The following is a 118,897-nucleotide window of genomic DNA, read 5'->3' on the forward strand; positions in this document are numbered from 1 at the left end:
GTGGGTCTAGATGAAGCTGCGTCCACCTTTATAGTGTCCTGCGAAACACGTTCGCTGCCCTAAAAAACGCCCTGCGCGCCTCCTAGTCGCCCCTCCCCCAACCCCGATCCCCAGCAACCACTGGTCCTTTTACTGCCATCTCCACAGTCTTGCCTTTTCAAATAGATTTAGAAAAATCTTTTGATATGCTGTGATTTTTGTTTAGACTGTTGAAGTGATTTTTTAAAATTATTTTATTTATTTTTATTATTTTTGGCTGTGTTGGGTCTTAGTTGCCGTACGTGGGATCTTCGTTGTGGCATGTGGGATCTTTCGTTGCAACGCATGGGCTTCTCTCTAGTTGTGGCCCGCGGGCTTTCTAGTTGTGGTGCACGGGCTCCAGAGCGCATGGGCTCTGTAGTTTGCAGCATGCTGGCTCCCTAGTTGAGGCGCGCAGGCTCAGTATTTGTGGCGCGTGGGCTTAGTTGCCCTGTGGCATGTGGGATCTTAGTTCCCTCACCAGGGATCAAACCCATGTCCCCTGCATTGGAAGGTGAATTCTTAACCACTGGACCACCAAGGAAGTCCCCTGAAGTGAATTTTGAATGTTGAGCCAGCCTTGCATACCTGGGATAAATACCACTTTGTTATGGTGTATAATTCTTCTATATTATTTGATTCAGTTTGTTAATATTTTTAAAAAATATTTATTTCGTGCACTGGGTCTTAGTTGTGGCTTGCGGGATCTTCCTTGAGGCATGCGGTCTTCTTAGTTGCGGCATGCAAACTCTTAGTTGCGGCATGTGGGAGCTATTTCCCCGACCAGGGATCAAACCTGGGCCCCCCATGGAGTCTTACCCAATGGACTACCAGGGAAATCCCCAGTTTGTTAATATTTTGTTTGGGATTTTTACATCACTGTTTATGAGAGAGACTGATCTATAGATTCCTTGTAATGTCTGTGTCTGGTTTTGTTATTAGGGAAACGCTTACCTCATAGAATGAGTTAGTGCACATTCCCTCTGCTTCTGTCCTCTGAAACTAATTGTAGAGAATTAATTTTGTCCTTAAATGTTTGGTAGAATTCACCAGTGAACCCATCTGGATCTGGTGTTTTCTGTTTTGGAAGGTTAGTAATTATATTATTTTTTACTTTACTTTTTTACTGAAGTATAGTTGATTTACAATAGTGTGTTAGTTTCAGGTGTACAGCACAGCGATTCAGTTTTATACACACACACGCACACATACATATCTTTTTCAGATTCTTTACTCTTACAGGTTGTTACAAAATATTGAGTATAGTTCCCTGTGCTATACAGTAGGTCCTTGTTGGTTATCTATTTTATATATAGTAGTGTGTATATGTTAATCCCAATTTCCTAATATATCCCTCTGTCCACGCCCCTTTCTCCTTTCGTAACCATAAGTTTGTTTCCTATGTCTGTGAGTCTCTTTCTATTTTGGAAATAAGTTCATTTGTATGTTTTACTTACTTTTACTTATTTATTGTTTTAGGTTCTACATATAAGCGATATATGATATTTGTCTTTCTCTGGTTTACTTCACTTAGTATGACTATCTCTAGGTCCATCCATGTTGCTGCAAATGGCATTATTTCATTCTTTTTTATGGCTAAGTAATATTCCATTGTATGTGTACCACATCTTCTTTATCCACTCATCTGTTGATAGAAATTTAGGTTGCTTCCATGTCTTAGCTATTGTAAATAGTGCTGCTGTGAACATTGGGATGTATGTATCTTTTTGAGTTACAGTTTTGTCCAGATATATGCCCAGTAGTGGGATTGCTGGATCATATGGTAATTCTGTTTTTAGTTTTTTAAGGACCCTCCATACTGTTTCCCATAGTGGCTGCACCAATTTACATTGCCACCAACAGTGTAGCAAGGTTCCTGGAAGGTTACTGATTGTTCATTCAGTTTCTTTCATAGATATAGGACTATTCAGATTATCTATTTCTTCTTCTGTGAATTCTTGCAGGCTGTGTCTTTCAAGGAATAGGGCCATTCATCGAGGTTATTAAATTTTGGGGTATAGTTATTCATAGTATTTCATTATTACCCTTTCAACGTCCATAAGACATGTAATGATATCCCCTAGTTCTTTGCTGATAATAATAATTTCTGTCTTCTCTATTTTTTTCCTAGTTAGCATATGATTTTATTGATCTTTTCAGAGAGGCAGCTTTTGGTTTAGTTGATGTTCTCTACCAATTTCCTGTTTTAAATTTTATTGATTTCTGCTCCAAATTTTAGTATTTTTTTCTTCTGATTTAGTATTTTTTTCTACTTTAATTTGCCCTTTTTCTAGTTTCTTAAGGTAGAGGTTTAGATTATTGATTTTTGATCTTCTTTTATAATCTATCAGTGCTTTCTCTAAGCATTGCTTTCACTGCATCCCTCGCATTTAAAAGAATTTTATTTTTGGCTGCATTGGGTATTCGTTGCTTCGTGCGGGCTTTTCTCTAGTTGTGGCGAGCAGGGGCTACTCTTCGTTGCAGTGCACGGGCTTCTCATTGCAGTGGCTTCTCTTGCTGCAGAGCATGGGCTCTAGGCATGCATGCTTCAGTAGTTGTGGCTCACAGGCTCATTAGTTGTGGCACATGGGCTTAGTTGCTCCATGGCATCTTCCTGTACCAGGGCTTGAACCCGTGTCCCCTGCATTGCCAGGTGGTTCTTAACCACTGTACCACCAGGGAAGCCCGCCAGGCAGATTCTTAACCACTGGGCAGGCGGTTCTTAACCACTGAGCCACCAGGGAAGCCCTGCATCCCTCAAATTTTGATAAGTGTTATTTCCGTTTTCATTAAGTTCAAAATATTTTTTATTTCTCTGGAGATTTCTTCTTTGATCCATTTGTTATTTGGAAGTTTGTTGTTTACAAGTACTTGGAGGACTTTCCAGCTACCTTTATGTTATTTCCAATTTAATTCCACTGTGGCCTAAGAGCATCCACTGTGATTTCTATTCTTTTAAATTCATTAAGGTTTTATGGCCCAAATAAGGTCTTTGTTGGCGATGGTCCCGTGTGCACTTGAGAGGATCTGTGTGCTGCTGTCTTTGGATGACGTCGTCCGTAGTTGTGAATTATATCCAGTTGTGGATGGTACTGTTGAGTTCATTTATCTTACTCACTTTTTGCCTCCAGGATCTGTCATTTCTGATAGAGATATATTGAAGTCTCTAACTTAAATAGTGGATTCATCCATTTCTCGATGCAGTCGTATCAGTTTTTGTCTCTAGCATGTGGACTCTGTTGTTAGGCGCACACGCACTAAGGGTTGTTATGTCTTCTTGGAGAATCGATGCCTTTATCATCATGTCATGCCTCTCTTTATCTCTGAGAATTTTCCTTCCTCTGAAATCTCTGTGTGAAATACAGCTACTCAAGTTTTGTGGTTTGTTTTTCGGGGTTTTTTTTTGGGGGGGGGTTGCGTTGGGTCTTCGTTGCTGTGTGCGGGCTTTCTCTAGTTGCGGAGAGCGGGGGCTGCTCTTTGTTGCGGAGCACGGGCTCTAGGCATGTGGGCTTCAGTAGTTGTGGCATGCGGGCTCAGTAGTTGTGGCTCGCAGGCTCTAGAGCACAGGCTCAGTAGTTGTGGTGCACGGGCTTAGCTGCTCCACGGCATGTGGGATCTTCCAGGGCCAGGGCTTGAACCCATGGCCCCAGCATTGGCAGGTGGATTCCCAAACACTGCACCACCAGGGAATTCCCTGCTGGGTGGCTTTTAATATTTGATGTTGCTCCTATGCCCCCCAGTCCATTGGTGATTGCCAGTCCCAACAGGACAGGGACAGGATGGCCCTTTCTGTGAGCAGGACAGCTCTAGTGGAAAAGTGTCAGAAGAGTGAAGGGTGCTGGGATCCTAAAAGTATTGTAACCATAGGGGTTATCTCTGTGGATATGCTGCAGACTGGGCAGGGTCCAGTGGGCTTGCTCCTGACTGCTCAAGGCAGGTCCAAAGCAGAATCTGAATGAGGTGTTAATTATCATTTGGGGGCCGTGAGTGTACAGGGTGAGGGGCAGTCTTTGTGCTTGCATACAGTTGTAGCCTATAGAAAGTACCACCACGACGGGGGGTTGGTTATTCTGGTTATCCTGATGCTTACCCTCAGGGTGCCCCTTATGGGGTCCTGATTAGGGGTTTGTTTAGCCTGAGTGAGGTTCAAGGTATTTTGGAGGGGATTAGCACACAGCTGATCACTGTGAGGAACTGCAGGTTAGTGACCTGGGGACGTAGGTCTGGCCCCGCGTAGAGACACACACAGCGTTGTTTTGCTTGTAAGGCCGAGGCTGCTGTCAGAGGTTTGCACAAATACATGTGTCCTGGCAGGTGTGGCCTACTTGGTCGTGGCGTTGGAGGGGATTCTGGCGTATAGCGGGGAGCGGCTTGTGCCTACGATGTGGGTACAAAGGAGGGCAGCAGCTTTGAGTACGGAAGGTGGTGGTGGGAATAACGAGGGAGTCGGATCTGTTGTGGCTGCATCGGGTGGGGAGCAAACGCTGTCATCAGCGCATCAGCCGGCACACACCGCGGCAAGAGGTCCCTGATCACAGGCTCTAGGTAGGTCAAGGTAGGACCGTTGTGAGGAGGTGTCCCCCGTGGCCGGTGGGGGTTAGAACACACGGCTTGACTTGTCATGAAGGCCAAATGACGTTACTGGTGCCATGCAGTTGGCAGGGGACCTACTGTTTGTTTTTTGCTTTTTTTTTTTTTATTGGGGTAGTTGTTTTACAGTGTTGTTAGTTTCTACTGTACAGCAAAGTGGAGTTCCCCGTGCCATACAGCAGGTTCTTATCAGTTCCCTATTTTATATGTGGTAGTGCCTAGTAAGTATCGTGACAGCGGCAAGGAATTAGCCATTTCACAAAAACAGTCTTCTCGAGGGCCCCCAGCGTCCCATCACCTGGAGGCACTGGGGCAGCTCGACCTTGAGGTTGACCGTCACCAGTCTCTTCCCTGCTGATGTGAAGGCGGTCTGGGAGGGGAAGGTCCCACCGTCCCACGAGCTTGGGGAGCATGATTTCCCTCGTAATTCTCTTGGGTTGAGACGTCACCCACTGAGACGTTGGTGTGCCTGGGGTGGCCTTCCCAGGTGGAGACCCGTGAAGGGCAGAGTGGCTAAGAGGTGTTAAGTTCCGAGCAGATCTGCTGGAGGCCTGTGCAGGGCACAGCTGCAAGCACAGGCTCTGCCGGCGGTTGAGCGGATCAGCGCCATCGGAGCAGCAGGCGTGCATCTTGGGAAGGGCACGGCCGTGTCCAAGACCGAGCCTTGTGGGGATCCCATCCATGATGCACACAGATTCCGGACACATTGATGGGCTGATTGTAGGCACACGTTGCGGCCTACAGCTTCAGAATCCGGAGTTCACCCTATGAAACCACGGTAGGATCATGACAGCCCAAAACTGCCAGCCATCTGGGTCTGATTCGGTTAACACTGGGAAGGCCGTTTTTGCCGTTTTTGCCTGGGATGTATAACTTGAGGTTTTGTAAAAGGAGGGAGCAACTTGTTTCAGCATCGTTTCTACCGGCACCATTTAATGTGGAGAGAGGTGAGCTCTGGTTAGAATCTACGCCCAGTCTCTTCTTCGGCGGGAAGAGCCCAGCCGAAGCTCTTCTCACAGGGCCTGCCTGCACTGGCGCTCAGCCATCCCGTGGTGCAGTCCCGCACTTGGCTGACGCGTTCCCGCACAGCTCCTGGGACAGCACTGGGCTCCAGGGGTCCACTAGCAACCCTGCTCTCCGGGCTGTACACACTAAGAGCCACAACCAAGGAGAGTCAGACGTACGCTTGGCTTGCTGGGGCCTCCTTCGAGTTGAGAAGCGTGGATACTGTGCGTAGCTGCTTTGGGGCAAGAGGCTGTTTGTCTCTGTGTCTAAAGTCGGGTAGGGACCTGGCCCGTGTCTGCTGATAGTGACACTGGACTCCGGGCTTCCCCTGTGGATTTCATTTCCTAACGACACCGGCATCCACTAGGTGGGGAGCCTCTTGTCTTTTCTCTGAGATCCACGCAAGTTGCGCTAGTGGGTCCTGGGGCTATAACTTCAATCTCCTGCAAACCTTTTGAGGAATATGGTTTAATAAACCAGCTGTTCAAAAAGTGAGGCAAAGCCAGTGGCCTTACGATTTGCAGCTAGTCCTGGGCCATCACGTGGGCCAATAAAATCTGTGTAATCATGATCTCTAAGCAGTTGGGTAGGGGTTTGTCCCCTTGGGGGCTCTCTCTCTATATCACGTTGCACAGCCAGCCCTTGATCGACCTGATTAGGTGCGTGGAAGACGGTGAGATGGTGGGCAAGGGGAGCATTCCTCTGCTGAGCAGATGTGAACGACGCCTGACGTCAAAGGACTGAGGGTTCCCTTTACGTGCTCACAGAGGAGTCCGTGGAGAAGACTGGCAGCTGGTGTGTGCACGGTGGGGTGTGGAGATCTGAGGGCTGGGGGTTAGGCAGTGTTAGAGCTTGTGGTCATGTTTTTTTGTCCATTTTGGGGACCACCTTTGTTTAAAGGCTTTGGGGGCGGGGGCCTGCCTTTGAGTAGACCATGGTATATCTCTAAGTTTAGCCACTTGGGGCTGCTAAGTTAGTTGGAAATTTTACAAGAGTCCATGACCGAACAGACTGGGCGGTGAAATGGGTACCTTGGTCTGAATCCATGATGCCTGGTGGGCGGAAAGGGACGGGCACATACCTGGTCAAGAAGGAGATTACAGCATTTCTGGAGGGAGTGGCCAGCAGAAGTCCAGGGGAGGAATCAGTGACAGTGGTTGAATACCCACTACCTCTAGCAGAGGGTGGCAGCAGCCTGATAAAATCTATTTCTCACCAGAAGTAGGGTCTGTCACCCGGGGTGTATGCATGTGCCTACCTGGGAGGCTTCCAGAATTTTGTTTGAGAGCAGAGGGGGCAACTATCTACCACCACTTAAGCTTCCCCGTGGACCCACTCTGTTAGCAGGTGTGCATCTCTGGAGGAATAGCTGTGTCTGGACCTGTGTCATAGCTCACGTCGGGCTCTGGAACAGGTCTCCTGGTGTTGGCATGTGTACGCAGAGCCACGAGTATCCATCATCAGTGTGTGTGTTGCCATCTCTTTCCAACTGGAGGTGCCCCAAGGAGGCCATTGTCCAGACCAGACTGTGAGCCCATTGGCTACTGCTCGGGAGTCAGTGAAAATCTGTGTCCTTGGGGGTCTCGTTTTGATGGCCAGTGGTAGAGCCAGGCACACCACCATGAACTCTGCCGGGCAAGCCCTCCTAGATGGGGAATATGCCACCAGCAGGAAAGCACGGCACAGCTGTCCAGCAGGCGGCCTTGTGTACAGGGGTGGTGCTTCTGTCAGTGAAGAACACCAGCTCCCTTTCCGTGTCAGACAGTTGGTCCCAAGGGGCTTCGCAACTGTTAGGCCGACGCTAACTGTATCTTCATGTCAGAGGGCAAGGGGCTGAGCATGGGGGAAGCCACATCCTCCTGTATTCTGGAAAGGCCCTTGACATCAGGTATAGCCCTTTCCTGAAGGTGTAATTTCCATTTCAGCAGTGAGGCCTGCTGACGGAAAATCAAGTAACAGTCAAGTTAAGAAAAAAGAAAAGAGAATTTTATTCGAGTCAAACTGAGGATTATAACCCAGGAAACATTCTCAGAAAGTCTGAAAACGGCTCCATTGATCAGGAGTCAGAGATGCAGTTTTATACATTTTTGAGACAAATTATGTCTCATATTGACAGGTTAGCACTGTGTACATAGCTCAATCAACAAGTTGGGGTTTTTTTCCCCTTAATATTGCATGTACAGACAAGCCTTTGGTCAGTGCGACCCCCTGTACCCTTGTATGAGATGAAAAAGAGATATATTAGTCATAGAATTACAATATTGAAATGCTGGCGTCTAAAGAAAGGGTCATGTTTTTCTCAAAGGTTGATTTCATCCTGCTGCTTTGAGGAGAGCCGGTTAATGTATCGTATAGATATGCACATTGAACACTGGGAAAAGCCTGTCACAAAGGGAGCATGTCATTTGTTTTCTTGTTTTTTTTCTTAGTTTGATTGTCCTGCCATAAAATATTTATGATTTCCCTCATCACCTTCCCCCTTTAGATCCTAAATCTTTTGATAGAAAGCATTAGATGATCAACTATTTGGTCCTTTGGTGCCGAGGTGGTTGCTTACCTGCCTCCGATTCATCATGTCCCTCCATGCTGGGTCTCGAGAGCCCGGTCCTTTTTTTTTCTTTTGGGGGGAGGGGGATGCACTAGTAGGATGCTTGGCAAGGACTGGTAGCCAATTCTAAGGTGTCCAATAGGACTGAGGCCAGTTGTACTTTATGTGCACTGTGTATGTCCGTTACCTTATACAGAATTATAGAAATGATCAGCAGTTTCAATTTGTTTAAGCATCATTATATATTTTATCATAGTAATTTAATGCAGTAATCATAGAAATACACTGATGAAGGCAAGTTTTATAGATTATACATTTGATCAGTCATCTCAGTTTGTTGTACAATCATTGTAGGTGTGCTTTTGGCCGTAGACTTAGAACAAGCAGTGATACAGTCACGAGTAATTTGATAGCCAGGAAAAGAATGGCAGTGCGTATAGTAACCATTGTCTGTAAAGCAAAGCGGAAAATGTTGCCTAGTCCTGAGGGTAGCTGACTAAAAAGGTCACTTAAAGCAGGGGTCCCCAACCCTTGGGACACGGACCACTACCAGTCCTCGGCCTGTTAGGAACCGGGCCGCACAGCAGGAGGTGAGTGGCGGGCAGGTGAGCGAAGCTTCATCTGCCGCTCCCCATTGCTCGCATCACTGCCTGAACCATACCTCCCTGCCCCCGCCCCGGTCCATGGAAAAACTGTCTTCCATGAAACCGGTCCCTGGTGCCAAAAAGACTGGGGACCGCTGACTTGAAGGATCACTCTTTCTCACATCTTGTAACCATTTTGCTCTTCGGAAAATTTTACCCGGGCATGTCTCAACCTCTGGAGGTGTTAACATAAGTGCAACACGTGTGGCCAATAGCACAAACACCTCCCTGTTTGGGCAGTAGGAGATCTAAGGCAATTCCGTTATCTCACACAACTTGGGCTAAGGAATCTAAGGATTTCTGCTGTGCTGCAGTGCTTCTTGCAGTTTCTTCAACCATCTGACCAATGGTGGCTGATAGGCTTCTAAGCGTATCGCTGTTTACATATACTCCTGCGCTAGGAACCAAGATTCCGAAAAGACTTTGCCACCAGGTTTCTTTGGTATCCTCCTCGCGTGGATCTCCTGACTGTAATGGGGAGGAAAAGGAGGTCCATCTCTCTTTTTGGATAGACAATGGGGTAACATAACGTCCCGCCTTCTACTTGCCAGCTCTTCACACATTTATGTGAATACCCTTGGGAAGGTGGGTCAGTTCCAATACCATATATGAAGACAAAACCTGGGGGAGCACAAGTGACTCCTCCCAGAGGGCTTTTGTTGATGGCTTCGTTAACTGGAAGTTCTCGTAACACAGTATTAAACCGTGGGCCATTTCTTTTGCAGACTTTCCAAAAGCTATCCGTATGATATTGGAGGTGGGGGAGTTGCTGGCATACGTGACTTGTATCTTTCTCTTTAAGACCTCTGTTAATTAAGTACGGGACACGGGGACTTCCCCGGCTGTCCGGTGGTTACGACTCCGTGCTTCCACTGCAGGGGGCTCGGGTCTGATCCCTGGTCGGGGAACTAAGATCCCGCATGCTGCGCGGCACGGCCAAAAAAAAGTAAGGGACAGAGTGAGGGGGGCCTAGGGTGAGTTGTGTGCCATCTCTAAGAACCGAAGATAGTGTCAGTCAAGGGACGGACATATTAGTGTTTTGGAGAATTTGAACCTGAAAAGTTAGGCCAGAGGGAGGTGTGTCTGAGTAAGTGGTACCATTAGAAACATCTGAAAAGTCAGTGACAGGAATTACAAGGGGTTCAATCGGCCTTGTACTGACGGATTAATCTGATGACAAATCCAGCAATCAGTTAACCTCCCCGAGTACCTATACTTTGTGATAGTTTTACTAAAGAGTTTTCTTTCCACCCTAAACATTGGCCTAAGAACATAGCTAGAAACAGAACAATAACTTTCCATTTCTTTTTCTATTTTTTAGCTGTGCCGTGCGGCATGCGGGATCTTAGTTCCCTGATCAGGGATGGAACCCATGACTTCTGCACCCGTGCCCCCTGCAGGGAAAGCGGGGTGTCTTAACCACTGGGCCGCCAGGGAAGTCCCGTAACTTTCCATTTTGATGGAGAGAGGCGGTTTCTTACAGGTCTGGTCTGGACTCTTGGGTTGGCTGTCTACCACTGCTGTTGTGTTCCTCTCATCCTGGTCTGATGGAGCCTCTCTTAGTGCAAGTGGGGTGTCACAGATAGGGGTTGCAGTCCATTCAGGAGGGGAGGCCCTTCTGAGGTGAGAGACGTGACTCCAAGAGATTTAGTCCTTTAAGTTTTGCCCCCCCAGGATTTGTTAAGAGTAGCTGGTATGGTCCTTTCCAACGTGGTTGTAGAGAGTCCCTTTTTTGACGTCTTTTCCAATATCTCCAGGCTGTAACCCGTGACCCTTAATAAGGTCTTCGTCTCCCAGGAGCTCACTGTGGAAGGAAATCAGTTACTAATTTTTCATTTTCTTTAAGCACTTTGATGAGTCCCCGACAGTAATGTAGAATGTGACATTGAGGCAGCGCTGGTTCATACGTACCTTCATCTAAAGGCACAGGTCGCCGCCCAGTAATCATTTCAAAGAGAGACAACTGATGTTTACCAAAGCGGGTAGAGCTAAGGTTGAGGAGTTACCAAGGGAAGAGCTTTTGGCCGTGGAAGATGAAAAGCCTCTGAAAATTTAGCCAGTTCTGTTTTTTTTTTTATTTTATTTTTTTATTTTTTTTTGCGGTATGCGGGCCTCCCACCGCCGCGGCTCCCCCCTCCGCGGAGCACAGGCTCCAGACGCGCAGGCCCAGCGGCCATGGCTCACGGGACCAGCCGCTCCGCGGCACGCGGGATTCCCCCGGACCGGGGCACGAACCCGCGTCGCCCGCACCGGCAGGCGGACCCTCAACCACTGCGCCACCAGGGAAGCCCACCAATTGTGTTTTAATAGTGCTCTTGGGTCCCTTCTACTACCACTGAGGATTGAGGTGATAGGTGCAGTGAAAATGTTGCATTAGCGGCCGAATCTTACCAGTGGAGTTAATAATCTGTCCAGTAAAATGGGTTCCCTGGTCGCTATGCAACTCAGAAGGAATGCCCCAAAGTGGAATTATTTTTTTCCCAACAGTAATTTGCCTACTGTGAAGGCTACCGGCCTTCTGCAAGGAAATGCCTCCACCCAGTGTGAAAACATGCAGACCACGACCAGGATGCATTTATAGCCTTCAGAGGAAGGCACGTGGATGGAGTCCAGCTGCCAAACCTACAAGGGCTCCTCAGGGAGGGGGAAGTGGCCTTGCGAGCCATGAAGGGGTTTACCAGGATTACATTTAGGACAGAAAGAACACAGGTCATAAACCTTATGAGTTATAGTGGGAGAAGGTTTCCAGATACATTGTTTTCCCTATAATACCATTTTCTCGGGTGCCCATGCGCCAGGGAATGTTCTTGCTGGAGTAAAGGCAACGAAAAATAACTAAATTAAAAAACAAAAACAAAAACCCAGCAATGACCAGCCACCCCTAAACAGCCGCATGCAGATACTCCGTATTTGTGAGATGGGATCCAAAGAGCCCCCGTTTGTTCTTCATTTTCTGAAGCCAGTTCCTGAGCCTGCAGAAGAGATTTCTGAAGTTTCGTCAGAGCTGTGATCGAGCAGGGGAGAGCCCTGAAATTGGGCAGCTTGTTTGGCTGTGGCATCAGCCGGTCCATGGCCTTTGGCCTCTGTTGAGTCAGATTCGGAATGCCCAGGTAGCTCCACGATCACGAGCTGTCTGGAGTCTAATGGTTTTGAGATGAGCTGTCCATTCTTTATAGGCTGACCAGAGGAGGTGAGAAATCCGGTTTCCACAGCATTGTAAAATCACGAGCCACTCCAAAGCCATAGCAGCTATCAGTACAGACATTGTTTATTTGACCTTTGGCTAACTGACAAGCCCTAGTCATGCAATCCGTTCAGCTTGTTGGGCCGACTTGGTGTCTGGTAAATAAGAACTTTCACTTTTCTACTGTTGAAGTTATTGCAAACCCAGCTCAATAATGTCCTTTTAAGTAGGATCCACCTGCAAACCAAATTAAATCCAGAATTATCAATGGGAACTTCTTGCACGTCAGTCCTCAGTGTTAGAAGATAGCCAGTATAATGCAGTCATCTTGAGATGCTGGAAACAAAGTTGCAGGGTTAAGGCTGTTAACACCAGCAAGCGGAAGTAATACTGGGTGATGAGAGTAACAGTACTTCCTAAGAGTCCAAGCGACTCACAGAATAGTGTTGAGTATGATGGGATAGTGTTGAGTATGATGGGAACTTAAGAGAGATTCAGCTGAGTGAGGAACACAGCCCAAGGTGACCCCATGAGAAGTTCTTCAGTAGCTTTGCATAAAGAGGGCAGTCGCCGAAATAGCTCTCCTACAGGGTGGGAGCCCTTCTGCCACCAAATCTAACTGGCGACTTATAACATCCTGTGGTCACAGTGCCTCTGAGTGAATACACCCAGGGCGTGTCCTCTGTCTTCAGGCGCAAAGAGGGAAAATGGTAGTTTATAGTTAGGATGGGCCAGAGCTGGAGCCCGGGCTAGTGTAGGTTCCAGGGCATTTATAGCTTTCTCTTCTCTCCTTCTGTTCATCCATTCAATTGGGTCTGGCTGATCAGGTTTTTTTTTTTTTTTTAAGTATTTTTTAAATTAATTAATTGTTTTGGCCATGCCCCGCAGCATGTGGGATCTTAGTTCCCCGACTAGGGATCAAACCTGTGCCCCCTGCAGTGGAAGCGTGGAGTCTTAAGCACCGGACGGCCAGGGAAGTCCCTCTGGCTGATGAGACTTGAGTAACGCATAGAGGTTATTAGGCCACGAGGGAGAAACTCGGTACCCAATTCCTGCAATACCCAGTTAGACCTAGAAATCCTCTCCGCTGTTTCTTTGTCTGGGGGAGTGAGAAAGCTAGGATTCCCTTAATCCTTTCAGAATCAATCAACAATCCTTCCTTAGATATTAAATGACCTAATTATCGCACAGTTGGTGAGCAGAATTGTAGTTTGTCTTTGGACACTTTATGCCTCTTGACACTAATCGTTGCAGCAAGTGGATAGTGTCTCTTGGCAATCCTGTCCAGTTCTAGAACACAAAAGTAAATTACGTACTGAATCAGAGCAGAGTCATTAGGAAAGTGTACATCAGCCAAATCGGCCTGAAGTATTTGAGAAAAAGAAGGGCTTTCAGTATAGCCTTGTGGCATAACTGTCCAAGTAGGTTGGCCATCTTCCCATGTAAAGGTGAAGAGGTGGGTATTGACTTTCTTTTCTACTGGAATACTCAGGAATGCGCTCCGTAGGTCAACTACTGGGAAATAACAGGTGTCTGATGGGATGGCTGAGAGCACTGTGGGAGGATTAGGGACGACAGGGTGGCAGGGAATCACAAGAGTACTCTGGTGAGCTCTGGTCCAACCTCCAGGCCTTTCCATTTGGTTTCTTACTGGTAAAATGGGAGTATCGCAGGGACTGGTGCAAGGAATTGTAAGTCTTTTCTTAAGGAATTCCTGAATACTTTTAATGCCTCTGGTCTGCGTGGCTATTGTCGGATATTAGGTAGAGGCTTGGAATTATCCGTAGTTACCTTAACAGGAGTAGCCATTTAAACTTTCCCAATATCTGAGGAAGAAGAGGACCATAATTCCTTAGGCACTTGTAATAGCAAATCATTTTATTTTTTTACTGAAGCATAGTTGATTTACAGTGTTGCGCCAGTCTCTGCTGCACAGCAAAGTGACTCAGTTTTACACGTACGTTCTTCTTGAAATATTCTTTTCCATTCTGGTTTATCCCAGGAGATTGGATATGGTTCCCTGTGCTCGGTTCCCTGAGCTCTACAGTAGAACCTTGTCGTTTATCCATTCTAAATGTAATGGTTTGCACCTACCAACCCTGAACTCCCGTCCCTCTCCCTTCTCCCCCCACCCTTGGCAACCACAAGTCTGTTCTCTATGTCTGTGAGTGTGTTTGTTTTGTAGATACGTTCATTTTTGCCATATTTAATTTCCACACTTAAGTGATAGGGTATTTGTCTTTCTCTCTCTGACTTACTCCACTTAGCATGGTAATCTCTAGTTGCATCCATGTTGCTGCAAATGGCATTATTTCGTTTTTATGGCTAATATTCCATTGTATAAATGTACCCCATCTTCTTTATCCATTCCTCTGTGGACATTTAGGTTGTTTCCATGTCTTGGCTGTTGTGAATAGTGCTGCTGTGAACGTTAGGGTACATGTATCTTTTTGAATTATAATTTTGTCTGGATATATGCCCAGGACTAGGAAATTGTCATCTCATATAAAGCTTTGTTATCCCTTGATGGTATTATTTTGTGCTTTTTGGGTTGATTAATTAAAGCTCCATAGGGTCTTCTCGTCTTATTGTGTTATCCCCGCCTCTTCACGGGGAGGTCAATTTCACTGATTAAGAGTAAGAGACAGTAAAACCCTTGTGTGGCCATTCATACAAGTCCTTATTTAGAGAACAAGTGATTATGCTGCCTTTGCACGGTCAAGATACCGCGGCCGTTTAATGATTGTCACTGGGCAGGCAGTGCCTCTAATACTAGTTATGCTAGAGGTGATGTTTTTGGTAAACAGGCGGGGTTTGTGTTTGCCGAGTTCCTTTTACTTTTTTTAATCTTTCCTTGGTGCACACCTGTGTTGGGTTAACAGTATGTTTAATAAATAGTTTAGTGTTGGGTTATACTTATTGGCTGTTAACTATCAGTATATTATCAGTCACTGATATAAGCTTGTGCGAGGAGAAAATTTTTCTTGTTACTCATGTTAACAGTATTTCTTCTATAATTAAATAGATTAGTCCAATAGTCAGGCCAGGAGTTATTTTACTTATTGTTGAAATTAAAACTTATTTTTGTTGTTGAGCTTGAACGCTTTCTTAATTGGTGGCTGCTTTTAGGCCAACTATGGTTTAAGTTTTATATTACTCTCTAGTAAAGGTTGTATCCATTTCTAAAAAGCTGTACCTTTTTAGACTAACAATTAAACATACGTTGAAACTTGCTGTGGTTTTTAGTATTGTTTAATGTTGAACTGAAATTCCTTTCTTGGACAACCAGCTATCACCAGGCTCGTTAGGCTTTTCACCTCTACTTACAAGTCTTCTCACTATTTTGCCACATCGATGTGTTTGTTCTAGTTACTGCTTATAAGTAGCTCGTCTGGTTTCGGGTAATTTAACTGAAGGTCTCTTTGCTAAATTATTACTAGTTAAGTCATTATGCAAAAGGTACAAGGGGTAAGCTTTGCTTTTTTCTACTTTTAATAATTCTTTCATCTTTCCCTTACGGTACTTTCTCTATAGCGCCACTGATATTTAAATTTCTATCTCCTATACTTTAAATGTATGGTAAATGTTTTATTTGATTAACTTATAGTAGTAGTGATGGGGAGGGGTATGGGCTAGATATAGTTCAAGATGTGCACAAGTTGTGAAATCTTCTAGGTGTAAACTAGATGCTTTATTTAAGCTACATCTTGTTTATCCAAGCACACCTTCCGGTATGCTTACCTTGTTATGACTTGTCTCCTCTTGTACGCTTGCTTAGCATGGGTTAGCGATCTGGGGCTTTGCTATGGCACTTGAGGAGGGTGACGGGCGGTGTGTGCGTGCTTCATGGCCTTATTCAGTTAAGCATTCTATTCTTAATTTACTGCTAAATCCTCCTTTAGTTTTTAGGTTTCATAAAAACTTTCGTGTGGGTTTAAGGGGTGTTCTTATTATAGAAAATGTAGCCCATTTCTTCCCAATCCATAGGTTACACCTTGACCTAACGTTTTTATGTGCGATAGTTGTGCTTACTTTCGTTCCTTTTTCAGGGTTTGCTGAAGATGGCGGTATATAGACTGAAGTAGCAAGGATTGGTGAGGTTAATCGTGGCTTATCGTTTACAGAACAGGCTCCTCTAGAAGGATACGAAGCACCGCCAAGCCCTTTGAGTCTTGGGCTGTTGCCGATAGCACTCTGGCGAATAGTCTTGTTTTAGGACTATTTAAGTTTACGACTGAGCATAGTGGGGTATCTAATCCCAGTTTGGGTCTTAGTTGTCGTGTACTCAGTTTATGGTAAAGTTACTTTCGTAGTTTAACTGCATTTTAATTATGGCTTTTTACAGCTTAATTAAGGCTTGACTTTATTTTTGTATTGCTCCTTGACACTCTTTACGCCGGGTGTCTATTAATTTGGGCCAATCGTATGACCGCGGTGGCTGGCACGAAATTTACCAACCCTAGTTAGCATGGCTAGGTCAAACTTCCGTTCATAGCCTAATTCTTGTCACTGCTGGATCCCGTGGGGGTGTGGCTAAGCAAGGCGTTATGAGCTACTAGCGTAGTGCGCTTGATACCCGCTCCTTTTAGTCTTTAATGATTTGGAGGGCATTCTCACTGGGATGCAGATGCTTGCATGTGTAGGTCTGCTAACAACTAATAGAAAGGCCAGGACCAAACCTTTGTGTTGATGGGGCAGTAATGCCCATCTAGACATTTTCAGTGTCTTGCTTTATAAAAATTTAAGCTACATTAACCCGTGGAGTAGAAAATTCTTTGTATAATTTCATTATGGGGCTTGTGTCAGATTTAGTATTGATTTATTAAAAAAAAAGTGCGCGTAGATCTAGGGACGAAGCACTGTAGGGAGGTGGTGAATATTTTGTAAGGGGTAAGGGGGGGTTAAACCCCTATGAGATAGAGTTTTTTGAGCCCGGGGGGAATAATAGAGTACTATGTCCTGTAACCATTAATTAAATAACACCTGTTGGTTGTGCTAGTCCAATCAAAAATACACACAGGTCCAGCTACAATTTATCTGACTGTGACAGGGCCTTTCTAAGGCCATAGCTGAGTCGGTGCAGGCCCCCCCCCCAAAAATAAAAGATACCAAATGTATGAAACCTCAGTTATGTGTGAGCATGGGCTGATTAGTCATTAGTCCATCGAGATGTCTTATTTAAGAGGAACGAGTGGGCGATTTTAAGTTAAGATGGTCCTGAAGTAAGATCACTGTTAGCTATCCCCACGGAGTATGGGCCCGGTGCGAGAAGAGGGATCCCTGCCGAGCGGGTTGCCTGTTTCACGCAGCATGGTGATTAAGCTTGTGATCTAATGGAGCGGCCATAGGATATAATGGAAATAAAATTGTTAGGGGATATATAATATGTACGAGTATGCATATTATGTAATATGTAAAATTAATAAAATTTAATACGAGCTTTAACTTACCGTATGGAAAATAAATGAATGCACAATAATACATTGCATGTACATATGAATATTTACAAGGAGAGACTAAATATTAATATGCATGTGTATATATGTATGTGATGTGTACAATAAAATGTTTTTAAAACAAATTACTTTTAATACTGACATAGTACTATAACGTTATGGTAACTCTACAATAAGCTTTTTTCAAGGAATAGTTTTTGTAGAATTCCAGCTTTGGGTGTTGGTGGTGAGGTTTAATGTCTCTTCCTTGAGTCTTAGGGAGGAATGGGGTTCTCCTTTTCCGGTTTACAAGACCGGGGTATTTTGTTATACTACAAAGACTCTTCATTTTAAAAGTTTATTTTCAATAAGGCTGATTGTTGGTATTAGCACTAAGATTAGGAGAAAGTATAGAATAGATGCTAATTGGCCTACGATGATGTATGGGTGTTCTACAGGTTGGCCTCCGATTCATGTTAAGGTTAGGAGGTCTGCGATTAGAGTTCAAAATAGGAGTTGGCTAAAGGGTCGGAATATTATGCTTCGTTGTTTGGATGTTTGAAGTATTGGAATAAAGATTAGGATGAGGATGGAAAGTAGTAGTGCTAGTACTCCTCCAAGTTTATTGGGGATTGATCGTAAGATTGCGTATGCAAATAGGAAGTATCATTCTGGTTTGATGTGTGCAGGGGTGCTTAGTGGATTTGCTGGGGTATAGTTATCGGGGTCTCCTAGTAGGTCAGGAGTGAGTAGAGTTAGTGCTAGCAGGGTTAGGATTAATAGTAAAGCGCCTAGGATGTCTTTGATTGTGTAGTAGGGGTGGAATGGGATTATATCTATGTTGGATGGGATTCCTGTGGGGTTATTGGACCCTGTTTCGTGGAGGAATAGCAGGTGAACAGCTACTAATGCTGTGATGATGAATGGGAGGATGAAGTGGAAAGCGAAGAAACATGTTAGTGTTGCTTTATCTACGGAAAACCCGCCTCAGATTCATTCTACCAAGGTAGTGCCAATGTAAGGGATTGCTGATAAGAGATTAGTGATGACGGTTGCGCCTCAGAATGATATTTGTCCTCAGGGTAGGACATAGCCTACGAATGCAGTGGCTATAACTATTAATAGTAGGAGTACGCCAATGTTTCATGTTTCTTGGAATATATGAGAGCCATAGTATAGACCGCGTCCGATGTGGGCGTAAAGGCAGATGAAGAATATAGAGGCTCCATTTGCGTGTAAATAGCGAATGAGTCAACCATAGTTAACGTCTCGACAGATGTGTGCGACTGATGAAAAGGCAGTTGAGGTGTCTGGCGTGTAGTGTATTGCTAGGAATAAACCTGTTAGGATTTGTATGATTAGGCAGAGGCCTAGTAGGGAGCCAAAGTTTCATCATGAGGAGATGTTAGATGGAGTGGGTAGGTCAATGAATGCGTCATTGAGAATTTTTATTAGTGGGTGTGTTTTTCGGATGTTGGTCATTAAGGTTCTTGTAGTTGAATTACAACGATGATTTTTCATGTCATTGGTCGTGGTTGGAGTCCATGTGAGAATAATGGCAATATATATTGTTTTTATTATGAGCACTATTTTTGTAATTAGTCTTGTGGGGGTTTCTTCAAAACCTTCACCAATTTATGGTGGTTTAGGGTTGATTGTGAGTGGTGCTATGGGATGTGGAATTGTTTTTAGTTTTGGGGGTGCGTTTTTAGGTCTAATAGTATTTTTGATTTATTTAGGAGGAATGTTAGTTGTGTTTGGTTATACAACGGCTATGGCTACTGAGCAGTATCCTGAGGTTTGGGTTTCTAATAAAGTTATACTAGGGGGATTTCTTTTAGGTTTGGTGGTAGAGTTTTTAGTGGTGTTGTATGTTTTAGAGGGTGGAAAAGTGAATGTTGTGTTTGAGTTTAATGGGCTAGGGGATTGAGTCATTTATGATACAGGGGATTCTGGATTTTTTAGTGAGGAAGCTATAGGGATTGCTGCATTGTATAGTTATGGCACTTGGTTGGTTGTTGTTACTGGATGGTCTTTGTTTATTGGTGTAGTGGTTATTATGGAGATTACTCGGGGTAATTAAATAGTAGTATACTAAGGGTTATAGTGATGAGGAAAGATAGGCAGTAGAGTTTGATAAGGCCTTTTTGGTTTGAAGTTAGTGTGGAGGCCTTTAGTTGAATGAGAGCTATTGTTTTTGGTAGAATTGTTTCTGTTCAGGCTAGGTCTAGTAAGGAGGTTGCGAATTTCTGGCTTATTGTCAGGACTAGGTGAGGGGGTAAGCGATGTATGATTGTGGGGAAGTAACCTAACAGGGTAGAGAATTTAGTAGAGTCTCATGGATAGGGATATTTTAGGTTTTTTGAGTAGGTGTTAATTTCGAATGCGAGAATAAAGCCTAGAGTTGTTACTATAAGGGCTGTTAGTTTTAGGTATAAAGGTATAGTTATTAGAGGGGTAGTTATTGGGGGTATGCTGTTGGAGAGGATGAATCCGGCAAAGATGCTTCCGATTAATAGGCGTTTAATGGGATTAATCAGTATAGGGTTAGTTTCATTAATGTTTATGAGAGGAGGGAAGCAAGGTTGTCCTAGTAGAGTAAAGAAAATAATGCGAGTGCTGTAAATAGCTGTTAGGGAGGTGGCGATTAGTGTTAGTAGTAGGGCTCAGGCGTTGGTATAAGACGAAGTGGCGGCTTCAATGATGAGGTCTTTAGAGTAGAATCCTGTGAGAAATGGTATTCCTGTTAGTGCGAAGCAGCCGATGATTAGGGCAGTTGTGGTGAAGGGAAGGATTTTGTATAGCCCTCCTATCTTTCGAATATCTTGTTCATTGTTTAGATTGTGGATGATGGAGCCGGAACATAAGAATAACACGGCTTTGAAGAAAGCATGTGTACAAATGTGCAGGAATGCTAGGTGTGGTTGGTTGAGGCCTAATGTCACTATTATTAGGCCAAGTTGACTGGAGGTGGAAAAAGCAATAATTTTTTTGATATCATTTTGGGTTAAGGCACAGATAGCTGTGAATAGGGTGGTGAGGGCACCTAGAGAAAGTATTATTGTTTGAATAAACTTGTTATTTTCTGTTAGAGGGTAGAAGCGGATAAGTAGGAAAATTCCCGCTACGACTATTGTGCTTGAATGGAGTAGGGCTGAAACAGGGGTGGGACCTTCTATTGCTGAGGGTAGTCAGGGGTGTAGACCAAATTGGGCTGATTTTCCAGCTGCGGCTAGTGTGAGTCCTGTAAGAGGGAGGATTGGGGGATTTTGGTTGAGTGTGAAGATTTGTTGTTAAGTCTCATGCATTTGTATTATGTAGGAATCAGGCTATGGATAGAAGGAATCCGATGTCTCTGATACGGTTGTATAGGATTGCTTGAAGAGCGGCTGTATTAGCGTCTGTTCGTCCGAATCATCAGCCAATTAATAGGAAAGATATGATTCCTACTCCTTCCCACCCGATAAATAATTGGAAGAGGTTGTTAGCTGTGACGAGGATAAGTATGGTAATGAGGAAGATAAGTAAATATTTGAAGAATTGGTTGATGTAAGGGTCGGAGTGCATATACCATACTGAAAATTCTATGATAGACCATGTAATGAATAGTGCTACGGGCATAAATATAAGTGAAAAGTAGTCTATTTTAAAGCTGAGCGTTAGTTTAAGGGTATGGATAGTAATTCAGTGTCAGTTTGAGATGAGTACTTCTTGATTTGTGTGGATAAATATTATTATTGGGATCAGGCTGGTGATGAAAACAAAGAGGGTTATATTTTTTACATAATGTTGGTACTTGTTGTTTTGTAGAAGTTTGTACTAGATGCTATAACGGGGGCGATCAGTATGAGTAGTGTGAGTAGGGCGGAAGAAGTAAATAAGTTTATTACTTTTATTTGGAGTTGCACCAATTTTTTGGTTCCTAAGACCAATGGATAACTACTATCCTTTAAAAGCTTGAAAAAGCCACATTGTTAAGTGTGGAGTGCATGAATTAGCAGTTCTTGCAATACTTTTTCGGTAAGTAAGAAGCTTTTGTCTTCTGTTTTTAGTTTCACAAACTAACGGGTTTTTTAAACTATACTTACAATAGAGAGGTCCTAAAATGATTTTAGGGTTTAGTGACAGGAGTAGGAGAGGGATAATGTGTAGGGCTATTAAGGTATGCTCTCGTGTAAAAGTAGGGGTAAGGTTGTTAATATGGTGTGTGTGTTTGCCGCGTTGTGTTATGATTAGTATGTATAGGGAGTAGAGGGCGGTGATTACAATGTTCCTATGAGGATGATAGTGAGGTTTGATCATGAGAAAGTTGATATAATTATGAGCAGTTCTCCGATCAGGTTAATGGTAGGGGGTAGGGTGAGGTTTGTTAGGCTTGCTAATAGTCATCAGGTAGCTATTAGTGGGAAGAAAATTTGTAGGCCTCGTGCTAGGATTATGGTTCGGCTATGAATACGTTCGTAGTTTGAATTTGCTAAACAGAATAATATGGAGGATGTAAGGCCATGGGCAATTATTAAGGCGGTAGCTCCTATGTAACTTCAAGGGGTTTGGATAAGGATAGCTGCAATGACGAGTGCTATGTGGCTGACTGAGGAGTATGCGATTAGTGATTTTAGATCTGTTTGGCGTAAGCAAATAGAACTGGTTATGATTATTCCTCATAGAGATAATACAAGGAAAGGGTAGGCTATGTGTTCTGTTAGGGGGTTAAGAATTGATGTGATTCGTAGTATTCCATAGCCTCCAAGCTTTAATAGTACAGCTGCAAGGACTATTGAGCCTGCAATGGGGGCTTCTACATGTGCTTTGGGTAATGAAAGTGTCAGATCAGGAAGTTGATGATGGTTGAGCTCAGTATTGTAATAATAGGAAATTTAGGGGGCCTACTGTATTTTGTAAATACGTTAGTGCTACTAGTAAGGGGAGAGATCCTATGAGTGTATAAAATAAGAAGTAGAGTCCTGCGTTAAGTCCTTCTGTTTGGTTGCCTCAACGGGTAATGATAATGAGAGTAGGAATTAATGTGGCTTCAAATGTAATATAAAACATAATTAGTTCTATGGCAGTGAAGGTTATAATTAAGAGGATTTGTAGTATAATTAGTATTGTAATGTAGAGTTTTTTTCGGGCAAGTGGTTCTTTTAGGAGGTGAGATTGGCTTGCTATTAGCATCAAGGGGAGAAGTCATATTGTTAATATTAAGAGTGGTGCGGAAAGGGAGTCAGAAAAATGTTAGAGAGTAGTTAAGGCTGTTATCGTTAAATTGGTTAAGTAGAAGTAAGCTTGTAAAGCTGATTAGCAAACTGTGGGTTGTAGTATTAATTCAGATAAAGTTACTTTTTGATAGTCAAGTTAAAGGTATAAGTATAATAGTAGGAACGATAAATTTTAGCATTGGAGGAGGTTAAGGTTTTGTACATAGTCAGTACCATACGTGTTGGAGACCATGACTAGTAAGGCTAGTCCAATAGCTGCTTCGCAGGCTGCAAATACTAGGAGAATGATTGGTATCATGTTGGCCAGGGTGAAGTGTGTGTTTAGGATTGTAAGGGCCGCTAAGATGAATAATGATAGTACTATGCCTTCTAAGCATAGTAATGCAGATATTAGGTGGGATCGGTATATTAATAAGCCTGTGAGGGATACTGTAAAGGCAATTAAAATGTTAATGTGGACTAGAGACATTTGGTACTTGTGAGTTTAGATCACAGTCTAGTGGGTCGAAACCACTTGTTTTATTTTAAACTAAGTATCATATTTATCTCATTCTAGGCCTTTTTGGGATCATTCATAGGCTAGGCTAGCTGCTAGTAGGGAGATTAGGAATAGGGCCATAAGGAGTATTGTTGTTAGATTATTTGTTTGGATTGCTCAAGGTAAGGGGAGTAGGAGAGCAATTTCTAGGTCAAAGAGGAGGAAAGTAATTGCTACTAGGAAAAATTTTATGGAAAAGGGTAGACGAGCAGATCCTATTGGGTCAAAGCCACATTCGTAAGGGCTGGTTTTTTCTGCACAGACGTTTAGTTGGGGGAGTCAAAAAGCGATACGTATGAGCAGTAAGGCTAGGGTTGTATTCGTCAGTAACGTTAATAGAAGGTTTATTGTTCTTTTTCGGGGTGTACCGAAACTAACTGATTGGAAGTCAGTTGTACTTGTTAATACTAAAAGGACTATGAACCTCATCAATAGATTGATACATAGAGGAATAATCATACGACGTCTACGAAATGTCAGTATCAAGCAGCGGCTTCGAAGCCAAAGTGGTGGTTTGATGTAAAGTGGAACATTATTTGGCGTATGAAGCAGACGATAAGGAAAGTGGATCCGATGATGACGTGTAGTCCGTGGAAGCCTGTGGCTACGAAGAAGGTAGAGCCGTAGACTCCGTCTGAGATTGTAAGTGGGGCTTCATAGTATTCTGATGCTTGAAGTAGGGTGAAATAGAGGCCGAGTGTGATTGTGATGAGAAGAGCTTGGAGTATGTGTTTGCGGTCGCCTTCCATGAGACTATGATGGGCTCAAGTGATAGATACACCGGAAGCTAATAGCACGGAGGTATTGAGGAGTGGGACTTCTAATGGATTTAGAGGGTGGATACCTGTTGGTGGTCAGGAGCCTCCTAATTCAGGAGTAGGGGCAAGGCTTGAATGGTAGAAGGCTCAGAAGAAGCCTGTAAAGAATGGGACTTCTGATAAGATAAATAAGATTATACCATATCGAAGCCCCTTTTTCAACGGTTGGTGTGTGGTGGCCTTGGAAGGTGCTTTCTCCGACGATATCTCGTCATCATTGGTATATTGTTAGGGTATTTGTTAAAAAGCTTAAAGTCAGTAAGATTATTGAGTTGAAGTGGAATCATATGATTAGGCCTGATGTTATAAGAAATGCTAGGAGAGCTCCTGTAAGTGGTCAAGTCAAGGACTGGGGTTTACTATATGATATGAGTGGGTTTGGTGGGTCATTATGTATTGTCCTGCAAGTATAGGCTCACTAGTAAGGTGAATACGTAGGCTTGGATTAGGGCTACGGCGAATTCGAGGATGATTAATACGGTGAGGATGGTGAATGTGATGAGGGCTGTGAATAGACTAATATCTATTAATGCAAGAGTTGCACTTCCGATTAGGTGTAGTAATAGGTGACCTGCCGTGATGTTCGCTGTTAGCCGTACTGCTAGAGCTAAAGGCTGAATAAATAGGCTGATAGTTTCGATTATTACTAATATAGGGATCAGGAAAGTGGGTGTGCCTAGTGGTAGAAGGTGGGCTAGGGATATTTTTGTCTTGTTACGGAAGCCGATAAAGACAGTGCCAGCTCATAACGGAATAGCTGTGCCTAAATTTATAGAGTTGAGTAGTGGGTGTGAATGAGTGGGGTAGTATTCCAAGAAGATTTGTGGAAGCGATGAAGAGGAAAAGTGAGATAAGTATTAGAGATCAGGTTTGTCCTTTGTGGTTATGTGTAACTATCAGTTGCTTTGATGTAAGTTTGGTTAGTCATTGTTGGATAGCGATTATACGATTGTTGATTAATCGATTTGGTGCTGGGAATAGTATGGTGGGAAATATAATAATTAGAGTAGTGATAGGAATACCTAGTATAATCGGGATTATGAAAGGGGCAAATAGATTTTCGTTCATGTGTGGTTTCAAGGGGTTTGTTGTTTTTGTAATTTAGTGCACATTGGTTTGGGGGAAGGAGAATAAAAATGCTTTGAGATTTTTAGTTGAAGTAATGTGAAGAGGGTAAAGGGCAGAGGATGGTAAGGAGCCATGTTGATGTATCTAGTTGTGGCATATCATTAAGGGGAGTTTACAGCTCTCAATCTTTAACTTAAAAGGTTAAAGCTAGTTCAGCTTCTTAATGAAGTTATAATATGGATGCAGATCATTTTTCAAAGTTCTCTAAGGGTACTAATTCGAGAACGATTGGCATAAAGCTGTGATTTGAGCCACAGATTTCTGAACATTGTCCATAGAACAGGCCAGGTCGTGTTGATATTAGGGTGGTTTGGTTTAGGCGTCCAGGAATTGCATCTGTTTTTAGACCCAGGGAAGGGACAGCTCATGAGTGTAATACATCTTCTGAGGAAACTAGTATTCGGATTGTTATTTGTATGGGTAGGACCATTCGATTATCTACTTCTAGCAATCGTAGTTCTCCTGGTTTTAGATCCGAGGTTGGAATTATGTATGAGTCAAAATTTAGGTCTTCGTAGTCGGTATATTCATAGCTTCAATATCATTGATGTCCTATTGTTTTTACGGTAAGGGAGGGATTGTTAATTTCGTCTATTATGTAAAGAATTCGTAGAGAAGGTAGGGCGATTATAATTAAGATAACGGCTGGGAGGACAGTTCAAATAGTTTCTACTTCTTGAGCGTCTATTGTACTAGTGTGTGTTAATTTGGTTGTATTAGTGTAATAATATAAAGAACTAAGGAGCTAATTAGGAAGACAATCATTAATGCGTGGTCATGAAATTGTAGAAGTTCTTCTATAACAGGTGATGCTGCGTCTTGTAAGCCTAGTTGGAAAGGGTGTGCCATGGAGATATACAGGATTTTCACTTGTGATTTAACTTTGACAAAGTTACGTAAGACTTTACTAATATCTCGCTCATAAAGAAAGACATAATGGTTATGATGTTGGCTTGAAACTGATTAGAGGGGGTTCGATTCCTTCCTTTCTTGAATATTTTAGGTTGACATATACCGGTTCTTCAAATGTATGGTATGGTGGAGGACATCCGTTTAGTCATTCAAGGTTTGTGGAGGTGAGGTCTACTGCTAATACTTCCCGTTTAGATGCGAATGCTTCTCAGATAATGAAGATTATTAGTATGACTGCTGTCAGTGAGATAAAGGAGCCTATTGATGAGATGGTATTTCATGTTCTGTAGGCATCTGGATAGTCGGAATATCGGCGAGGTATTCCAGATAGGCCTAGGAAGTGTTGTGGGAAGGATGTCATATTTACACCTACGAATATAATTATGAATTGGATTTTTGTTCATGTTGGGTTAAGTGTATAGCCTGAAAATAGTGGAAATCAGTGGACGAAACCTCCTCTGATGGCAAAGACAGCTCCTATTGAAAGTACGTAGTGAAAATGGGCAACTACATAATAGGTGTCGTGGAGAATGATGTCTAGGGATGAGTTAGCCAGGATAATACCGGTTAAACCTCCTACTGTGAATAAGAAAATAAAGCCTAGAGCTCATATTAGGGCGGGAGATCATTTAATACTTCCTCCGTGAAGTGTTGCCAGTCAGCTGAAGACTTTTACTCCTGTAGGAATTGCAGTAATTACAGTGGCTGATGTAAAGTATGCTCGTGTATCTACGTCTGTTCCAACTGTAAATATATGATGAGCTCATACAATAAAACCCAGGAAACCAAAAGAAACTATAGCTCATACTATTCCCATATACCCGAAAGGTTCTTTTTTCCCCGAATAATAGGTAACGATATGTGAAATTATTCCGAAGCCGGGTAGAATTAGAATATATACTTCGGGATGACCAAAAAATCAGAACAGGTGTTGATACAGGATTGGGCCGCCTCCTCCTGCCGGGTCGAAAAAGGTGGTGTTTAGGTTTCGATCAGTTAATAGTATGGTAATTCCGGCTGCTAAGACGGGTAGCGATAGTAAGAGTAAAACTGCTGTGACCAAGACTGATCACACGAAGAGAGGTGTTTGGTATTGGGTTATAGCGGGTGGTTTTATATTAATGATAGTTGTAATGAAGTTAATAGCCCCAAGGATTGAAGATACACCGGCTAAATGTAGAGAGAAAATAGTAAGGTCTACTGAGGCTCCTGCGTGTGCTAGGTTTCCGGCTAGAGGAGGGTATACAGTTCAGCCTGTTCCTGCGCCGGCTTCAGTGATTGAAGATGCTGTCAGTAGGAAGGAAGGGGGAAGTAGGCAGAAGCTTACGTTGTTTAGGCGAGGGAATGCTATGTCGGGGCTCCAGTTATCAAGGGAACCAGTCAGTTTCCAAATCCCCCAATTATGACAGGTATAACCATAAAGAAAATGATTACGAAGGCGTGGGCTGTTACTAGAACATTATGAAGTTGGTCGTCTCCGATAAGTGTGCCGGCTGACCTAATTCAGCACGAATCCACAAGCTGAGACCAGTACCCACTATTCCTGCCCAGGCGCCAAATAGTAAACACAGGGTACCAATGTCTTTGTGATTGGTAGAGAATTGTCTTCCGTTTATGAACCTAAGGTAAAATGGCCGAGTAGGCATTAGACTGTAAATCTAAAGACAGGGGTAAAGTCCTCTTTTTGCCAAGTCCTGTGGTGAGTAATCATTTTGAATTGCAAATTCAAAGAAGCAGCTTCAATCCTGCCGGGACTTCTCCCGCCTTTTTTTTTTCTCGCGGCGGGAGAAGTAGATTGAAGCCAGTTTATTAGGGTATTTAGCTGTTAACTAAAAGTTCGTGGGAGATGTATCCCTCCAATCTAGTGAGGATTTAGCTTAATTAAAGTGTTTGATTTGCATTCAATTGATGTGAGGTATGGTCTTGCAATCCTTATTGGGCAGGGGTTAAGTAGAATTATACTTGCTTAGGGCTTTGCAGGCTCTTGGTCTTATTTAACCTAAACCCCTATAGTAGGACAAAGAGTGCTGGTGTAAGAGGTAGAAGTATTGTGGATAGTACGATTGCTGTTGGTACAAGGGTTATCTGTTTTGTGGAGTAGAATTGTCATTTTATTTTTATGTTGTTGGTAGAGGGGAGGAGGGTTAATGCTGTGGAGAAGGTAAGGCGTATATAGAAATATAGGTTGAGTAGAGCTGTGATGGCTATGAGGGTGGGTAGGATGAGGGTATCATTTTTTGTTAGTTCTTGAATAATTATTCATTTGGGTATAAAGCCTGTGAGTGGAGGAAGTCCTCCTATGGAGAGTAGGGTGAGCATAGTAAAGGTTGTTATAACAGGTATTGTATTTCATGTTTGGGATAGTAGTAGTGTGGCGGTAGTGGAGTTTTGGATAAGTAGCATAAATATGGTGAAGGTTATTACAATATAAATTAATAGATTTAGTAGGGTGAGGGCTGGGTTGTATAATAAAATAGCGGTTATTCATCCTATGTGAGCAATTGATGAATAGGCTATGATTTTTCGGAGTTGCGTTTGGTTTAGTCCACCTCAGCCTCCGATTAGAATCGATAGAAAGGATATAGTGATTATTAGGTGTAGAGTGATTGATGGTGAGATTTGATAAAGGATTGAGATGGGTACGAGTTTTTGTCACGTAAGTAGAATTAGTCCTGTGCTTAGGGGAACGCCTTGTGTAACTTCTGGTACTCAAAAGTGAAAAGGGGATAATCCTAGTTTAATGGCTAAAGCTATTGTTATTAGAACGGATGCTGTTGGGTCGAATAATTTTATGATGGTTCATTGGCTGGAGTGTATTAGGTTAATAATAATTGCTAGTATGAGTAATGAGGATGCTGTGGCTTGTGTTAGAAAGTATCTGGCTGAGGCTTCTGTGGCTCGAGGATTAGGTTTTTTCATTATGATAGGAATGATGGCTATCATGTTTATTTCTAGTCCAATTCAGGCAAACAGTCAATGGGAGCTAATGGTTACAATTGTTGTGCTTAGGACGAGGGTTGTTAATAGGGTGATGGAGACGAATGGGTTAATTAGTATGGGAAGGATATGAACCAACATTTCCGGGGTACAGGCCCGGTAGCTTATTTAGCTGACCTTACTATAGATTATGGTGTAGTGTGGTAGCACGGAGGATTTTGAATTCTTAAGGGTAGGTTCGATTCCTATTATTCTAGAAATAAGAGGACTCCAAACCTCTATTATTTACTCTATCAAAGTAATTCTTTTGTCAGACATATTTCTTATTTTATGTTTGGGGTGGGATACCTGCTGTTATAATGGGTAGTGAGATGTGTCATATGCAGAGAGCTAGTGTCAGTGGGAGGAAGTTTTTTCAGAGGAGGTGTATTAGTTGGTCATATCGGAATCGGGGGTAGGATGCTCGGATTCATAGGAAGGATATTGTTAATAGTAGTGATTCAATGATTAGGTTTGTTGTGCATAGTTCTGGTGTGTAGGGGTCATGGAATGCTCCTAGAAATAAGATAGTTGTGAATATGTTTATTATGATAATGTTAGCATATTCTGCTAGGAAGAACAGGGCGAAAGGGCCTGCTGCATATTCTACATTAAAGCCAGATACAAGTTCTGATTCTCCTTCTGTGAGATCGAAAGGGGCTCGGTTAGTTTCTGCTAAGGTGGAAATAAATCATATTATGGCTAATGGTCATGAGGGGAAGAGCAGTCATGGTTTTTCTTGTGTAGTGTTTAGTGTGGATAGAGTGAAGGAGCCATGTATTAGAAGTACAGATAGAAGAATAATAGCTAATGTTACTTCATGTGAGATTGTTTGTGCTACTGCTCGTAGTGCTCCGATTAAGGCGTATTTTGAATTGGAAGCTCATCCAGATCATAGGATAGAGTAGACGGCTAGGCTTGATGTTGCTAATAGGAAGAGTACTCCTAGGTTTATGTTGATGAGGGGGTGTGGTATGGGTAGGGGAGCTCATATTGTGAGGGCCAGGGTTAGTGCGAGTACGGGTGCGATGATGAATATGGTGGTGGAGGATGTGGCTGGTCGTAAGGGTTCTTTGGTGAATAGTTCGATTGCATCGACGAAGGGTTGTAATAAGCCATATGGACCTACGATGTTTGGTCCTTTTCGGAGTTGTATATAGCCTAGGATTTTGCGTTCTACTAATGTTAGAAATGCTACAGCTAAAAGAATGGGAAGGATGAGTGTTAAAATGTTAATTATAAACATTTGTTGAAGAGAGGATTTGAACCTCTGGGTATAAAAGCTTAAGTTTTATGCAATTGCCGTACTCTGCCACTTCAACAAAGCCCTGGTCTTGGGCAGAGTATGTTTGCGCTAGTTTATTAGGTTGAGACTGGGTCACTAATTGTTTGAAGGCGCTTTTTTAAAGTTGGCCTTATTTCTCTTGTCCTTTCGTACTGGGAGAAATGCGTAATAGATAGAAACCGACCTGGATTAACTCCGGTCTGAACTCAGATCACGTAGGACTTTAATCGTTGAACAAACGAACCCTTAATAGCTGCTGCACCATTAGGATGTCCTGATCCAACATCGAGGTCGTAAACCCTATTGTCGATATGGACTCTAGAATAGGATTGCGCTGTTATCCCTAGGGCAACTTGTTCTGTTGATCAAAATTTTGGATCAATAAGTGATATTATACTTTGGCTGGTAGGCATAGGTTTTAATCACTCGGAGGGTTTTTTATACTCCAAGGTCACCCCAACCGAAATTGTCAACTCATATAAAGCTTTGTTATCCCTTGGTGGTATTATTTTGTGCTTTTTGGGTTGATTAATTAAAGCTCCATAGGGTCTTCTCGTCTTATTGTGTTATCCCCGCCTCTTCACGGGGAGGTCAATTTCACTGATTAAAAGTAAGAGACAGTAAAACCCTCGTGTGGCCATTCATACAAGTCCTTATTTAGAGAACAAGTGATTATGCTACCTTTGCACGGTCAAGATACCGTGGCCGTTTAATGATTGTCACTGGGCAGGCAGTGCCTCTAATAGTGGTTATGCTAGAGGTGATGTTTTTGGTAAACAGGCGGGGTTTGTGTTTGCCGAGTTCCTTTTACTTTTTTTAATCTTTCCTTGGTGCACACCTGTGTTGGGTTAACAGTATGTTTAATAAATAGTTTAGTGTGCGAGGAGAAAATTTTTCTTGTTTCTCATATTAACAGTATTTCTTCTATAATTAAATAGATTAGTCCAATAGTCAGGCTAGGAGTTATTTTACTTATTGTTGAAATTAAAACTTATTTTTGTTGTTGAGCTTGAACGCTTTCTTAATTGGTGGCTGCTTTTAGGCCAACTATGGTTTAAGTTTTATATTACTCTCTAGTAAAGGTTGTATCCATTTCTAAAAAGCTGTACCTTTTTAGACTAACAATTAAACATACGTTGAAACTTGCTGTGGTTTTTAGTAATGTTTAATGTTGAACTGAAATTCCTTTCTTGGACAACCAGCTATCACCAGGCTCGTTAGGCTTTTCACCTCTACTTCCAAGTCTTCTCACTATTTTGCCACATTGATGAGTTTGTTCTAGTTACTGCTTATAAGTAGCTCGTCTGGTTTCGGGTAATTTAACTTAAGATCTCTTTGCTAAATTATTACTAGTTAAGTCATTATGCAAAAGGTACAAGGGGTGAGCTTTGCTTTTTTCTACTTTTAATAATTCTTTCATCTTTCCCTTACGGTACTTTCTCTATAGCGCCACTGATATTTAAATTTCTATCTCCTATACTTTAAATGTATGGTAAATGTTTTATTTGATTAACTTATAGTAGTAGTGATGGGGAGGGGTATGGGCTAGAAATAGTTCAAGATGTGCACAAGTTGTGAAATCTTCTAGGTGTAAACTAGATGCTTTATTTAAGCTACATCTTGTTTATCCAAGCACACCTTCCGGTATGCTTACCTTGTTACGACTTGTCTCCTCTTATACGCTTGCTTAGCATGGGTTACCGATCTGGGGCTTTGCTATGGTACTTGAGGAGGGTGAGGGGCGGTGTGTGCGTGCTTCATGGCCTTATTCAATTAAGCATTCTATTCTTAATTTACTGCTAAATCCTCCTTTAGTTTTTAGGTTTCATAAAAACTTTCGTGTGGGTTATAAGGGGTGTTCTTATTATAGAAAATGTAGCCCATTTCTTCCCAATCCATAGGTTACACCTTGACCTGACATTTTTATGTGCGATAGTTGTGCTTACTTTCGTTCCTTTTTTAGGGTTTGCTGAAGATGGCGGTATATAGACTGAAGTAGCAAGGATTGGTGAGGTTGATCGTGGTTTATCGGTTACAGAACAGGCTCCTCTAGAGGGATATGAAGCGCCGCCAAGTCCTTTGAGTTGTGGGCTGTTGCCGATAGTACTCTGGCGAATAGTCTTGTTTTAGGACTATTTAAGTTTACGACTGAGCATAGTGGGGTATCTAATCCCAGTTTGGGTCTTAGTTGTCGTGTACTCAGTTTATGGTAAAGTTACTTTCGTAGTTTAACTGCATTTTAATTATGGCTTTTTACAGCTTAATTAAGGCTTGACTTTATTTTTGTATTGCTCCTTGACACTCTTTACGCCGGGTGTCTATTAATTTGGGCCAATCGTATGACCGCGGTGGCTGGCACGAAATTTACCAACCCTAGTTAGCATGGCTAGGTCAAACTTCCGTTCATAGCCTAATTCTTGTCACTGCTGGATCCCGTGGGGGTGTGGCTAAGCAAGGCGTTATGAGCTACTAGCGTAGTGCGCTTGATACCCGCTCCTTTTAGTCTTTAATGATTTGGAGGGCGTTCTCACTGGGATGCGGATGCTTGCATGTGTAAGTCTGCTAACAACTAATAGAAAGGCCAGGACCAAACCTTTGTGTTGATGGGGCAGTAATGCCCATCTAGACATTTTCAGTGTCTTGCTTTATAAAAATTTAAGCTACATTAACCCGTGGAGTAGAAAATTATTTGTATAATTTCATTATGGGGCTTGTGTCAGATTTAGTATTGATTTTATTAAAAAAAAGTGTACGTAGATCTAGGGACGAAGCACTGTAGGGGGGTGGTGAATATTAAAGACGATCAGTTTTGTAAGGGGTAAGGGGGGTTTAAACCCCTATGAGATAGAGTTTTTTGAGCCCGGGGGGAATAATGGAGTACTGTGTCCTGTAACCATTAATTAAATTACACCTGTTGGTTGTGCTAGTCCAATCAAAAATACACACAGGCCCAGCTACAATTTATCTGACTGTGACAGGGCCTTTCTAAGGCCATAGCTGAGCCTTGTGAGAATGCTCACCAATTAGAAGCATTTGCTCCTCGGAAATGCCTAGCAAGTTAAACTTACTGCTACACTTTTGGGTAGACTGAGGTACAAATGTCGTCTGCCCTTATGATTACCTCTAACTCTAGTTCCGCCCCCTGCATTAATGATTCCAAGGTAGCTGGTTTTCCTGTTTCATGGCACACTACACATCTCTAGTTCCTTTCACAAACATCATATAGAGGACCTGAGACAATGGCTAGAAATGCCAATCTATCCTCTCACCTGGAAAAGGCCTGAAGGGAAAACAGGACAAAATTCAGGCAGGGGCCAAGCTGCTTTTGATACAGAAGCACCTGTTTTCAGCACATTTCCATTAAAAGCAGGGCTGGGTAGGGAGGAGTGGGGAAGAGGTAGAGTGATATCACTGCCCCAGTCAGACTTATGGTCCCTATTATCCCATTTTGAATCAGGTAAAAAAAAAAAGTTACCTGAAAATGGCCCAGTATGACAATGGATATAAGGGTATTTTTTTAAAAACAGGTGGCAGTGTGAGAATTTAAAATCAGTCACATAAAACAATCAAGAAAGGGGCAGGGGAGCAAGTGTCCAGTACAACCTGGGCAACCTTCTTTCTGCCCTTAAGTGCCTTTTGGAGGATTTCTTGGAAGAGCATGTAAGAAGATACTTAACTCCATACTTACATATTGAATTGTTTCACCTTAGCAATCAGTTTTTAAGGCTCCAAGGTAACAAGAAAGAAAAGATCTGATTCTTTTACTAAACGCTAGAGAGTAGGACTTTTTTTTAAGAGGCATCACTTTTACAAGAAGAATGAGCTAGGCTATCATTATTCCTTTATCAAGAAAAAGTTTATTTTTTTAAAAAGTAAATTAAAACTCTGGCTATACGTAGTATAAAGTTCATACATAATATACCTGGAAAAAAAAACAAAGAGTATACCCTGAAGCAAAAGGTTTATTGGAGAGAAAAAGTCTCTTCCACGGTACCAAGTCTTAAGGTGGCAGTTTTCAAAGTTCAGAGGGTGGCAGTGATGTAATTAATGCCAAACTGTTTGCTCGTGGGTGTGGCAGGATGCAGTGATGGACCAAAAACAAAAAACCATTCTGCAGTGACCAGCACACACACGCACAAGTAACGAGAGAGACAGTAGTACTGAGAGAAGGGTTTGGGATAGAGAGAGGGGAGTGAGGGAGAGTATGAGAGAGAAAGAGAGAGCCTGAAACCCCAAACATTCAAGCATGCAGTCATAATACAGCACAAAGCAGGTGTTTCCATTCAGCCCACTGCAATCGCACAAAGAAGGGTAACTGGAGTTAAATAGAAATTTCTTAAGAAAGCTTGCAATTCCCAGAGAACAGCCAGGTTGCCACCCTAACCCAGGAATCCGTTGCTATTGCCAGGAGCGTCCTTGTGGTCTCTCGTGGTCTCTCATGGAGAGGTTATAGCTCCTGACTTCTCTGACTTCTTGTTCTTGGACAGCTTGGCTTCAGGAGCTCTCTGTTTGGCCTGCAATTGTTCTGTAACTTCTTTGTGGGTTTCTCCATCTGGTTCATTTTGGCTCTCATCTGAGATGCTTGGTATTGAGAATCAGCCTTCAACTCCGTGACCACCTTCTCTTCTCTAAATTCATCTGATCCTTTTGATGCGGCGTCTTCTTCAGAGTGGCTGCTTCTTCCTTTGGGCAAAGGTGACAGAGTGGTCAGTGCCTGGTGAGTCCAGAGCTATCGCCATTGGTTGTGATCAACTCAAGCCTGGATTTTTTCTTTAGGATCTCATTTTGAATTGAAGATGTAGGAAGTGTTTTCTTGCTGCTTCTCCTGGTGGCTGGCACGGGAAGAAGTGCTCAGGTGCTTCCTCTGCTCTTTGGTCTTCTGAAGGACCCGTTTGTATGAAAGTGTGCACAGCCAGCGTAACAATTTCCCGTCTACCTTTTTTCTGCCATCTTTCCTGTCAAATGCACCCTGCTGCTTGCCCCGTTCACAGGAATGTGGTGGCCCATACTTCTTCTCTGAATTCGTGCAGCGGTGCCAGTGAATGCTGCAGTTACACTGTAGTGCTGGCGAGGTTTGGGCATGCCACACAACTGCACGTTCTGAGCACACTTCTCGCATACTGTATTGGTTTTACTCTCCTGCCGGTACTCAGTCCTACAGTAGGTGCACTTCACAACAGGGGGTACAATCCGACATTCCTTGCACAGCTGCTGCCCCTGAGACAGCGCTTCGAAGGGGAAGTGCTGGCGGCATTTGGTGCAGGCGTTGCTCACCGCCCCTACCGGCCCCGCCCGCCGCTTTCTCTCTTGTGTGTCTCTTTGGAGAAATGTCTATTCACGCTCATTGCCCATTTTGGATTTGGTTGTTTGGTTTTTTGTTGTTGAGTTTTAGGAGTTCTTTATATATTCTGGATATTAATCCCTTATCAGATACATGATTTGCACATGTTTTCTCACATTCTATATGTGCCTTTTTACTCTGATGAGAATATCTTTAGATTCACAACTTTAATCTCAAGCAGCCCAATTTGTCCTTACTGTTTTGTTCTGGGCCTTTGGTGTCATATCCAGGTGTCACATCCAGGAAATTATTGCCAAATCCATTGTTGCAAAACTTTTGTCCTGTTTTCTTCCAAGAGTTTTATTGTTGTAGGTCTTACATTTAGGTCCTTGAGCTATTTGACTGCTCAGCGCTCAAGCAAGTGCATTAACCGGGGACTGCGGACTTTCTGACACATTCGTTCAACTGTAAACAAACACCTGAATGCAACAGGAGAGCTGCCATTGATAGGAAGGAACCCTGAGAGTTTTCTGCAAACAGTCAACCCTATTTTGTAAATGTGGATTTGCGGGGGGGGGGGGGGGTTGCCCAAAAGGGACGCAGCCATTATAGGGCATATTATACTGAAGGATGCAGTGTTAAAAAATCTAGGGCACAGGTCCTGGGGACAGAGGACCCTCAGCTCTCTGAAAGTGAGGTTTTGGTTAGGAAGCCTGTGCAACCACAGACAGACACACCTGAGGCTTGGTCCAAGTACCTTTCCTCCAAGGAGCTTTCCTCCACGTTCTCATCTCTCCTCCCAACAGGCTTTTTTACCCCTGACTTGTAAGGTCGCAGGCAGGCATAGCTGAGACCAGAAGCCAAGTCTCCCTCTGCCTTCTCCAGCAGATCCCTGCTGCCCCACTGTGACCCAGACCCCATAACACTAGCCTTTCCAGGGCCCAGCATTCCCTTTGATGCGCCCAGGAGCCCAGCCAGGCCTGGGACTCGTCCTGTCCTCTGGCCATCAGAGCAGCAGCCAGGAGGAGGAAAGGCTTAGCTTCCTGGCCACCTGTTCTACATTCCCCTCCCACCCACTCTAGCGTCCATCCCCAGCTCAGTTCCCCTCCCACCCACCCTAGCCTCCATCCCCAGCTCAGCATAGAGGAGGGGCCGACAGTCCCCATCTCCGTGACCCACCCTTCCCAGCAGCCCCCATTCCCTACAGAAACCCTGCATGGTTGAGGTCCTGACTCAAGATGAGATCAGTTCACCTTACAGACCTGTCCCCAAAGTGCCCCAGGCAAGAGCATTCCCCACACAGGGTGAGACTGGGTCAGGGTCTGAGCAGCAGAGGGACCCTCACAGAATGAGCTGAGCTGGATGAGGCTGGGGCTGACGGGGTGGCAGTCACTCAGGCAGGTGAGACTGAGCAGGGCCTCAGAGAGCTGGTTGACGTCCCGGCAGTACGGCTCCCGCTGCAGGATGAAGTCCAAAACACCTCCAGCAGCTGGTGCTGGTGCCGGAGCCGCTCTGGCTCCCGCGTCTTCCGAATGCCACCACTGCCTTTTTCCTCTTCTTTTCTCCCCCGCTGCTGCTGTGTTCTGTGAAGCCCCTGGCAGAATGCTGCACCTTAAAAGACCCCTGTGCCCTGACCGGCTTCTTCAGGAACTCATCCAGTATAGGGCCATTTCGCCCCAGTGGGTCATCAGGCACCATGGTTTCCCACGAAGGTGAAGGGCAGCAGGCGCTCTAATGATTTCCATCCACTTCTCAGACTCCTCTGCCAGGTCCCAGAACTGGTCATTGGAGACAGTGATCCCATCGGTCTCTTCAGCCAGCTTTACCATGAACCTGTCGTCATAGGAAGAGATCCTCTTGCCATCCAAGACCCGGGAGGGGGTGAGGGAGAGCAGGCTGAGGGAATACAGCTTGTGCAGGAAGTGACCCTCTCTGACACCTTGGAGTCCCTACTGAAATGCCACTGAGGCACAAAGACAGTTATGTCGCGGTGGCCACGGTCCCAGAAGTACTGCACAGCAATGGCAATGCCCTGGCTGGAGGCCATGCGCCATGGCCACGTTGCTGCCTGGCGGAGGTCTGGCTTGCGTGGCACATTGGCAAGGCACAGGGTGAAAGGGTCCTGGAGGGCCTCCTGGAAACGCTGCGTGCCAGTCACCAATTACCCCCCCAGGTGCCTCGTTTCCACGGAGACCCCCGACCTTGAGCCACGACCTGCTGCTTGTCTGCCCAGTCTCCTGTGTCCCCTCCATCTCTGCAGTGCCAAGGGGGTTCAGGCGCTGGTGGGGGGCTGCGCACTCTTGGAGGTGAGGCTTCCCCATTATGGAGCTGCTGCAGGAGAGAGGCTCCCCGGGGTTGGGCTGCCTTCTGAAGGGGCCCTGGGTGCCAGGAGGCTCGCCCTGGACCCAGAACCTTCCTCTCTCCTGAGGCACCCACTCCTTCCATCCCAAATCCAGCTCCCTGGGACCACCGTGCTTTGTCCCCTCCTTCCCCATAGCATGTCTCTCTCCCCTGCCACCCTGCAGGTCCTGTGTCCAGAGACTCCCTGCCATCACTCAGGGGACTCCTGACTCCCTGGTGCTGAGCACCCAGCAGACCTGGGCTCCCCCACTCCCAGGACGGGAATGTTTGGGGCCCTGGATGCCTCTTGAACCAGGCTCAGCAGTTCTTCCTGGACAGCAAGGGGCAGCTGCAGCAGGGCCTCTGTGTGGGCATCCCCCCGGGACTGCAGCAGAGAAGAGAATTCTCTCAGCTCTCCAGCGCACTGAGAGGCTCCAGGGGATGGCCCCAGCCGAAAGTCCCAGCTCAGCCGCTCCACCAGCTCCTCCACTCGGCTCTGGACCATGACAAAGGCACCAGCTCCTCCACTCGGCTCTGGACCATGACAAAGGCCTCGGTCAGGCTGCTGACCATCAGCGAGCCGGGCGCCCCCGGCACCAGGTGGGCTGATGTGCTCCAAGTCAGCCAATCAAGGAAGAAGCCCTGGGCTCCCAGAAAGATGCAGTGCAGTTTGGGTGAGTAGTGAATTGCATTCTGTAGCTCTGGGCTGCAGAGACCCTTCAGGTACTCCTTGGCTCTGCTGGCGTTCTCCTTGGGGCTCTCCAGCTGCAGCCAGATGTGAGGGTTCTCAGGACAGTCCTTCGGGAGGACGCTCATCCCCACCCTGAAGATGCGCTCCACATGGGGTTGCTGTTCTTGCACCTTGTCCTCGGCCTCTGCAGACACCGCAAAACGGTCATGGGACGGGGAGCCAGCCCCCCAGGTAGGCATGGCTCCTTGGCCGCCCAGCCCCAACGGGGACCTCTCTTCCCCACATCACAAACAGTTTTTTGAGTCATTTCCTGGCCAGGGGCGGAGTAAGCTGGGCCCCTCCCGGGGCTGGGCCTGCACTGAGCCCCAGTGCGTGCCTGCCCCCGCCAGCTGCAGGCTGCTCCCCGCCTGCGGCCGGAGCCTTGGCCCAGGCCCCCCAGAGTTAATTTTTGTATATCATGTTAGGTAAGGGTCCAACTTCATTCTTTTCCATGTGGATATCGCATTTCCCAGCATTGTCTGCTGAAAATGCTGTCCTCTCCCCCATTGGATGGTCTTTTCACTCTATTCCCTTGGTCTATACATCTGTCTTTATACCAGTACCACATTGTTTTGAGTACTGTAGCTTTGAAATCAGGATATAGGAGTTGTCCAGTTTTATTCTTCTTTATCAATATTGTTTCGGCTTTTCAAGACCCCTTGAGATTCTAATTTGAATTTTATGATGGGTTTCTCCTTCTGCAAAAAATATTGGGGTATATATAGTTGGTTAACAATATTGTGTTACTTTCAGGTGTACTTATACATGTATCTATTTTTCAAATTATTTTCCCATTTAGGTTATTACAGAATATTGAGCAGAGTGTCCTGTGCTATACAGTAGTACAGTAGGTCCTATTTTAAATATAGTAGTATGTATATGTCAATCCCAAACTTCCAATATATCCCTCCCCCTACATCTTTCCCCTTTGGTAACCATACGTTTGTTTTCTAAGTCTGTGTATTTGTTTTGTAAATAAGTTCACTTGTATCATTTTTTTATTTAAAGATTCCTCATGTAAGTGATATCATATGATATGTCTTTCTCTGACTTACTTCACTTAGTATCACTTAGTATGATAATCTCCAGGTCCATCCATGTTGCTGCAAAAGGCATTATTTCTTTTTAATGGCCGAGTAATACTCCATTGTACATATGCATCACATCTTCTTTATCCATTCCTCTGTTGACAGACATTTAGGTTGCCTTTCATGTCTTGGCTATTTTAAACAGTGAAACAGTGCTGCAGTGAACATTGGGGTGCATGTATCCTTTCGAACCATGGTTTTCTCCAGATATATACCCAGGAGTGGGATTGCTGGATCATATGGTAGCTCTATTTTAAGTTTTTTAAGGAACCTCCATACTGTTCTCCATAGTGGCTGTACAAATTTACATTGACACCAACAGTGTAGGAGGGTTCCCTTTTCTCCACACCTTCTCCAGCATTACGGGTAGACTTTTTGATGATGGCCATGGCCATTCTGACTGGTGTGAGGTGCTATCTCTTTGCAGTTTTGATTTGCATTTCTCTAATAATTGGTGATGTTGAGCATCTTCTCATATGCCTGTTGGCCATTTGTGTCTTCTTTGGAGAAATGTCTTTTTAGGTCTTCTGCCCATTTTTTGATTGGGTGTGTGTTTGTTTTTTGCTATTTAGTTGCATGGGCTGTTTGTAGATTTTGGAGATTAATCCCTTGTCTCTAGCATCATTTGCAAATATTTTCTCCCCTTCTGTGGGTTGTCTTTTCATTTCTTTATGGTTTCCTTTGCTGTGCAAAAGCTTTTGAGTTTAATTAAGGTTCCATTTGTTTATTTTTGTTTTTATTTCCATTACTCTAGGAGACAGCAGATCAAAAAAGATATTGCTGCAATTTATGTGAAAGAGTGTTCTTCCTATGTTTAGGTCTTTAATCCATTTTGAGTTTATTTTGTATATGGTGTTATGTGTAGAAGTCCAGTTTTCCCAGCACCACTTGTTGAAGAGACTGTCTTTTCTCCATTGTATATTCTTGCATCCTTTTCTTAGATTACTTGGCCATAGTGCATGGGTTTACTTCTGGGCTTTCTATCCTGTTCCATTGATCTATATTTCTGTTCTTCTGTGCCAGTTCCGTACTGTTTTCATCGTGTTTGTAGTATAGTCTGAAGTCAGGGAGCCCGATTCCTCCAGCTCTGATACTCTTTCTCAAGATTGCTTTGTCTATTTGGGGTCTTTTGTGTCTCCATCCGAATTTAAAAATTAAAAATTTTTTGTTCTAGTTCTGTGAATGACATTGGTGATTTGATAGGGATTGCACTGAATCCTATAGATTGCCTTGGGTAGTTATAGTCATTTTGAAAATATTGATTCTTTCAACCCGAAAACATGGTATACCTTTCTGTCTGTTTGTGTCATCTTTGACTTCTTATAGTTTTCGGAGTACGGGTCTTTTGCCTCCTTAGGTGAGTTTATTCCTAGGTATTTTATTCTTTTTGATGCAGTAGTACAGATTCCTTAATCCTTAATTTCTCTTTCTGATCTTTCGTTGTTAGCATATAGAAATGCAACAGATTTCTCAAATTTGTATCTCTCAATTTTTTGTATCCTGCAACTTTACCAGATTCATTGATGAGCTCTAGTAGTTTTCTGGTAGCATCTTTACAATTTTCTACATATAGTATCATCTCTTCTTTTCCAAGTTGGATTCCTATCATTTCTTTTTATTCTCTGATTGCCATGGCTAGGACTTCCAAAACTGTGTTGAATTAAAGTGGTGAGAGTGGGTGACTTCTCTGTTGGCACAGTGGTTAAGAATCCGCCTGCCAATGCAGGTGACATGGGTTCAAGCCCTGGTCCAGGAACATCCCACATGCTTTGAAGCAACTAAGCCTGAGCACCACAACTACTGAAGCTTGCGTGCCTAGAGCCTGTGCTCCGCAACGAGAGAAGCCACTGTGATGAGAAGCCTGTGCACCACAACAAAGAGTAGCTCCTGCTCACCGCAACTAGAGAAAGCCTGTGAACAGCAACAAAGATCCAACACAGCCAAAAATAGTAAAAACAAAACAAAACAACCCAGGCTCGCAACTCCAAGGTTAGGGTGAGCTCTCCTGTTAGTAGTAATATTTCATACCTGTTGTCGCAAATTAAGCTCTGCCCATGCAACTCCACTGAGGATAACAAACTCTGAGCCTAGTTTCTCCTGGATTCTGCCCTAAGTACTAATTCACTAATTTAAATACATGTCCTTTCCCTGTAATATAAACGGTGTATTTCTGAAACTAGTGAATCCCCAGACCTGGGGCTGGTCTTGGACACCCCTGACACCCCACAATATGATAAGAAGTAATTCACTAGAGGAGCTTCACAGTCAATTGAAACTGGCAGAGGAAAGAATCAGTGAACTTGAACACTGACTGATGGTACAATCTGAAGAACAGAGAGAATAATATGAATGAAGGTGGAAGAGCCTCAGAGAAATGTGGGGCAGCGTTTAGTGCACCAATAGCTGGGTGATGGCAGCAGGAGAGAAAGAAGAGGACAAATACAGGACAAATACTCAAAGAAGTACTGGCTGAACACGTGCTAAATTTATTGAAAATCACCAAACTACATATACAGATGTCCAATGGACTCTGAAGAATAAACTGCAAAGTGTTCCACACACAGATATGTCACAGTGAAAATGGTGCAAGTCAAAGACAAGGAGAAAAGCTCGAAAGCAGCAAGAAAAACACCTTGTCCCCTAAAAGCGAACCACTGTAAGACCATGAGCTGGCTTTTCAGCTGAAACCAGGGAGGTTACAGGTAATGGGATAACACATTCAAAGTTACGAAGAGAAGCCACCGCAATGGGAAGCCCGCACACCGCAAGGAAGAGTGGCCTCCGCTCGTCGCAACTAGAGAAAGCCCACGCACAGCAACGAAGACCCAACGCAGCCGAAATAAATTAATTTAAAAAAATTAAATAACTAAATAAACAACAAAGAAAAAACTGGCATCACAAACAGGATGGATGGAGTCATGCTTGCAACTGACCTCAGGGAATAGGAACTGGGAACCAGGCCAAGCACCACCTGCAGTGCCACCAGGAAATGCAACGTGAATTGTTATCTGTATCACCAGCACCACCTGCAGTGCCACCAGCAGTATGAATTGGTATCTGTATCACCTGGAGTGATGTGCAGGGGGCCTTCAGCCCATCATCAGAGAGGGGTCATCCTGTGACAGCCCGCTCTGCCAGTGCTGTTGAAACAGACGCACAGCTCCTGCCACAAAGGTTCCCATCCCCAGTATTACAGACATGATACTGACATCTCAAGGCTCCTATTTAGCTGTCCAGGATCCGGCCAACAGGTTTTACTTGGCCCCAATTATTGAAGACTCACAACCTCAACTTGCTTCCACTTTTTTTTTTTTAATTTTATTTTTTTTATTGTCTGAGGATAGATCCTCGTGATGTGTACCCAGGGGATCCCACTGCAACCATTAGGTCAGTTCTGCTCACCACAGGGGGCATAATAAAGGCTGATCCCCCGATGCCCCGAGCACCCACGGCAGTTTTAGGCTGTCGGAAGGAGAAACCGAGGCACTTAACAGAGTCAAACCGACCCAAGGGCTACTCCCTGACGAGCTAGACTCAGAAGCCGCACACATCTGATCCATCGCACTGCCCTTAGAAAACTGTTCAGATCATGTCTCATATCTGAATCAGGCTAGCAAAATTAACAACGGGAAACCGTGCCTTGAAGGCTGAATAGCTCCTGGACAGACAGCCACCTATGGTAACACCAGCTGAGTTTATGTATGATGCCCATGGAACTGATACTTGCAAGTATTTAACCAAATGGGAAAACCTGACCAAAGATAACTTGTCCCTGAAGTGGCCAAAATGGGGTACTTTTGATTTACCTACATTGGTTTATTTGCACGTTTAATTAGAAAAAGCATACATCTTTATTGGAGTATATAATTGCTTCACGATGCTGTGTTAGTTTCTGTTGTACCCCAAAGCGAATCCACCATATGCATGCACATGTCCCCATATCCCCTCCCTGTTGTGTCTCCCTCCCACCCTCCCTACCCCACCCCTCTAGGTGGTCACAAAGCACCGAGCAGACCTCCGTGTGCTATGTGGCTGCTTCCCACCAGCCAACTGTTTTACATTCGGTAGTGTAGTGTATATAGGGAGGCATATTCTAATTGGGACCTGGAAGCCTCACAAGTGAGGAAATAATAAAATGGCTTCATTGTAAGAAACAAACCAAAAATGATTAGAAACGGTGGTGGCTGAATTAGAGAAAGCCTCAACCTCCGTCTCCAACTTCTTTATGTTCTCTTCTTTCTGAGTTGCCCTGCTCTGCCCTGCCCTTCCTGTTCTCCCTCCTCCAACACCAAAAGAAAAATATATTGAATGCGAGATAGAAAATGAAAGCAACACCAAGTTTAAAGAGAAGCCCATGAGCAGAATGCGAGATAGAAAATGAAAGCAACACCAAGTTTAAGGAGAAGCCCATGAGCAGAGGGGCACCTGCTCTATCTACAGCCCCTGGACTAGGACAAAACTTAGGAACTTGACTAAGGATTTTCCAGATCCCTTACAAAGACCCTTTAGCTTTTGCTAAGGAATTTGATCTTACAGTAAGAACTTACGAGCCTGGATATTCAGACTTGTACCAGCTCGTACATTGACTAGTCTCTGAAAGTAAAGCAAAAGAATGGCTCTAAGACATAAATTGGAAAGCACCTATGGAGGATTTTCAGAAGTGTGAGGCTACAGATCGCCAGAAAGGTAGAGAAGTTGCCCACAACTTATATCAGGCTATTCCAAAAATCTTCCCACAGAAAACAGATTGAGCATGGGACTTCCCTGGTGGTCCAGTGGCTACGACTCCACGCTCCCAATGCAGGGGGCCCAGGTTCGACCCCTGGTCAGGGAACTAGATCCCACGTGCAGCAACTGAAAGATCCTGCATGCCACAACGAAGACCCAACACAGCCAAATAAATAAAAAAAGAAAACAGATTGGGCAAAGATCCATCAGTGTAAATAGAGGCCAGGAGAAACTATCTGATTATTTTGAAAGATTTAAAAAAACATTCAAACAACACTCTGGCATGGATCCAGAGAGTTTTGTAAACCATCAGAATGATTCAGTATTACATTCTATTTTTCTAGAAGGATTAGATGAAGAATTGGTACGCCTGGTTAAAAGACATGAACTTGATTGGGCCACTATGCATACTAATGCCCTTATCACTGCTGCTGCTAAGCTTTCTAAAACCTTATGGAAAGAAGGAAAAAGCCAAGATTATGACTGTGCAGCTACAGCAGTTGGCGGCCCTCCAAAACTCACCTGCCCAAATTCCAGCCAGGCTTGGAAATTGCAAAAAACATGTACATTTTAAAAGGGATTGCCACAAATTCAAGCGAGACTTGGAACAAGGTAAAATTAAAAAGGAAGAGAGGTGCTCTGAGGATTACGAGAGGGCATTTCCCCCTCCTCCTCACACATACCTTAGGGGAGACTGAAATAACTATCAGAGCGGAAACTTCTAAGGCCCTGTGGACACGGGGGCTCCTCCACTCTCTGTCCTTAACCCGACCCTTATTCACTGCCCTCTCGCTCGGGGTAAACAATCGATTCTCATGGTAGGGGTTTCAAACTTTCCTGTGCAGATTTTTAAATCAGAACCAGTAATTGTTCAGCTAGGAACTGTCACAGGAGGACATGTATTCCTTTTGGTGAATGTGCTCCAATTCATCTGATTGGATGAGACCTTTTAGAGGCATATAATGCCCGTATTGCCTTTTCACCTGTGGTGAAATGATTTTAGACTTAGAAGCTGTAGATGCTGAGAACATAATTACTGAAAAGTGAATGGTTATGAAAATCAAAATTCAGACAAATCAAGAGGAAATTAATGATTTGCTGTTACAGGACAGCTGCATGTAAATCAATGGAGTTAGAACACACCCTCACACCACGCACAAAAATAACCTCACAATGGCTTAAAGACTTGACACCATGAAACTCCTAGAAGAGAGCATAGGCAAAACATTCTGACATAAACTGTACCAATGTTCCCTTAAGTCAGTCTCCCAAGGCAATAGAAACGAAAACTTACAAGCTTTTGCACAGCAAAGGAAACCATAAACAAAAGAAAACCTAAAAGACAACCTACGGAATAGGAGAAAATATCTGCAAATGATGTGACTGACAAGGGCTTTATTTCCAAAATATACTGGGTGGGCCAAAGTTTGGGTTTTTCCATAATACCTTATTGGCCAACCCAATACAAACAGCTCATACAACTCAACAACAACAACAAAAAAACCCAATCGAAAAATGGGCAGAAGACCTTAATAGACGTTTCTCCAAAGAAGACACAAATGGCCAATAGGCATGAGAAAAGATGCTCAACATCACTAGTTATTAGAAAAGTGCCAATCAAAACTACAGTGAGCTACCACCTCACACAGGTCAGAATGGCCATCATTAAAGTCTACAGATAACATGCTGGAGAGGGTGTGGACAAAAGGGAACCCTCCTACACTGTTGGCGGGAATGTAAGTTGGTGCAGCCAGTATGGAGAACAGTATGGAGATTCCTCAGAAAACTAGAGTTACCCAATTGCCATCATGCCTATCATAATGAAAAAACCTAACCCTCGAGCCACAGAAGCCTCAGCCAGATACTTTCTAACACAAGCCACAGCATCCTCATTACTCATACTAGCAATTATTATTAACCTAATACACTCCAGCCAATGAACCATCATAAAATTATTCGACCCAACAGCATCCGTTCTAATAACAATAGCTTTAGCCATTAAACTAGGATTATCCCCTTTTCACTTTTGAGTACCAGAAGTTACACAAGGCGTTCCCCTAAGCACAGGACTAATTCTACTTACGTGACAAAAACTCGTACCCATCTCAATCCTTTATCAAATCTCACCATCAATCACTCTACACCTAATAATCACTATATCCTTTCTATCGATTCTAATCGGAGGCTGAGGTGGACTAAACCAAACGCAACTCCGAAAAATCATAGCCTATTCATCAATTGCTCACATAGGATGAATAACCGCTATTTTATTATACAACCCAGCCCTCACCCTACTAAATCTATTAATTTATATTGTAATAACCTTCACCATATTTATGCTACTTATCCAAAACTCCACTACCGCCACACTACTACTATCCCAAACATGAAATACAATACCTGTTATAACAACCTTTACTATGCTCACCCTACTCTCCATAGGAGGACTTCCTCCACTCACAGGCTTTATACCCAAATGAATAATTATTCAAGAACTAACAAAAAATGATACCCTCATCCTACCCACCCTCATAGCCATCACAGCTCTACTCAACCTATATTTCTATATACGCCTTACCTTCTCCACAGCATTAACCCTCCTCCCCTCTACCAACAACATAAAAATAAAATGACAATTCTACTCCACAAAACAGATAACCCTTGTACCAACAGCAATCGTACTATCCACAATACTTCTACCTCTTACACCAGCACTCTTTGTCCTACTATAGGGGTTTAGGTTAAATAAGACCAAGAGCCTGCAAAGCCCTAAGCAAGTATAATTCTACTTAACCCCTGCCCAATAAGGATTGCAAGACCATACCTCACATCAATTGAATGCAAATCAAACACTTTAATTAAGCTAAATCCTCACTAGATTGGAGGGATACATCTCCCACGAACTTTTAGTTAACAGCTAAATACCCTAATAAACTGGCTTCAATCTACTTCTCCCGCCGCGAGAAAAAAAAAAGGCGGGAGAAGTCCCGGCAGGATTGAAGCTGCTTCTTTGAATTTGCAATTCAAAATGATTACTCACCACAGGACTTGGCAAAAAGAGGACTTTACCCCTGTCTTTAGATTTACAGTCTAATGCCTACTCGGCCATTTTACCTTAGGTTCATAAACGGAAGACAATTCTCTACCAATCACAAAGACATTGGTACCCTGTGTTTACTATTTGGCGCCTGGGCAGGAATAGTGGGTACTGGTCTCAGCTTGTGGATTCGTGCTGAATTAGGTCAGCCGGCACACTTATCGGAGACGACCAACTTCATAATGTTCTAGTAACAGCCCACGCCTTCGTAATCATTTTCTTTATGGTTATACCTGTCATAATTGGGGGATTTGGAAACTGACTGGTTCCCTTGATAACTGGAGCCCCGACATAGCATTCCCTCGCCTAAACAACGTAAGCTTCTGCCTACTTCCCCCTTCCTTCCTACTGACAGCATCTTCAATCACTGAAGCCGGCGCAGGAACAGGCTGAACTGTATACCCTCCTCTAGCCGGAAACCTAGCACACGCAGGAGCCTCAGTAGACCTTACTATTTTCTCTCTACATTTAGCCGGTGTATCTTCAATCCTTGGGGCTATTAACTTCATTACAACTATCATTAATATAAAACCACCCGCTATAACCCAATACCAAACACCTCTCTTCGTGTGATCAGTCTTGGTCACAGCAGTTTTACTCTTACTATCGCTACCCGTCTTAGCAGCCGGAATTACCATACTATTAACTGATCGAAACCTAAACACCACCTTTTTCGACCCGGCAGGAGGAGGCGGCCCAATCCTGTATCAACACCTGTTCTGATTTTTTGGTCATCCCGAAGTATATATTCTAATTCTACCCGGCTTCGGAATAATTTCACATATCGTTACCTATTATTCGGGGAAAAAAGAACCTTTCGGGTATATGGGAATAGTATGAGCTATAGTTTCTTTTGGTTTCCTGGGTTTTATTGTATGAGCTCATCATATATTTACAGTTGGAACAGACGTAGATACACGAGCATACTTTACATCAGCCACTGTAATTACTGCAATTCCTACAGGAGTAAAAGTCTTCAGCTGACTGGCAACACTTCACGGAGGAAATATTAAATGATCTCCCGCCCTAATATGAGCTCTAGGCTTTATTTGCTTATTCACAGTAGGAGGTCTAACCGGTATTATCCTGGCTAATTCATCCCTAGACATTATTCTCCACGACACCTATTATGTAGTTGCCCATTTTCACTATGTGCTTTCAACAGGAGCTGTCTTCGCCATCACAGGAGGTTTTGTCCACTGATTTCCACTATTTTCAGGCTATACACTTAACCCAACATGAACAAAAATCCAATTTATAATTATATTCGTAGGTGTAAATATGACATTCTTTCCACAGCACTTCCTAGGCCTATCTGGAATACCTCGCCGATACTCCGACTATCCAGATGCCTATACAACGTGAAATACCATCTCATCAATAGGCTCCTTTATCTCACTGACAGCAGTCATACTAATAATCTTCATTATCTGAGAAGCATTCGCATCTAAACGGGAAGTATTAGCAGTAGACCTCACCTCCACAAACCTTGAATGACTAAACGGATGTCCTCCACCATATCACACATTTGAGGAACCGGTATATGTTAACCTAAAATATTCAAGAAAGGAAGGAATCGAACCCCCTCTAATCAGTTTCAAGCCAACATCATAACCATTATGTCTTTCTTTATGAGCGAGATATTAGTAAAGTCTTACGTAACTTTGTCAAAGTTAAATCACAAGTGAAAATCCTGTATATCTCCATGGCATACCCTTTCCAACTAGGCTTACAAGACGCAGCATCACCTGTTATAGAAGAACTCCAACAGTTTCATGACCACGCATTAATGATTGTTTTCCTAATTAGCTCCCTAGTCCTCTATATTATTACCCTAATACAACCAAATTAACACACACTAGTACAATAGACGCTCAAGAAGTAGAAACTATTTGAACTGTCCTCCCTGCCGTTATCTTAATTATAATTGCCCTACCTTCTCTACGAGTTCTCTACATAATAGACGAAATTAACAATCCCTCCCTTACCGTAAAAACAACAGGACATCAATGATATTGAAGCTATGAATATACCGACTACGAAGACCTAAATTTTGACTCCTACATGATTCCAACCTCAGACCTAAAACCAGGAGAACTACGATTGCTAGAAGTAGATAATCGAATGGTCCTACCCATACAAATAACAATCCGAATACTAGTTTCCTCAGAAGATGTATTACACTCATGAGCTGTCCCTTCCCTGGGTCTAAAAACAGATGCAATTCCTGGACGCCTAAACCAAACAACCCTAATATCAACACGACCTGGCCTGTTCTATGGACAATGTTCAGAAATCTGTGGCTCAAATCACAGCTTTATGCCAATCGTTCTCGAATTAGTACCCTTAGAGAACTTTGAAAAATGATCTGCATCCATATTATAACTTCATTAAGAAGCTGAACTAGCTTTAACCTTTTAAGTTAAAGATTGAGAGCTGTAAACTCCCCTTAATGATATGCCACAACTAGATACATCAACATGGCTCCTTACCATCCTCTGCCCTTTACCCTCTTCACATTACTTCAACTAAAAATCTCAAAGCATTTTTATTCTCCTTCCCCCAAACCAATGTGCACTAAATTACAAAAACAACAAACCCCTTGAAACCACACATGAACGAAAATCTATTTGCCCCTTTCATAATCCCGATTATACTAGGTATTCCTATCACTACTCTAATTATTATATTTCCCACCATACTATTCCCAGCACCAAATCGATTAATCAACAATCGTATAATCGCTATCCAACAATGACTAACCAAACTTACATCAAAGCAACTGATAGTTACACATAACCACAAAGGACAAACCTGATCTCTAATACTTATCTCACTTTTCCTCTTCATCGCTTCCACAAATCTTCTTGGAATACTACCCCACTCATTCACACCCACTACTCAACTCTATAAATTTAGGCACAGCTATTCCGTTATGAGCTGGCACTGTCTTTATCGGCTTCCGTAACAAGACAAAAATATCCCTAGCCCACCTTCTACCACTAGGCACACCCACTTTCCTGATCCCTATATTAGTAATAATCGAAACTATCAGCCTATTTATTCAGCCTTTAGCTCTAGCAGTACGGCTAACAGCGAACATCACGGCAGGTCACCTATTACTACACCTAATCGGAAGTGCAACTCTTGCATTAATAGATATTAGTCTATTCACAGCCCTCATCACATTCACCATCCTCACCGTATTAATCATCCTCGAATTCGCCGTAGCCCTAATCCAAGCCTACGTATTCACCTTACTAGTGAGCCTATACTTGCAGGACAATACATAATGACCCACCAAACCCACTCATATCATATAGTAAACCCCAGTCCTTGACCACTTACAGGAGCTCTCCTAGCATTTCTTATAACATCAGGCCTAATCATATGATTCCACTTCAACTCAATCATCTTACTGACTTTAAGCTTTTTGACAAATACCCTAACAATATACCAATGATGACGAGATATCGTCCGAGAAAGCACCTTCCAAGGCCACCACACACCAACCGTTGAAAAAGGACTTCGATATGGTATAATCTTATTTATCTTATTAGAAGTCCTATTCTTTACAGCCTTCTTCTGAGCTTTTTACCATTCAAGTCTTGCCCCTACTCCCGAATTAGGAGGCTCCTGACCACCACAGGTATTCACCCTCTAAATCCACTAGAAGTCCCACTCCTCAATACCTCCGTGCTATTAGCTTCCGGTGTATCTATCACTTGAGCCCATCAGTCTCATGGAAGGCGACCGCAAACACATACTCCAAGCTCTTCTCATCACAATCATACTCGGCCTCTATTTCACCCTACTTCAAGCATCAGAATACTATGAAGCCCCATTTACAATCTCAGACGGAGTCTACGGCTCTACCTTCTTCGTAGCCACAGGCTTCCACGGACTACACGTCATCATCGGATCAACTTTCCTTATCATCTGCTTTATACGCCAATTAATGTTCCACTTTACATCAAACCACCACTTTGGCTTCGAAGCCGCTGCTCGATACTGACATTTCGTAGACGTTGTATGATTCTTCCTCTATGTATCAATCTATTGATGAGGTTCGTAGTCCTTTTAGTATTTACAAGTACAACTGACTTCCAATCAGTTAGTTTCGGTACACCCCGAAAAAGAACAATAAACCTTCTATTAACGCTACTAACGAACACAACCCTAGCCTTACTGCTCATACTTACCGCTTTTTGACTCCCCCAACTAAACGTCTATGCAGAAAAAACCAGCCCTTACGAATGTGGCTTTGACCCAATAGGATCTGCTTGCCTACCTTTTTCCATAAAATTTTTCCTAGTAGCAATTACTTTCCTCCTCTTCGACCTAGAAATTGCCCTCCTGCTCCCCTTACCTTGAGCAATCCAAACAAATAACTTAACAACAATACTCCTTATGGCCCTATTCCTAATCTCCCTACTAGCAGCTAGCCTAGCCTATGAATGAACCCAAAAAGGCCTAGAATGAGATAAATATGATACTTAGTTTAAAATAAAACAATGTTTTATGCACATAATTGGACAGAGCCATGTTACTTATCTATCACTCTAGTAGAGGATGTAATTTTCCCTTCTAAGCAAGGGAAATGGCAGTGCTAAATAGTTTTGTAACTTTTGAATGAGAAACGTTTAAGTAAAAAACTGTCAAGATAATATTTTTCAGATGCATTTACATTGACTATGGGGAAAAGACTGAAAAAAGTCATTTTTTTTTAATTTTAAAGACTAGAGAAATTCTGTTACATGAAGTGACAATGTAAAACCACATTTAGTTTTATACTAAATATTTTTTTAAGGTCTTAGCATTTAATATAAAGCAAATCCACACATTTTCTAACTTTCCACAAGTTCTAAAAAGGGAAGGCAGAAACCTCAGTCTTGAAATTTTGGTTTTTAAAAATCATGACACTGTTTTACCATGAAATTGAGTAGCTAACTTTTGGTAACACCTTTTGTTTATTTGTATGTTTGTAATAATGGACCTTTTAAAACACAGGAATGTTTTGATTTGTACAGACTTTGAAAAATGTGTGTTAATAAAAATTCACATTGAATAAAAAAAAGAAAAAAAAAGAAACATACGAGTGGCCAATAAGCACATGAAAAGATGCTCAGAATCACTAATCATTAGGGAAATGCAAACCAAAGCTACAATAAGGTATCACCTCACACACATTAGGATGGCTGTTATCAAAAAAAAAAAAAAAAAAAAACCCAGAAAGCAAGTATGGACAAGGATGTGGAAAAACTGGAATCCTTGTGCACTGCTGGTAGGGATGTAAGATGTAAAGCAGTTGTGGAAACAGTATGGTAGTTCCTCAGAAAACTGAAAGAATTACCATATTCTCCCACAATTCCACTTCTGGGTATATACCCTTAAAGTACTGAAAGTAGGGTCTCCAAGATGCTTGTTTACCCATGTTCATGGCAGCATGATTCACAATCATTAAAATATGTAAAGCAATGTAAGTGTTCAAAGAGTGAATGGATACACAAAGTGTGGTCCATCTACACTGGAATAAAAGGAAGGAAATTCTTTACTATGCTACAACATGCATGAACCTTGAGGGCATTATGTTCATGGAATCAGCTAATGACGAGTGACAAATACTGTATGATTCTACTTATAGGAGGTATGGAGTCACATCTCATAAAGACAGTAGAATGGTGGTTGCAGGGGCTGGGGGGAGGGAGTATGAGTTACTGTTTCAGTTTTACAAGATGAAGAGTTACGGGCTTGGATTATGATGGTTGCACAACAATGTGAATGTATTTAATACCACTTAAAATGGTTAAGATGGTAAATTTTATGTGTATCTATGATTTTAAAAAATCGTTTTTAGAAGGATGCGAAAAGACAATAAAACCGTATATATCCATTACTTTCCTACAACACTTTTCAATTTTTATTTCTACTCCACTCATTTCTCCACATAATTTTGAAGAAACTCTCAGATATACCATTTAATCCATGAATATTAGGGAATATATGTTTTTTAAAAAACATAATCCGAAGTCCATTATCACACCTAAAAATAAACAACCTGCGTTTACCATATTCAAATAACCACGAGCAGCAGTCAGCTTCCCTAATGATCACTACAGGGATATAACAAGATCCATACATTTCCTTTTGTTCAAATGTCCTTGATCTGAGAAGCGTTTAGTACCCGGAATATAAAGAACTCTTTCAGCAAGGCAACCTAGTTTTCAAAAATGGGCAACAGACTTGAACAGACATTTGTCTAATGAAGATACATAGTCAGCAAATACACGAGTAGAAGTTCAATATCATTGGTCACTTAGGCTGTCACGGCATACCCACTATGGGGATTATAATTTAAAAAAAATAAAACACAGGTTTTCCCAAAAGATGTGGAGAAATAGGAAACGTTGTGCACTGCTGATGGGAATGTAAATGGTGCAGGTGCAGCCACTATGGAAAACGGTTTGGCAGTACCTCAGAAAGTCAAAGAATCACCACAGGACCCAGCAACTCCACTCACAGGTATCCGCCTCACAGAGATGAATACTTAGGTGCACACAGAAACTTGTACACGGATGCTCAGAGCAGCAGGGGTTTTCTTCCACAACCAAAAGGTGGAAACAACCCCAATATCTATCAACGTACGAATGGATAGGCAAACTGTGGTGCACACAGACACAGTGGAATCACACGCTGCCATAAAAAGGAAAGAGGTGCTGACACAGGTTGCAACGTGCATGAGCCACAAAACATTACGCTGAGTAAACACCAGACCCAAATGATCACATATTGTGTGACTGGGTTTTTGTGGGGGGGGGGGGGTGGCCACGCAGCATGGCACGTGGGAACTTGGTTCCCCAACCAGGGGTCCAACCTGCACCCCCTGCACGGAGAGTCTTAACCACTGGACCACCAGGGAAGTCCCCGTGTGACTGCTTTTTATAAAAAATCACCAGAACGGGCAAATCCATACAGGCAGAGAGTAGATGAGCGCTTGCCAGGAAGGCTACAGGGGAAATAGGGAGCCACTGCTTAAAGGGCACAGGGTGTCCTGGCGTGAGGAAGAGGCTTTCACATTAGAGACGGTGGTTGCACAACACAGTGAACGGACCAAATTGTATATTATTAAACGGTTAGCTGTAGGTTTGTGAATTTCATCTCGATTTTTTTACAAAGCCATGCAGATCTTTGCAAAAGACCGTCTAGATTTGGGGATATTTCCATTGACTGTGTTTGGTAACCTAGGACCCTGTCTTCGGGGAAAAAACATTTTTATTTCTAGGAAATTTCTGTGTTACAGTTGCCCTACTCTGTTTAGAGGTTTAAATGCCACTGCAGGGACTTCCCTGGTGGTCCAGTGGTTAAGACTCCACGCTCCCAATGCAGGGGACCCGAGTTCGATCCCTGGTCACGGAACTAGATCCCGCATGTGACAACTAAGAGCCCACATGTCACAACTAAAGATCCCGTGTGCCGCAACTAATAAAGATCGCGTGTGCCGCAACTAAGACCCAGTGCAGCCAAATAAATATTTAAAAAAAATAAATGCAGGGCTTCCCCGGTGGCAAAGTGGTTGAGAGTCCACCTGCCGATGCAGGGGACGCAGGTTCGTGACCCGGTCCGGGAAGATCCCACATGCCGCAGAGCAGCTGGGCCCGTGAGCCATGGCCGCTGAGCCTGCGCGTCCGGAGCCTGTGCTCCGCAACGGGAGAGGCCACAACAGTGAGAGGCCCGCGTACCGCAAAAAGAAATAAATAAATAAATGCAACTGCACAGCCATTGTCGCATCAGAGGAGTCATCTGATCATTTTGCATCAAAAAAAAAAAAAAAAGGCAGGCGAGACTAATCCTATTCCAAGTACAGACATTCTCTGGACAAAATCTGTAATAAAGTTCTGGGTACCACACAGTAGGGTCTTGAAGCTGGACTTCATCTGCTTGTGGACAAAAGAACGGGCTGCCTGACAGCCCAACAGCTGTCCTGACACATACTGCCGGTGCTCACTGAATGGTCGGCGGGTTCCGTTAAACAATCCGTGGGGCATAAAACCACACTACCGCTCTGATGGGGATGGAGAACACCCAGAAGGCCACTGCACAGTCATGTCTAAAAACACAAAAAGTACTGCCCAAACCAAAAATAAGACCAGCTCTCAAACCTATTGTATCAATATTTGGAGGAACTTTCTCCACTTTCCCCAGTTACAAGTTAGCTCCACTCCATTTTTCCAGCTCTGTAGGTAAGAATTCCTAAAATCCTTTCCATACACTACCCTATGAGTACGTCCAATCCACAAATCCTGCTTCCTTGCTCCTTCCACAAACCTGGCGAACACGGAGCGAGATCCCCTGATCAGGTCTCTCACATCGTCCTCCTGAGCGAACACACGGTTCCTCGTGGACTCACTGCAGTCAGTAAGCGGACGCTATTCCACCGTAACTGTGCTGCTGGGTGTGAGGAAGGAATAAAGGTTCTCCCACGTCTCACACTTACAAGGTGAGTGCTTTTATATATCGTGTAATGACGACGAGAGCCTTTCCCGCATTCCTTATATTCCCAAGACTTTATTCCATTATGAGTAGTCACGGGTCTTCTAAGGACACAGCAATAAGTAAGAACCTTGCCATGTTCTTTCCCTTCATAGGTTTTCTGCTCACTTGTGACCACTCCCATGTCTGAAAAGATGAGTGACGGTAGAGTTCTGCCACATTCCTCACGTGGCATTTACCAGGGAGACATGTTTCTGAAGAGGAGAGAAAAGGAAAGGCCATCCCACATTCCTGACACGGATAAGTTTTGTCCACAGCGTGAGATCTCACATCAGCGCTTAGATACGAGACCCGTCTGCCCAGCCTCACACTGAAGGCGGGGGTCTAGACTTGGGTATCCACTGAAGCCCCCCAGCACTCGGTACATTTGTAGGATTCGACTCCAGCAGTGTGTCTTTGTTTCACAGTAAGACTGTAGTCTCGCTTTGGTTTCTCCCCACTGATCATCTACAGCACTGTTGTCCCACATATGGACGAAGTACATTAACAATTCATAATCGGGCTTCCCTGGTGGCACAGGGTTTAAGCATCCACCTGCCAAAGCAGGGGACACGGATTCCAGCCCTGGTCTGGGAAGATCCCACATGCCGCGGAGCAACTGAGCCCACATGCCACAACTACCGAGCCTGCGTTCTGGAGCCCGTGAGCCATTACTACTGAGCCCGCGAGCCACAACTACTGAAGTCCGCGCACCTAGAGCCCATGCTCCGCAACTAAAGAAGCCACTGCAATGAGAAGCCCACGCACCGCAACAAAGATCCAACGCAGCCAAAAATAAATAAATAAATATTTTTAAAAATTCATAATCATTAATGATGATAGTTTTTCACGATTATTGTAACGACACATTTCCCAATATTTGTGACTGTTCATGTTTTTGATGCTGCAGTGTGTTTTAAGCATAGTATTCCTCGGATAAGGGTGCCCCAACCCAACATTTGAAAACTATGCTCGCTTATCAGTTTAAGGAGCCTCAAGAGAGAAATAAGAAGTCAGCTTAGGGACTTCCTGGTGGTCCAGTGGTTAAGGCTCCACGCTCCCAATGCAGGGGGGGCCCGGGTTCGATCCCTGGTGGGGGAACTAGATAACCGCATGCTGCAAGGAAGATCTCGCACGTGGCAACGAAGATCCCGTGTGCCGCAACTAAGACCCAGTGCAGCCAAATAAATACTTTTTTTTAAAGTCAGCTTCAAACATCTTAAAAGAAGTTTAAGCAGATCTTTGTTTTCACAGTAAAGCTGTTCATTAGTCTCAAGACTCCATGAGGCCTCTGACCACGTCTGTGTGTCTGCTAACGTGTGCCCGCTTCTCAGCCCTAATCTTGGAACAAGGTCAACAGAGTAAGATAGGTTGTTCTCTAAAAGGACAAGTGAAGGAATGATGCCACCCCTACCTGCTGAGGCCAAGTTCCTGAAGGTTCGAAGCCTCACATCTCTGTAGAGTTCCTCTGAACAGGACTTAGCAAAGCCCACTCTGCCCAGGTGAAGTCCGCAGCCACATCCTCAGAGACCACTGAGTCCTGAAACAGAACACATATGTTAGAGCAACAAACCCACGTCCTCCAGTACAAGCAGGAAGGCTGGTGCAGCTCACAGCCCAGGGGAACTGGACTCAATCATAGTACATTCACCCAAGGCTCTGTCGTCCTCCAGCTTCAAATCTAAGCCTTAGGAGTCAGACCTCTCCACTCTATCCAGAGTCCTCTTGTTCACTGATCTCATCACATCCCATAGATCTAACAGCACCCTGTGACAGCTTTTTTTTTTTTTTTTTTTTGCCAAGCCACGGCAGCATGCAAGGTCCTAGCTCCCCGACCACAGATTGAACCCACGCCCCCTCAAGTGGAAGCATGGAGTCTTAAGCACTGGACTGCCAGGGAATTCCCCAAGCACCTTTGACATCCTGAACTTATTTCCCCAGCAGTTACATTGTGACCATTCCTGGTTTCCTTTGTCCCCATGTGCACTATGAAGAAATGCCAGAAAAAAAAAAAAAAAAAAAAGAAATGCCAGAAATGCTCTAGAAATGAACCATGTCTGCATCAAGATCGCTCTAGAAATGAACCATGTCTGCATCAAGATCACCCATTTCAAATGACAACAACTATTTTATCTCCCTTTTCCTTGCCCAACACAGCTATCAGCACATGAAACAAGCATCAGATCTACAGAGGTGGTTAACAATGGGAAGACACTGAAGGACTGGGGAGCTGGTATTCTTTTTAATGCACCTTCCAAACTGTCAGAAACCCAGAGGGAAATTAGAACGGCCACCACCAGTCTTGACTGGCCATCTTTCTGGAAGAACACTAGGCCATTAAGAGAACACAGGCCTACCGTGCACCGCAACAAAGAGTAGCCCCCGCTCCCCGCAACTAGAGAAAGCCTGCGCACAGCAACAAAGACTCAATGCAGCCAAAAATAAATTAAAAAATAGAAAAGAACACAGGCCTATTTTTCCAATTTGGAGAATTTTTAGTTTGGACGTAAGTGTGAGTTTTGTGCAAATTAACTGTGAGGGAGAAGCGCAAAGCTCTTGACACTGAACCCAAGGCCCCAAAGAAGTAAACAACAGGATTCTGTGAATTCAGATCCATCAAATATTGACAGGAACATGAAAACACCAAACACCCGTCAAGGTAAAGTTCATAATGTCTGGCATCTGATCAAATATAAGGCATTCGAAAAAGGTGAAATGTAGGGACTTCCCTGGCGGTCCAGTGGTTATGACTCCGCGCTTCTACTGCAGGGGGCATGGTTTCCATCCCTGATCGGGGAACTAAGATCTCATGTGCCTCCAGGTGTGGCCAAAAAATAAATAAAAATTTTTAAAAGGTTGAAATGCAAGACTCATGATGATGAGACACCCCAGCACGGACACCATGTTAAAATTAGAGAAGGAACTTTTATAATTGTCTTCTAGATCAGTGATCCCCAACCTTTCTGGCACCAGGGACCGGTTTTGTGGAAGACAATTTTTCCACGGATGGGGGGAGGGGGGAGGGTTCAGGCGGTAACGTGAGCAACGGGGACCGGCAGATGATGCTTCACTTGCTTGCCCACCACTCACCTCCTGCTGTGCGGCCTGGTTCCCAACAGGCCCGCGGGTTGGGGACCCCTGTTCTATGTGACAAAAACCTTATACAGAGAAATGGAGATATTACTTTAAAAGACCCAAATCAAACATCAGGACACGGAAACTACAACATCTTAGATGAAAAATATACTGAATGTAGGGACTTGCCTGGTGGTGCAGTGGTTAAGAATCCGCCTGCCAATGCAGGGGACCGGGTTCGAGCCCTGGTCCGGGAAGATCCCACATGCCGTGGAGCAGCTAAGCCCGTGCGCCACAACTACTGAGCCTGCACTCTAGAGCCCACGAGCCACAACTACTGAGCCTGCACGCCTAGAGCCTGTGCTCTGCAACAAGAGAAGCCACCACAATGAGAAGCCCGTGCACCGCAACGAAGAGTAGCCCCCGCTCGCCACAACTAGAGAAAGCCCGCATGGAGCAACAAAGACCCAACGCACCCTAAAATAACGCAGTCTAAAATAACTAACTAAATTAACACACACACACACACACACACACACACACACACACACACACACACACTCTCTCTCTCTCTCTCTCTGCATGGCATTAAAAGCAGATAAAATACTGCAGAAAAAAGAGATGTGAACATAAAAGGATGGGTCTTTACTGCAAAGATGTGAACTCTGCAATAAAGTATCAAAAAACGTAGAGAGCATCTGTGAGCCGTGAAAGGACCCCTAACAACCAACTACACATGTAACTAGATTCCCAAATGAGAGAAGGAGGCTAGAAGAAAGTCTTCTAGCTATAATAATCAAAATTATTCCTGAGAATTTTTCAAAGTGAATGAAAAATATAAAGCCCATATCTAAGAAGGCTGACAATCAGCAAGCACAGGAAACAAGGAAATCTCCACCAAGGCTTGTCATAACTGTATTTCTCAAAGCCAGAGACGAGGGAATGCCCCAGCTGTACGGTGGTTAGCACTCCATGCTTTCACTGCCCAGGGCCTGGGTTCCAACCCTGGCCAGGGAACTAAGATCCCACAAGCCATGCAGTGAGGCAAAACAAAACAAAAACCAGAGATGAAGAGAATCTCTTCAAAGCACCCAGAGAAAACAATACACAGATGAACAAACATAAGGTTGACACATGAGTTCTCACTGGAAATAACGCCAGTGCAAATACATTGCTGTAACATATTTAAAATGCTCAGAGCAAAACTGTATGTCACAGAAAACGTCTATACTAAGAGGAAACACCTTTCTACACTACGGCAACTGAGTCAGACACACAAATGCTGAAAGAATCCATTCCCAGCAAACTGGCACTACCAGAAAAGGGAAAGGAAGTCTTCCAGGCAGAAGAGACAGGACGTCAGCTAGAATGGGAGATCTGTACAAAGCTTGGAAGGTTCTGGATGTGTAGATACATGGACATAGATATAAGATGGAGGACTTCCCTGGTGGTGCACTAGTTAAGAATCTTCCTTCCAATGCAGGGGACACAGGTTTGATCCCTGGTCAGGGAACTAGGATCCTGGATGCCGCAGGGCAACTAAGCCCGTGCACCACAACTACTGAGCCTGAGCTCTAGAGCCCGCGACCCACAACTGCTGAAGCCTGTGCGCCTAGAGCCCATGCTCCGCAACAAGAAGCCACCACAGTGAGAAGCCTGCTCACCGCAACAAAGAGTAGCCCCCACTCGCCACAACTAAAGAAGGCCCACGCGCGGCAATGAAGAAGACCCAACACAGCCAAAAAACAAACAAAAAAAAAGCTTAGATGGTTTTTCATTTTTTTGTCATTTTAGTCTGAGAAATACTTGATTATTTCAATAAAACGCCGATATACTGGAGGGCTAGTATATATCTAGAAGTAAAACACATGACGACAGTTGCAGGAAGACCAAGAGAGTGGAAATGATGTCTTTTCTGTAGCGTTAGGTTTTTTCACTTCCTTTCCCGTTGGCTTACTTCCTTTTAAAGTTAGAACCGGTAATATCCTTTTTCCTCATTTTCTCTACTGCTGTTCATTTGCTGTGAAGCCAGGGTAAGTGGCCCCTCATCTTGAAGAATGTCAACATGGGTGAGGGTCAGTCCTTTGACCCCTGGCTTCTGGCCCCATTCTCAAGGCCAACAGGTAGGAGCACCACATCTCTGCCATGAAGGTCAAGCTCAATTCGGGTGTCGACTCCCCAGGTGGCACTGCCACAGTGTGAAATCCTTGAGGGACCTGTAGATGCATAATCTACAATGCACCGATTTCTCCCCAACGTGAAGAAAATTTCTGATGTATTTGCAGTTAAGGATAAAAACAACTGGGACTTCCCTGGCGGTCCAGTGGTTAAGACTTCACGCTTCCACTGCAGGGGGCCCAGGTTTGATCCCTGATCGGGGGAGTAAGATCCCACAAGCTGCGCAGCACAGCCAAAAAAAAAAAAAAGGATAAAAACGAGACTGCAATTGCACTGCTGAACACACACACGCACACACCCCTGAAACAACAGAGGCCCCAAGAGCAAATGGATGAGTTAATCAGATGACTCACAGGTTCAGATACCAGCTTGCGTGAAACAGACGGGGCAAAGACAGAAAACATTTTCAATATGATATCAGTAGTGTATTACTGGGAATACCCATTGATTAAAAGTTCGAAAGAAGCAAAATTACACCAAACACTCTTTGGTGATAAATAGGAGAGGGCAGGGGCTTCCCTGGTGGTGCAGTGGTTAAGAATCCCCCTGCCAATGCAGGGGCCATGGGTTCGCACCCTGGTCCTGGAAGATACCACATGCCGTGGAGCAGCTAAGCCTGTACACCACAACTACTGAGCCTGTGCTCTAGAGCCCGCGAGCCACAACTACTGAGCCTGCGTGCCACAACTACTGAAGCCCACATGCCTGAGTCCATGCTCCGCTACAAGAGAAGCCACCGCAGTAAGAAGCCCGTGCACTGCAACGAAGAGCAACCCCCGCTCACCTCAACTAGAGAAAGCCTGCACACAGCAACTAAGACCCAACACAGCCGGAAAAAAAACAAAAAAAAAACGAAAAACGAAAAAAACACAAAACTTGAGTAGCTGTATTTCACATAGAGCAGATTTCAGAGGAAGGAAAATTCTCAGAGATAAAGAGAGGCATGACATGATGATAAAGGCATCGATTCTCCAAGAAGACATAACAACCCTTAGTGCGTGTGCACCTAACAACAGAGTCCACATGCTAGAGACAAAAACTGATATGACTGCATCGAGAAATGGATGAATCCACTATTTAAGTTAAAGACTTCAATATATCTCTATCAGAAATGACAGATGCTGGAGGCAAAAAGTGAGTAAGAAGATAAATGAACTCAACAGTACCATCCACAACTGGATATAATTCACAACTACGGACGACGTCATCCAAAGACAGCAGCACACAGATCCTCTCAAGTGCACACGGGACCATCACCAACAAACACCATATCTTGGGCCATGAAACAAACCTTAATGAATTTAAAAGAAGAAATCACACTGGATGCTCTTAGGCCACAGTGGAATTAAACTGGAAATAACATAAAGGTAGCTGGAAAGTCCTCCAAGTACTTGTAAACAACAAACTTCCAAATAACAAATGGATCAAAGAAGAAATCTCCAGAGAAATAAAAAATATTTTGAACTTAATGAAAACGAAAATAACACTTATCAGAATTTGAGGGATGCAGGGCTTCCCTGGTGGCTCAGTGGTTAAGAACCACCTGCCCAGTGGTTAAGAATCTGCCTGGCGGGCTTCCCTGGTGGCACAGTGGTTGAGAGTCCACCTGCCGACGCAGGGGACACGGGTTCGTGCCCCGGTCTGGGAAGATCCCATATGCCGCGGAGCGGCTGGGCCCATGAGCCATGGCCGCTGAGCTTGCGCGTTCGGAGCCTGTGCTCCGCAATGGGAGAGGCCACAACAGTGAGATGCCTGCATACCACAAAAAAAAATAATAAAAAAAATTTTTTTAAAAATCAATAATCTAAACCTCTACCTTAAGAAACTAGAAAAAGGGCAAATTAAATCTAAAGTAATCAGAAGAAAAAAATACTAAAATTTGGAGCAGAAATCAATAAAATTTAAAACAAGAAATTGGTAGAGAATATCAAGTAAACCAAAAGCTGGCTCTCTGAAAAGATCAATAAAATCATACACTAACTAGGAAAAAAATAGAGAAGACAGAAATTATTACTATCAGCAAAGAACTAGGTGATATCATTACATGTCTTATGGATGTTGAAAGGGTAATAATGGAATACTATTAATAACTATACCCACAAATTTAATAACCTCGATGGAATGGCCCTATTTCTTGAAAGACACAGCCTGCAAGAACTCACACAAGAAGAAACAGATAATCTGAATAGCCCTACATCTATGAAAGAAACTGAATGAACAATCAGTAACCTTCCAGGAACCTTGCTACACTGTTGGTGGCAATGTAAATTGGTGCAGCCACTATGGAAAATAGTATGGAGGGTCCTTAAAAAACTGAAAACAGAATTACCGTATGATCCAGCAATCCCACTACTGGGCATATATCTGGACAAAACTGTAATTCAAAAAGATACATACATCCCAATGTTCACAGCAGCACTATTTACAATAGCCAAGACATGGAAGCAACCTAAATTTCTATCAACAGATGACTGGATAAAGAAGATGTGGTACACATACAATGGAATATTACTTAGCCATAAAAAAGAATGAAATAATGCCATTTGCAGCAACATGGATGGACCTAGAGATAGTCATACTAAGTGAAGTAAACCAGAGAAAGACAAATATCATATACCGCTTATATGTAGAATCTAAAACAGTAAATAAGTAAAAGAAAATAAAATATACAAATGAACTTATTTCCAAAATAGAAAGAGACTCACAGACATAGGAAACAAACTTATGGTTACCAAGGAGAAAGGGGCATGGACAGAGGGATATATTAGGAAGTTGAGATTAACATATACACACTATTATATATAAAATAGATAACCAACAAGGACCTACTGTATAGCACAGGGAACTATACTCAATATTTTGTAACAATCTGTAAGAGTAAAGAATCTGAAAAAGATATGTGTGCGTGTGTGTGTATAAAACTGAATCGCTGTGCTGTACACCTGAAACTAACACACTATTGTAAATCAACTATACTTCAGTAAAAAAGTAAAGTAAAAAATAATATAATTACTAATCTTCCAAAGCAGAAAACACCAGATCCAGATGGGTTCACTGGTGAATTCTACCTAACATTTAAGGACGAAATTAATTCTCTACAATTAGTTTCAGAGGACAGAAGCAGAGGGAATGTGTACTAACTCATTATATGAGGTAAGCATTTCCATAATAACAAAACCAGACAGGGACATGACAAGGAAACTACAGATCAGTCGCTCTCATAAACAGTGATGTAAAAGTCACAAACAAAGTATTAACAAACTGGGGACTTCCCTGGTAGTCCAGTGGGTAAGACTCCACGGGGGGCCCAGGTTTGATCCCTGGTCGAGGAACTAGATCCCACATGCCGCAACTAAGAGTTTGCCCGCCGCAACTAAGAAGACCGCATGCCTCACTGAAGATCCCACAAGCCACAGCTAAGACCCAGTGCAGTCAAAATAAATAAATAAATATTTTTTTAAAATATTAACAAAATTGGGCTTCCCTGGTGGCGCAGTGGTTGAGAGTCCGCCTGCCAATGCAGGGGACACGGGTTCGTGCCCCAGTCCAGGAAGATGCCGCGGAGCAGCTGGGCCCGTGAGCTATGTCTGCTGAGCCTGTGCATCCGGAGCCTGTGCTATGCAACGGGAGAGGCCACAACAGTGAGAGGCCCGCGTACCGGGAAAAATAATAATAATAATAATATTAACAAACTGAAGCCAGTAATATAGAAGAATTATACACCATAAGCAAGTGGTATTTATCCCAGGTATGCAAGGTTGGCTCAACATTCAAGAATCACTTCAGGGGACTTCCTGGATGGACCAGTGGCTAAGAATCCACCTTCCAATGCAGGGGACATGGGTTTGATCCCTGGTGAGGGAACTAAGATCCCACATGACACAGGGCAACTAAGCCCAGGCACCACAACTACTGAGCCCGCGTGCCTCAACTAGAGAGCCAGCATGCTGCAAACTACAGAGCCCATGCGCTCTGGATCCTATGCACCACAACTAGAGAGCCCGTGGGCCGCAACTAGAGACAAGCCCATGCGCTGCAACGAACGATCCCACATGCCACAACAAAGATCCCACATACGGCAACTAAGACCCAACACAGCAAAAAATCATAAAAATAAATAATTTTTAAAAATCACTTCAACGGTCTAAAGAAGAAAAATCACAGCATATCAAAAGATTTTTCTAAATCTGTTTGAAAAGACAAGACTGTGGAGATGGCAGTAAAAGGACCAGTGGTTGCTGGGGATCGGGGTTGGGGGAGGGGTGACTAGGAGGCGCACAGGGCATTTTTTAGGGCAGCGAACGTGTTTCGCAGGACACTATAAAGGTGGACGCATCTTCATCTAGACCCACAGGACATACATGCAAAGTCAGCTGTGGACTGTGGGTGATGACGACATGTCAGTGTAGGTTCATCCACTGGAACAAACACACCACCATCTCACACCTCCAAGGTTCTGTAGGCCGGCAGGCCCAATTTACCATGCGCCGTTAACTGCCCACGGGCATCTGGTAGCCCTCCTAGCAATACAGAGCAGTGGCGCACCACGACGGCTACTCCCTGGGCCCTGCTGGAGCCGAGGCCCTCCAGGCCCTGAGACCGGGCTGCTGGCCCCCAGCTGCCCTGATGCCTTGGGTTGCACATGCAGCACCACACAGGCTCACCCCTGCAGAGGCCTCCTTCCTGAACTGGCGCTGGCAGGACAGAGGTGAGCCAGAGCACCGGCACCTCCCACGTGACGATGGTCTTGTGGGCCCACAGCCCAGGTGGCACTCAGGATATACCCCAATACTCGAGCCACGTGCAGCAGAGGCCTTGTGTTTAGATGCTTTCCGTGGAGCTGCTGGCCGCCTGGCTGAGGACTATTCGTTGCCCAGCCAGGGCAGGGGCAGTTTCCCTGAAGGGGCCTTTCACTGCATGTGGGTAGACAGCCCTGGCGAGGCTGCACAAAAGCATGGCAGGAATAGCTGGACAGAGCCCGGAAGCCCCCAGGGTGTCTCCCGCCCCTCTCCAATGCCCTGGGATTAAGCAGATTCCAACGCTCTTCTGACGTCTGCTGTCTCAACTACATTACACTGCTTGGGCACTAGGCTTCTAAGCTTCACACTCAGACAAGTTCATATTCGATTGGATGAGATGAGGTGTGTCAGTCTTCAACCAAACATCGGAGGTGAATTACAGTAAAGAGGCTGGATCCATTCGTGATGGGATCTGTGGTCTGACTAGGAAGAACTTCCAGAGCCCCACCCTCTTCCCTGCCCGGCCCGGTCTATGCGAATGGATAAGGAGGCCCACGAGTGCCATGTGTCCTGTGGGTGGGAAGATCAAACCTCATAAACGCCCAGCCACGACGGAGGCCCCACCAGCTCTTCCTCTGGCCACCTGCAAGAGCGTACACCTGCGTCCATCTCCGCAGATTACCAACTATCTTCTGATCCTCTTGGTGCAAATGGCATCATCTTGACAACCAAGCCCATCTTGGGTGGGGGGCAGGGTTGATCCCCGTCCTATAGGGCAACCATAGAACAGAAGAGAAGATGTTTGGGGGCTGAGAAACAGGGGTCTAGTATGGGCAATTTGGAGAAGATGAGGCCGAGACATCCAAGTGTATACGATTTCCAAAGTTTTCAGAAGCACATGTCATAGCAGAAAACCCTCGAGGCCACCCAAGTGGCTACTAGCAGTAGAATCAAGAAATGAACAGGGTGCAGCCCCATCACAGGGCCCTACAGACTAGCAAAAGTGACCAGACTGCCATCCCAGGGGCAGCTAACAGCACTGGGTAACGGAAAACTGACAGAATGCCATTTGCACTCCAAAGAAAGCACACAGAATTAAAACACAGTGACCCAGGGAGGCACACACTTGTCACTCACCCGACAGAGGAGGCCTGTCTGGGAGTCATGTTGAGCAGGGGATGGTGTGAGGGATTCATCCAGGTCTCGGCCTTGCCGTCCCTCCATCGATGTCCACCTTAGTAAGTTTACGTGGGTCCTGCAACGGCTTATGCATTTTCTACAGACACTATATTTTACAGTTAAATTCTATGAAGTGGGAGCTTGGAGACAAGATGGCAGAGGAGAAGGACGTGAGCTCGTCCCCCTCATGAAAATACCAAAATCACAACTAACTGCTCACCAACCACTGACCAAAAACCACCGGAAGCTACCAAAAAGGTTACCCTACATCTAAAGACAAAGAAGAAGCCACAAAGAGACAGTAGGAGGGGCACAATCACGATGAAATCAAATTCCATACCCACCGGCTGGGCAACCCACAAACTAGAAAATATTTACACTGGAAAGGTTCGCACACAGGAGTTAAAGTTCTGAGCCCCACATCCGTCTCCCCAGCCAGGGAGTCTGGCATCGGGAGGGTGAGTGCCCAAACCAGCTGGGCTTGAAGGCCACTGGGGTTTGATCAGCAAATTCCACACGACTGGGGGAAACAGAAGCCCTACTCTTGCAGGAGGCACACAAGGTCTCGAGCACACCAGGACCCGGGAGGAAAAGCAGTGACCTCATAAGGGCCTGGGCCAGACCTACCTGCTGATGTTGGAGGATGTCCCGTGGAGGTGGGGGGGGGGTGCGGGCGGCTGTGGCTCACTGTGGGGACAGAGACACTGGCAGTGTAAGTTCTGGGAAGTGCTCATTGGCGTGAGACCGCCTGGAGGCCAAGCTTTTCTCACTAAGACCCGGCCCCACCCAACAGCCTGTAGGCTCCAGTGCTGGGATGCCTCAGGCCAAAAAACCAACAGGGCGGGAACACAGCCCTGCCCATCCGAAGACAGGCTGCCTAATGTCTTCCTGATCCTACAGCTTCCTACTAAACACACCCCTTGACACGGCCCTGCCAACCAGAGGGACAAGACCCAGCTATACCCACCAGTGGGCAGAAACCAGTCCCTCCTACCAGGAAGCCAGCACAAGCCCTTCGCCAGCCTCACCCACCAGGGGGCAGACACCTGAATCAAGAACTACAATCCCGGGCTTCCCTGGTGGCGCAGTGGTTGAGAATCTGCCTGCCAATGCAGGGGACACAGGTTCGAGCCCTGATCCAGGAAGATCCCACATGCCGCAGAGGAACTAAGCCCATGTGCCACAACTACTGAGCCTGCACTCTAGAGCCTGCGCACCTACTGAGACCGAGTGCCACAACTACTGAAGCTCATGCACCTAGAGCCCATGCTCCGCAACAAGAGGAGCCACCGCAATGAGAAGCCCACGCACAATGAAGAGTAGCCCCCACTCACCACAACTAGAGAAAGCCCATGTGCAGCAATGAAGACTCAATGCAGCCAAAAATAAAATTAATTAATTTAAAATAGGACTACAATCCTGCAGCCTGTGGAATGGAAACCACAATCACAGAAAGTTAGACAAAATTAGACAGCAGAGGAATATGTCCCAGATGAAGGAACAAGATAAAAGCCCAGAAGAACAACTAAGTAAAGTGGAGATAAGCAATTTACCCAAAAAAGAATTCAGAGTAATGACAGTAAAGATGATCCAAGATCTCGGAAAAAGAATGGAGGCACAGACCAAGAAAATACAAGAAATGGTTAACAAAGACCTAGAGGATCTAAACAACAAACAGAAATGAACAATACAATAACCGAAATGAAAAATACACTAGAAGGAAACAATAGCAGAATAAGTGAGGCAGAAAAACAGATAAGTGAGCTGGAAGACAGAATAATGGAAATCACTACCCTGGAACGGAATAAAGAAAAAAGAATGAAAAGAAATAATGACAGTCTGAGAGGCCCTCTAGAACAACATTAAACACACCAAAATTCGTTCACATTATAGGGGTTCCAGAAGGATAAGAAAGGACCCAAGGAAATATTCGAAGAAATAATAGCTGAAAACTTCCTTATCACAAGAAAGGAAGCACAGAGTCCAGGCAGGATAAACCCAAGGAGGAACAAGCCAAGGCACATATTAATCAAATTTACAAAAACTGGGACTTCCCTGTGGTCCAGTGGAGAAGACTGCACGCTCCCAATGCAGGGGGCCCAGGTTCGATCCCTTGTCAGGGAACTAGATCCTACATGACACAACTGAGAGTTCACATGCCGCACTAAGGGTTTGCATGCCACAACTAAGAGTTTGCATGCCACAATGAAAGATGCTGCATGCTGCAACTCAAAATTCCACATGCTACGACAAAGACTGAAGATCCTGCGTGCCACAAATAAGACCCAGCACAGCCAAATACATAAATAAAGATTTTATTAACTTACAAAAATTAAAGACAGAAAAAAAAATACTAAAAGCAACAAGGGAAAAGCAACAAATAACATAAAAGGGAATCCCCATAAGGTGATAGGGTGATTTTCCAACAGAAACGCTACAGGCCCAAAGAAAGTGGCACAATATATTTAAAGTTATGAAAGGGAAAAACCTACAACCAAGAATACCCTACTCAGCAAGGCTCTCATTCAGATTCAATGGAGAAATAGAAGCTTTGCAAAGAAGCAAAAGCTAAGAGAATTCAGCACCACCAAACTAGCTTGACAACAAATGCTAAAGGAACTTCTCTAGGTGGAAAAGAAAAGGCCAAAACTACAAACAAGAAAATTACAAATGGGAAAGCTCACCACTAAAGGCAAACATACAGCAGAGGTAGGAAATCACCCACATACAATATAATATCAAAACCAGCAATCGTGAGAAGAGGAAAGTACAAATACAGGATACTGGAAGTGCATTCGAAATTAAAAGACCAGCAACTGAAAACAATCTTGTATGTATATAGACTGCTATATCAAAATTCCATGATAACCTCAAACCGAAAATCTACAATAGATACACACACACAAAAGAATCCAAATACAACACTAATGTCAGTCATCAGATCACAGGAGGAAAAAATCCTACAAAACCAAATCCAAAACAATTAACAAAATGGCAATAAGAACATACAAATCAATAATTACCTTAAACATAAATGGATTAAATACTCTAACCAGAAGACATAGACTGACTGAATGGATACAAAAACAAGACTTGTACATATGCTGTCTAAAAAAGACCCACTTCATATCTAGGGACACATAAAGACTGAAAGTGAAGGGATGGAAAAAGGTATTCCACACAAATGGAAATCAAATGAAAGCTGGAGTAGCAATACTCGCATTGGATGGAACAGACATTAAAATAAAGGCTGTTACAAGAGACAAAAAAGGACACTACATAATGATCAAGGGATCAATCTAAGAAGAAGATATAACAATTGTAAATATATACGCATACAACAGAGGAGCACCTCAATATATAAGGCAAATGCTAACAGCCATCAAAGGAGAAATTCACAGTAACTCAATAATACTGGGGAAACTTAACACCCCACTTTCATCAATGGACAGATCATCCAGACAGAAAACCAGTAAGGAAACATAGGCCTTAAATGACATATTAGACCAGATGGACTTGTTTATTTATTTATACATTGACTCTTTTTTTTGGTTGTTTAAAAGTTATTTATTTATTTACTTTTGGCTGTGCTAGGTCCCCGCTGCTTTGAGCAGGCCCTCTCCAGCTGTGGTGAGCCGGGGCCACTCCTCCCTGTGGTGCGCGGGCTTCTCATTGTCGTGGCCCCTCTCGCTGCACAGCACAGGCTCCAGGCACGCGGGATTCAGCAGCCGTGGTGTACGGGCTTCAGTACTTGTGGCTCATGGGCTCCAGAGCACAGGCCCAGCAGCCGTGGCGCATGGGCTCAGCTGCTCCGTGGCATGTGGGATCCTCCAGGGCCAGGGATCGAACCCGCGTCCCCTGCACTGGCAGGTGGACTCCCAAACACTGCGCCACCAGGGAAGCCCCACATTGACTCTTTTTAATACTTATTTATTTATTTATTCTTGGCTGCGAGGGGTCTTCATTGCTGTGCATGGGCTTTCTTTAGTTGCGGTGAGCGGGGGTTACTGTTGATTGTGGTGCACAGGCTTCTCATTTCAGTGGCTTCTCTTGTTGTGGAGCACAGGCTCTAGGCGCGGGGCCTTCAGTAGTTGTGGCACATGGGCTCAGTAGTTGTGGCTCACAGGCTCTAGAGCATAGGCTCAGTAATTGTGGCGCATGGGCTTAGCTGCTCCGCAGCATGTGGGATCTTCCCAGACCAGGGCTCTAACCTGTGTCCCCTGCATTGGCAGGCAGATTCTTAACCACTGGGCCACCACGGAAGTCCCTAGATCAGATGGACTTAATTGATATTTATAGAGCATTCCAACCAGAAGCAGCAGAATACACATCCTTCTCAAGGGCACATGGAACATTCTCCAAAATAGAACACATACTGAGCCACAAAGCAAGCCTCGGTAAATTTTATAAAAATTTATAAAACTGAAATCATATCAAGCATCTTTTCTGATCACAACGCTATGAGAGGATAATTCAACAAGAAAAAACTGTAAAAAACACAAACACATATAGGCTAAATAAACAATATGCTACTAAACAACCAATGGATCACTGAAGACATCAAAGCAGAAATCAAAAGTACCTAGAGACAAATGAAAACGAAAACACGATTCAAAACCTACAAGACGCAGCGAAAACAGTTCTAAGAAGGCAGTTTATAGCAATACAGTTGTACCTCAGGAAACAAGAAAAATATCAAATAAACAACCTAACCTTACACCTAAAGCAACTAGAGAAAGAAGAATAAATAAAACCCAAAGTTAGTAGAAGGAAAGAAGTCATCAAGATCAGAGCAGAAATGAATAAAATTAAAGACAAAGAAAGGAATAGAAAAGATCAATGAAAGTAAAAGCTGCTTCTTTCAAAAGATAAACAACAAAACTGATAAACCTTTAGCCAGACTCATCTAGGAAAAAATGGAGAGGGCTCAAATCAAAAAAATTAGAAATGAAAATGAAGAAGTTACAACAGACACCACAGAAATACAAAGGATCATAAGAGACTACTACAAGCAACTATATGCCAATAAAATGGACAACCTAGAAGAAATGGACAAATTCTTAGAAAAGTACAATCTCCCAAGACTGAACTAGGAAGAAATAGAAAATATGAAGAGAAAAATCACAAGAGAAAAATCCCCCCTGCCAATGCAGGGGACACGGGTTCATGCCCCGGTCTGGGAAGATCCCACATGCCGCGGAGCGGCTGGGCCCGTGCGCCATGGCCGCTGAGCCTGCGCATCCAGAGCCTGTGCTCCGCAACGGGAGAGGCCACAGCAGTGAGAGGCCCGCGTACCGCAAAAAATAAAAATAAAAAATAAAATAAAATAAAATACCTAGGAATAAACCTACCTAAGGAGGCAAAGATCTGTACTCTGAAAACTGTAAGATGCTGATGACAGAAACTGAACATGACACAAACAGATGGAAAGATATACCATTTTCTTGGACTGACAGAATCAATATTGTCAAAATGACTATACTACCCAAGGCAATCTGCAGATTCAATGCAATCCCTATCAAATTACCAATGGCAATTTTCACAGAACTAGAACAAAAAATTTTTTAATTTGTATGGAAACACAGAAGACCCCCAAATAGCCAAAGCAATCTTTGGGTCAACAAAGAACGGAGCTGGAGGAATCAGGCTCCCTAACTTCAGACTATACTATGGAGCTACTGTGATCAAGACAGTGTGTTACTGACGCAAAAACAGAAATATAGATCAATGGAACGGGACAGAAAGCCCAGAGATAAACCCACGCACCTATGGTCAATTAATGTACAATAAAGGAGGCAAGAATATACAATGGAGAAAACAGTCTCTTCAGTTAAGTGGTGCTGGGAAAACTGGACAGCTGCATGTAAAGAATGAAATTAGAATATTCTCTAACAACATACACAAAAATAAACTCAAAATGGATTAAAGACCTAAATGTAAGTCCGGACACTATAAAATTCTTAGAGGAAAGCACAGGCAGAACACTCTGACATAAATCGCAGCAGTATTTTTGATCCCTCTCCTACAGTAATGAAAATAAAGACAAAAATAAACAAATAGGACCTCATTAAACTCAAAAGCTTTTGCACAGCAAAGGAAACCATAAACAAAACAAAAAGACAACCCACAGAATGGGAGAAAATATTTAGAAACGATGCAACCAATAAGGGATTACTCTCCAATATATACAAAGAGCTCATGCAGCTCAGTATCAAGAAAACAAACACCCAATCAAAACAAAGGCAGAAAGGGACTTCCCTGGCAGTCCACTGGTTAAGACCTCGCCTTCCAATGCAGGGTGGTGGGTTCGATCCCTGGTCGGGGAGCTAAGATCCCACATGTCTCATGGCCAAAAAAACCAAGGCACGAAACAGAAGCAATATTGTAACAAATTCAATAAAGACTTTAAAAATTGTTCACATTAAAAAAAAAATCTTAAAAACGAAAAAAATAGGCAGAAGACCTAAATAGACATTTCTCCATAGAAGACATACAGATGGCCAAGAGGCACATGAAAAGATGCTCAACGTTGCTGATTATTAGAGAAATGCAAATCAAAACAACAAGGAGGTATCACCTCACACCAGTCAGAATAGCCATCATCAAAAAGTCTACAAATCCTAATGCTGGAGAGGATGTGGAAAAAAGGGAACCCTCCTACCCTGTTGGTATTAATGTAAACTTGCACAGCTACTATGGAGAACAGTATGGAGGTTCCTTAAAAAACTTAAAATAGAGCTAGCATATAATCCAGCAATCCTACTCTTGGGCATGTATCTGGAGAAAACCATGCTTTGAAAGAATACATCACCCCAGTGTTCACTGCAGTGCTATTTACAATAGCCAAGACAACCTAATGCAAACAACCTAAATGTCCGTCAACAGATGAATGGATAAAGAAGATGTGGTACCTATATACAATGGAATTTTTCAGCCATTAAAAATAATGAAATAATGTCATTTGCAGCAACATGGATGGACCTAGGAATTGTCATAGTAAGTGAAGTCAGACAGAGAAAAACAAATATATAATAACACTCATATGTTGGATCTTATTTGAAAAAAATGATACAAATGAACTTATTTACAAAACAGAAACACTCACAGATTTCGAAAATGAACTTATGGTTACCAAAGGGTAAACCTGGGGGGGTGGGATAAATTAGGAGCTTGGATTAACATACACACAGTACTCTAACACAACAATGTAAAGCAACTACAGTCCAATAAAAATTAATTTTAAAAACTACACACACTACTATATATAAAATAGATAACCAACAAGAACCAAAAAGACCACCAGGAACTCTACTCAATATTCCATAATAGGGCTTCCCTGGTGGCGCAGTGGTTAAGAAACCGCTTGCCACTGCAGGAGACACAGGTTCGAGCCCTGCTCCAGGAAGATCCCACATGCCGCGGAGCAACGAAGACCCAACGCAGCCAAACATAAATAAATAAAATTTAAAAATATATATTCCATAATAACTTAAATGGGAAAAGAAACTGAAAAAGAATAGATATATGTATATGTATAACTGAATCACTTTGCTGTACATCTATCACATTGTAAATCAAATACAGTCCAACATGAAATGACTCTAAGTATTACATATGGAAGAGCCACAAAGAAGTTGAACCAGAGAATAAGCTTATAACCAGAGTACAGGGGTTTTGGTAAGTTTCCAGAAATGCAACAAAAACAGATCTTGGTGCATTGTGAATCACTAGTAACAGCAGCTAAAAGACATTTTTAGAGGATAACCTAGACCACTAAAACTAACTTTAATGGCACCTTTTCAATTTGTTAGAAATTTTAACTCCTAAACTATGTCTGGGAAATAATACCAAATTTATATAGTGATCCCTACCCCAGTTCCTGGCACAGAGCTCTTAAAACCCTTGTAAATTCCTAAGCGATAAGTGCACCAGGAGCATCTTTCGTTCCGTGGAGGCAACTGGGTGGGCTCCAGGATGGGGCTGGTCAGCAGAAAGGCTGCGCCATGATTGGAAGCTTGGGCTTTTTAGCCCCACCCCCCAACCTCCAGAGAGGGGTGAAGGGCTGGAAACGGAGTGAATAAGTGATCACGCCTGTGTGAAGAAGCCTCCTTAAAATCCCAGTAGCAGGGGGTTCTGAGAGCTTCAAGGTGAACACATCCACACCAGGAGGGTGACACACCCCAGGTCCAGGGGCACAGAAGCTCCTGCACTTGGACGCTCCCAGACCTCGCCCTGTGTATCTCTTCATCTGGACGTCCGTGTGTATCTTTTATCGTATCCTTCACTCAACTGGTAAACATAAGCAAATGTTTCCCTGAGGTCTGAGAGCCACTCTAGCAAATTAACTGAACCTGAGAAGGGGGTTATGGGAAACTCTGATCTGTAGCCAAGTCAAACAGAAGTTGTGGGCAACGTAGGGACCAACTACCTTCGATTAGCATCTAAGGTGGGGGGACCGTCCTTAGGGACTGAGCCCTTAACCTGTGGGGTCTGACACTGTCTCCAGGTGGATGGTGTCAGAACTGAGTTGGGTTGTAGGACACCTGGCTGGTGTCACAGAATTGCTGGGTCTGGGAAACCCCTATAGCTCTGGTGACCAGAAGTATCAGAAGTGAAATGTTCTGTGTGAAAGTAAAACAGACAAACACAGTGCAGACAGCTGTAGTTTCTTTCAAGGCAGTCTCTAATGAAGGACATAAAATGATCTTTTTTATCTTTTCGGCCGCACCACTTGGCTTGCGGGATCTTAGTTCCCCGACGAGAGATCAAACCCGGGCCCCCTGCAATGGAAGCTCGGAGTCTTAACCGCTGGACCGCCAGGGAAGTCCCTGAAACGATCATAAAGGGAAAATTATAAAGTGTTACCGAACGACATCAACGTAGAAAGGAAGAGAGAGTACGTGTTCTCGGAAAAGAGACGCAATGCCATCATGATAGCAACTCTCCCAAACAGATGCAGAGTGTTAACAAAATTCCATTACATCCAAAACTAGGTCGGGTTTTTTGCTTTGTTTATGAAAAACTACTTCTAAAAACTGAAATGAGAGCCAAATGTCTAAGAATAGCCAAGTTTCCTACAGAACAAGGTGGAAGAACTTTCCCTAAAACACATCAAAGCATTTAAGTCCGGACAGTAGTTGGGGCCACACAGCATTAGCAGGAGGAGGGACTCACAGACCTGGGGAAACAATGGACATGGGGCAGGAATCTCCTCCAGCGCAGGACAAATGGCTGTCTACGGGAGGTGGGGTAGGGGGGTAACACTGTCAATGTCATGTATAATAATCCATTTAATGCAGATTTTGGGGGGTTTTTGGCCGAGGCCCAAGGCATTAGGGATCCTAGTTTCCTGACCAGGGATCGAACCCGCACCCCCTGCAGTGGAAGCACAGAGTCTTTACCACTGGACCGCCAGGGAAGTACTTTCAGAAGTTAAAGGCAAGTGTCCCACGACTTCTGTATACAGATTTTTCTTATATAAGGAAAATAAAAAAGAAGCTACAAAGGAGGAGATTGACCTGTTAACCTTGAGTTCACTCACCACAGAATAAAGGGGATGAAAAGATAAACCACACATGGGGAGAAAATATTGGCAGTGCCGGCAAACGAAAGAGGATTCATGCCCAGAGCATCTAAAGAAAACTGAAGAGATCAATAAACATACAAATACACACATCACACAGAAGATGAACCACCACACCCTCATCTGATAAGAACCCTATGTAACCACAAAGAGACCCTGGCTCCCACTCGAGGTGGACAAACATTTATCGAGGTCACTCAGCGATGGGGACCACAAGGAAGAAATAAACAGCGGGGCAAGAATACACTCCAGACACGACCAGCATTTTCTGAGTAAATTTAAACTTATCCATAAGCTACGAAGCCACGCTTTTTTCTCTGAAGTGCAGAAACTCAAGTCGCATCTCGCACTTGGAGATAAAAACAAGAATGACTGTCGCAGCATTGCTAGCTAATAAAAAAATGCACTTGGGGGAATTCCCTGGACATCCAGAGGTTAGGGCTCTGCGCTTCTACTGCAGGGGGCCCGGGAATTAAGACCCCACAAGCCATGGTGCAGCCAAAAAAAGAAAAGAAACTCTTGGAAGAACCCAGGCAGCAAAGGCACTGGAACACATGAGTCAATGGGGAGAGCTGAGCCTCAGACACCAGCACGTGTGAAACAGACTGGGGCTGAGAAACCCCAGAGAAACTTCTGTGTGACATTACTGGTGATTTATGAACTAACATTCACTTACTGGAAACTGAAGGGGCAAAATCAGACGACACACTGCATGGTGATAAGAGATGGTAAAGGTATGAATAATAACAAAGAATCAGGACAGAGGTCACCTTGGCAACAGGAGGGAGAGAAGATGTGGGAGAAGCACAGGAGATGCGGAGATGCCGACAGGTACCAGGGCCTACCTGTACACCTGGGGGCTGAGTCCACAGGTGTTTATATTGTTATTATTAATGTTGCAGCAAAACAGAAACAAGCAAACGGGCTTAGGCACAGACCAGCCAAACGGGCCTGAACGAGATAAGCAACCTTGGTTATCCTGTAGCTGTTACTACTAACAAACACCTGTAGCTAGACTTGTCCTTCCCAAAGCTGATTGCTCTAGGAATCCACATGAATCAACACTCTGCACCTGGCACTCTTCTCCCCCTACACTCCCTTGTAGCGCTCTTTATTTCACAGGCCTATAACTTCAGGGATACCAGACCCGGTTGCCAGGCTGCCTAACGCCAGCTGTGACCACTTTGAAATAATGCAAGAAAAAAATGCAAGACCTTCACAACTTTGATCCTTATCACCCACCCCAGACCAAGAGTCCTGAGTATAAAAAACTTCTCTCTACCCTCTGGAGGGGGCACAGCTCTTGAGGCGCTAGCCTACTGTGTTCCCCCCTTTGCCTGGCAAAGAATCCAGCTATTCTTTCTTTTCCTCAAAACTCTCTCTCCATATTTCTGTTCCGCATCGGTGCACAGAGCCAAGATCATTTTGGCATCATTAACTTAATGCAAAAGTCACACGATTTAAGAGCAGCCCCACGGCAAGCACAGCACACCTCAGAGAGGACACACTACCCCCAGCACTACTGGAAGTGGGTCCCCTCCCCTCATGATCATGGCATCAACAGCTCCTCCTGTGGTAGTTCCATGGTCTGGAGGCCACCTGCATGGGGTGAGGGGGGCAGCAAGACCCCAGGGCACCTCCCTTCACCTCCCTCGCAGGCTCAGCTTTGCGCTCAGCTTGTCCCCCACCCCAGGTGATGCCCCTGCTTCAAGCTCCGTGGGCCATTTACAGGAGACAAAGACCCTCCTCCCAGAGTGTGAATGGGAGCCTGCAGGATCCCTGCTTCCACCTGTGTTCACGGATAACGTAGAGGAAAATTCTAGGGCACTTTTACAGTTTTAATAACTGGATCCTGCTTATTCCTTTCAGAAGACAGGTATTGAGGCAGGCTGGGACCTGGGACCCTTTGCTACAGTGCTTGCACCTGGACAGCCATCTCCTCCAGCAACAGATGCAAAGAAACGCTGAGGGACTAAAAATAACTGCACGCATGCGCAGTGGGGGCAAATTAAGACCAAGATACAAAAAGGCCAAAACCCAATTGCCACTTCCGAGGTATGGGAGCAAAAGCAGAGTCCTGTGCATGATCCCCGCACACTGCACCACCAAGGGGGTGGTCTAGACCATCTAAGCCGCCCCTCCGGCCCGACGCACCCACCTACCCACACCCTCACCCCCTTTAAGGGACCAGCCCGCCCCTCCTCCTGGATCCAGCAAAGGCACCAGTTACTTGTTCTCGCTCCCTCGTGCTGTAGCAGGAACCTCAATAAAGCCTTGCCTGAACTCTTCACCTGGCCCGATCAATTTCTACTGATTAAGGGCTCCAAGAACCCAGGTAACAGTTATCAGCTAATACCCTCATGGTAACACAGTGTTTGTAAATTAATCAGAATTGAACACTAGTTGCTTTTACAGGTCACATTTTACAGAATTTTCATTAATCTGAATGCCACGTGTTAACAGGAAATGGAACAGGACCACAGCGTCAGGAACTCTGTAACTTGTATGGAAGAGTCGCTATTATTTTTATAAAGACATGAATCCACCTCTTTGTTGACCTTATTTCAGTGTACTGTCAAGTTTATCAGTGTAATAGCCACTTATCTTACCAGCAAAAGTGAGTTCAGCAATAGAGGGAGTAACTGCAATCTATGACGGACCGCCGGCAAACCCAGAGAATAATGAAGGGGCGCTTACTATTATAGGGAAAAGGAGTAGTTTGGAGGGGCTGTAATAACCGAGGAGTCCATTGGAGGAGCTGGGCGTCCAAAATATGGAGGCTTCTCAGTGCCTGGGCTGTCCCGGCCCAGAGAGATTTTCTTCTTTCTGCTGGGTAGTAAGATGCGCCTTCCCGTTGGAGATGTAGAGGGTGGTCTCTACCTGTTTGGAGTAATTGATGAAGCTTGGGGAGAGGGAGGGGGACGCAGAGAGCTCTCCCTATAGACCCATTTCCACTCCAACTTTAGCTGAGCTTTCTTCAATTAATTCCACAGAACTTTCTGCATTTTCCCCACAACTGCAGTGGAAGACAGGACATTCCTGAGACCCTTCCCAGAACAACACGAGTCGAAACAACACGCTCCGCGCCAGGAGACCAAGAACAGACCTGAGGAACTTACTACTCTAAGTGGAAAGAGAGGGGGAAAGGATCCGTTATTTTACCTTTACTGAAAACTGAGGCCAGAGTGAAAGCAGAACCGTCAGGTCCAGAGTGGGTCCCCTGCAGCCACCCCAACCGCCCTCCCCAAGTCCTGTCCTCCCTCCGACCCCACCCAGCAAAGGACTCGGGGAGGGACCCCCGCGTGGGGACGGGACAGGACGCCAAGACCCCATCCCGGGGCGGAGGGCTTATTGGGGTGGAGACTAGCAGGGGGAGCGGGGAGGGAGACGCGGCACCCCGTCTCCCTCCCCGCTTCCAGCGTGTTCTTTGCCGGTTCGAACCAGCCCCTCCTGGTCTCCGGCCCCAGCTCGGGCACTCACCATCTCCTCCTCGCTCTGAGCTCTCCCCGGCGTCATGCCAGCGGCCCCGAGACTTGGGCAGGTGAGAGCGATGGGGAACGTACACCTGAGATAGCCTGGGCCAGGCGCGCAAGAGCCCGGCGTGCTCATGAGCTCAGCGTGCGCACCAGCGCTGCTTAAGTACAAGAGCTACGACAACACGGGCCAAAATTGCGCCCGCCCCCGACCCTAATTGGACGGTGCCCTGGGCCCCGCGCCCTGATTGGACGGAGTTCGGGACTCCACGCCCTGATTGGCGGGTTTTCAAATTCTTCCCTGACACTTGATTGGGCAGTTCTCCAGCCCCTACTTACAGATGAGAGGTTAGTCCTCCAGGCCCCGCCCCCGCCGTTCCTAATTGGACAGCATCACGGACTCCCTGGAAAACCGAGCAAAAGGCCGCCTGAGGTCACGTGTTGTCTGCCTCAGCTGGTACCTCCGTGGCCTCCTTCCCGGGACGGGTCTCCGAGCGGAAACCCCTCCCTGCAAGGCGGACTCGCCGTCCGCCAGCCACTCGGCGCCCCGTCGTGGTCCTCCTGCTGGACCTGAATGTCCTGACTCAGTTTCTTTGCGGAGCGCCCCTTGTCCGGAGCGGGGACTGGAAGGACGAGAATGGGACAGGGCAGGGGTTCTGTTATGGTGACCTTCGGTGTCAGGGGTCGGCCCGATGCGAGGTCATCCTGGGCCTGTGCCCTTTAAGAACAAAGACTCAGTGACGTCACCGCGTGCAACGAAGGGTCAGGTTCCGTCCCACAGGTGACCTTTGACACGGGGCGGGCCCGCCTTCCATCCTCTTCCCTATCTCTTGGGCTAGAGGTCAGCAGCCCTCAGCCAGGGACCTTTGCCCCGTGGGAATTCGGACCCCCAGTCCCCAGACTACGTGCAGGACTGGTCTTACCACAGCCACAGGTGTGAGAGGCCACAGACCTCAGGTGTGCATTTTACACTACAAGAAAATTTATGTCAGATCAGGCTTTAGTCAGTCCATGTGAAATTTGAAACGTTAAAAGCTATTATTTCCTTTTTCAGATTTTAGAGTGATGGTTGCACAGGTGAGCGACATACAAAAAACAGTGAGTTTTACACTTAAAAGAGTGAACGGGGCTTCCCTGGTGGCGCAGTCGTTGAGAGTACGCCTGCCAATGCAGGGGACTCGGGTTCGTGCCCTGGTCTGGGAGGATCCGACATGCTGCAGAGCGGCTGGGCCCGTGAGCCATGGCCGCTGAGCCTGCGCGTCCGGAGCCTGTGCTCTGCAACGGGAGAGGCCACAACAGTGAGAGGCCCGCGTACCGCAAAAAAAAAAAAAAAAAAAAAGAGTGAACGTTATGGTATGTGAGTTATATCGCCATTGAAAAAGAATTAAAAGCAGTAATAGCCATGATAACTCTACCTCCTGCCTCCATTTAGTCACCACTAAAATGTTTTCTGACTCTAGATTTGCCTATTCTGGATCTTATATGTATATAAAATCATACAATATTGGCCTTTTCTGCCTGTTTTTTTCCTCAACATGTTTTCAAGGTTCATCCACGTTGCAGCATGTGTCAGAGCTTCCTTCCTTTTTGTGACTATTATTCTCATCTTATGTACAGGTTACACTTTATCCATTCATCCACTGATGGACATTTGGAATGTTTCACCTTTTAGCTATTTTAAATAGTACTGCAACCAGTATTCATGTACACGTATTTGAGCATCTCTTTCAGTAAAGACAGGAGTGGAATAGTTGGGTCATAGGCTAATTCTATGTTTAACTTTCTGAGGAACTACCAACATCTTACCTGTAGTGGCTGCACCATTTTACATTCCCCCCAGCAGTGTACAGGGTTCTAATTTCTCCATATCCTTGACATTTCTTTTCTGACTTTTTAATTCTACCCGTCCTGGTGGTTGCAAAGTGGTTATCTCATTGTGGTTTTGACTTGCATTTCCCTGATGATTAGTGATGAATATTTTCATGTCTTTATGGGCTACTAGTATGTTATCCTTGGATAAATGTCTGTTTACCTCCTTGGCCCGTTTTTTGTGTTTTTGTTTTTTTTGTGTGTGGTACGCGGGCCTCTCACTGTTGTGGCCTCTCCCGTTGCAGAGCACAGGCTCCGGACGCGCAGGCTCAGCGGCCATGGCTCATGGGCCTAGCCGCTCTGCAGCATGTGGGAACCTCCTGGACCGGGGCACGAACCCGTGTCCCCTGCATCGGCAGGTGGACTCTCAACCACTGCGCCACCAGGGAAGCCCTTGGCCCGTTTTTTAATTGAGTTGTTTGCATTTTTGTGATTGACATGTTAGGCTTTTTAATGTTCTCTGGACAATAAAACCTTATCACATTTATGATTTGCAAATATGTTCTTCTATTCTGTAGGGATGTCTTTCCAGTATCCTTTGATGCACAAGAGATTTTAATTTTGATAATGTCCACTTTATTTTTTCTTGTGTTGCTTGTGCCTTTGGTGTCATATTAAGAAATCATTATGAAATCCAAGTTCATAGATTTATCCCTGTGTTTCCTTCATTCACTGGGTTACTCAGGATAGCCCGTGGGGTGGGGATGGGATTCTCAGCAGACACTTTCAACTCCTGGAACTGGAAAGAAGCTCCTGGTAAAGCAGGTGTCCCTAGGTAAATTTTTAATGTGAAAGCCAGTGAAGTTTAAGGTATATCACTCTTTTTTTTTTTTTACATCTTTATTGGTGTATAATTGCTTTACAACGGTGTGTTAGTTTCTGCTTTATAACAAAGTGAATCAGTTATACATATACATATGTTCCCATATCTCTTCCCTCTTGCGTCTCCCTCCCTCCCACCCTCCCTATCCCACCCCTCTAGGTGGTCACAAAGCACCGAGCTGTTCTCCCTGTGTTATGCGGCTGCTTCCCACTAGCTATCTATTTTACGTTTGGTAGTGTATATATGTCCATGCCACTCTCTCACTTTTCACAGCTTACCCTTCTCCCTCCCCACATCCTCAAGTCTATTCTCTGGTAGGTCTGTGTCTTTATTCCTGTCTTACCCCTAGGTTCTTCATGACATTTTTTTTTCTTAGATTCCATATATATGTGTTAGCATACGGTATTCGTCTTTCTGACTTACTTCACTCTGTATGACGGACTCTAGGTCCATCCACCTCACTAGAAATAACTCAATTTCATTTCTTTTTATGGCTGAGTAATATTCCATTGTATATATGTGCCACATCTTCTTTATCCATTCATCCATTCATCCATTCATCCGATGATGGACACTTAGGTTGTTTCCATCGCCTAGCTATTGTAAATACAGCTGCAATGAACATTTTGGTACATGACTTTTTGAATTGTAGTTTTCTCAGGGTATATGCCCAATAGTGGGATTGCTGGGTCATATGGTAGTTCTATTTGTAGTTTTTTAAGGAACCTCCATACTGTTCTCCATAGTGGCTGTATCAATTCACATTCCCACCAGCAGGGCAAGAGGGTTCCCTTTTCTCCACACCCTCTCCAGCACTTATTGTTTCTAGATTTTTTGATGATGGCCATTCTGACCAGTGTCAGATGATATCTCATTGTAGTTTTGATTTGCATTTATCTAATGATTAATAATGTTGAGCATTCTTTCATGTGTTTGTTGGCAGTCTGTATATCTTCTTTGGAGAAATGTCTATTTAGGTCTTCTGCCCATTTTCACTCTTTTAAATGGTAATCATCCATTCATATGGGAACATACTTTACTTTCATATTTTCATAATTAAGCTACCAATGTAAGTTTTTAATCCTTGATCATTTTAAGCTAACCACCCCCCAACGTTGTTTAGAAAAACACTGCTACTACTAAACATTTGTTCTTATTTGTAAAGCTTAGAAGTGAGATTTGTGAAGTTCTAAGAAACACTGATTGTAGAAAAAAGGGATTTTATGAAGACACTATAGGTATTTGTGAAGAATTGACATCACGGTGATACTGCTCTCTCCTTTCTTAGAACATGCTTTACCTTTCCATTTATTTGGTTTGATGTCATTCAACATAATCCTACATTTTTTACATTAGGTTCAATCTTTCATTAGACTTATTTTGACATGACTGTCATTTCTACTTTTGGACACATTATCTTTTTTTTTTTCTTTTTTTTTGCGGTACGCGGGCCTCTCACTGTTGTGGCCTCTCCCGTTGCGGAGTACAGGCTCCGGACGCGCAGGCTCAGCGGCCATGGCTCACGGGTGCAGCCGCTCCGAGGCATGTGGGATCTTCCCGGACCAGGGCACAAACCCGTGTCCCCTGCATCGGCAGGCGTACTCTCAACCACTGCACCCAATGAAGCCCGACACATTATCTTTTAAATTAAATCCTCAACCTCTTTTCCATAGTGATTAGAAATGTAATGACTTTTTTTTTGTCTGTGTTGGGTCTTTGTTGCTGCACAGGCTTTCTCTAGTTGCGGTGAGCAGGGGCTACTCTTCGTTGTGGTGCATGGGCTTCTCATTGCGGTGGCTTCTCTTGTTGTAGAGCACGGGCTCTAGGCATGTGGGCTTCAGTAGTTGTGGCACGTGGGCTCAGTAGTTGTGGCTCACATGCTCTAGAGCTCAGGCTCAGTAATTGTGGTACAAGGGCTTAGTTGCTCCACGGCATGTGGTATCTTCCTGGGCCAGGGCTCGAACCCGTGTCTCCTGCATTGGCAGGCGGATTCTTAACCACTGCGCCACCAAGGAAGTCCCAGATGGGGCCCTGTTGATAATTTAAAATTCTCTGGATCACCTGTCTTACTAGTTTACTATGATCCAGGAAATGTTTTCCCCTGTTGCTTTTTCCCATACCTAGAATTACACTATTACAATTGTTCTGTCTAGTGTTATAAACGAGATCTATTTCCTCAAGATGTTTAGCCATCATCAATTTTGTTGGAGGCCTGGTTACATACTGGGTAATGTAAGAGACAACAATCTTATAAAATAGACAGGATATAAGTAATATACCTAGTAACATTAATGAAGTCACAAGTAGGGATTTAAGCCATGAGCTTCCAGAGCAAAACCAGCTTCCCAAAAGTTCACCAAGGCTAGGAAGTAGGTCCTCTAAGGCAGCAATCTGATTTTTCAGGTAGCTTATTAAATGTATTATATTGGAGTATTCATCTGGTATGAAAACACAGGATTCAGTTTGAATTATGGCACAGGTGCCTCCCTGAGATGTTGTAAGGATATCAAGGACCATATGGTTTTGTAACACAGCTTTCCTCATCATAGAGACTGTAAGGTCGGATCTTAACAAACGGCACCGCGAAACAAAGGAAAGCTTCATGTGAGCTTTATTAGGGAGCGCTCCTGGGCGAGGTTCACTGGTCTGAAAGAAAGGGGCCAGAGAAGTCACGTCCAGTACTGGATGAGGGGGATTTTTATTGGGGTAAAAGCAGAAGGCGGCTTGCAAGGGGAGGGGGTGGTTTGCTATACAGGGTAATTCCTTATTTGGTGAGGATACAGCAGGGCCAGGTGTTGGTTGGTCTGTTGTGGGGCGTAAGCCCATTTTCCCTTCCCATCAGCCCCATTGATTTCTGGGCAGGAAGTTAGAGTCTCTTGTTGATTCCCAGAACAGGTGAGGTCATTATGTCCCAATGCCTCTCCTACCTCATACTGGTCGATGTTTTCTTTTACCCCCCGGGGCCTCCTTTCACCCGGGCCAACGGACCTTACAGAGACCTCAGAATTCAGTAGGCTAATAGCCTGGTTACTATCATTTAAGGCCTTATGGTGAATTCTGTTAAGACTTCACTGTGGGAAATTACATCTTCCAGTCCTACTGAAGGCACAAAATAGCTGTTAAGTGATCCTACCAGTGAGACACAGATCTTTTGGTTCATCGGGCTCATATTGATGGTAAATTTGCTGGGGTTGCGTCTAAGGGAATCCCAAAGTACATCTTCCTATCCATCATGGCAGAAGTCAGGGCCATAGGTTGAACCCACAAAGCCATCGAGTCCCATTAGGTGCGACCCATTATATTCCTGGTCACCTGACCCAAAATGCTCCATACCAATCACTATCTTTTTTTTTTTTTTGGCCACAGCAAACGGCTTGTGGGATCTTAGTTCCCCAACCAGGGATCGAACCCCACTCTCCCAATGCAGGGGGCCCGTGTTTGATCCCTGTTCAGGGAACTAGATCCTGCATGCATGCCACAACCAAGAGTCCGCATACCGCAACTAAAGATCCCACGTGCCTCAACTAAAGATCCCGCTTGCCACAACTGAAGATCCTGAATGCTGCAACTAAGATCCGGCGCAACAAAAATAAATAAATAAAAATAACAAATAAATAAATATTAAAATCAATTTCCCTACTGATTGTGCTGTGGCACATCTACATGGGAATGCCTCAACCCAGTGTGAAAACGTACAAATCATAACAAGAACATATTGATGACCATGGGAAGGAGGCATTTGTATAAAACCAACCTGGTATACTTCAAAAGGACCCACAGGTAATGAAAAATGTCCTTGAGAACAATGGATTGGCTTCCATGGGTTATATTTGGGACAAGGACTGTATCCTGAACAGACCTTTGGAGCTATAGTAAAAGAAGGCTTCCAAAAATATTGTTTACCCCATAACACCATCTTATCTGGGTTCCAACGGTTTAACTCATGAGTATATTGTAAAATAGGATATTGAGCTCCAAACAGAAGGATAGGCTTCCCTTTTGGGCCTATCCACAGCTCTGTATTGGAGTTGAATCTTCCTGCATTCTGTGTCCAGGTGTCTTTTTCTTTGTCTGGTACCATTCTCTGAAACTTGAACAATATGTCAGTAAGGTTACTGGGAGGCTGAAAGGGAAAGGCAGTGGTTAGTTGGTCCTTGTTGGTTTGTAAAGCTTCTGCTTGGGAGTGTTATCCACTAGAGAATTTCCTTTTGCTTCTGCAGTGTCACCCTTAGAATGATCTGATGCCTTCACAATGGCAAGTGCCCTTGGTAGCAGAATTGCATCTAGGGACTTCCCTGGTGGTGCAGTGGTTAAGAATCCGCCTGCCAATGCAGGGGACACAGGTTCGAGCCCTGGTCCGGGAAGATCCCACATGCCGTGGAGCAACTAAGCCCGTGCGCCACTACTGAGCCTGCGCTCTAGAGCCCACAAGCCACAACTACTGAGCCCACGTGCCACAACTACTGAAGCCCACGCACCTAGAGCCTGTGCTCCGCAACAAGAGAAGCCACCATAATGAGAAGCCTACCCACCGCGACGAAGAGTAGCCCCTGCTCGCCGCAACTAGAGAAAGCCCGAGGGCTGCAACAAAGACTCAAATTTAAATAAATTTAAAAAAAAAAAGAATTGCATCTAGTAACTCCACTACTTATTTCCTATTTTTTTAAATTTAAGTATAGCTGATTTTCAATGTTGTATTACTTTCTACTGTCCAGCAAAGTGATTCAGTTATGCATATATATATATATATATATACACATTCTTTTTTATACATATATTCTTTTCCAATATGGTTTATCACAGGATATTGAATATGGTTCCCTGTGCTATATAGTAGGACCTTGTTGTCTATCCATTCTATATATAGTAGTTTGCATCTGCTAACCCCAAACTCCCAACCCATCCCTCCTCCACCACCCCCTCTGCCTTGGCATCTACAAGTCTATTCTCTCTCTCTCTTTTTTTTTAAATAAATTTATTTATTTATTTATTATTTATTTTTGGCTGTGTTGGGTCTTTGTTGCTGCACTCCGGCTTTCTCTAGTTGTGGCGAGCGGGGGCCACTCTTCGTTGCGGTGTACAGCTTCTCATTGCTGTGGCTTCTCTTGCTGCGGAGCACAGGCTCTAGGCGCTCGGGCTTCAGTAGTTGTGGCACGCGGGCTCAGTAGTTGTGGCTCGAGGGCTCTAGAGCTCAGGCTCAGTAGTTGTGGCGCATGGGCTTAGTTGCTCCGCGGCATGTGGGATCTTCCCAGACCAGGGCTCGAACCCGTGTCCCCTGCATTGGCAGGCGGATTCTTAACCACTGCACCACCAGGGAAGTCCCCACAAGTCTATTCTCTATGTCTGTGAGTTTGTCTGTTTTGTAGATAGGTTCATTTGTGTCTGTTTCCCATTTTTGATACACGGTCCTGAGGATGTTAAAAAGTCCTCTTTGGAACTTCCCTGGCTGTCCAGTGGTTAAGACTCTACTTCCAATACAGGGGATATGGGTTCGATCCCTGGTTGGGGCACTAAGATTCCACATGCAGCGAGGCCCCCCAAAAAAAAAAAGTCCTCTTTGTTTCCAAAGCATACCAAAATCATATGCCACTCCAAAAGCATACTAGTTGTGTAAATATTAACAAATTTTCCTTTTGCCAACAAACAGGCTCTTATTAGTGCTATTAATTCAGCCTGTTGGGTGGAAGAGATATAAGGCAAGGGACCATTTTCAAAGATAGACACTGGAGAAACAATGGCATAGCCAGCCTGGTACCTTCCTGAGGTCCTTGTAGACGTGAACCATCAGTGAGTAATATAAAATCAGAATTATCCATTGGGCTTTCTCGAAGGTCAATCCTAGGAGATAAAAGATTGTCAGTTAATAAAAATAGAGTTGCCAGGTAAGCCAGCAATCCCACTCGTGGGCATATATCTAGACAAAACTGTAATTCAAAAAGATACATGCACCCCTATGTTCATAGCAGCACTATTTACAATAGCCAAGGCATGGAAACAACCTAAATGTCTATCGACAGATGACTAGATAAATAAGATATGGTATATATATACAATGGAATATTACTCAGCCATAAAAAAGAATGAAATAATGCCATTTGCAGCAACATGGATGGCCCCAGAGATTATCATACTAAGTGAAGTAAGCCAGAAAGAGAAAGACAAATACCATACGATATCACTTATATGTGGAATCTAAAATATGACACAGGGAATTCCCTGGAGCTCCAGTGGTTAGGATTCCATGCTCTCACTGCTGAGGGCCCGGGTTCAATCCCTGGTCAGGGAACTAAGATCCCACAAGCCTCGTGGTGCAGCCAAAAATTAAAAAATAAAGTAAAATACAACACAAATGAACTTATCTACGAAACAGAAACAGACTCACAGACATAGAGAACAGACTTGTGGTTGCCAAGGGAAGGGGGTGGAGGTGGGAAGGTGTGGGAGTTTGGGGTTAGCAGATGCAAACTATTATATATAGGATGCATAAACAAGGTCCTACTGTCTAGCACAGGGAACTATATTCAATATCCTGTGATAAACCATAATGGAAGAGAATATGAAGAAGAGTGTATATATACTTATAACCGAATCACTTTGCTGTACAGCAGAAATTAACAACTCTACTTCAAGAAAAAAATAATAATAATAAAATAGAGTAGCCAATTCACCATCTATGCCTTCTAAAAAGGCAGGGTTAAGTAGAGGATCATTTTGGTGGTTAGAGAATGAGTCAGGTGTCACGCCTGAATATTGTTTCGAAGTTTTCTCGAAGCCCTCATAGTAATCCGCGATTGATTCCTCTGGTCTTTGTCTACATTGCTGAATCTTTGCCCAGTCTAAGGCTTTGGGGGAAAGCCCTGGGATAAGTCTGAGTAGTTTACCAGCCAACTGCCTGCATTCAGCTCCAGTCTGCGGGCTACGTAGATGGAAATTCTCTAAGGGTGTCTTTCAGCTTGCTTTCTCTATCCACTCCTGTGCTTTACTTTCGGAAACTAACAGCTATATTAATTGATATAGATCTGCAAAGCTGGGCTCATAGGTTCGGATGGTTAACTCAAACTCCTTAGCAAATCCCGGTGGATCTTGACTAGGTTTGGGAAATTCCTTAGCTAAAGCTCTAAGTTCTGCTCTGGTCCAAGGGTGTGCACCTAAGCACCAAGGACAGTTCATCTCTCCCTGTAACAGGTTTCTCCATAAAGAGAGCTGTGATTGCTTCTGATTTTCTGTCTTCCTTTGCTGGGAAAGGGGAAGCAGCAGGAGGCGAGGTTGATGGGGGAGAGAGAGACAGAGGGGGAGAGAGAGAGAGAGAGAGAGAGAGAGAGAGAGAGAGAGAGGGAGGGAGAGAGCGCCTCGGGATCAGGCAATTCAGATAAAAGAGGAAGAGACAGTTAAGGCTAGTGGCTTTTTAAATTCCAAGATACACCTCAGCTATCTGGGGCCAGTATCCTGGGCTTTCTCATCCTGAGTGTCCTCAGGGTGCATCATTGGAGGGTGGGGGGTGGCTGCAGAGGCTGACAGCTTGCTGGGGGACATCCTGTCTCCACCTTGAGTTCCCTCGGGGCTCCCCTTCAGGGGTGGCTGTCATGTGATGGCTGCAACGTCCTTTGTTTACTGATAGGGAAGGCAGCATTTTAATTATTTTTATTTTTATTTATTTTTTGGCTGCCCCGCAGGGCTTTGGGATCTTAGTTCCCCGAACAGGGATTGAACCCGGGCCCCCCAGCAGTGAAAGCACCGAGTCCTAACCACTGGACCACCAGGGAATTCCCGACAAGTAGCATTTTTAATTCACAAAGAGTTGAAAACAAGACCTCCTGCCAACCCAGAAAACCTCTCACAAATGTAGAAAAGAAAGAAAACAGATATAGAGTCATAGGTGTAGAAAACAAACTTATGGTTACCAGCGGGGAAAAGGGGGGAGGGATAAATTGGGAGATTGGGATTGACATACACACACTATTATATATAAAACAGATAACTAATAAGGACCTACTGTATAGCACAGGGAACTCTGCTCAATATTCTGTAATGACCTATATTGAAAAAGAATCTAAAAAAGAGTGGATAAATGTATAACTTATTCACTTTGCTGTACAGCAGAAACTAACACAGCATTGTGAATCAACTATACTCCAATAAAAATTTAAAAAAAAACTTTTATTATTGATAGCACTAAGCCAAAATGTGAGGCACATCGCAGGCAATCCGCTAAGAGGTTGCAAAAACAGAAAAACATTTCGTCTCCTTTTGGAGCTAAATGGATGCAACTCATGAATACCTGTTCTCAAGATAAGCCATAACCAGTCCTCAGGTGAGAGACCCCGAGAGCATCGGTCACGCTTAGTTCAAATTCACTCCTCCTGGTAATTGGGTGACCGTCTGTGTTAGTTAACTGACTTTATTCAAAGGCAAAACCCACTTTTACCTTTAGGACAGGAGGGAGTTTTGCCCAGAGGGGCACGAGCTCCCCTGACAACTGCATTTCAGGGAGAAGGCTCTCAGGTCCTCCCGAAAGACTCCCGGGTGGTAAAGCTCGCAAGAGCCTTATTTAGTTTTTAAAAAGGTTTATTTACATTTCAAAGGACAGAGAAAGAATTTACCCCACCACACGTTCTCTAAAGAAAATGGTCTACCAAAAGGAGAAGGGATAAATCTCTTTCCTTATTTTCAACAGGGAGAGTTAGGGCTCTTGTTCTCAATTTGATTTGCCCTTACATCTGTAAAAAACAAAAACAAAACAATGATTAAGTTTCAAGGGACCGGAATGAAAGATTTTAGAAGCTCTTCCAAACCAAGATTGGAATCAAAACTGGGAGGGACGGAGCCTGTGCTCCGCAACGGGAGAGGCCACAACAGTGAGAGGCCCGCGTACCGCAAAAAAAAAAAAAAAAAAAAAAACTGGGAGGGGGTGACCTAATATGGTGAAGAAAATATTGGAAAACTGGATATTGTTTCATGCTTAAAATCGCCTTTGAAATATTATGGAGAAGTACAATACGTGGCACTCAGAAAAGAATGCACTAAATGTTGTACGCTACGTTTAATCATTTTAAGTTAAAAAAATCGTGTTCAGATTGTGAATGAAAAATGTTGCCTGCCATATCAGCAGACAAAGGGTGCTGTGGCCATAAAGCCATCAGCCACTACCAGCCCTACCCCGCCGCCCCCAAGCCCCAACAGTGAGCCAGGAGGGAACTCAGGATGGAGACAAAGGGGCTGCTGCCCGCCAAGTCCTCGGCCACTGCAGCCACCCCCCAAAACGGTGCACACTGGGGGCGGGGGGGTGGGGACTCAGGATTAGAAAGAACAAGATACTGGTCCTAGACAGTCAAGGTGCACAGCAAAGGAATGATTTCAATGAGCCCAGACTCCTGCATCTTCACATACCCAGAAAAGTGCTAAATTCATTAACTTGAGATGTCTGGATTTCTTTTTTTTTTTTTCCTTTTAATTTGTTTTTTTGTATTTTGCCCACACTGAGTGGCATGCGGGATGCTTCCCGGACCAGGGATCGAACCCAGGCCTTTGCAGTGAAAAGTCCAAATCCTAACCACTAGGCCACCAGGGAACTCCCTGGTTTTCTTTAATTAACAGTAATCTTTTTGCTGTTCCAACTACTTGGGTTTTGTTGCAAAACTTCTCTGTACCCTGGTTCCTCCCTTACCTCTTTGGAGCGGTCCCTCAGAGTGATCTGAGAAGCTGTCTTCTGGGCTTGAGTCCTCAGAACATCTGCCAAATAAAACATAATTCTCAACATTTAGGTTGTGCTTTTTTTTTTCACTTGCTAAGCTTGAGGAATAAATAATAAATGGGCACCATAGACTGGGCACCCACACTTATGAACAGACTGAGGCAACTCCTGGTCTTTTGAGGGTGCCCCACCCTGACTGCTACTCCCCCAGACCCCAGCGGTCACCACCACCCTGAATTTTGTGGTAATTCTTCATAACTTGTATCATCTATTATTTATTACTAAGTAGGGTTGGGTGTAATTCTGCCGCCTTTGAAATCTCAGAAACTATTCCTGGAATTATCCTGAAAAGCCTTTCCTGTGGTGTGTATGTGTCTATGTGTTCTTATCAGGCTCTGTTCAACCGAGTGTGTGCAGTTTCTTTTCTTTTTTAAAAAATTAATTAATTAATTAATTAATTTTATTTTTGGCTGCATTGGGTCTTCGTAGCTGCGCCCGGGCTTTCTCTAGTTGCGGCAAGCGGGGGGCTACTCTTCCTTGTGGTGCACAGGCTTCTCATTGCGGTGGCTTCTCTTGTTGCGGAGCACGGGTTGTAGACACACGGGCTTCAGTAGTTGTGGCGCACAGGCTCAGTAGTTGTGGCACGCGGGCTTCAGTAGTTGTGGTGCCCGGGCTTAGCTGCTCCGCGGCATGTGGGATCTTCCCGGACCAGGGCTCGAACCCGTGTCCCCTGCATTGGCAGGCAGAGTCTCAACCACCACGCCACCAGGGAAGTCCCTGCGTACAGTTTCTTAAGCTCACTTAGTGTTTCCCTCGGAGAAAACTGCACCCAAACAAATGTGAAGTTCATGTTATGCTCAATTCACTCCCTTATATGGAAGTCATCTTGTAACCCATCTGTGCTCAAAACGCAGGTGTTCAGGCAGCCCTGACAGTGCCTGTCCTGGACTAAGAATGTTGCCTGCCCCATCAATAAACAAAGGACGTTGAGCCTGGCCAACCAGCAGCCCCTGCAGCCGCCCTCAGCGGTGCACCCTGGGGCGATTCAGGATGGAGAAAAGCAGGATACTGGCCCTAGATGGTTAAGGTGCATAGGAAAGGAATTATTTCAATCAGCCCAGACTAAAACAGAATAGAGGGGCTTGCCTGGTGGTCCAGTGGGTAAGACTCCCCACTCCCAAGGCAGGGGGCCCCGGTTCGATCCCTGGTCGGGGAACTAGATCCCGCGTGCCACAACTAAGAGTTCGCATGCCGCAGTGAAGACCCAGCACAGCCAAAACTAAAACACGCACGCGCACACACACACACACACACACACACACAAAACAAGTACAGTATTGCAAAACTAGCATAGCGTCTTAAAAGAAAAAAGAATAAAATAACAGGGACCTACTCTATAGCACAGGAACTATGCTAAATATCTTGTAATAACCTATAATGGAAAAGAATCTGAAAAAGAATATAGATATAGATATATATGCATAACTGTATCACTTTGCTGTACACCTGAAACTAACACAACACTGTAAATCAGCTATACTTAAATTAATAAAGTTCAAAAAATAAAAATAAGCCCAGACTCCGCATCTTCCCTTACCTAGAAAAGTGCTAAATTCACTAACTTAAAAGATGTCTGGTTTCCTTTAATTAGCTGTTCTGACTACCTGGGAATTTTTTTGTTTTGCAAAAACTCATATGGGACTTCCCTGGTGGTCCAGTGGTTAAGACTCCGCCCTCCCAATGCAGCGGGCCAGGGTTCCATCCCTGGTTGGGGAACTAGATCCCACATGCATGCCTCAATTAAGAGTGCCTGCCACAACTAAGGAGCCCGTCTGGTGCAACTAAGACCCAGCGCAACCAGATAAATAAACTACATAAAATTTAAAAAAAAACAAAACTCATATATATTCTGGCCCCTCCGTTATCTCTTTGGAGCAGTCCCTTAGACCTATCTGAAAGGCGTAATTCTCAACTTTTAGGTTGTGCATTCCTTCTCAATTGACAGTGCATATTTACTATTTATATCTAAGTCAAAATTGAAGGCAATGTTCACATCCCTAAATACTTCCAATTAGTTTTCCCCAACAAACTAATACATCTAGTAATCAAGACAGTGTTGTATTGCCATAAAGACAGTTGAATTGGGCTTCCCTGGTGGCGCAGTGGTTGGGAAGCCACCTGCCAATGCAGGGGACATGGGTTCGAGCCCTGGTCCGGGAAGATCCCACATGCGTGGAACAACTAAGCCCACGCGCCACAGCTACTGAGCCTGTGCTCTAGAGTCTGCAAGCCACAACTACTGAGCCCGCGTCCCACAACTACTGAAGCTTGTGCATCTAGAGGCCGTGCTCTGCAACAAGAGAAGCCACCGAAATGGGAAGACCACACACCGCAACAAGGAGTAGCCCCCGCTCGCCGCAACTAGAGAAAGTCCAAGCACAGCAACGAAGACCCAATGCAGCCAAAAATAAATAAGTTTATTTAAAAATTTTTTTTAAAAGATAGTTGAATTGATGGATGAAATGGAATTTAAAAATCCAGTGGTAGACCCTACATATATGTTCAATTAATTTTGCCAAAAGGCAATACAAGGTAGAAATTGTTCTGCAACACCTGGAAATCCATATATAAATAAATTCTAATCCCAATTTCACACTATAAACAAAAATTATTTTGAGATGAATTATAGATCAAAATGTAAGTGCTAAAGTACAAAGCTTTTTATTTATTGAAGTATAGTTGGTTTACAATGTTGTGATAGTTTCTGGTGCACAGCAAAGTGATTCAGTTATACATGTATCTGTCTATCTATCTATACATGTATATATTCTTTTTCAGATTCTTTTCCATTATAGAGTATTACAAGATATTAAATATAGTTCCCTGTGCTATACAGTAGGACTTTGTTTTTTATTTATTTTATGTATAGTAGTATCTGTTAATCCCAAACTCCTAATTAATCTCTCCCCACCTTCCCCTCTGATAACCATGTTTGTTTTCTATGTCTGTGAGTCTGTTTCTGTTTTGTAAATAAGTTCATTTCTGGCTTACTTAGTATGATCATCTCTAGGTCCATCCATGTTGCTGCAAATGGCATTATTTCATTTTTTTTATGGCTGAGTAGTATTCCAGTGTGTGTGTGTGTACCACATCTTCTTTATCCATTCATCTGTTGATGGACACGTAGGTTGCTTCCATGTCTTGGCTACTGTAAATAGTGCTGCTATAATGTAAATAGTGCTGCTATGAACATAGGGGTACATGTATCTTTTTATTTTAATACATCTTTACTGGAGTATAATTGCTTCACAATACTGTGTTAGTTTCTGTTGCACAACAAAGCAAATCAGCCATATGCATACACATGTCCCCATATCCCCTCCCTCTTGAGCCTCCCTGCCATCCTCCCTATCCCACCCCTCTAGATCATCGCAAAGCACAGAGCCGATCTCCCTGTGCTATGCTGCTGCTTCCCACTAGCTATCTATTTTACATTCAGTAGTGTACATATGTCGATGCTACTCTCACTTCGCCCCAGCTTTGCCCTCCCACCCCACGTCCTCAAGTCCATTCTCTATGTCTACCTCTTTATTCCTGCCGTGCCACTAGGTACATCAGTACCAATTTTTTTCCCCTAGATTCCATATATATGCGTTAGCATATGGTATTTGTTTTTCTCTTTCTGACTTACTTCACTCTGTATGACAGACTCTAGGTCCATCCACCTCACTACAAATGACTAAATTTCTTTTCTTTTTATGGCTAAGTAATATTCCATTGTATATATGTGCCACATCTTCTTTATCCATGCATCTGTTGATGGACATTTAGGTTGGTTCCATGTCCTGGCTATTGTAAATAGTGCTGCAATGAACATTGTGGTACATGCCTCTTTCTGAATTATGGTTTTCTCAGGGTATATGCCCAGTAGTGGGATTGCTGGGTCACATGGTAGTTCTATTTTTAGTTTTTTAAGGAACCTCCATACTGTTCTCCATAGTGGCTGTATCAATTTACATTCCCATCGACAGTGCAAGAGGGTTCCCTTCTCACCACATCCTTTCCAGCAGTTACTATTTCGAGATTTTTGGATAATGGTCATTCTGACCAGTGTGAGGTGGTAACTCCTCGCAGTTTTGATTTGCATTTCTCTAGTAATAAGTGATGTTGAGCACCTTTTCATGTGCCTCTTGGCCATTTGTACATCTTCCTTGGTGAAATGTCTTAGGTCTTCCGGCTTTTTTTTTTTTTTTTTTTTTGCGGTACGTGGGCCTCTCACTGTTGTGGCCTCTCCCGTTGCAGAGCACAGGCTCCGGACACACAGGCTCAGCGGCCATGGCTCACGGGACCAGCCGTTCTGCGACATGTGGGATCCTCCTGGGCTGGGGAACGAACCCGTGTCCCCCGCATCGGCAGGCGGACTCTCAACCACTGTGCCACCAGGGAAGCCCCCACCCATTTTTTAACTGGATTATTTGTTTTTTTGATATTGAGCTCCATGAGCTGTTTGTATATTTTGGAAACTGATCCTTTGTCTGTTGTTTCACTTGCAAATATTTTCTCCCATTCTGAGGGTTGTCTTTTTGTCTTGTTTATGGTTTCCTTTGCTGTGCAAAAGGTTTTAAGTCCCATTTGTTTATTTTTATTTTTATTTCCATTACTTCAGGAGGTGGGTCAAAAAAGATCTTGCTGTGGTTTATGTCAAAGAGTGTTTTTCCAATATTTTCCTCTAAGAGTTTTATAGTGTCTGGTCTTACATTTAAGTCTTCAATCCATTTGGAGTTTATTTTTGTGTATGGTGTTAGGTAGTGTTCTAATTTCATTCTTTTACATGTAGCTGTCCAGTTTCCCCAGCACCACTTATTGAAGAGGCTGTCTTTTCTCCATTGTATGTTCTTGACTCCTTTGTCATAAATTAGGTGCCCATATGTGCATGGGTTTATCTCTGGGCTTTCTATCCTGTACCATTGATCTATATTTCTCTTTTTGTGCCAGTACTATACTGTCTTAATTACTGTAGCTTTGTGGTATAGTTTGAAGTCAGGGAGCCTGATTCCTCCAACTCCATTTTTCTTTCTCAAGATTGCTTTGGCTATTCAGGGTCTTTTGTGTTTCCATACGAATTGTAAGATTTTTGTTCTAATTGTGTGAAGAATGCCATTGGTAGTTTGATAGGGATTGCATTGAATCTGTAGATTGCTTTGGGTACTATAGTCATTTTCACAATATTGATTCTTCCAATCCAAGAACATGGTATATTTCCCCATTTGTTTATGTCATCTTTGATTTCCTTCATCAGTGTATTATAGTTTTCTGAGTATGAGTCTTTCACCTCCTTAGGCAGGTTTATTCCTAGGTATTTTATTCTTTCTCTTGCGATGGTAAATGGGAGTGTTTCCTTAATTTCTCTTCCTGATTTTTCATTGTTGGTGTATAGGAATGCCAGAGATTTCTGTGCATTAATTTTGTATCCTGCAACCTTACCAAATTCATTGATTAGTTCTAGTAGTTTTCTGGTGGCATCTTCATGATTTTCTATGTACACTATCATGTCATCAGCAAACAGTGACAGTTTTTTGTTTTTTTTTTTTTGCTGTATGCGGGCCTCTCACTGTTGTGGCCTCTCCCATTGCGGAGCACAGGCTCTGGACGCGCAGGCTCAGCGGCCATGGCTCACGGGCCCAGCCGCTCCGCCGCATGTGGGATCTTCCTGGACCGGGGCACAAACCCGTGTCCCCTGCATCGGCAGGCAGACTCTCAACCACTGTGCCACCAGGGAAGCCCAACAGTGACAGTTTTACTTCTTCTTTTCCAATTTGTATTCCTTTTATTTCTTTTTCTTCTCTGATTGCTGTGGCTAGGACTTCCAAAACTATGTTGAATAAGAGTGGCAAGAGTGGATATCCTTGTCTTGTTCCTGATCTTAGTGGAAATGCTTTCAGTTTCTCATCATTGAGTATGATGCTTGCTGTGGGTTTATCATATATGGCCATTATTATGTTGAGGTAGGTTCCCTCTATGCCCATTTTCTGGAGAGTTTTTATCATAAATGGTGTTGAATTTTGTCAAAAGGTTTTTCTGCATCTATTGAAATGATCATATGGTTTTTATTCCTTAATTTGTTAATGTGATGTATCACATTGATTGATTTCCATATATTGAAGAATCCTTGCATCCCTGGGATAAACCCCAGTTGATCATGGTGCATGATCCTTTTGATGTGCTGTTGGATTCTGTTTGCTAGTATTTTGTTCAGCATTTTTGCATCTATGTTCATCAGTGATACTGGTCTATAATTTTCTTTTTTTGTGATATCTTTTTTTGGTTTTGGTATCAGGGTGATGGTGGCTTCGTAGAATGAATTTGAGAGTGTTTCTCCCTCTCCAAGTTTTTGGAAGAGTTTGAGAAGGATTGGCCTTAGCTCCTCTCTAAATGTTTGATAGAATTTGCCTGTGAAGCCATCTGGCCCTGGACTTTTGTTTGTTGGAAGATTTGTAATTACGGTTTCAATTTCATTACTTGTGATAGGTCTGTTTATATTTTCTAATTCTTCCTGGTTTAGTCTTGGAAAATTGTACATTTCCAAGAATTTGTCCATTTCTTCATGGTTGTCCATTTTATTGGTATATAGTTGTTTGTAATAGTCTTATAATCCTTTGTATTTCTGCAGTGTCAGTTGTGATTTCTCCTTTTTCATTTCTGATTTTATTGATTTGCGTCCTCTCCCTTTTTTTCTTGATGAGTCTAGCTAAGGTTTATCAATTTTGTTTTTCCCAAAGAACCAGCTTTTAGTTTTATTGACCTTTGCTATTGTTTTCTTCGTTTCTATTTCATTTATTTCTGCTCTGATCTTTATGATTGCTTTCCCTCTACTGACTTTGGGTTTTCTTTGTTCTTCTTTCTCTAGTTGTTTTAAGTGTAGGGTTAGATTGTTTGAGATTCTTCTTCTTTCTTGAGGTGAGATTGAATTGCTATAAACTTCCATCTTAGAACTGCTTTTGCTGCATTCCTGTAATTGATTTCCAATCTCATAGTGTTGTGGTCAGAAAAGATCTTGACATGATTTCAATTTTCTTAAATTTTCCGAGGCTTGATTTGTGACCCAAGATGTGATCTATCCTGGAGAATGTTCTGTGTGCCCTTGAGAAGAAAGTGTATTCTGCCACTTTTGGGTGGAATGTTCTATAAATATCAATTAGACCTATCTGGTCTATTGTGTCATTTAAAGCTTGTGATTCCTTGTTTATTTTCCGTTTGGATGATCTGTTCATTTGTGTAAGTGGGGTGTTAAAGTCCCCTACTATTAATGTGTTACTGTCGATTTCTCCTTTCATGGTTGTTAGCATTTGCCTTATGTATTGAGGGGCTCCTATATTGGGTGCATAAACATTTATAGTTCTTATATCTTCTTCTTGGATTGATCCTTTGATAATTATGTAGTGTCCCTCCTTATCTCTTGTAACAGTCTTTATTTTAAAGTCTACTTTATCTGATACGAGTATTGCTACTCTAGCTTTCTTTTGATTTCCATTTGCATGGAATATCTTTTTCCATCCCTTCACTTTCAGTCTGTATGTGTCCATAGGTCTGAAGTGGGTCTCTTGTAGACAGCATATATATATATATATATATATATATATATATATATATATATATATATATATATATAGGTCTTGTTTTGTATCCATTCAGCCAGTCTGTATTTTTTGTTTGGGGCATTTAATCCATTTACATTCAAGGTTATTATCAATATGTATGTTTCTATTACCAGTTTCTTAATTCTTTTGGGTTTGTTTGTTTAATTTATTTAATTTATGTATCTTTGCCTGCACTGGGTCTTCTTTGTTGTGTGCGGGCTTTCTCTAGTTGCAGCAAATTCTTCATCATGGTACACGGGCTTCTCATTGTGGTGGCTTCTCTTGTTGCAGAGCATGGGCTCTAGGCATGCGGACTTTAGTTGTTGTTGTGCACAGGCTCAGTAGTTATGGCACACAGGCTTAGTTGCTCCATGGCATGTGGGATCTTCCCAGACCAGGGCTCAAACCTGTGTCCCCTACATTGGCAGGCAGATTCTTAACCACTGCGCCACCAAGGAAGTCCATTTGGGTGTGTTTTTGTGGGTCTTTTTCTTCTCTTGTGTTTCCTGCTTAGAGAAGTTTCTTTAGCATTTGTTGTAAAGCTGGTTTGGTGGTGCTGAATTCTCTTGGCTTTTGCTTGTCTGAAAAGCTTTTGATTTCCCCATCGAATCTGAATGAGTTCCTTGCTGGGTAGAGTAATCTTGGTTGTAGGTTTTTCTCTTTCATCACTTTAAGTTTATCCTGCCACTCCCTTCTGGCCTGCAGAGTTTCTGCTGAAAAATCAGTTGATAACGTTATGGGGATTCCATTGTATGTTATTTTTTGTTTTTCCCTTGCTGCTTTGAATACTTTTCCTTTGAATTTAATTTTTGTTAGTTTGATTAATATGTGCCTTGGTGTGTTTTTCCTAGGGTTTATCCTGTATGGGACTCTGTGCTTCCTGGACTTGGGTGACTATTTTCTTTCCCATGTTAAGGAGTGTATATATACATTCTTTTTCCTACTCTTTTCTATTATGGTTTATCACAGGACATTGTTACTGCTGTACATTGAATATAGTTCCCTGTGCTGTATAGTAAGACCTGTTGTTTATCCATTCTATGTATTATAGTCTGCATCTGCTAATCCCAAACTCCCAGTCCAGCCCTTCCCCATCCCCTCTCCCGCTTGGCAACCACAGGTCTGTTCTCTATGTCTGCGAGTCTGTTTCTGGTTTGTAGGTAAGTACATCTGTGTCCTGTTTTAGATTCAACATATGAGTGACATCATTGGGTATTTGTCTTTCTCTTTCAGACTTACTTCACTTAGTATGAGAATCTCTAGGTCCATCCATGTTGCTGCAAATGGCATTATTTCATTCTTTTTTATGGTCAAGTAGTATTCTATTGTATATGTGTACCACATCTTTATCTGCTCATCTGTCAATGGAAGATGCAGTAATAGTACAGAGACCTCTCGTGTGCTTTTTCCTCAGCTTCCCCCAGCGGTAACATCTTATGTAACTGCAGTGTGGTGTCAAAACCAGGAGACTGGCTTTGGTACAATACAAAGGCCTTATTCAGATTTCACCATTTTCTCATGCACACATTTGTGTGTGTGTGTGTGTGTGTGTGTGTGTGTATTTACATGTGTGTGGAGTCCTGTGCCATTTTACCATGTGAGTAGGTTTTTGCACCTGCCAACAAAATCAGGTCACACTGCTGTTTTTTGTTTGTTTTTAATTTTTATTTATTTGGTTGCATTGGGTCTTTGTTGCTGCGTGTAGGCTTTCTCTAGTTGCGGTGAGTGGGGGCTCCTCTTTGTTGTGGTTCGTGGGCTTTTCATTGCATTGGTTTCTCTTCTTGCGGAGCTTGGGCTTTAGGCATGCGGGCTTCAGTAGTTGTGGCTCGTGGGCTCTAGAGCGCAGGCTCAGTAGTTGTGGTGCATGGGCTTAGTTGCTCCGTGGCATGTGGGATCTTCCCAGACCAGGGCTCGAACCCATGTCCCCTGCATTGGCAGGTGGATTCTTTTTTTTTTTTTTTGCGGTACACAGGCCTCTCACCGCTGTGGCCTTTCCCGTTGTGGAGCACAGGCTCCGGATGCGCAGGCTCAGCGGCCATGGCTCATGGGCCCAGCCACTCCACAGCACGTGGGATCTTCCCGGACCGGGGCACGAACCCGTGTCCCCTGCATCGGCAGGCGGACTCTCAACCACTGCGCCACCAGGGAAGCCCCAGCAGGTGGATTCTTAACCACTGTGCCACCAGGGGAGTCCCCACACTGCTGTTTGTCACTACATAGATCCCTCTTTTAAAAAAAGAAAAAATTATTTATTTATCTATTTCGGCTGAGCCAGGTCTTCATTGAGGCACGTGGGATCTTCGTTGCAGCATGTGTACTCTTAGTTGTGGCATGCAGACTTCTTCACCGTGGCATGTGAACTCTTAGTTGCACCATGCATGCGGGATCTAGTTCTCCGACCAGGGATCAAACCCGGGCCCCCTGCATTGGGAGCCTGATGTCTTACCCACTGGACCACCAGGGAAGTCCCTATAGATACGTTGTGTTTTTTTTTTGGAGATGTTGGGGGTAGGAGTTTATTAATTAATTTATTTATTTTTGCTGTGTTGCATCTTCGTTTCTGTGCGAGGGCTTTCTCTAGTTGTGGCAAGCGGGGGCCACTCTTCATCGCGGTGCGCGGGCCTCTCACTATGGCGGCCTCTCTTGTTGCGGAGCACAGGCTCCAGACGCACAGGCTCAGTAGTTGTGGCTCACGGGCCTAGTTGCTCCGCGGCATGTGAGATCCTCCCAGACCAGGGCTCAAACCCGTGTCCCCTGCATTAACAGGCAGATTCTCAACCACTGCGCCACCAAGGAAGCCCTATAGATCCCTCTTGAAGCCATTGTTTTAAGGATGCTTGCAATCCCTGATGCGTCCAATATGTTGTTACTTTAACGTTAACTCTCCATGTGGGTTCGTTACGATTGTGTACTTTCTAATTGTTGGTTTAATAGTTTTATGTAAGTTCATTAGATCAAGCTATGAGAAAACCTGAAAAACAACTGTGTAAACTAATTTTTAACTGCTGGAACGTCCTCTTACTCAGAGAGTTGTGCCTAAATCTCCCTTTTTTGGTTTTTGTGGTACGCGGGCCTCTCACTGCTGTGGCCTCTCCCGTGGCGGAGCACAGGCTCCGGATGCGCAGGCTCAGCGGCCATGGCTCACGGGCCCAGCCGCTCCACGGCATGTGGGATCTTCCCGGACCGGGGCACGAACCCATGTCCCCTGCATTGGCAGGCAGACTCTCAACCACTGTGCCACCAGGGAAGCCCTAAATCTCCCATTTTGACTGTGAATTTTGCAGTTTCTCCTTTAATTTAATTTAATTCCTTTAACTCTTTTTTTGCTTACAGTATTTTGAGGCCAAGTTATTAGGTGCATACAGGTTTAGAAATTTTATAGAGCTCCCCAGACCCTTATCTGCAATTCCAAAATCCACAAGTCTTTGAATGTGTAATTTTGGCAACTCATTTTGCAGTAATGTAAGATCATTTCTGCATTAATTTTTGGGAAAATCTGACCTCAACTTTTGTACAGCACTTTGTAGTATTATTTATCCCACTTAGGATGACTCTTTCTACATTTCACTGTAGAATTATTAATATGTTTTGTGTGGGCTGAAGGCTCTGAGCACTGGGCATCCTTGCAGAGCCTCCCCCTGGTGAGTTCTCATGCGCTTCCGGAAGGATGACGGACTTCCCAAGTTTCCTGCCGGTGCTTGTGCCACATCTGGGCTCCTCCTGGAGGCTCTTCCGCCCCATAGGGCCTTCCCCAGCACGAGCCCGGCTGTGATCACAGACGCAGAGTCTCTGATTCTGGGCGAGTGTGAGCAAGTGTGAGAGGTGCCTGGGTCCTGAGTAAGTGTGTGTGAAGCGAGGAGGGTGAATGCATTGCCAGAGACTCCATCACATTTGTGGCTCTCCTGAGGCAGATTACAGGAAGTCAGTTTTGGATCCCTGTTTAATTCTGAATTCTCCTTCAAACACTCACTCCAACTGAGGAATGTCTGTGGAAATGTTTACTTCTGGGAATGTTCCAGAAAAAAAACTTTTGAGTTAGGTTTAGGGTGGGGCCGGCAAACTCTGGCCTGCTGACCAAATCCAACCCCATGTAAATAAAGGGTTACTGGGAGGGGAAAAGGGGGTTATTGGAACACGGACACGTTCCTTCCTTTATTGCCTGAGGTGCTGTCATAGAAAACCCACAGAACTCAAAACCAAAAACATTTGCCAACTGGCTTTAGGCAGAAAAAGTTTGCATTAGTTTTCTCCTGATTCATACTTTTCAAAGACTTTCCCCAGAGATACAATTTTGTCTTGAATAAAAGTCATTTGCCTCACATTTCTCTCCTGATCCCAACTGACTTTACTGAGAGCAAAGGACCAGGATCTATCGCTTCTGAATCTTACCATTTTTATGCCCTCAAATGTCTTTTCTCCAAAAATATCCTGTTTAGAAGTTGACTCCTTGGTTGTAAGCTGAGTCCTCCAGTCTACAATAAAATGGACAAAAAAATTACTAAAGTCTTAGAAAAAGAGAGTGACACTGAACAATAAAAAGAAAAAAAAATTAAAAATGGACAAAGGGGCTTCCCTGGTGGCGCAGTGGTTGAGAGTCTGCCTGCCGATGCAGGGGACATGGGTTCGTGCCCTGGTCCGGGAAGATACCACATGCCGTGGAGCGGCTAGGTCCCTGAGCTATGGCTGCTGAGCCTGCGCATCCGGAGCCTGTGCTCCGCAACAGGAGAGGCCACAACGGTGAGAGGCCCGCGTACCACAAAAAAAAAAAAATGGACAAAGGATTTTAATACACATTTCTCCAAATAAGACATATAAATGGCCAATAAGCAGATGAAAAGATGTTCAACATCACTACTCAATAGGGAAATGTAAATCTAAACGACAATGAGATACCACTTCACACATAGTAGGATCAAGAAGACTCATACAGGGACTTTCCTGGTGGGTCAGTGGTTAAGAATCTGCCTGCCGATGCAGGGGACACAGGTTTGATCCCTGGTCCAGGAAGATCCCACATGCCGTGGAGCAACTAAGCCTGTGTGCCAAAACTACTGAGCCTGTGCTCTAGAGCCCACGAGCCGCAATTACTGAAGCCCATGCGCCTAGAGCCTGTGCTCAGCAACAACAGAAGCCACCTCAATAAGAAGCCCGAACACCGCAACGAAGAGTAGCCCCCGCTCGCTGCAACCAGAGAAAGCCCACATGCAGCAACAAAGACCCAATGCAGCCAAAACTAAATAAATAAATTAATTTATTAAAAAAAAAAAAAGAAGACTCATACAGGGGACTTCCCTGGTGATCCAGTGGTTAAGACTCCATGCTTCCACTGCAGGGGGCGCGGATTTGATTCCATGCTGCACAGCATGGCCGAAAACAAAAACTCATACAAAAGAGTGTTGGCGAAGATGTGGAGAAAGTGGACCTCATGCACTGCTGGTGGGAATGTTAAACTGTGCAGCCACTGTGGAAAAGTTTGGCAGTTCCCCAAGAAGTTAAACATGGAGTTACAAGAGAAATGAAAACAGATGTCCACACAAAAACTTGTACTCAAATGTTCACAGCAGCATGATTCACAACAGCCAAAACGTAGAAACAACCCAAATGTCCATCAATTGGTGAACAGATAAACACTATGTGTGCATCCATACAATGGAATATTACTCAGCCATGAAAAGGAGAGAAGCACTGACACTCACTACAACATGGATGGACCTTGAGAACACGATGCTCGGTGAGAGAAGCCAGACACAAAAGGACACACAGAGTGTGATTCCATTGATGCAAAACATCCAGAACAGACTTCCCTAGTGGCGCAGGGTTTAAGATTCTGTCTGCCAACGCAGGGGACACGGGTTCAATCCCTGGTCCGGGAAGATCCCACATGCCACGGAGCAACTAAGCCCATGCACCACAACTACTGAGCCCACATGCCACAACTACTGAGGCTGCGTGCTGCAACTACCGAAGCATGTGCGCCTAGAGCCTGTGCGCCACAACAAAAGAATCCACTGCAATGAGCAGCCCGTGCACCACAACGAAGAGTAGCCCCTGCTCGCCACAACTAGGGAAAGCCCATGCACAGCAACGAAGACCTAAGGCAACCAAAAATAATAATAATAAAATAAAATAAAAATAATTTTTAAAAATTAAAAAAAAAAAACCCATCCAGAACAGGCAAATCTATAGAGAGTGCACCTGTGGTTGTCAGGGGCTGGGGAAGGAGGGTGGGGACTGACTACTAATGGGCAGGGGGTCTTGTTTTGGGAGTGATGAGAATGTTCTGGAACTAGATAGTGGTGATGGCTGCACAACCCTGTGAATATACTATAAACAAGTGAATTGGACCGTTTAAAATGGTGACTTTTATGGTATGTGAATTATATCTCAATTTTAAAATGCTAGAAAGAAAGAAAGAAATGGCTGGACAAAGGTGAGTAAAACCAGGCAAACCCCATAGAGATATCTTAAAACATGGGCCCCAAAATGTGAAGGGAAATGTGGGGAAGCAGCATCCACCACTGGGTAGAGAACAGGGCTGGTGTTGACCTCCGAGGGGTCTGCTGATGTTGGCAACAAAGGGTAGAAATAACAAATACTTTTTTTTTTTTTTTTAGTTTTTTTAATTTAGTTTTTTCTCCAGGTGCCCTGGACAATTTTTCCATCCAGAGTCCCTGACTCTTCTTGGTCCCACTGGGAGATCCTGGGAGGTCTGTGGGGCTTCCTGATCGCACAGGAAGATGCGGGATGGATGGTGTAGGAGGACGCAGCCCCGAACTACAAATCCTTCCCTCAGACTGGGGCCGATACTGCCGTCTCCAGGGCTCCAAGGATTGGCAAATCTGACCCTAGACCTGCCAACGGGGACCCAGACTTCTGTGAACGCAGGTGATGATTTTCACGGGACCAAATCCCCCAGCCGCCCTCACCCTGCACGCCAAAGGGGATCAGGAAACAGGAGGTCGAGTCACTGCTGGGGAAACGTGGCCGCCTGGGGAGGGCTCTTCACTGAGGGCGGGTCCCGGTGCTGTTGCCACGGCTCCCGAATCCGGGGGGGGGGGGGGGGGGGAACACTCCAGCAAGAGCAGAAGCCAAATAAACACACCTTGCCTTAAGGTGTGAATCTGCCTTTTCTCACCCAGGTGAGCTTGCCCCTGGACACGCGCACATGTCTGGCGACCTCTGGGATTGTTACGACTGGGGGGCTCCCGGCATCGAGGGGGCGGGGCCAGGGATGCCACTCCAAACCTCACAGCGCCCAGGACGGCCCCCATGTCAGCAGTGCCGGGGAGCCCTGGCCCAGGGAACGTGGAGGAGTGGACAGTGTTCCCAAGCAAGGCCAGGTCTCCAGCATCATTTCTCTGTGGACATTCCTTTGGGAAGGATTCGGCAACACCCACCCCTCGGGGTGAAGTCCACGGCCACATCCTCAAACACTCCGGAGTCCTACGCCACCCCACACGCCTACGGGGCTGGCTGAGGAGGGGAACCAGCACACGCAGCGCTGTTCTGAGCCCGCCCTCCAACCTGGCCGGCACTGTGGGCGCCTGGCGGTGATCACCTACCAGCTAGAGGTTGCAGAATCTCTCTGATGCAGGTCTGGAGGCTGAATGTGGCTCTCTGCTGTCAGACGGGCTCGTCCTACCTCACCCAGACCTGTCCCGGGTCCACAGAGGCCCAGGCCCACTGAGGGCACGGAGGGAACATCCAGTGAACAAGTCAACATCTCCCCACGGGGACCACGAGTTCTTGGGACATTGGGGCCTCACAGCTCCTTCTGTGTCCCCACAGGACCTCAGGACATGCAGCAACTAGTCGGCTAAAAAGAGGTGTGAGAGAGACCCGTGTGTCAGGGCAGCCCCTGCAGCCCCTAAGAGGCCCAGGGACTTGAGGGAAACCGGAGCCCGGCCTTGGCTGGCTGCTGACTCCAGGCTGGGAAGGAGAGGTGTCCACCCTTGAGAAAATGGAAAGTCCTGGGACTTCCCTGGAGGTCCAGTGGTTAAGACTGCGCCTTCCAGTGCAGGGGGTGTGGGTTCGATACCTGGTTGGGGAGCTAAGATCCCACATGCCTCGCAGCCAAAAGACCAAAACATAAAAACAGAAGCAATAGTGTAACAAGTTCAATAAAGACTTTAAAAGTGGTCCACGTGAAAAGAATCTTAAAAAAAAAAAGGGAAAGTCCTTCTGAAGGAGGAGGGATTTTCCATTCATTCACTTACAACCAAATCATCAGAAGCCCAGCAAACGTCCCATCTTCTACTGAGTCCCCCTCATGGAGAGGACAAGATCCTGAGCAGGCAGGGCTGGAGGGAGTTGGGGAGACAGAGGCCAGGTGACCCCACGCATCCCCAAGTCCTCCAGGCCACCACACTCCTACCCCCAGAGACCTGTGGCCGCATCACACCCAGGGCCCACCCGCACAGCCCACGGAAGGGGTGACAATATCCCCGGTGTGCACGGGAGGAGACCAGCTCAGAGAGATTGGCTGTTTAAGGGGGCAAATGAACTTTTGAGTGGGGTTCTGGAGTTGCACCCTCAGAAAATGCCCTGCCCAACTCAGACATCAGCCAGCTGGGCGCCTGGGCCTCCATCTGGCCAGCCTCTGGCAGGACCATGCAGCATCCCCACTGAGGGAAGGTGCCCACACAAAGACCAGGGATTCACCTCACTCGGGGTGCCAGTCAGCAGCTGCCGTCTGGTGAGAACATCCGTACCACTGTTGCTGGGCTCAGCAGCAGCAATGCCAGAATGCTCCCCTTCATGGCCCTGTGGCCTCTCAGGGAATGGTTTCTGGGTCCTGTCTGAGCCATCAGTCACTAATGCCAGCCCCGAACAGGTCCCCATCCCAGGGGAAGAGGCTTAACATGAAAACCACCCCAAGTTTAAGATAGGGAACAGTCTTATTAATAATAAAAGACGCCACCCCTGAGCAATGATGACACACCAGATGGGCTGGGAACTCGGCACAGGTGAGTTCAGTAAATTTCATAATAATTCAGTGCCTGCTCAGGCTGCCATAACAGAATCCACAGACTGGGCACTAATCCCATCATGGGGCCCCACCCTCATGACTAATGACCTCCCAAAGGCCCCATCTCCCAACACCATCCCACGGAAGGGAGGGAGTAGGAGTCAGCATGAACTTGGGGGGACACATTCAGTCTACAGCAGATACTAAGCGTGGCTATAAAAGGATGATAAAAGCAACAGAGTTCAAGGTGACCAAATACCGCACTGAAGTGTCAGAGAGTATAATGAACTTTATCAGGACCATGCAAGGGAACTATGCAGTGGTGCAAACAGGTGAGACTCCATATGGACATGGAAATTTGGCCATGTGGGAGAACAAAGGGAAGAGAGGGGGTGAACGTTCCCAGAACTGAAAGAACTCTGGACAGAGTGCTCCCTTGGGCCCCCCTCCTGGCTGCCACTGCACAGCCTCTTCTGTCTTAGGTCCTAAGTCTCTCTTTGCAATCAGGACAATGACTGGTACTGCTGGTGAGCAGGACAGTTTGTCCATTCCCAAAGGCTCTTCCGCCTATTTCTGCTACCCACACTCCCCCAAGTCATCCTCTCCCCATTGCCATCACCAACTTCCTCTCCGGTCTCTGTCACATCCTCCTCCCCTGTTCACTCCCCTTCTCCCTCTGGTGCTACCTAGCACCCTCGGAGCTGCATCATTCAGGGTCCCAAAGTCCCCAACAAGGACACTCCCAGTGCTCTGTCCTCCACACCCTGGACTCCTCACTGCCTAACCCGCCCCCCAACTCCCATGGCCTCTGCTCCTGCCTTGTCATCACCCGCCAGGGACCCCCCTCTGCTGCAGGTCAAGTTGTGTCCTCCAAAAAGATATGTTCAAAGCCCAACCCCTGGCACCTGAGAAGTGGGCTTCAATTGGAAACAAGTCATGGCAGATTTCATTAGTTGAGATGAAGTCATACTGGAGTAGGGTGGGCCTTTATCTAATGACCGGTGACCTTATAAGAGGGAAACCCGACACAGACACACAAGGAAACGGCCATATGAAGGGACTTCCCAGGTGGTCCAATGGATAAGACTCTGCGTTCCCAATGCAGGGGGCCCGGCTTTGATCCCTGGTCAGGAACTAGATCCCACATGCCACAACTAAGACCTGGTGCAGCCTAAATAAAAAAATAAATATTAAAAAAAAAAGGCCACATGAAGATGCTGGCAGAGACTGGCGCGATGGTCTACAAGCCAAGGAGCACCAAGGGATTGCCGGCCACCAGAAGCTGGAGAAGACAGGAAGCATCCTCTTTCAGAGCCTTCAGACACCTGCCAACACCTTAATAAGCTCCCCCTGTTTGATGCCATCTGAGTTGGTGGTCCTTTGTTACGGCAGCACCAGCCCAGGGGCCCTTCCCCTCAGCGCTCACCCACGCTCAGATCATTTTGATCTCAAACCAAAACATTCAGCTGACTCCCTCTTTCCTCCTGCTATGTCTCTCTTCCGGCACCTACAGGCCACCTGAAAGGCCCTGGCGCCAGTCAAGCTCTCCCAGATGTGATCTGTACCCACCCGTGCAACTGAGACACAGCACTTCCACCTGCAACCTCAACACCCCCACGATCCATGAAAGAAAGGATTGATAGGGACTTCTCTGGTGGCGTGGTGGTTAAGACTCCACGCTCCCAATGCAGGGGTTCAATCCCTGGTCAGGGAACTAGATCCCACATGCATGTCGCAACTAAGAGCTCAGATGCCACAACTAAGGAGCTGGCAAGCCGCAACTAAGGAGCCCACGTGCCACAACTAAGACCCAGTGCAACAAAATAAATACATAAACATTTTTTTTTAAAAAGTTTGACAAGCTGGACTTCCTGCCCTGTGACAGGTGCTGCTAAGAGAATGAGAAGACAAGCCACAGACTGGAAGAAAAAAAATCTGCAAAACACACATCTGATACAGGACTTGTGTTGAAAATAACAAAGCATGCTTCAAATTCAACAATAAGGAAACAAATGACCCAATCTAAAAATGGGCAGAAGACCTAAACAGACACCTCAGCAAAGAAGATACCAATGAGCATATGAAAAGATGCTCTACATCCTGTGTCATCAGGGAAATGCAAATTAAAATGAGAAACCACTACACATCTATGAGCATGGCCAAAATCCAGAACACTGACACCACCAAGTGCTGACAAGGATGTGGAGCTACAGGAACTCTCATCCATTGCTGGTGGGAATGCAAAGTGGTCCAGCCACTCTGGAAGGTTGGCCATTTCACAGGTTGGTGATTTCTTACAAAACTAAACATACTCTCACCATATGATTCAGCAATAGCACTCCCTGGTATTTATCCAAAGGAGTTGAAAACTTATATCCACACAAAAACTTATATCCACACAAAAATTTGCACATAGATAAACATCCATGTTTATCCTTATTTGCAGCCTTATTTGTACCTGACCAAAACTGGGAGCAACCAAGATATCCTTCAGTAGGTAAATGGATAAAGTATGGTACATTCAGACAGTGGAATGTTATTCAGTGATAAAGAGAAATGAGCCATCAAGCCACAAAAAGACACAGAGAAACCTCAAATGCATATTACTAAGTTAAAGAAGCCAATCTCAAAAGGCTACACACTATGATTCCAACTCTAGGACATTCTGAAAAAGGCAAAACTATGGAGACAATAAAAAGATAAGTGGCTGGATTTCCCTGGTGGCGCAGTGGTTAAGAATCCACCTGCCAGTGCAGGGGACATGGGTTCAAGTCCTGGTCCAGGAAGATTCCACATGCCGCAGAGCAACTAAGCCCATGCGCTACAACTACGGAGACTTGCTCTAGAACCTGTGAGCCACAACTACTGAGCCCACGTGCCACAACTACTGAAGCCCGCATGACTAGAGCCCGTGCTCAGCAACAAGAGAAGTCACCTCAATGAGAAGCCTGCACACTGCAATGAAGAGTAGCCCCCGCTCGCCACAACTAGAGAAAGCCCATGCGCAGCATCGAAGACCCAATGCAGCCAAAAACTAAAAAAAAAAAAACAACTTAAAAAAGAAAATCAGTGGTTGCCAGGGGTTGGGGGAGGGAGGGATGAAGAGGTGGAGCACAGGGGATTTTTAGGGAAGTGACCCTATTCTGTATAATACAATAATGATGGACACATGCCATTATACATGTGTCGAAAACCACTGAACTGTACAAAGCCAAGGGTGAAACCTAATGTCAGCTAAGAACTTTAGTTAATAATAATGTATCTGGATAAACAACAAGGTCCTACTGTATAGCACAGGCAACTATATTCAATATCCTGTGATAAAACATAATGGAAAAGAATATTAAAAGAAAGAATGTCTATACGTGTATAACTGAGCCACTTTGCTGTACAGCAGAGACTGGCACAACATTGTAAATCAACTCTACTTCAATAAAAAAATGTTAAAAATAATAATGAATCAATATCAGCTCATCAATTGTAACAAATGTACTACATGAATGCAAGGCAGGGAAACTGTGTGTGTGTGTGTGTGTGTGTGTGTGTGTGTGTGTGTGTGTGTGTGTGTGTGTGTGTGTGTGGTGGGCAAAGGGTAGGTGGGAACTTTCTGTACCCTCTGCTCAAATTTTCTACAAACCTAAAACTGCTCTAAAAGATAAGGTTTATTAATTTAAAAAAAATTTAACCAATTAAGATTATACATATATATATATATATATATATATATATCACAAAAAAAGAAAACTACAGGCCAGTATCATTGATGAAAAATAGATGTAAGAATCCTCAACAAAATACTAGCAAACCAACTCCAACAATACATCAAAAGGATCATACACCATGATCAAGTAGGATTTATCCCAGAGATGCAAAGATTCTTCAATATCCACAAATCAATCAATGTGATATACCACATTAACAAACTGAAGAATAAAAACCATATGATCACCTCAAGAGGTGTAGAAAAAGCTCTTCATAAAATTCAACATCCATTTATGATAAAAACTCTCAAAAAAGTGGGCATAGAGGGACTATATCTCAATATAATCAAGGCCATATATGACAAACCCATAGCTAACATCATACTCAATGGTGAAAAGCTGAAAGCATTTCCTCTAAATCAGGAACAAGACAAGGACGCCCACTCTCACCACTTTTATTCGACATAGTTTTGGAATTCCTAGCCACAGCAATCAGAGAAGACAAAGTAATAAAAGTAGTGCAAATTAGAAAAGAAGAAGTAGAAGTAAAACTGTCACTGTTTTGCAGACGACATGATACTATATGTACAAAATCCTAAAGATGCCAGAGAATTACTAGAACTCATTAATGAATTAGGTAAAGTTGTGGGATACAAAATTGATATACAGAAATTGCATTTCTATACATTAACAATGAAATAGCAGAAAGAGAAATTAAGGAAACAACCCCATTTACCACTGCATCGAAAAGAATAAAATACCTAGGAATAAACCTACCTAAGGAAGCAAAAGACTTGTACGCTGAAAACTATAAGATACTGATGAAAGAAATCAAAGAGGACAGAAACAGATGGAGAGATGTACCATGTTCTTGGATTGGAAGAATCAATATTGTTAAAATGACCATACTACCCAAGGCAATCTATAGATTCAATGCAATCCCTATCAAATTACCAACGGCATTTTTCACAGAACTAGAACAAAAATTTAAAAATTTGTATGGAAACACAAAAGATCCCAAAAAGCCAAAGCAATCTTGAGAAAGAAAAACAGAGCTGGAGGAATCAGGTTCCCTGACTTCAGACCATACTACAAAGCTACAGTCATCAAAACAGTATGGTAGGGCTTCCCTGGTGGCGCAGTGGTTGAGAGTCCGCCTGCCGATGCAGGGGACACGGGTTTGTGCCCCAGTCTGGGTAGATCCCACATGCTGCGGCGCGGCTGGGCCCGTGAGCCATAGCTGCTGAGCCTGTGCGTCCAGAGCCTGTGCTCCGCAACAGGAGAGGCCACAACAGTGAGAGGCCTGCGTACTGCAAAAAACAAACAAACAAAAAACAAACAAAAAAACAGTATGGTAAGGGCACAAAGACAGAAACATTAAATCAATGGAACAGGATAGAAAGCCCAGAAATAAACCCATGTACTTATGGTCAATTAATCTACGACAAAGGAGGCAAGAATATACAATGGAGAAAAGACAGTCCCTTCAACAAGTGGTGCTGGGAAAACTGGACATCTACACATAAAAGAATCAAATTAGAACATTCTCTAACACCATGTACAAAATAAACTCAAAATGGATTAAAGACCTAAATGTAAGACCGGATACTATAAAACTCCTAGAGGACAACAGGCAGAACACTCTTTGACATAAATCGCAACAATATTTTTTTGGATCTCTGTCCTAGAGTGATAGAAATAAAAATAAACAAATGGGACCTAATTAAACTCAAAAGCTTTTGCTCAGCAAAGGAAATCATGAACAAAATGAAAAGACAACCTACAGAATAGGAGAAAATATTTGCAAATGATGTGACCCAGAAGGGATTAATTTCCAAAATATCCAAATGGCTCATACAGCTCTATATATTAAAAAAAATAAAAATAAAACAATGGGCAGAAGATCTAAATAGACATTTCTCCGAAGAAGATGTACAGATGGCCAAAAAGCACATGAAAATATGCTCAACATCACTAATTATTAGAGAAATGCAAATCAAAACTACAATGAGATATCACTTCACACCAGTCAGAATGGCCATCATCAAAAAGTCTACCAATAATAAATGCTAGAGAGGGTGTGGAGAAAAGGGAACCCTCCTATGTTGTTGGTAGGAATATAAATTGGTGCAGCCACTATGTAAAACAGTATGGAGGGTCCTTTAAAAAGTAAAAATAGAGTTACCATATGATCCAGTAATCCTGCTCCTGGGTATATATCCAGACAAAACCTAATTTGAAAAGATACACATACCCCAATGTTCATAGCAGCACTATTTACAATAGCCAAGACATGGAAGCAACCTAAGTGTCCCTCTACACATGAATGGATAAAGAAGATGCAGTACATATATGCAATGGAATACTACTCAGCCATAAAAATGAATGAAATATTGGCATTTGCAGCAACATGGATGGACCTAGAGATTATCATGCTAACTGAAGGAAGTCAGACAGAGAAAGACAAATATCATATGATATTGCTTATATGTGGAATCTAAAAAAAAAAAAGAGATACAAATGAACTTACTTACAAAACAGAAACAGACTCACAGACATAGAAAACAAACTTATGGTTACCAAAGGGGAAAGTGGGGAGGGATAAATTAGGAGTTTGTGATTAAAATATATATACTACTGTATATAAAATAGATAACCAATAAGGTCCTACTGTAGAGCACAGGGAACTATACTCAATATCTTGTAATAATCTATAATGGAAAATAATCTTTAAAAGAATAGATATATATGTATAACTGAGTCACTTTGCCGTATACCTCAAACTACACATTGTAAATCAACTATATTTCAACAAAAATTTTAAAAAATTATATTATACATACTGCTTTGTAACATTTTCATTTAATAATATATATTGAACACTTTCCTCTGTCATCAGATAATTTAAATACAATTTTAATGACTGTTTCATAGTCTTTCAAAGATAGCGATGTGGGGCTTCCCTGGTGGCGCAGTGGTTGAGAGTCCGCCTGCCGATGCAGGGGACACAGGTTCGTGTCCCGGTCCGGGAATATCCCACATGCTGCAGAGAGGCTAGGCCCATGAGCCATGGACGCTGAGCCTGTGCGTCCGGAGGCTGTTGCTCCGCAACGGGAGAGGCCACAACAGTGAGAGGCCCGCGTACCGCAAAAAAAAAAAAAAAAGATAGCTATGTGAAATACAATAAATACCATTTACATTTATGTAAACTTTCCAAAGCCAGAGAAGAATTCCACACACTGCTCAAGGATGCTCACTCAGGTAGTAAAAGTGTAACAACATAAACAGAAAGACAGACGCTAAACCCTGCTTACCTCTGGGGAGAGTGGAAGGGGCTTCAAAGGGAGCTTCAAATACATGTTTTATATTTTTATGCAGCCAAAATGCCACACTGTTCAATTTTATTAAACCTGGGTGGCAAATATGCGAGGGATTTGTTTTATTGGTCTCTGAACTTTCCTTTGTTTGAACTATTTCACACTCAACAAGAAATAAAATGCAGATGGAAGGAAATGGTTTAAATGCCCGAACACAAGATTCAAGAATTGGCTTTTGAAAGTAGTTTGCGATGAAATTGAATAGTAATGAGGATGTCTCGTTTGTCAGAAATTGGTCTGCACCCTTTTGCACGTGCGATGGATGATGATAAAAATCTCAGCTGCACTAATATAATACTTGCCAGGTGCCGACACTGCTGGAAATGCTTCTGTGTTAGCCCATCAGGGCCTCCCCAGGCAAAGACCACCAGGCACATGCCTGTGGTTGAACAGAGTGGGTTTATCACTCCCTGCAGCCAGGAAGAACACATAGCATAAGGAATCATGGGGTTGCTCTAAGAGGGTGCTAGAAAAGACTTACAGTGATTTGGCTTAGGTGCGATGATACTGAGGGAATTCCCTGGCGGCCAGTGGTTAGGACTTGGTGCTTTCACTGCTGGGGGCACAGGTTCCATCCCTGGTTGGGGAACTAAGATCCCGCAAGCGGAGGTGGGGGCAAAAAAAAAAAAAAAAAAAGAAAAAGAAAGAAGGAAACTAGGTTTGGTGATATTGAGGAAGGCTTAAAGAGAGCCAGGCTTGGGCTTCCCTGGTGGCACGGTAGTTAAGAATCCGCCTGCCAATGCAGGGCACACGAGTTCGAGCCCTGGTCCGAGAAGATCCCACATACCATGGAGCAACTAAGCCCGTGCGCCACAACTACTGAGCCTGCGTTCTAGAGCCCGCGAGCCACAACTACTGAGCCTGTATGCCGCAACTACTGAAGCCCACGCGCCTAGAGCCCGTGTCCAGCAACAAAGAGAAGCCACGGCAATGAGAAGCCCGCGCACCACAGTGAAGAGTAGCCCACGCTCACCGCAACTAGAGAAAGCCCGCGTGCAACAATGAAAACCCAACGCAGCCAAAACTCAAATAAATAAATAAATAAATAGAGAATCTGAGGCAGTGGGAGGGGGCGCAACTCGCCCACCATGGCAGTGGCGCCGGCAGAGGAGTCTGGCGGCGGGACCATCGGGGGTCCCGGACTCCCGGGGTGAAAACGTCGGGAGCCCCTACCTAGGTCCCCGAGGTCCACCGGCCTTGGGAGCTACCTCCACGGGGCAGGAGACGTGTCAAAACGACCCTACCCGCTGCCCGTAGAGCTCCGCCCTGGCCTGTGACCACCCCACCCCTCGCTGAGCCCCGCTGGCCTCGGAGAACTGGGGCCGCAGCCAGCGGAAGCTACCACCACCACTCCGAGGCCGGAAGAGATGGGACGTCCTGGGAATTGGCGGAACCTCTGGGGTGGGAGGGGCGAACAGCATCCGCTGATCACGGGCGGAAGCACTGGAGTTCCCGCCCACTGCAACGCGATTGGGCTCTAAGACAGAATCCGTGCATCTAGGGCGTGTTTTGAGGCTGAGACCGCCCCATGGGCGTAGCTGTATCTGTCCCCGCCCTTCTGGGGGCGTACCTAACAGATGCCGCTTCCTCGGGGGTGTGGTTTCTATTTGTCTCCACCTCTGCGTCGTAGTTTTTGTCCCCCACACCCACCCCGTCCCCCACACCCACCCCGTGCTCGAGGACAATATGCCCATATTCAGGATTTTCTCTTAATTTTTTTAGAAAAATGGGATCGTTTCATACACATTTCTATGCAACTAGTTTAAAAAAAAAACAACTAAATAATACAATGATAATCTGCCCAAACCAAAGCATAGGGTCTCTTTGAAGGATAAGGATTTTTTGTGGCAATCCATTATCAATCAAAAGATCCTCTCAGTCCCAACACCCTGTCCCCCAGCGCTCTCCCCAAAGACTTTCTGTGTGTGCACAAACAAAAATGCGGCTGATTCCTCTAATAAATACTCATTAAACATCTCCTATGTCCCGGACCGGTCTCTGCACTGGACAATATGGTGGTAAATGACCGCAAAAATCCCTTACCCTTCTTAGATTCCAGTGAGGAGGGACAAGAAATAACCATATTGGGAATTCCTTGGCTGTCCAGTGGTTAGGACTCCATGCTTCCACTGCCAGGGGACCGGGTTCAATCTTTGGTGGGGGAACTAAGATCGCACAAGCCTCTGGGGAAGGCCAAAAAAATAAACAATGGATGCAACTAGAGATTATCATACTAAGTGAAGTAAGTTAGAAAGAGAAAGACAAATACCAAATAATATCACTTATATGTGGAATCTAAAATATGGCATAAGTGAACCCATCTACAAAACAGAAACAGACTCACAGACACAGAGATCAAACTTGTGGTTACCAAGGGGGAGGGGGCTGGGGGGAGAGATGGACTGGGATTTTGGGGTTGATAGATGCAAACTATTACATTTAGAATGGATAAGCAACAAGGTCCTAATGTATAGCACAGGGAACTATATTCAATATCCTGATAAACCATAA

The 118,897-nt window shown here is 44.3% G+C and overlaps 2 long non-coding RNA genes and 8 pseudogenes across 3 annotated transcripts; 2 read left to right on the forward strand and 8 right to left on the reverse strand.

Annotated features, from left to right (window-relative positions):
- Window positions 1-9,998: 9,998 nt before the first annotated feature.
- Window positions 9,999-80,490, reverse strand: LOC132517774 (uncharacterized). Of its 2 annotated transcripts, XR_009539819.1 has the most exons (5): window positions 80,328-80,490; window positions 79,545-79,727; window positions 77,693-77,798; window positions 57,508-57,633; window positions 9,999-10,609 (listed from the first exon to the last, which is right to left on the reverse strand). It is a non-coding gene; the product is annotated as an uncharacterized LOC132517774 (long non-coding RNA). The 2 variants fall into 2 exon arrangements; XR_009539820.1 differs by lacking the exon at window positions 77,693-77,798.
- Window positions 17,767-18,945, reverse strand: LOC132517763 (cytochrome b-like; annotated as a pseudogene).
- LOC132517925 (NADH-ubiquinone oxidoreductase chain 5-like) lies at window positions 18,906-22,875 on the reverse strand (annotated as a pseudogene).
- Window positions 23,599-25,178, reverse strand: LOC132517764 (ATP synthase subunit a-like; annotated as a pseudogene).
- Window positions 25,294-27,079, reverse strand: LOC132517765 (cytochrome c oxidase subunit 2-like; annotated as a pseudogene).
- LOC132517926 (protein FAM76A-like) lies at window positions 34,338-36,502 on the reverse strand (annotated as a pseudogene).
- Window positions 36,826-39,155, reverse strand: LOC132517927 (protein KHNYN-like; annotated as a pseudogene).
- Window positions 48,775-51,468, forward strand: LOC132517768 (cytochrome c oxidase subunit 2-like; annotated as a pseudogene).
- Window positions 50,072-51,468, forward strand: LOC132517767 (ATP synthase subunit a-like; annotated as a pseudogene).
- An 11,122-nt stretch (window positions 80,491-91,612) lies between the features above and the next one.
- LOC132518735 (uncharacterized) lies at window positions 91,613-104,791 on the reverse strand. Its single transcript, XR_009539939.1, has 4 exons — window positions 104,730-104,791; window positions 95,755-95,926; window positions 92,677-92,741; window positions 91,613-91,729 (listed from the first exon to the last, which is right to left on the reverse strand). It is a non-coding gene; the product is annotated as an uncharacterized LOC132518735 (long non-coding RNA).
- Window positions 104,792-118,897: the final 14,106 nt, after the last annotated feature.

Source organism: Lagenorhynchus albirostris, chromosome 3 (assembly GCF_949774975.1).
Source record: "Lagenorhynchus albirostris chromosome 3, mLagAlb1.1, whole genome shotgun sequence".
Lineage (NCBI taxonomy): Eukaryota > Metazoa > Chordata > Mammalia > Artiodactyla > Delphinidae > Lagenorhynchus > Lagenorhynchus albirostris.